Raw genomic sequence first — 142754 nt, 5'->3', positions numbered from 1 at the left:
ACCTGTATTACAGCAAAAACGATATGATGTTAAATAAAACTCTCAAATTTGGTAAAAATAGCTTCGGCTTCTATTATATGCAGATAATTTATGCCATGATTGAATAAAATATCGGCCAAATGGCCAACACCGCTTCCTTTTGCATAACTCCACTCCATCAAGAGTTGGAAATGAAGATCATCCGCGTCGATTTCACCAGGTTCCACAAAAAGGTCGGACAACATACTCGTAGTGTCATAACTCTCTTTTTTGAGGTCGCGATTAATGTTACCATACCAAAATCCCCACGAAACGCTCAATTTTTGGAAATGCAATTGCATTTCCTGAACTATAAAAGTGTTTGACTCACCCAATAGCAACAATTTTGTTTGTTGACGAAGCCATTAACTCAGAAATGAGTCACATCTGAGAATATGACTTTTCTATGAAAATTGTTGTAGGGTTCCATCATTCAGCCGGCGTCAATCGACAAAACTACGTCACTTAAAATGGTCTGTCGTCTTCAGTTCTTGTAGCAACAATTCTTTCACTGCAAAAAATATGGGGTATTGTTCAAGCTAATCTTACAAACCTTAAATTAAGTTCTCGTTAAAATTAAAGTAATGTTTCTAGTTAAAATTCCTCGAACAAATGGCAGCCATCAATTCAATATCTATTGAGTTCTTTGAATGGCAAGTTAAAATTGAAGATCATTTTAGAGGTTAGGTCGAATTGTTACCTTGACAAAGATAATATCCTATTGTTATGTTCAGAAATCTATATAATCTGGCAATATCAAAGAAAATTTATATGGATGCATTTATCTTTGGCATAAGCATTTACGAGAACTATTCAGAATAGACGGCTCGAGTAAGGTTAATAAAAATTATTTAATCCATCGATCGAAATAAATGATATCCAATACAAAAACAGTCCTTAAAAAACTATCACTCAATAATTTGCGTTTGCAAAGAAGACAAAACTATAAGCTTAATTGCCTATGAATGGGTTAGGAAAGTCCACAAAGGAAACATTTTTTAATATCAAAATAACGAAAATTATATGTATGTATGTATAATATATTCAAAATAATATAACTTATCCCACATTTACATAACAGCAACAAAGTTCCAGAAGCATTAACAAATCGGTATGCCGATACCTCAACCCCAAAGGCTATAACATGATTAATTGCTATTGCAAGGAAAAGTCGTGTTGAACTGTCAGTTCGATTACTTTAGCTTTCAATTTCTTAATTTCAATATTTTTTGTGCGCTTTGACATAATAATTTACGCTTGCTTAATATGTAAATTTTATTGTTTACAAGTGTAAACTCATGCGCATACAGCACGCACTTTTACAAAAACCCCAATTTCCAATAAAAAAAAGCGTCATGGCAGACGCATTCAAAATGTTAACTCTGGATCGAAATGAAATAAAAAATGTCTCAGACTTTTTTTTGGTGCATAAATGCAAATTGCATAAAATAAAAACAACAACAATAAATGTTGAATTATTCGAGCGCTTAAAAACACATTTTACATATAGAATAAGAAAACCCCAACGAGCAGAGGTTGAGATGTGCGCAAAAAAATTATCAATTAATTCATAAGCGAGTCGAAAAAAAATTCATTCGACGAGTCGAAAAACTTAAATAAAAAAAAATTGCTTTTAGTTAAGTGTTTCATTCAACTTTGGAGTTATATAGGTACATACATATATAAATACATATCGTCAGCTAATGTTTTGCATTTTATCATTAAAAAAAATGTAAAATCGTCATCAGATGTAATAACCAATAACCATTTTATAATGAAAACTCTAATTTTGTTTCAAAATGAGTGTGTGATAACCAACATATAACCACTTCATAACCAAAACTCAAATTTCGTTTTAACATTAGTGGTTTCAATTATATCGTTTCTCCTTCGCCTGTAAACTTATGAAAAGTGGATGTTACGTTATTTTGCACTATAGCTGACATGTAGGTTATACTTAAGAGATCTGTTTCAATAAACTGAGATCTAGAAATTTCTCGAGGGCTTGAACTTTCATAAGACTTTATAATACATGCATGTTTATTCCACGAATTTAATTGCCTAAGACGATGTCCAGGTGCAGAAAAAAACCCGACGACGCAACAGGTCTCGTGCTAAACACACTTCGCTTTTCACTCACATTAGCCCAAATTTAAACAATTCGTTTATTTCACCAACAAAGCAGAAGCCAATACACGATATTCAAAGAACAAAAGCAATTGGCAGTTAATTTCCCCCAACAACATCAAAAGTGACCACTTCTCAGATATAATAAATAAGTGGAGAGGAAAATTCACTGCCAAGCGTAAAATTTCAAATAATTGTTTTGTCCTATCGTCTGCATTTAATCTCTCTAACAACCAGAAACAAGAGCTCAGGCTGAAAGATTATCCCGTTGCAGCATTGTTCATGCAACAGACGCCTGTGCTCGGAAAGGCTCATGAACACTGGCTGCCGTGAGAGCGGGAGAAGCAAGGACAGCTTAAATGAGAATAGGAAATTCGTCAGCGACATGTGTCCAAACTTTAAAGCGACGCGCAACATGTTTTTGACGCTTCTATTAAACGCGCCATGGAGATGATAAAATAAAAGTGGAATGACAACAAAAAACAAAGCAAAACAAACGCAAATATCTCTGCAACTTGAAAGGCGAATAAGAATGGTTGCCGTTTTCGGTGGAAGCTGGCGGAAGCATCAAACGAAAAAAGCTTTGGAAATTAGTAGGAACATAAAGCGAAAGAGCTAAAGGGCGCATAATCTAGACAAATAATTGTTTAACTGCTACGAAAATGCTACTGAGGCTGAATAATGGAAATTTTTACGCTTCGTCGCATTTTAAATTATTTTCATAATAAAAGCTTTTGCGAGATAAACCATAAAGCTTCACTAACACACCATACACGAAGTAGGTAATTATTATATATATATAAAATATTGAGGTTAATTAAAGTTACCTACAATTAGGTGAAAATTTTATAAAGTAATATATGTTTCTGAAATATATAAAACTATTTTCTCAATATAAAAATTCTAAGAATTAGTTACAATAATCTATTTAAGAATGAGAAAAAGAGTCAAGACTTATACGCTATAAGTGAAAACAAAACAAGCAATCATCTTTCATATTAATTGCCAATAAAGCCTTTCTCTGCTTTCTTTCAAAACTTCAATAACCAATGCATTTTTTCTATCAAACAAGCTGACAAAACATACGGAACGAAACTACTGTTGTCTACAACTATCTGGTGTTAGATTTCGTATCGTAATAAGCCCGCAACTTTTCGTCGATACAGTTAAGTCGTCAAACGAACATACTTGAAACTGTCTAAGCATATAAGTGATTTCGGATAGGACACCAGCCACAGCTATCCTATATAAATATCCCTACGATCTCATTACGTTACCAACACTTTATTTTTGGTACTCTTTGAACATTAAATCGAGTCTTCGTAGAGATCTACTTAAAGTTTGGGGTGAAAAAAATCTCAGACTTAAATGAACATTTTGAATGGCTAACAAATGGTTGTAGAATTAGATAAAGTAATAAGACTTTCTTTGTGATAGAAATATACTCATGATTTTTCCCTCCAAGTCTATGATAAGATTTACCAAGGTTTTATCCAAAATCGAGAGTTCAAGAGGAAAGCGAGACGCATTTGCAGACCGAAATTCGTGAGTACGAAGAGCTTTACAAGCTGGCCGACAGGAGAAATGCTCAAAAATTATACGAAAAGATGCGACTAATAGAACGTTCCAAGACCGGAGCATAATCTTGGAGAACGCCCATAGGTAATCTAGTGGCTGATGTCCAGAGCATACTAAAATTATGGAGGGAAGGCTTCTTCAGCCTGCTGAATGGCAGTAAAAGCATAACCCAAGAGACGGTTAACCCGACACTCCAATCTGTGACGATGGAGGAGACGTTCCATTGCCTGATTATGAAGACGTTCGAATAGCAATTACCCGTCTGAAGAATAACAAAGTGGCGGGGGCCGATGGATTGTCGACCGAACTATTCAAATACAGCGGCGAAGAACTGATCGAGGGTATGTATGCATCAGCTTTTAGAATATTTTTATTAAAGTGTGCTCTGCCCAATCCAAAAAAGGAAGACCCAATAATCTGCGCCAACTTCCATGGTATAAACTTCCTCAACAGTGCACATACGGTTCTATCGGGCAAACTGTGTGAAAGATTGAAGCCCACCATCAACAAACTGATTGGACTTTACATCAATCTTCTACAAGAGTGTACAACTGCTGGTATACGCCGATGACATCGATATCATTGACCATAACAATGGCACCATTACATTGTTTTCTCCATGTTGGACAAAGAAAGTGGGTCTGGTTCTAACGAGAACAAGACAAAATATCTCCTGCCATCAAACAAACAGTCGTCGCGCTCGCGACTAAGCCACGACACTGTTGGCAGCCATTACTTTGAAATCGTATACGAGTATAATTTCGGATGGAAGAACGACTAGCTCTTGTAAACTCGGCTATAATCGCGTAAGTTGTGTCTACGGCAATAAAAAATAATAATTCCTGACTCATAACAACCTCTAGGCACCGAGTACTATCTTGATTATATTTCTTTTTTATCTGAAACTTTCGAAAAGTCTTTCTTCTGCATGCTTATTTGTTGGAACCAAATGTAAGAAAAACTTTTTTATTTGACAAAACGTCCTCACGAAGTTTGACATTAATTATTGTCGAAGTAAACACCACAATCTTCAAATAAATTGTTTACGTCTCGGCGAAAGTCAGATTAAAAAAACTAAATCATATATCTGCCATTACCTTTAATGTTACAAAAAATGCTATGAAGGGTACTATTTTCGGTGCAATAGTGTTAACTATTTTTCTTGTTTTAGCTAAAAAAAAAATCGAAAAAATAATTCCTATCGTTGTTGATATAGTACATCTACATATACATATGTATGTACAACTTCTTTTGCAACAATGCTTCTGCATACCATGCAGCCTTACTCGTTTGATTTCTAGCACATTTAGCTCCAAATACACTCGTACACACATACTACACTCTAAACATACAAATAAATTTATATAAACATTCGTAACAGTACTTAAACCATCCGATGACACTTTGTTTCCTAAATGCAAGGCGACATACCGGAAATGACTTTATTACAAAATTTGCAACTTGCAAATATTAGCTTTGGCATTAGACGCTCAATCGAGCCCTGGACAAAGTGTTGATATGCTGCAACAACTGGCAATTGCAACAGCATTTAAATTACTTGTATTTGATTTCTACAACTAATTGTATTTAGCTACCAACAAATCCATGCCAGACTTACTAATACATACGCATGCAATCAGCAAACCACAAACAGCCACCTAATCACCCAATCACACTCGATTGTGTGTTGAATACCAATAAATTCACTGTGGCACATATGCATATAATTACACACAAACATACACACATACACATGTGTCTGCTTGCAACAGGCAAAGCGCTTTGGTATGGTCGAAATGCACTGCAATGATAATAAATAAATGAAATCCATTTCGAGTTCATTCAAATTGACCAAAATAAGCCATTGAGTAGCTGTGCTATTTGTTGTATTACAGCCGCATTGTTTTTGTGCGCATTTAATTACATTAAACTACACTTGAAGGAAATTGTGGCATTTCGGCTTCATATTTCGTTATTGCCACTTCGGTTTGCTTGGGTAAATGAAGCTTAGTTTCGGTTAGTTCAATAATTACTATCAGTTATAATTAACTTTTGTTAGGGTTACCAGATTTTCGATTTCCAATATGGAAAATTTGCAGCTTCGTTAGCTTCGGTTGCAAAGAAACTATAATAAATTTCACGGGTGCATTTCTTATTGCACAAAAAGTGTATAAAATGCCTCTTATTTTGATATTGATAGGCCAATATGCTTGGCAGCCATATGCTATAGTAGTCCGATCTAAACAATATGTTCAGAGGTTGAAACCCTACCGAAAAAATAATATATGCCAAATTTCATGGAGATAGCTTGTCAAATAAAAAAGCTTTCCACACAAGAACTGGATTTCGATCGGTCTGCTTGTATGGCAGCTATATGGTAGTGACTCGATATAGGCTGTTCCGACAAATGAGTAGCTGGTTTAGGAGTAAAGGACGTGCACAGAATTTCAGAGCGATATACTTATTTTGAAGTGAGAGACTAAATCGCGTATAAACAGACAGACATAACTGAGTCGGCCGGAACAGAATTTTTAAATGCGTTTTTCTCGGAAACTGTCTGTTTCAAAACGATAGTCACGAATTCTCAGGTTGTACTGAAGCAATTTATCTGAATAAGAGAGTATTGTTTATGGATGGCTTGGAAGCATCCATATCCTCAAAATTAATTTGTATATATTTTTATTAAATTCGAGAAAAAGATTGTATGATATTAGACTTAATATACGCCATTCAGGGTATAACAAAACGCCACATTTTCATTTCTCAGAATAATTCAAGACTCTTTCAAATTCAAGTTCAGTAAAACTTATAATAAATGCGACTTTTATTCTCTCAGTGTAGCAAAAATTGGGCATTACCAAAGGAATTAAATCCAAAGATTCAACATATGCCGGCTTTGGCGCTAATTCCTGCACAAAAATTATATCCAATTGCATTTGATCTTTGAAAACAAATGAATTTCTTTCACAAACAGATTTTTCAACACAAAAATCGACACATAGTATAGACCAGTACCCTAGAGAAAACCACCATTTCACCACTTCGCATAATTCACCACTGAAGTCAGCAACGAACCTGTGAACGCCGACTAATAGTCAATACGCATACTTGCGCCATCACATGGAACCATTGAGGCAACAATTTGATAGCTTGAAAAAGTTATTGTAAAAACTGAAATACCAGAACTTGCCACATATGAAAAAATTGGCTAATGGAATGTGTAGCATCCACGTGAAGTGAGCAAAAGCGTGCATTGATACAAGTTTTTTGTGCCTCAATCTGCACATTAGTTAACATCGAAAAAATGAATTTATGTATTTGCAAATGTAACGCACGCACACATACAGCCATGTACGCAGTGCAACTTGCAACAGCTGCCACAAATGCACGCCATGTGATGGCGCATTTCACTTTCACACTTTTACTAATGCATTTGCCGCTGTTGTTGTTGCTGTAATTGATGTTGCAGTTGCAGCAAATACTGCTGCATTGTTTCATTATCGTTGGCATGACAACGTGTCATCATGCGTATAAGCAATAAAAATCTCTGCTGCCACCACATTGCGGCAATCAAAATTTTCCGTATGTTCTGTGTGATGTAGAGAATTTCTGCATGTGTCTACTTTAGAAAAAAACATATGTAAAAAATATAGACAATATAATATTTACAACAGCTAAAAATTGTTTCTAGAACGCAGTAAAGTGCGATACTTAAATTGCTTGATTTGTGAGCAGATATAAATCTTCAAAAGGTTTTATTGACTTCGAAAAGAAATTTTGAATAAGTATGGATTTCAGACTGAGCTGTGATTTACCACTGTAATATGATATCCCAGTTTAAAGGAAATACTCATAATTCATCCAGAAAGGAGCAAGAAGATCATAGCGAAAATTCGACCATACAGAGGAGCTTCGAAAGTTAGCAATATGGAAACTATAGACATCATCGAACCTCCATTTCTCATCTCACTAAATATGTGTGCTGATCTTTTAGAAAAAGAAATTATATGCTGAAGTATCAGCAAAGTTATCGAGTTGGATTCGATGCATATTACTTACCGCTTTATTCAATGCTACTAAGTTTAGTTTAACACATTTTTCCTGCCCCAAAGGGCTAAATGGTTTCCTATTAATTTTACTACTCTGAAAAATGTATAGTTACAGAAATATAATCCAGAAATTCGACATTTTGTTTGAGAAACATAATTAAAGACTGTTGCCATTTTGAAATATAATAAATAATGCTAAAATACCACTGTAGTTACAAAGTGTAGCAACATATGCAGATTAAATTGTTAAAAATCCAATGAAATCCGTAATTGCTACTAAATTTGAAGCGACGCGGCTTGAAAGAGAACTTGAAATAGATGCTTCATTCAGCACCATTTGTAATATTAGGTCTACAACTTTGCTTCCGCCGTTTTCCAATAGATGTCTCTAGGGTCAAGCACTGGTCGATTAAATCATTTTATATCGATCTTGGACATTTGTGTCAACATTAACCCAACAAAATATTTGTAGAGATCTGTTTGCATACAAAATTTATTCTCAACATTTGCGGGAAATTTTGCTTTTCTTTTTTAAATCCGAATGCTTTCGTATATGTACATACGTACGGTGAGGCTATCCTAAGTGAAAGAACATGTCGCGAATGGTTTCAACGTTTTAAGAATGGTGATTAGGAAGTCGAAGATACTGAATTGGAAGCATTACTCGACCAAGATGCGTTTCAAACCCAAGAGGAATTGGCCGAATCATTACAAGTGACACTGCAAGCCGTATCAAAACGCCTCAAAGCCATGGGGATGATTCAGAAACAAGAAAACTGGGTTCCTTACGACTTGAAACCAAGACATGTCGAACGGCGCTTCTTTGCATGTGAAAAGCTGCTTCAAAGGCAACTGAAAGGGACTTTTACATCGCATTGTAACTGGCGACGAAAAATGGAACCACTACGATAATCCTAAGCGAAGAAAGTCATGGGGAAAGCCTGGACATGCCTCCACGTCGACGGCAAAACCGAACATTCATGGCGCCAAGGTCATGCTCTGCATTTGGTGGGACCAGCAGCAAGTGAAACCATCACAGGAGATCGATACCCAACGCAATTGATGCGTTTGAGCCGAGCACTAATTGGATTGATACTTGGATCGACGCGAAAGATGAGGAGTTCTTTCGGCACGGAATACGTGAATCTGGCAGCATGGTCAAAAGTAAAAGCTAGCGACGGCCAATATTTTGAGTAAAATTTTTGTAACCGTTTTTATACAATAAAACCTTAAATTTAAAAAGAAAACGGCGGAAGCAAAGTTGTAGACCAATATGTTCGTTTGATACATTCTCCGCAGTTTATCCTCCAAGTTTTCCAATTTTGAAAAATTAGTAACTGGAAAAATAAGGAAAACCAACAATACTCATCGCTGCCGTGTCCAAATGTGATATTCTATCTCTAAGTCATGCACTCAGCGTGAGTCTTCGATCGATCGAGCAAAAGCATTAAATATGATAGATACGCTGCTTGTTCCGAAATCGAGGACAAAAAGCTGAGGAACGTTTTCGATCCAGTTATTCAGACACGAAAAAATGGCGGCAGAACTGAAACGCGAAAATTTCTGCGTGAGAACTTGCGAAAAATACTACAGTGTCTCAGTGTACATTCCTCTGTTGGATACAATCGGCGAAGATTTGAAGACGCGCTTGGATTTCCACTGAGTTTGCTGTTTCCAAAAAAAGTATGTGCTTGGAAAACCAAAGAAATGGAAAATCTTATTTATTGCTTGATAGGTATATAGATCCAAAAGCCTTTCGGATGACGCAACGTCGTGCAAGGTTTGAAGCTCAAAGGTGAACTTGATCACTGGCAGTGCCATTAGGGGCAGAAGCAAAAGACAACAGGCAACAAGTTAAGGACTGCAATGCAGACCTATACCCCATAGTCCATAGTTTTCTGCTCATATTCTGCGCACTTCCTGTGACGAATGCAGGCCCTGAACGCTCTTTTTCGACACTTCGCCGCATGAAAACGTGGCTGAGGACGAACATGCTTTAAGATAGATTGATCGGCCTGGCGTTGCTGCACACGCATCGTGACATTGAAATCGCTGTAGAAGCAGTTCTCGAAAGATTCTCTAAACTTGGCACACATCGTCTTGTTTTGTGAAAGTTTTCTATTCAGTACAGGAACTGACTACAGTAGTATATATTGCAATACTAAACTGTATAAAGATGACTATATTTAATATAATAAATAATCTCCATGTTTCAAGGTCGCACCGATTTCAATTACAAGTAATTTTTTGAAGGCACTTTTTGGTAAGAATTAGGTTTAAAATCTACTGTATTGTTTACAATTTCGCCATAAATTATTATTTTTTCGTATCGTTCGATTAATTACGACCTATTTTCATCTACTAACCGATGAAATAAGATTTTTGATTTCCGGTGAATCCTTCGTCTGCTATGCTGACCACCGCAAGGAGACGTTTTTGGGCATAGCCTTCGGAAACCAGTCGGCTGAATTTCCAAAAATTAACATTAAAAATTAGCAAAATAGTATTTAAATGTTGCTTTTGGATATACTCAAAAGTTGCAATAAATTAACTCATTTATTATATGAAAAAAATTTAAAAATAGAAATTTTTTCGGCCGGCAAAACCCACATAACCCCCAAAAACTTAAAATATTGGGTGCTGAGAGAATTTCATTCATCAATAATGATTTTGTACAGCTCCCTTTCAGTGCTGCCAATTTATTCGATTACTCACTGAAACGTGTTCGATTCACTACTCTCTAACGCTGGGCGAATCGAAAACAGCTATTATTTCATTTATACCTATACTAAAAACTGTTCTTTAACCACAGTATATACAAATGTAATTCATTTAAAAAATATATGCATGTGTGTAACAGTTCTGATTTTCGCTGACACCGCGAAATGCTACCGAATTCCCTTTGCGCACCACAAATTAGGTCAAATGGCCACGCTTCCATGTCCTTTAAGTGGCGCTAATTTTGTTATTTCACCTTCTGATTTCCAGCACAACCGGCTACTTCAGCAAATTTTCGCTGCTGAGCAAAGTTGTTGCAAATCAAGTTGTTTACATTTGTTCTAATTGCGAATACCAATCAGAGCGCGAAACACATACACACATGCATGCTGCTGTTGGTATTGGCACATGGAATTTGAAAAGTGAGTAAGAGAGCAATTGGTTATACCCAGTGCACGTTTCAGGCATTGCTAGAGTATACAGTTGCTGCGACAAAAGAAGAAGATAAAAATTGTTATTTTTTTTGATAAAAATTCGCTTACACTCGCAAAATATTTAATGGAAAAGTGGGTTTATATAAAATTTTATTTGTTTGTAATATTTTAAAATACAACAATAATCGAGAGCACCAACCGTGTGTTGCGCCCGAAAGTATGCACCAATTGCAATCGACAGCCACTCGAAAGATCAACACGCGCAACATTTGCAGTCTCACCTAATTGTGAGCGGCGGCAACGGCGACAGCGGCGCAGGCTCGGCACGGCAATTTGCTCAGCTAGTGATTTCGTGAATTGTCGAATGCGCGACGCACGACTGCGCGCCTCATCACTGGCAACGTTGCAACGTGGCCTGACAACAATGGCATAAAGCACTTAATTTGCCAGCGCTAGATGCCTTGGCAAGGAGGCAGGCAGCTGGTGAGGCGCGTGACATATTTTCACTTCCAGCAGCTGGCAGTTCGTTCTTGGTTATTACCGAATTCGCAGCAATAAAAATTCGGCAACAAAGCACACACACACTCACGCACACATTCATAAATGTTGCTTACATATTGCTCGAGTGCCTTGGCAACGCCATCTTGCATGTAACTACAAGTAGCGCTCGCATAACGGCACGTTCGCTCTTTCATGTCTACTTCTGCTCCGCGGCGCCGCTGCATGCGCCACTCACCTCTTTCGCGCCGCTTTATTTGCCTAAGCGAATGTTTAGAATTTAATTAGGTTGTTAGTTTGCTGTCATGCCAGCGCTGCTGCTGGCCAACAACAGCGCCGCCGTGGCGTGTTGACGCTGTGGCAGCTGGAATAGCAACATCTGCATCGTTTCAGCCTCAGCGTTGGACGCAGTCATTTTAACTGGAATTGAATTAAGCCATTAACTTTGAGTCAACGGTGGTGGCTTTACTAACTTTATTGTTTTTGTTGTTCTTGCGAACTTGTATGCTTCAAAGTAACTGACTAGAAATTTTCAACACACACACACACATAGAGACGCTCGCAACAGCACTCGTTTGGTGTCTGCTGCTGAAAGTTGTGCAGCAACGCCTTGGCCACCGCTGCTGGTATGCCTTCGCCTTCGCCTTCGCCTTCGCCTTTGCTTTTGCATGCCAGCACGCACTTGATAACTCAAATAAAACTCACACAGAACTCAAATAGCAACAAATGACAAGTTCTAGCAAATAAATTCGAGCTCATACAGCACTCGGTACGCTGCTGATTGCAATTTATTTGTCTTATGTAGGTGAATTCTCTTAAATTTTATTTAAGTTTCTTAGCAAGGGGTCGTGTAAGCATTGGAAAATATCTACATATACCAAATCTTTTGTTCGAAATTCCTGTATTTAAGACATCTAACTTCCGTCGGATGTAAAAATTTTTAATTATTGTTAATCACAAGGCTTTTAAATTAGGGAAGAAATACGAAATAACTTGATGATTAAGTTCTTCTTCTTCTTTATTGGTGTAGACACCGCTTACGCGGTTATAGCCGACTCAGAGCTGAAGTGTTTTCATCCATTCGGACGACATGGTCTAGCCAGCGTAGCTGCTGTCTCTAAATTAACTAAACTATGTCAGTGTCGTTGTATATCTGTTACAACTCATCGTTCCATCGACTGCGGTATTTGCCGTTACCAATGCGTAAAGAGCCAGAAATCTTCCGCAGAACCTTTCTCTCGAAAACTCATCAGATATTATCATCGTCCATGCCTTTGCATCATTAAGCAGGGTGGGAATGATGAGTGACTTATAAAGTTTGGTCTGTGGTCGTCGAGAGAAAACTTTACTTCTCCATTGCCTACACAGTCCAAAGTAGCACATGTTGGCAAGAGCGATTTTGCGTTGGACTTCGAGACAGACTTTGATGTTGGTGTTAATGCTGGCTCCAAGATAGACTTCCACGACGACTTCGAAGTTATAACTGTCAGCAGTGACGTGGGAGGCAAGTCGCAAGTGTGACGATTGTTTGTTTGATGACAGGAGATATTTCGTCTTGCCCTCTTTCACTACCAGGCCCATTTCCTTTGCTTCCTTCTCCAGTCTGGAGAGAGTAGAACTTACGGCGCGGATGTTGAGGCCAATGATATCAATATCATCGGCATACGCCAGCACCTGTACGAGGTGTGTTGAAAAAGTATCGCGAATTTTGTGTTTTTTCAAAAATTATTTATTTATTCATGAATATCTATTTTGTCCCCTTCAAAGTAATCCCCATGAGATATTATACACTTGAGCCAACGGTTTTTCCAATCTTCGAAGCACTTCAAAAAATCATTTTTTTTATCTTCTTCAGCTCCTCCTTCGATGCCGTCTTTATCTCGTCAAGAAAAGCGTAACGTCGTCCTTTCATAGGCCTCTTCAGTTTAGGGAACAAGAAAAAGTCACAGGAGGCCAGATCCGGGGGATACGGTGGCTGCGGCATCATTAGTGTGTTGTTTTTGGCCAAAAAGTCGCGCACAAGCAACGATGTGTGAGCAGGGGCGTTATCGTGGTGCAAAAGCAAATTTTTGTTCTTCCACAAATCCGGGCGTTTCTGGCGCAAATTGCGCATAACTTGCAGGTAATATTCCTTATTGACCGTTCTTCCCTGTGGCAAGAACTCATGATGCACCACGCCCCTGCAATCGAAGAAAACTGTCAGCAAACTGTCGCGATACTTTTTGAACACACCTCGTACACTCTTACAGAAGATTGTCCCTTCTCGATTAAGGTCTGTAGCTCGAATTATTTTCTTCAGCAGTAGATTGAAGACGTCGCACGATAGCGAGTCGCCTTGCCTGAAACGTCGTTTGGTATCGAACAGCTCGGAGAAATCCTCCCAGACTCTGACGGAGCTTTTGGTGTTGCGAAACATCAGTTTACACAGCCGTATTAGTTTTGCGAGGATACAAAATTCAGACATCGCGGCATAAAGACAGCTCCTTTTCGTACTGCCAAAAGCAGCTTTGAAATCGACGAAAAGGTGGACTCTATTTTCACGGATCTTTTCCAAGATTTGGCGCATGGATAAGGTCCAATCAATTTGTTGACGATGGGCTTTAATCTTTCACACAATTCGCTCGATAGAACCGTATACGCGATGTTGAGTTGGCTTATCCCACGGTAGTTGGCGCATATCGTGGGGTCTCCCTTTTATGGATTGGGCAGAGCACACTTGAATTCCAATCGTTGGGCTAATTGCTATTCGAACTTCTTAATGGTCGGGCAATGGAACATTCACTCCATCGTCATAGATTGAGAAATCGGGTTCACAATCTCCTGGTGTTATGCTTTCACTGCCATTCAGCAGGCTGGAGAAGTGTTCCCTCTATAATTTTAGTATGCTCTGAGCATCGTTCCTAATACATTTGTAAATCAAATTGTTACTTCATTGTCTGCTTCAACCACCTACAGTCACCTCTCAACTGCTTGTTAAGGTGCTGGAGGTAATTTCTTTTATTGTTCGTCCATCTGTTTGTATGTGCTGTAATTAGACTCTCAGTTTTTGGAATATCGATCTAAAATTTTACACACGTCCTTTTCTCCTCAAAAAATTGCTCATTTGTCGGAACCGTCGATATCGGATAACTATCGCATATAGCTGCTATACAAACAAAGCTATCAAAATCACGCTCTTGCATGAAAGCTTTTTTATTAGTGAAGGATATTATACATTCCGTGTAGTCGAAATTATGTTTTTCTTCCTGTTTAATTTGGAAAGTTTGAGTAAATTCTATAATTACTATAAGCACTTAAACTAAAATACCTGACCGAGAGAACGCCACAGATAAAAAAAAAGTCGAGAAAATGCATGAAAATTTAGGAAAACGTAAAATTAAATTGGATCAGTAAGTTGGCATCCCAGAGGAGTGCCGAGATCAACCTGAACCAATCAATGCAATCACCTTACCACTCCATCAACTTCTTTGCTTCTTAGAATATACTTATATCAAATCACACAAACTGCAAACAACAACTTTAATCTCTTTAAAGTTCCATTGCCCTCACGTTCAACATCTACATATGCAACCCTGTACATTTCATTATGCACGCTTCTGGCGCCTTTATCACCCAACACTGAATTCGCATTTTTCTAATTTCCAACGTTGATTTTCACATTTCTCCTTCACTAATTAACCGGCAAAAGTAGCTTAAATTTCAAATAATCTTTTTAGTGCAACTCAACATAGAAACTCGCTCGCCACAAGCGCAAACACAAAGCATAAGTGAAGTCAGCCGACAGTTGGCCGCAATCAATCCGGCAGCCACACTTCAACACCTCAGCAAGTGCATTCAGGCTGTCAGCTGCTAAGAACACACACTAGTACACATTTGTAGATATTTATATAAATGTATATGTGTATATATCTGTGTCTATTGTATGTATGACATGCATTATGCGCCGCACGCGAGCGTGTGTAATAATATGATAGGCATTAAGGCTTCATTTAAAGCGTCACGCTCATTCTCGTTCGCTCGCCCATTCACTCGCCCATCTATTCACGGCGGCACACATGCAACATGGCACCTGCAGCGGTACAGGTACCCAATATGTTGATTTTTTGGCTTAGCGGTAATGCTAAACTACTTGGCGATCAACTACTTTGCTGGCAACTAGTTGCTTACTAGTACGCATCAGTACTGTAGTCGGATTCTCGTGATTTTGAAACAAAATTAATGGTGTTTTGCATTAATAATATAAAGTTTTAAATGTATTTATTAACATTTTTTTAATATTTGACGACAAAGAGCAAATATTAAAAAAAAAATTTAAAGTTTCAGTGTGTATTGACATATTCTCATTTGCAACCGAAGTTATGTGAGAAACGCTGCTGTTAGCGCTGGTATTGCCGCAACTTGTTTATGTTGCACACAAATGCACATTTTTGTGGCAGACGGCGGTCTGCTTTTGTTGCCTGGTGGACGCGAAACCAAAGCCACCAAAGCTTTTCACACACCGCTACATGCAAATAGGCTTTGTGTGTGTGTGTATTTGTGTGGCAGGCAACAACCGGCGCTGAGCACATATTTGTATATCTGTCATTCGCGCTAAACAAAAATCACAAAACATATTGCAACAGCAGCGGCGACGGCGACGGCGACGGCGGCGCGACGATAAACAAGCACAAAAACACAAAAACACTTTTCACACCTTTTTTACTCACCATTTGCACCACTGAATGCATTTGCATGTGTGTGCGGCTATTTGTTGTTGCTTGTGTTTGTTTGTTTTCGCTGGCATGCATGTTAATAGTGTTTTGCGTTTATTATGTGTGCACACACACACACACATGTGCACGTTTGTGACATTTTTCTTGTTGTTTCAGCGCTTTTTGTTGCATGTTGCCAGCAACTTCTGTCACTTCAACACCCTTACGGCTGCAACAAGCGTCCATTTAGAGCCCTCTAACGCTTTCTTTATGCACCGCGCATACCATACAACTCTATTTGCAAAACTTGTTTTTGTTTTTGTTGTAATTGTTGCCTGGCACTCAACACGATTCTATGGATTCTATGGGCACTCACTCGGCTACAATGTAGAAGTAATTTTCACCATTTTTCTTAATTTTCCTTTTTGTACACGCTATCTTTGGTGTTTGTGCTATTGTTGTTATTGCATACTCGCTTTCGCTCGGATAGCGTGTGACAACGGTAAAATATACCATTCAGTGTTGCCACATGCATGCGTACTTAAATTTAAACACTTCGCACTTGCCACAAAATATGGCGATTTGACCGCGTGCAAAATACACACTCGCCCATGCATGTGCCTGCGTGTGTGAAATATTTCGTTTGAATTATTTTTTTGTGTACGACGTCGTGATGACAGATAGGCCACATAGTGCTCATAAGCGCACATTTATGCATATTTCAGCATACTATGTCCATAACTCGTTTCCTTTCATCGGCTGTCGTTTATGTACTGTCACTGCACGGGCCGTGAGTTGTTGTCTTGAGTGCGCAACAAGCGGCGTCTTGACAGAAAATACACCGATTTGCGGAAGTACTCTCCGGCCACATGCATCATTTGCTTTAAATGTGTTTGTTTTCATGGCTTTTTGATTGCAAATGATGTTTTTATAAGAAGTGATTCGCCTAAAAGTATGCAATGTAGAAGTAATGGTTTGTATGAACGGCCACATTCATGTGCATATTTTGAGCGACAAACTTTAAGCGTTTCTTTGGTTTTTCTTGCAGCTTTATTCACATATATGTTTACATATGAACACATAGAACACTTATGTGTATATGTATGTTTATATGTATGTATATACGGATACAAGTACCTTATGTAGTGATTGACCAGTCTACCGAGATAGCGATGCTGCTGACATAGAAACAAAAGCATTTACAGCAAAAAATGAAGCCAAGATTGTTGTCATTGTTATATACATATAACGATAAACAAATATTCAGTCCGTTTGGTGATGTAAAGTACTATTTCATTTTACTGATATAAAAGTATTTTACCGAAAAAAATTAAATATAATTGAATTTCGAAGATCGCATTTATATATAAACTACAATCAGATCATATTCAACCCGGGCATTTTCAAGTACAAATAGAGGTTTGCATTCAAAATAGACTCCTGAGCCAATACAAGCATTTCAAGTCTTAACTTAATTTTCCGTACTTTTGTGATAAGCCTTGATTGCGACATTTTCAAAGAATCGATAGCCATGACTTCATTAGTATGAAAAAATTTCAAGAAAATTACTAGTTCCATTATGTTATATAAAAACAGCTGTCAAACGGACACTAATTGACCTACATGAACGTGAAATAGATTGAAACAATCTAAGAATAAAATAATATTAGATGAGATGGTTTAATTAAAACCATTTCGGGTTAAATCTACTCAGAGTTAATATATTTTCTGAGCGCCTGGGCGTATGAGTAATCCTTTTCAATTCTGCGCTACAAAACCTTTTTTAAATAAAACAAAAACGGTTTGGAATATCAATGAAATTCTTTTTTCCTGTCGAAGTACATTTGATACCATTATGTATGGAAATCGATTTTTATTGCACGTTCGATATTGGTACGAAGTTCTTCAATCGTGGCTAGCTTTTTGGCATAGACCATAGACTCGGCGTGGCTCCACAGGAAAAAGTTTGACGGGGTCAAATAGCACGACCGAGGCGGCCAATTGACTGAGCCATTTCATGAAACAACACGTTCACCAAACTTGGTTTTCATTAAATCGATTATGGCATACGCTGTGTGACTCGGTATGTTCGGTGTATTCGGTTAGCATGAAGTGGTAGCGATTCTCATTCACAGTATTGTGTCGGTCTTGATCATCACGGCAGAAGTACGGCCCGATTAAGCTGCCGGCCCATAAACCGTAATTTTTTCGAGATTCAATGGTGACTCATGGAGTACGTGTGGATTGCTGCCCGACCAATAATGCATATTTTTCTTATTGACAAAGCCATTCAGCCATAAATGAGTCTCAACACTGAAGATGATTTTTCGATGAAAATCCGGACCATTTTCAAGATATTCACAAACTTACGACGATTCTGGTGGCCAAGCGGCTTCAGTTCTTGCGTCAATTTGATCTCATAAGAATGTAGGCCAAGATATTTTCCCAAAATATCTCCACAACGACGTCACATAGATACCCAATGCTTGATAACGAACAATGAGAGACTGATTTGATCCTTAATTGATGCGCTAGCGACAGCAATATTCTCGACACTAAGAGCACTTCTTTGTCTCACTGAGAACATTTTGTACTATGACTGTGGATTCAAATTTTCCACTAGACGCTTAATTGTTGATCTGACAGGATGATTATGACGACCATAAATTGGATGTAGCGCTCTTAAAGTTGAGATCACTAACTCCGAATTTCGGTAGTAAATTTTAATAATTTCGACTCGTTGTTGGATCATATGTCTTTCCATGATGAAATGGTAAACCTTACTGAACAGAAATATCACAAGCGCTGGAAAAAATATGGCGTCGTTTGCTGTTTTTATAGGTTTACTTTTGTACCTTCCTATTGAAAATACCTATCTTCTATTGGGTTTCATCTTTATGTTTTATTTCTAAAACTGTAAGTTTTTTAAATTGCGTCGTTGTATTGCCAAAAAAGCTTTTCAAAACAAACATTTTACATTTAAAGCTCCAAGGCTTTCCAATTGATGGACTTTTAAAGAATTTTAACTCTTTTAGTCTATAATATTTTCAATGCAAGAATATGAAAAATAGCCGTGAAAATTTTTAAAAAGGAAAAAATAGTAATAAAAAAATAAATAAATTTTAGAAAAATTTCCTGAATACATCCAGAGACAACTTGGACATCAAAAATAAATCTAGAATGGAAATTTTTTAAAAACTGAAATATGAGCCCCAAAAATTGTTTGGTGAAATCTTACAGGGTTTTTTATATCGTTCATTTATATAGAAAACTACACAGACGGCATTTATATTAAGACAACAGATGGCGCTGTTATCTATATATTGAATTTAAGATCGTGGACTTACGTTTAGAAGTCGGCTCTGTCATTCGTTTGCCAATTTCTTATTGAACAGAGATGTAAGAAAATGAAAAAGGAGTCACCGCTCTACAAAATTTATTATTCATTATTTAACTCAATACATATGTATATATATATTATATATTTATATTTATGTTAATTTAAACAAAGACGTTATTCTTACCGCTAACTTTATAAATATTAAGAATAAGAAGTTTTTAATGTCAGCTGACTTTTCTTTAACCCGCTGATGACTTCAAAACAGCCACACTTAAAAGTGGGTTAGTATCGCAACAATTTTGGCATGGCGTTTGGCCAGGGGTACAACACATCTCACACGGTCGCGTGTAATTTAACGGGGTGTCATCTTCACTGTAATGCGGAAAGCAATTGAGTTAACAAAAATAAATAAAGTGGATGAACGATAGAAGCACTTACTCCGAATATGAGGGGAGCAATGGGGTGAGAACTGGACCAACTGCGTCATTGCCTTGGTTGGGTGTGGGTGTGCTCTCCTGTTGTCGCTGTGTCGGAGTTTGTGGCGGATATGATGATGATGTAGGTTGTTGGTTAAAGTTGTTGTATTGAATTCGATTTTTTGTTGTTATTTGTGGCTTATAAAATTGTAACGGTTGTTGTTGGGATTGTTGGAACTGCTGCGGTGGCTGTGTTTGAAATTGTTGTTGTTGCTGCTGTGCTTGTTGACTTATCCGTGGAAAATTTGTGATATAGTCGACTTGTTGTTGTTGTGGTCGTCGCTGCATATAACTGTTACTTTGCAAATATTGCTGACCATTTGCTAATTGTGTCAGCGATGACGATGGGACTAAAGATGTTTGTTGTTGTTGTTGTTGCGGACGAAATTGTTGCAAATGTTGTTGCTGCTGCTGCTGCGAAGTGAAAGCAATGCGTTGTTGAGCGCCACTATTGGCTTGTAGTTGTTGCACTTGCTGCCCTGGCGTTGCCACAAAAAATTTCACCACAGGCTTGACGACCGAGGATGTTTGAGGCGAAAGCTGTTCATGCGAATTCCTGATAAGACGCATTACAAGTGTTTGAGGGCGAAAAAAAAGCATAATTAATTACGTGACAACACTAAACGCTAAAAACACTAAACACATACATAAAAAAAAAAAACATTGCGTTGTAATTAATAACCGCCTTCACTACCTTTGCCGTTGCTGGTATTGTTGTTGTAGCGACAAGTCGACTGTTTGGCGCTTTGCTCGCATAACCGTTTCTTGCTGCCGGCACTTAATCGCATTCGCCGCATCAACACTTGAAATGCAGAATAACAGCAAAAACAACAATAACAAATTGTAAGTGAATTGCATATTTTTTTAATTTTTTTAATTTTTGTAATTTCGTTTTAGTTAAAAAAAAATCTTCAAAAATTATATTTTATTTCACATTCGAGTTTTCACACACAGAATTTCCAAATTTTCTAAACAACAGTTAATTTAAATCAGTAATATACATATATGTATTTATGTATGTAAGCGAAAAGTACAAATTTTTGTTTGTAAATTTGTGTTTCACTCGCGATTTCCAAAAACCTTCTGAAACTGGCCACTGCTTGCTGCCAACTGATCGCTCATTCACTGTTGCTCGCAAGCTAAACTCGCCCATATCGCTACTGACAGCTGGTGTGGTCTTTGCTGCGGAAGATCAATGCGAACATCGCCGATATTAACGCTTTTCATGGTGCTGATAATAGGCTTTGCGCATGCTCTGCGCTTTTGCCCGCTTCTGTAACGTTGTTGTTTGTATTTTTCTATTTCCTTAACACATTTTTGCTCGTCATTTTTGGTTGTTATTATTATTATTGTTCTTTAAGAGGCTTACAAGGGACTTAACACGTCGATTGAGCATCTTTTACGCTATTAATGAATTGTTCATTTAATATAACGGGTGATCCAAGTAGAGGTACTTTTTTCAATAGCCTTGTTTTTGAAAGATTTTGCGTGAGTCGTATAAAGCTGGATTGTTATTTTTGTTCAGTATTGTTGGGCATTTTATCATGAAAAGACTTACGGCTAAACAACTTGACAAATCGTTCAACTTTATTGCGAAAATTCACGTTCTGTAAAGATCAACATAATCAGCCTACTGAGCGTACTTTTCACAACACCACCATTCATCTTGAGACTCAGCATTCATTAAAAAAAAAGATTTTTTGGGTCACTTTTTCTGAATATTTCGATTTTTTAAAAATAACAAGCCTATAAAGAAGACTCTATAAAAATTTCAAGTAAATCGGTCCAGTAGAACCTGAGAAATCGTGGGTATTGTTCCGAAAAAGTCAGTTTTGAGAAAAATGCGTTTAAAGTTTCGCGTAAAGTCTTTTGTTCGATTAGTTCCGGCCGAACCAGTTTGGATGCCGGGTCAGAAAAATGCCTATATCTCCGAAAATAATTTGAATTTTGAAAAGTCCTCTTGTACACATATTCTTGAATAGTTAAATTTTGAAAATGTAAAAAAAAAATTAGAAATTTTTAAATTTCTAGACCAGAATACCCGCTTAAACCTATTATTTTGGTTTACAATGAAGACTCATGGAGTACTTTTGGATTGTTGCCTGACCAATAACGCATATTATGAAGAAGCCATTCAGCTAGAAATGAGCCTTATCGCTGCTTCAGTTCTTGCGTCAATTTGATCTCTTAACAATGTAGGCCAAGATCTTTCCGCAAAGCTCTCCACAACGATGTCACAGAGATGCCCAACGCTTGAGAACGACGTGTGAGAGACTGATTTGGGTTTTTTATTGCATTTAATTATGCAAAATAAGTTTCGAGAAAAACTAACCCAAAACAATTACCACATCATATTGCAAAGTGAAGTCCGCAAATGCAAATGCCAAATGCTATTTTTGACAGCTTTGTTTGATAGTTAGGCGTTTAATTTTGCAAAATGCATATGGCTTCATCTTCATGAATCATAGAGCTTGGGTATACTTTATTCCGCTGACCCTCATTTGATAAAATGTTCATATACTATAAGTAATGGAATTCCCTGAGCCAAAAATACCATCAAAACCAGTTTCAATTGTTACAATTCACACCGAAAATAGGAAAGTACATACGTAATTAAGAATTGAATAAATTGAATGTAAGTGGCATGTACAATTTGGCTATACCAATACTTTAAGTGCCGTTTCGTATTCAAGCGTAAATTTGAGTAACTTATAGCATACAGGGTGTTAGGTATTTTAAATTACAATATTTGTAAAGTGATCTCAAAACTTCTACTCAAAGCAAAGGCGAAACCACTCAGATGATTCATCCGTTGAGTCCAATTTTTGATGACTTGTTTGAGTATTTTAACTGGTAACTGATGAATGACTCACGTGATGCTTTTCTCCTAGGCCTGCATCAAATTGGGATTGTTCGCATAGACTTTAGACTTTATTCCCTCAGGAAAAAGTCTAACGGTGTGATATCACAAGAATGGTCAATCGATCGTCCCAAAACGTGAAATTATCTACTCATCGAAGTATTCTCTCAATAAATTCATTGATTGGTGTGATGTGTGAGAATTGGCGCCGTCTTCTTGAAACCAAAAATCGCCATAGCACGAACTTCAATTTCTGGTACCAAATAGTCGGTTATTATGGTGCGACGGTCACCATAGACGTCTACGTTCTTACCGCCAATATTTTGGAATAAATATGGACCCACGATTCCAGCGGCCCACAAACCACACCAAACCGTTGTTTTTCTGGATGAAATGACAGCTCTTGAATCTCTTTAGGTTGTTCTTGCTCCCAAATGTGGCAATTTTGCTTGTTTGCAAACTCATTGAGCCAGAAATGGGCCTCTTCGCTGAACAAAATTTGACTTGAAAACGTCGGATCTTTTTGGAACTTCTCAAGAGCACACAGAGCAAAGCAATGTCACTTGGGAAGTACGAGCGCCTTCGTTTCTTGTATAAAGTGTATTTTGTGCGCTTTCAATTTAAGATCTCTACTTAAAATGCGCCATGTCATTCTTTACGTCAGTCCAAAAATCTTTTTTTTCAGGCAGTCGCCATTTTGTGAAAAAAATGTTTTCCCACTTTTCCGTAGTTCCGGCCATTGCGACATTATTCTAGATTATTAATCTTTTTTTTATGGTTTCAGATAACTAAGAAGGTTGAAATCATGGGTATGGTCACGTGAAAATTTTTAGGGACCCCTCACTTCGTCAGCTCATAATTTTTGAAATTTTTTACTTTTTTTAGTTTTGTATTTATTTCTGTACTTTTCTAAAATTAACAAATAACTAAAAAAAAAATGGATGGTAAAAATATTAATTGCCTTTTTTTACGACACTTTAAAAATTACCTGAAATTCATACTTCTAGACCAGAATACCCCCTTAAGTTTGAAGCGGTTTATGGGCCGACGGTGTCATTTGGCCGTACTTCTTCCGTGATGATCAAGACCGGCCCGTTATTGTGAAGGGAAATCACTGACGCTCGATGATAACCGTATATTATTGGCCCAAATTGGATGATATGGACTTTTACAATATGTGGTTCTAAGAGGACGGGGCCACAAGCCACACAGTGAATGTCACAATCGATTTATTGAAAACCAAGTTTGGTGAACGTGTTATCTGACGAAATGGCCCAGTCAATTGCCCGTTTTCATGGTGCGATTTGACGCCGTTAGACTATTTCCTGCAGGACTACGTCAAGTCTATAGTCCATGCCAACAAGTCAGCGACGATTGATGAACTTCGTACGAATATCGAACTTGAAATTGCAGCAGTATCGCCCGATTTATGCTTGAAAACTTCTTCTCTTTCTTCGTCACCAATCATCTATGTATATATGTATGTATATCCGTTACAGGGTTCCGACGTTTTCTTCTGGGTGTTACAAACTTCATGGAAAGCTTAATATACCCAGTTCAGTTCAGGCTATAAAAAGAGCGAATACAATAATGAGGAAGAGCTAATTAGGAGAGAAATTTATTAATATGTTGAAGATTTATGTATTTCCCCTGCGGAGCAAGTAATTACTCTTATAGATAGCTATTTCTAAAGTGTGTGGCAATATTATTGCTGAAACCTACCTCTAAGAAATTTATCTTCAATTTTGTACACATATCACCAAGCATTTCGAAACCCGAATTAAAATTCTTGAACAACAGAAATTAAAGCATACTTATTGGCGCAATCATAATAATTTAAACCCTTTCAAATTTCCATAGCCTTACTTTAAGGCAGAAGTTAATATCTCATTATACACATCTCATTACACCGTTAATATTTTGAGTAATTCTGCTACCATATTCCAACACAGCATGATATACTCAGACCTCGCACACTCACACACACACACACATGCTATATGATACATATATGTCTTCGTCGCTACCTTTCAATGTCGTTTTCTGTAATTTTTTTCATTTCCTGCGCTTTCGAGCAAGCATAAAATTTACAAAGCAAATAAAAAATGGCGAATATGTATGTTAAGCATAATTCACGTTGATGGAATTGTTCCAGAAAATTATATGCATCACATAATTGTACGCGTCATGCATAAAAATGGTTGAAAGTGTGCTGGCGGAACGAGTTGAATACGAGCGACTACAAATAACGAAACTTTTATGAATATTCGGACTTACAAGCGCACGTGTGTATGAGTGTGGCACGGCGCTGTACCGTTTGCCGTCCTGCAGTCTTGCACTCGTACTTACACGCACACATAGCCAATTGAAAAAAAAAATCACACGCACATGCTTACGCATAGGTGGCTTTGAATATGCATTCCGGCGCGCTTATCTTTTGGTCTTTATTTCTGCTGCTTTTCAGCAGCAGTAAATCCACCAACGGCAACAATTTTCATTGGACCGTCGTACGAAGTTCGAGTGGCACACAGAAGCTGCAACGTACCACAGTAATATATATTTTGTGGCAGCAAAAGATTTTTTCGTCGAACCAGAAGCCGTCGGTATTTTAAGAATACACAAAAGCATGACTTTGCTGACTGTTTGTCCGTCCGTGTATATCAAAGGGGCTGTATAGGGTGTTAAAAAGCTACGACCACTTTATTAGGAGCGGTGATAAAAATAAATGAGGTATAAAACATGGTGCGACTCGGGTGATCTAAGCAGAAACCTTAGATAAATTCATGTAGTAAGTTGAAATTTTTAAAGGTTATGTTATTATATCCAAAGGTAAACTTGTAGCGTAAGGTTTTGTAAGCTTGGTGAATAACAAAGGTGTTTCTGTCGGGTTATGTAATAACATCTGAGGACGAACCGGAGCCTAACAACACGAGCCCAAAAAGACGATGGAAGGTGCTGAGCAAAAAGACTATTTTGTGATATCTACAGAGCGAGAGATTTTTTCTCGGCCGCGGCCTCGTCTCAGATTGTCCATTCGTTGAGTCCGATTTGACTCATTTGAGCATTTCGACTGGTAACTGGCGAATAACACGCGTGATGCTTTGTTACAAGGCCTGAATCGAAGCGGGATTGTCCGCATAGACTTTAGACTTTACATATCCTCGAATGAAGAAGCCTAACGGTGTGATATCTCACGATCCTGTTGGCCAATCGACCGGCCCAAAACGTGAAATTATCTGCTCACCGAAAAGTTCTTTCAATAAATCCATTGATTAATGCGATATGTGGGAAGTGGCGCCGTCTTGTTGAAACCAAATATCGCCCAGATCACGAGCTTTAATTTCAGGCACCAAATAGTCGTTTATCATAACGGTCCCCATTGACGATTACGATCTCACCGGCATCATTTTTGTTGATATATGGACGAACTTAAACAGTTTTCTCTCAGGTTACTTGCAAAGCATAGAATTTAAGCTTTCATTATTAAAACCAACACCCTTTATATTAATTCTCGTCAATTCTTCTACATACATCAATATACCGCTATATTTGCTTGCAAATGTCACCAAAGTCTATAGGACATCCACCGGATGATGAAGTTCAGCTGCAACGCCATTTTTGGCATTCGACATCGCCTATAACTTCGGTCCGATGCTACAGCACTCTCACGAGTAAATACAAACACAAGCGCACATATTTATATAAGCAACTTCATCTGCAGTTTTCAATTTAACCGAAACAGCTGTTTACAGGCATCGTCGATCCACCCAGGACAACTACTTCGGATGCTGTTGTTGTTGTTGTAGTTTTTCACCCTGTAATTCGAAAGGGGCGTACAAGCGGGCTGTCTCGCTTAGCATATAATTTATTTTATAAATAAAATATGCGAGTTCACTTCACTTTGAACCAGCGCACACACACACACGCATAGGCGGCATCTTCAAGCCATAGGTAGGCGATGCGGCCGGTGAAGGCAGGCGAGAAAACTTGGCACCAAGAGCAACGGCACACATTCGGCAAATAGCAGCCGTAACAAGTGGTACGTGTAGCTGCAAGTTTTGTTGCATCTTCACACGCGAATAAATGAATTTTAGGTTATTATAAAAGAGGCAGCAGCCGGATGCTCCAAGTTTGTTTCGGTAGCTAATTTATGTGGCAAAAGGAAGTAATAAAGAAATTAATTTGAATGCGAGAGTTATTAGGGTGCAACACAGTGTTGCACTAGGATGTAAGGCAACAACTAGTGAAATGGAAGCCTTAGCGCTCAGCACATTTAAGCGCAATAAAAGCGGCGATGTTTCCCAAGAAGCTAAATTTCGACTGACAGTGATGTATTTCTTATGAGCGAGAGAGCAGAGAGCGAGGAATTTATGTAGATAACACTTTATGATGAATTTGAGATTGAGTTTGAACAACAACTTTCTAATTCGAAACAGCTGGCAACTGAAATGATATATAAGAGGCTCAAATCATGACTTTTCGACGATCTTTTGAGATGAATTTTAGTTTTTTTGGCACTATTACTTCAGATAAACAGCAAGTTCCAGTCAGTTAACTCGTTTTATTTAAGAATATATCCATCTAAAGTCTAAATGTTAAAAAGTGAGTCAAACCTTGTTACTTTTTGGTGGACTTTCGAATTTATTGCAGAAATGACAAATAAAGCATAGATAAATTAGTCTAAAATGTTGTTTTTCTTAGGAACATTACTTCCCCACAAAAGCATGAATATTTACACCAAACGATAGCATGGCGGCTTTAAGACTAGAAACGCACAATTTTGATGCAGCCTCTTGCCATGAATTGCTCGTTTCGCTTTTTTGTGTCAGAAACCAGGGCACAGAAGATTTCGCAGACTATGTCATCAATTGTTTCTATGATTTGAAGTTTTACCAGAGCACTGACTATGTGAGTTTGTATGTAGAGGACTTTTTCAAAACTCTCACTCTTGCTATCTTGCTACACTACCTACCGAAATTGGTCGGTCAAATGATATTCGCACATATTTTCAAGCGCTTGACAGTCCAGCAACAGCAAACTCACTCGCGAGCACATGTGTAAATGGTTGCGTGCGTCGTTTTTGGGCATATTTCCGCTTCATTCGTGCTTTATTCGGAAGGATATGCCAGCGCCTGCATTGTGTTGGCAGCGCTCAGCCATTCATTGCTGCCTGTGCTGGTTTTCCCATTCATTTGTCCGCTGGCTCGTTGGCTGGTTCGTTTATTCCTTCATGAAAACCATGAATTTTCCACAATTGATGGTCTAATTATGCCGCCAACATCGAAATGTATGACTTCTGTGTACATTTTGAACCGCCATATGGGTTGGAAATGGCGGAGTGTCCACTCGCAAATTCTTGCGCTTAATAAAACAAGAAAAAAAGTGTAAGTTTGGCTTCTACTGAACTTTTTATGCGTGACCTGTTATAAATTTAGTTTCATACATATGTACTTAAATTTTTTGTGACATATATATATGACCTAGTTACTAGAAAGTCCGTCACTCGAGTAACTCTATTCTTGAGAAAAGTTAAATCTGAAAGCCAAATTACCGTAATTTTTATATAAAAGAGATATAAAATGTTTTCGTGTTCATTCAAATACTAATTCAATGAAGGCTTGCAGAATAAATACGATTACTTTTTCTTAAAAAGGCATTTCGAAGCTGGACTTGTTTGAGGGCTCCGGACTGTGAATATTTTTTTGAAAGGAAATTTGTTGTTGGATCCTTCTTCTTCTTTATTGGCGTAAATAACGCTTACGCGGTTTTAGCCGAGATTACAACCGCGCCAGTCGTTATTTCTTTTCTTATTCTCATATTTCATTCCTCTCCACCATACAGCAAGTCGGGGATATTGAGTGACTTATAGAGTTTGGTCTTTGTTCGTCGAGAGAGGACTTTACTTCTCAATTGCCTACTCAGTTCGAAGTAGCACCTGTTGGCTAGAATTATTCTGTGTTGGATTTCGAGGCTGACGTTGTTGTTGGTGTTAATGCTGGTTCCTAAATAGACGAAATTATCTACAACTTCAAAGTTATGACTGTCAACAGTGACGTGAGAGCCAAGTCGCGAGTGCGACGACTGTTTGTTTGATGACTGAAGATATTTCATTTTGCCCTCGTGCACTACCAGACCCATTTGCTTCGCTTGCTTATCCAGTCTGGAGAAAGCAGTACCAACGAGGCGTTTGTTGAGACCTCTTTTAGAAGATTGTACGTTCTCTTGTCGCCTTGTCTGAAACCTCGGTTGGTATCGAATGGCTCGGAGAGGTTCTTTCCGATCCTGTCCTAACGGGGCTTTTGGTATTGCTTTGGATGATAGAATCATGTGTAGAAATTCATGCAAATGAAGAAAGTCCTCTGAGCGCCATTCACTCGAGAATGGCCAGAAACGATTCTTTTACATATGGATCTAGCAACTCACCGCTTTCGGCCTTATACCAAGTATCCTCTGGGTAGCCAAAAAACGTCCGTTTGTAGGCGAGCTAAAGTGAAAAAGCAAAACATCCCTCCCCAGGGATGTGCGCACGTAAAACACACCCCCAATGAAAGGAAGAAAACAGAGACCCCTCCTCTGAGCTCTCTACACTCAAGAATTTTGTACAATGGCCTAAGTTTTATGTTTTCCTTAAAAGATGATCCACGCCAATGCAATAGGCTGTTATTCAGTTTTTAGATTTTAAACTAAATTATCGATAATCAATCGTTTATTCGATTAACATTGGTTTTAATAACCGATTCATTAACGGATTTTTTTTAATTTTTATACTTTCACTTTCAGTTATTGAGGAATCTCCCAAACCACATGCCCTACTTTAATCTGTTGCCAGCCAAATTCCTCGTTCGCAACATGTTTGTGTCGCAAATTACAGCACCTTAATTAAATCAGCAGCATATCTTTACCGTTACCACGCAGTTGCCCTAAATTCTTCGCTTAAGACAAGCTATTTTTCACCAAAAAACCAGCGCCCTCTTCTTACTTGTTCTTCTGGAATACATGTACTTGTAGTTCATTCCATGCTGTCAGTTAACAATTTTAGCAATTTTAATTTTAAACGCAAAATTTCTCGCTGAAAACTTCAAATTTGCCCAACATCAAGCGATAGTGAAAACCACCCTAATGGTATGTGGGCCCACACAACAAAAACATAGCGTACGCGTAGAACCAACAGCCAATGCTGCAACATTAAAACACTAGTGAATTTTCAATTAAACATATTTTAATCGATGTTATGTTGCACACGCACATACATTCGCGCCACTTGCCACACGCTCGACTGGAGTGACAAGCAATTTGACATCGCGCGTCGCTGCGGCGCATAATCCCTAAACCGCTACGTTGCTTGTTGCTATGTAGTTGTTGGGCACTTTTTGTTGTTGTTTGTTGTTGTTGTTGTACACCAGTGCGCATTTTCGGCGGTGTATGCGGATCGCGGCAAATTTATTGGTGTCAAATTACGCACCTCATTGAGTGCGTGTGGCAGACAAATGGCAACAACCGACACCCAGCAACGCACAACAGTAACAACAACAACCGGATCACACAATTGCCACAGTTAACTATTTTCGTATAAAATTCGCCATTTAATTGTTATCCTTTCGCTGCAACGAGTGAGGCATGGCTGCGTGACTGTGAGTGCGCGTGTGTGTGTATGTGTAGGTGTGTATATTTTGAATCACACTTAAACTCGCGCGCTTGAGCATTTAAACATTGACCATGGCTAGCAAATTTTCCGCAGCAAGCGTCCATTAAATAGTGTATTAATTGAAATTTTAGGCGACTCTCATGTGGCATGTGGCATGTGGCAAATGGCAAACATCAAATAGTTGTTTGCCGCTGCGGCATCGACAACAAATGACAATGTTGACAGCAACAGCACAAAATGTGCTCAAAACACATACACATATGTACATTTGAATCGTGTGTGTGTGTGTCTTGCACCCGTCGCTCGCTTATTAGCTGGGCGAGTTTAATTTGGCTATAAAATCCAATGGCTGCGCAAATAAATTCTAAGCTGTCAACTGCTTCGCAACTTAAATAAATAATGTGACAAATTATTCGACGGTCCAACTTTAATCGGCGTTGTTGTTTATCTATGCACATATACATGCATACATGTGATTTTAAATGTTCATGTGTATGTGTGTTGCTGCGGATGCGGCGCATGGGTGTTGAGTTTGGCCTTGGTGTTATTCCGTTTTGTGATTTATTGAGTCGAAATTATCAATGACATAACCAGGCGACTCGCAAGTGGATTGAATGGAAAATTGAAATAGATTGCCAAAACCAAAAACAAAATATTTTTCTCTTGTTTAGTGTTAAAGCAGTTATTTTTAGTATTGTGTATTTAAATTATTAATTGAATTAAGTTAACATCTTGTTATAAAACACTGAGTTGATTTGGACTATTTACTAAAATAACAAGAACAACTTTAAATAAATACTTTAGATTTGCTTTGTCTGATTACATGAGTGATGTACGAGGCTGTTTCTTACTGATTTAGAGTTGCTAAAAACGAAAATGCTAATAGAATTGAAAAGTCTGTCTGGCAGTTTTTACCAAAGACAAAAAAAAAACAAGAAAAAACGTTAACTTGGGCTGCACCGAAGCTAAATACCCTTCACAGCTGCATTTCTGTTAGTAACTATGTGTTCAGTTTGTATGGAAGCTATATGCTATAGTTCACCGATCTGAAAAATTTTTTCGGAGATTACATTGTTGCTTTAGAAAATAATCTATACCAAATTTCGTGAATATATCTTGTCAAATGTGAAAGTTTTCCATACAAGAACTTGATTCCGATCGTTCAGTTTGTATGGCAGCTGTATGTTATAGTGGTCCGATATCGGCAGTTCCGACAAATGAGCAGCTTCCTGAAGAGAAAATGACGTTTGCAAAATTTCAAAACGATATCTTAAAAATTGAAGGACAGACAGACAGACAAACGGACATGGCTAAATCATCTCAGCTCGACAAACTGATCATTTATATATGTATAAACTTTATAGGGTCTCTGACCCTTCCTTCTGGGTGTTACAAACTTCGTGACAAACTTAATATACCCTGTTCAGGGTATAATTAACAACAATTTAGCTTGAAGTTTTGTGTTCTCAATGTAATCCCGACTACGGAATCTTTAATAATGTTGCAGAGATGTTTTGGAAAGTCTACGAACACAAGTGTTTGAGTACCAAAAGTGAAAGTCGTGAAGTCATCGAAAACTTGCCTCAAGCGAGTCAACCATCCAGCTTTGTCGAAACATTAAAGAAATCATCGCATTAATTAAAGAAACAGTGCTTGAAAGTCGTCAGAGGATCTTAACATCTCTTAGGGACCGGCGCAACGCATTTTAATTAATGTTTTGTTATGAAGTGTGTAAATGTTAGAACCAAACTAAAAGGAAAAAATTTTGAATTTTGAGAATTGTTTTTAAAATGGCTCGTAAAGTGAAGCAAAATTCGGTCGAAATAAGGCAACTAATAGTGAAATTTAATGGCGAAGGCGCTCGAATCGCTGAATTGCTATGAAGAAGCAAATCCATAGTCCTTGATATAATCAAGAGGTTCCATGATGAGTACCGATTGGCCAATACGTAGAAGCAGAGCAGGTCAGGGCAAGATATTACATGTGTGAGAAGAGCGTTCTATACTAAAGGTAGTCACAAAAGATCCTGTCAAAATGGAATAGAACTGAAAATGTCTTTAAAAACTCGAAGGAAAAGATATTTTGCCTAAATACTGTTCACATACAAAAATATGATTGATTGCCATGGTAGAGTTTAAAGGTATTTAGATTAGCGTTCCAAATAAAAACAAAAGGTTGAAATATGCTAAGAAGAATTTACTAAAATTATAAGACTTTTGCGGTTAGGTAGTTTCACATCATTTCAACTCCAAATGCATTTATTTTAATTGTTTTCACTATTTTAAGGTTATATTCTCTGATAAAAAAAACTAGTTTCACACATCGGGCGTTGCAAAGCTTTGGTTGATACACAAGCGCCCCAAACTAATCCAAACACTAGCGCAGAGCCCTGACCTCAATGCAATCTAACATTTGTGGGAAGAATTAGTTAGAAGCGTGTATCGGCAAAAGTTTAACACCTTAGGTCAGCTAAAGGAGATTTTATTACGAGATTGGAATTTCATAGAGCTGGAGGTTTGTCAAAACGTGGTCAAATCTGTTCCAAACACAAAGCATTCCGCTTTTTTATTATTATGTTTGGAGCACATTAATACTAGACAAACTCGTGTCGAATTGTGCCATGGAACCACTGTTATTTTTAAATTATTTTCTGATAGTATAAAGAATTTAAATCTATGCAATTAAGAGGAATTAAAGATGGAAACAAAGCACACAACCAAAGCGCAATTGTTTGAACCGGCTTGGCATATGGATGCAAAAGTTTTTAATTGTCTCGATGTAATTGATGCAGCGATGCATTTATTTCTGCTGTCAACAACTTTTGCTTTTTGTTTCGTTTTCGGTACAAAAGAAAAGAAAAATTTATCACAATACTCATGCTGAATGCTATAGAATTTTATAAAGGGTATGTTGTCAACAATTGCTAATTTGGATTTTCGTGTTAATTAAAAAAACTCTAAAGAGGCAGAGACGCTTCAGCAGTTATTTTATACATATATTAACAAATAAATCGAATTTATAAAAATTCTGAGGATTACGTCAAGTTTTTCGTAATGTTTGTAGTCAGAAGAGAACAAACTCGATATTCTGCAACATTTAAATAGGATCGGTCGGCTTACTCAGATGGCTATTCAGTAGCTAAGATCTAAGGCCATTATGCCTCTTTGTATAGTGCCTTAGAGAATCGATGTTAAGGAAAAAAATTTGTAATTTAATATGCACATTGCGACAAAAATTTTACATGTGTGTTTACATAAAACGCGAAATATTTAATTATTCATCAATATTTATTTAGTCACCTTCAAAGTTATCCCCACAAGATGTAATACACTTATGCCTACGATTTTTCCAGTCTTTCAGGCCTTCAGCTTCTTCAGCGAATATTGTTTTATCTCTTCGATCGACTGAAACAGACAGTTTCGGTTTGGGGAACGAGAAAAACTCACACGGAGCCAAATCTGGTGAATGAGTTGGTGGATCGATGCTATTCATTGCGTTTTTGGCTTTAAATTCGATCACAAACGTTCACTTTTTGAAAAAGTTTAGCTTTATCGGGTCGAATCACACCCAAAATTTCCACCAAAATCATTGGAACGGACTCGTGAGAGATTTCGAGCTCTCTTGCCAACTCTTTAACACTTGCCTGACGAACCTTAATATATAATATAATATCAGTTCCTTCACTTTTTTAATATTTTTATCAATTGAAAAGGTCGAAGATCGTCCAGAACGAGGCATGTCTTCAACGATCTTTCGACCATCTTTGAAGGCTTTGACCACGTGTAGACTTATGTTTTTGAATCAGCGTACATTTCGTACTTTTCCAACATTCTCAACGATTTCGAAAACAAAATTGGGTTAAAAATACAAAATTTGGGACAAATTCCTTGTTCGATATTTTTATCCATTGTAAAAATCGCAATGCACTTCTGAGCTGTACCGACATAAGCAGCTGCTGTAAAACTTATTTGACAGATCGCGCTCATATTAGACATATTAATAAAGGACAGTCCCACCAACTTGTCAAAAAACTTTTTTTTTTTTTGAGTATGATCAATTTCACTGTTTTTTTAATGAATCATTATCGAAACCACCCTATATACCTTCTAAAAAGCTTGAGGGAATCAAGGGAACAAAATCGTTGCATGACAAACTCAATTTATTGAAAATGCATTTAAACTTTTAGACATATGCACGTACATATATACCCAGCAAAAGAAAAAACTTTAGCAAACCAAGGAAATATAATAAAAACATGTTTGACAGTTTTCATATGATTTAAGCAACTTGGGAATATCTCGTTCCATTCACCAATTGATGAGTCAAATTGATGAATCGCAAAAGTTGTCTATACCATTTTGTTTTTGGTTGCCATATGCAAAGCAGTCGATGACCTCACTATATACATACATACTTGATTCTTGTAGCAAATACAAACCAATAATATCAGTACGTTTGCACTATTTTCAGCACATTGTCTTATAAGCGTTACATAGGCGGTCGGATATCAATAGTGTGTTTCCACATAGTTCCAATCAATCATGTTTTGCCTCTTTTATTGGTGCCAGCATCCGTTAGACTGAGTCTTAAAAGCACATAAACTCTAAGTAAGTAAGACGCAACAGTCACATAACTCGGTTGGTTGCATGTTGCCTGAAGCCAGCCAACAATCCAGCCAACCATACAGCCCGAAGCTCAAAGTGTATTTAATAAGTACTGAACGCCGCGCGAAATGATATGCTTTCAGGCGTCAGCGGCACAAATCAGGAAGTAATCTAGGAAGTCAGAAAAGATTTCAGTTGCCAGTTGCAAGTTGCTGCCACTAACTTGCAACATTGTTATGTCCGCCGCAACGCGCATCCGTGCATGCAGGCCACGCAAAGATGAATTCGCCAGCCTCACTCCAAACGCTCCCCGACCCACAACCTATCCAACAACAAACGGCATTGATTTGCTTGCAGTGTCCAGTGGCTCACACAGCTTGTGTCATCACCACAACACCAGTCCACTCCACTTTCGTTGGCGCATTGAATGCTACTCGCTACTCGCTGGCGCGTACATAAATCACGCTCGCGCACAAAAAGTTTTGATTTGTGAAATCAAAAGCTATTTGCACTGTAATCAGCGCAAACATTGTGCGTTTGCTTATGCGCCAGCAAAAACTTTACTTTCGCCCATCCTTCAACTGCCATGCCCATATCTTCGTGCATTCGCTGAATACTGCATTCTGCGTGCGTTTTTTGTTGCTTCTCTTTTCTTTTTGTGTTGCCGTTAAAGTGTACGAACGTGTTGCAGTCTAACGGTGTCGCAGCAAACATTGTTATTTTCTCTGTTGCTTCAATGGATATGTCCGGATGACTTAGTATTAGCATTTAATTCTTGTCCGTCTGCACTTTTCGTCGGCGTTTGTCCTCTGGGGTTTCAATTTGAATAAGTTGGCTTGACAATGAATGTATTTTAGTTGGTGAGAGTTTTAGGAAATTATAATTTTCCAAATATCTAAGATCCAATTGCGTATCATAGCGTAGTGCGGGCATTCGCAAAGAAATCACGAACTCAACAACGCAAACTTATACATTTAAGTTCCATAGTTAGTACTTTCTTTACAAGGCTTTACTATAAAAATATGTATTCATTATATAATGGGTTGTCAAAAAAGTCTTGCGGTATTTTTGTTGAATTTTTTTATTTTTTTTTTTATTGAAATTGAAATGAATTTTTGATGACTCATGCCCAGCTCTTGACCGATGCTACGGCTGCTACTATGCCGGTCTCTTTTGACCAATTCAGCAATTTTATCGCAATTTTCGACGACAGGCCTTCCGGAGCGTGCCGCATCTTCGACCACATCTACACCAGAACGAAAACGTTGAAACCATCATTGTGCGGTGGAAATGGAAACTGTGTCGATAAACTGCACAAATTTTATTGGCGGCTTGAGATGCATTTTTGCCTTTATCGTAGTAGTACTGTAAAATATGCCGTATTTTCTCTTTATTTTGCTCCATGTTTGCGACGCTTTGACTCACGAACGACTTAAAAGAAACGACAATCGATCAAACACGTGTTAGCGCGTGAAATGAGCTTTCCAAACAAGTATAGCATGACCCGATGCGACGAATAAAACTAGAACTACGCGCTTTCAGCGCCAACTAGCGAAAATACCGCAAGACTTTTTTGACAACCTATTACTTCTCACTAGTCATTTCGCGACAGCATCGAACATATTTCTTACTTATTTTGGGTTGCTTAAACCGATAATGGAAATAAAGATTTCCTAATAGGGATGATTTTTTGTATTGGAGTCAGGGGGTGTAGGGTCACCAACATTTACTAAAATTACAAAAATATATGTACGTTATGTACGTGTTTTGAACTCAAATTGTTTATCAAGATAACTCAAATACTCAACAAACTGCTTAACACATCAGACGCAACTGTTCCAGTCTGACACGGAGATGGAATGGAGAAATTCTTCTTATACGAACTTTTTTTAAACTTGATAGAGTGCAATAACTATCGATGCCAAAAACAAAAAATTAGACTACTTCTGGGAAAAATATCATACCTCCGCAATCAAAAATGCCGACAAACTTAGTATAACCTAACCACAACCATGCCTACTTTCCTCAAAATGCAATGTTCAATACCAATGTGTTATTTAGTTTAAAATAGATAGTTGAATTAAAAATGAAGATCCTATGTAATGGCACAACTCTGATCTAAAAGTGGTCGAAATTGTGTTATACCTTTTCTAGTCTCCACAAACAGAATACTATTATAAGCAAAAAATAATAAGATCTTGTTCATAATTTTAAATTCTTAATTTTTTCTTCAAAATCTACGTCGTTCCCCTCAAAGTATTCCCCCTTGGCACCAATATACTTGTGCCAACGTTTTTCCAATCCTCAAAACCGTTGTTAAAGCCTGTTTCAGGAATAGCCCTCAATGCGCGTAGCAGTTCGCCGACTTCACGACTTCAATTTGCACAAAACGGTTTCTCCGGAGCGGTCGATTGTGTTTCCTGAATAGCCAGAAGTCAGGCGTATACGATGATTGCGGCACGATATTAGTTAAAATTCATTCAAATTGCATTATCCTCATTTTACGAATAGCTTCGGTTCACCTCTGCCACTATATTCGGTCGATTGATCGTCTATTTCCGGGTCGTAGCCATAGATCGAAGACTCGTCGCCAGTAATAATACGTTTATGACATAAGGTTAGTTAGTGATTTTGAAACCAATCGTGCTTTCACTTTTCTTAGGCCCAAATGATCTTTCAAGTCGTTTTCAGTGACCCTTCCAATATTCCAAAAATGTCAGCAAGACCTCTGACTCTTTCAATCGTCGATTCTCAAGCACCAATTTCTTTCTTTTATTTACGTAGATAGCCAACCTGGGCATTGTTCGTTGTCAACGCGTTCTCGATTCTCTTTGAATAAGTTGTACCAATAAAAAACACTTGCTCGCGACAAACAATTATCACTGAAGGTCTTTTCCAACATTCTGATGTTTCGTCGCCAGAAATTTGATTCCGCACACAAAATCTAATGGAACTTCTATGTGGAATAATTTTACTAATCGTATAAATCGCCAAATGCAAAGACAAGCATATACTAAACACTAATGATTATTTAGATTTGAAGTCACAGATGTCAAAGACAGTCATACCAACCAAGAAACAAAATATTTCGAGGAAATTTTTTTTTTTTTTGCGCAAATTTTAAATTAAAAAGTTTTACTATTTTTTGTCCGCAGTACATATATTCATATTTGTTTATTTATTTATTATAAGAAAAGAAGAAGACTTTTACGACTACCAATATAATGTTCTAAGCGCTTACGGCTAACGGGAAGGACCTCTCCAAGCCGTTCGATACCAAACGAGGTTTCAGACAAGGCAACTCCCTATCGTGCGACTTTTTCGATCTGCTTCTGGAGAATATAATTCGAGCTGCAGAACTTAATCGAGTCTCCAGACTAGATGCGAAGCAGATGGGTTTAGTAGTGAACGAGGGCAAGACGAAATATGTATCTCCTGTCATCAAACAATCAAAATCAAACAAACAGTCGTCGCACTCGCGACTAGGCATCACGTCACTGTTGACACTCATAACTTCGAATTTGTAGATAATTTCGTCTATCCTGGAACTAGCATCAACACCAACAACAATGTCAGCCACGAAACGCAGGATATCTCTTGTCAACAGGTGCTACTTCGGACTCAGTAGGCAATTGAGAAGTAAATTCCTCTTCTGACGAACAAAAACAAAACTCTATAAGTCACTCATTATTCTCATCCTGCTATACGCTGCAGAGGCATGGACGATGAGAACATTTGATGAGTCGACGTTACGAATTTTCGAGAGAAAGGCTCTGCGGAAAATTTACGGTCCATTGAGATAGTTCAGCGAATTAAGAGACGTCGGCTACACTGGCTAGGTCATGTCGTCCGAATGGATGAGAGTATTGCAAGCAGTACCCGCTGGGGAAAGCAGAGGAAGAGAAAGCCCTCCACTCCGTTGGAAAGACCAGGTGGAAAAGGACCTGGCTTCACTTGGAATCTCCAAATGGCGCCACGTAGCGTTGCTAACTCGGCTATAATCGCGTAAGCGGTGTCTACGTCAGTAAAGAAAAAGAAGCTTACGACTGACTTGATACCGTACATTTCATAGCAAATTTCGGTTATTGAGCAAATACCTAAATATGCCTCCGTTCATATGGCCTGGAAACGAGCGGTTTTTATGAGAAAATAATATTTCTGTGCTCACTTTTCGTCAGTTTTTAATTACTTTTATTTGATTTACATAACCAAAAGTTTTAGAAATAATTTGAGAAGTTAAGTAACTCATCTTCTTTGCTGAAAATTCTCTAAGCTGCATTTTTAATTTCCTGCAATGCAAAGAAGCGACGACTTAAATAGTTGCAATTATCTTGTCAACTGTTGGCTTTTTACAGGAAGCTACTTAACTACTGACCCAGTTAGCAAAGAAAGCAGGAAAAACGTAAATTACAAGCATTTAAAAAATAAATAAGATCTACAAACTTGTAAGGCGCTGTAAAACCTTCGGGACAGGCAGGCGCTTTTCAAACGCCTGTGACATTCATTCAAAACACTTTATTTAACACACATTCTCTAAAATACTTACTTGTACTAGGATTTTTTTTACTGTCGTAACCATTGTGCAAAAGCTCAGGGAGCTTTAGTAACAGCAGCCGTCAAGCCCAAGCCCGAGCAAATGGCACGACCAGCGAATATCTCGGCGCAAAACAGCCGTTGACCATTTCCCAAGTCAACGGATGGCCAGCAGGATATGCGAAAACGACTTAGCGCACAGTGGGCCAAACACGTCGCTTTGTGCCGCAAGCAGCACATAAAAAATTCACGACAAATTTTGGGCAAGAATGAATGATGCTGCTTTTGCGTGCGCATCTTCACTTTGCCAGCAAATAGAAGCACTGAAACACCACACACACACACATACAAACTTCCACAAATGTGTATGTACACACGAGCAGAGTAACTGCATAGGCGAAAAAGTTAGTTAGTTGGTTGAATGGACCCAAAGTCACTTCACATTTTTAGGCTACAAAGAACGCTAAGTGGCAGTGTCGTCCGTGGTGGTGGCACGCGGCGGCAAATCAAGAGTTCACTTGTAACAATTTTGTCACATTGTAGCACTGCAGCAGCTGCGGAGGCAGAGGCGGAAGCAGGAACCCAAGCGCGCATCGGGCGAGCCTTAGTCGAGCGAATTAGTCATGCAGCAAAGTGGCGACGTTCGACTGAGCAGCGGGGTGCGCGCGTAGTGGTGATGCATTGCAGCGAAAACTTCGTCCGAGAGTTGACATAATTTCCAAATCCTAAAGATGTAACAGACGAACGATTTAAAAAGGCAAATAAGTTATTTCCGCAGGAAAAAATTAAACTTACCAAGTACGTTAAGAAGTTTGGTGTGCTTGGGAAAATTTAGTTGCTGCACATATGTTGGTGCCACTACCACAGCGCTACGCTTACTTACGCAATAGCAAGTGCAGCTGTCGCATAAAAGTACTGCAACATATTCAAAAATGGCAGCACGAGCGGAATGGAGGGCGATTCCTGCGTTTATGCTGGAATAACAAATAATTTTTACTGCGGCAGTGAAATAGTAGTTGCCGCCAACAACAGTTAGAACGGTAGCTATGTTAGCTACGCGCGGTTTTATGATTTAGTTTGAAAGCTTTTGAAAATTTGTGAGCAGATAAAGTGTTGAAAAGTGGGTTACTAACACTTGCAGCGTTAAAGTTGCTTGCCACTTTATATATTCTACTTATTAACTGCACACACTAAGAAGTAAGTGGACCATTTTCAACTAAAGCTACTTTCAAGTTAGATTAAAAGATATTCGAAAAATCTGCTCGCTTTGGGTGACTTGCTTCGCAAGCATGGAAAATTAGAGATTTTTGAGTGAAATTAATTCATTAATGAATGAATTTACACCTGGAAATAGTAAGACCACCAAGGCAGATTCGAATTATTGGGTAGTCGAAAAAGTCTTTTCGTATTTCTCATCAAACTTCAACATATTTTTTTTATATTTATAATGAACTTTACTGAACCAAATATGTACTATTTTGGTCGACCACTTTTTGATATTTTTCCGCTGTAGACATTACTCCATCAGGCGAAAAACCGCGAAAAGTAATTTTCACAGGCTTCTCTTGAAGCCAACTTTACTCCATTAAGGGAATTCTGCATTAAGCAAACCAAATGGTAGTCCGATGATGCAAGGTTAGACGTATATGACGGATACATAAAAACTTCCCAGCCAAGCTCTCCCAATTTTTTCCGAGTCGTCAAATATGTGTGTGGTCTAGCGTTGTCCTGATGGAAGAAGAAGCCCTTTCTGTTGATCAGTTCTGGCCGTTTTTTCGATTACTTTAAGCTTCACGTTTGGTCCATGATCTTTTTATCATATTATTGTCGTATTTGATTCACTTTTCGTCTCCTGTTACCATTCGCTTCAAAAAATGGTTCGCACTGGAAATATACGACTGCAACGATATCTATTGACAAAAAGACTTATTCGACTACCCTATATTTCGAAAAAGTTTGTTTTTCGCAATATTGATCGCTTCTTTCCCAACGTCTACAGGAAGAGTCAGAGTCGTGGTTCATACCAACTCAGCCATAAAATCTGTTTCCGAACGCATGCGCAAGAAATTCCTTGGAAAACCAAAAATTATGTCAAGAGAACAGGTTATATCATCGATATAAATGTCAAGGCTTATTCTAGATCATCTTTACATGAACAGGTCATCTTTTGACAGTTAACTCGAAGCAAATTAGGTTGCAAGCGGCTTCTCGAATGGCACGCGGTCAACGGTCACGAAAGTATCCTTATTAAAGCTAAAAAAAATGTTCACTGTTGAAGAAGTTTTTAATAAGCAAAAAAAATGTTATTCTAAGGATTCCGTAACTGCAAATGATAAGCCGTCTGGAATATTTGCATCCATTGGACTATAGATTCTAATCAGAGTTGAAGAACGTGGCCTTTCTTTTTTATAGTAGGAGGAAGCATTGAAATCCGTAGTGCGGAGCTTTAATCTGCTAAACCTAACCTACTCCATTTCATGTCTCTCCTACGGGACCACTGGTCTAAGTATGGACCAGTTTATGGGGAGAAGAAGACTTTGACTGACTGACGCCTAATCTGTTGTAAATGTCTCAATGTTATCATAATTAGAACTGACGATTCGCCGACAGCGACAGAAAGGGGCCGTGTTTTTTAATATTCAGAAAAATATTTGAACAAATTTTTTTACAAATATTATTATAAAAGATAAAGAGTTGTACACTCACAATGTAATAATCTGAATAACAATAAAGAATATTAATTTTTACTCGAATACTCTTCAGTCTTTGAATTTGTGATAGAACTTAAAGATGCACTTTTCTATCTTTGATCGCTACAAAATCACATATCATATCATTGTAATTTAAAGTAATGTAATTAAAATTCCATAGTTTCTTTAACCGAACATACTTGTATTTTGAGAAACCAACCGATATGTCACAGTTGAAGCATAGGGTAACTGTGAGAGCGACACACTGCGACGTAGGAGTGACAAAAAAACAGTATATTTATTTTTACTCTGTCGTCGCGACGTGTCACTCTCACTGTTCCCCTATGCTTTGAATGTAACAAATACTTTTATTTCTCCAAATTCTCAAAAATGGTATTTAAAAACTCCAATTCGGGCACAAATTCTTTCAAATTGTGTCAAAAGTGTACAAGATATAGGGCGAAAATGGGTTTTTTCTCTGGCTTTTAATAAGATGTCTTGTAAATTTACTATCAATTTCCTCAAAAACCGTACTGTGAGAATTTTGGAACTTCAGAATTTGCGTGGCATCTAGTTTCTAAATTTTATATACTTAATATCGAAGATATTTTGTAAAAATTCACTTTTGTTCGAACCACCTCATGAAACTTGTAGGTAGGTAGATAAAGGGGGCGGCAGAACATCCTTGGCCCCGGGCGCCCGAAGTTGTAGCTACGCCACTGGAAAGACTTACGCCTGAACAACGTTCACAAATCGTTCAACTTTATTAGTAAAATTCATGTTCTGTGAAGAATGTGTTTCGCTCGCTTCGCTCAACTTATGGTCAATATAATAGGTCTACTGAGCGTACTTTTCGCAATATCATCACCCATCTTGAGACTCATTCATTATTAGATAATATTCGACCAAATTGACCTAGTCCAGGCCACAGTGAAGAAAATACAGCAGCCGTAACTGAGAGTGTACACAAAAACCGTGGAGGGTCGTCTCACCGCCGTTCGCAGCATCTCGGACTGACGTATGAAACGACTTGACGCATTTTACGTCGGGTTCTTAAATTGAAAGCGTAAAACTTACTGCTTGTGGAAGAACTGAAGCCGCTCTACCTTCCCATGCGACATCGCTTCGCTCTATGGGCTCTTGAAAAGTATCAAGAAGAGAGAAGAGAGGAGAAATATTACACCGTTGGACTTTTTTCTGTAGGGATATGTAAAGTCTAATACTATGCGGACAATCCCGCTTGTATTCAAACCTTAGTGCAAAACATTATCGAAAATTGGACTGAAATCAGACAGTATGAGGGCTATTCTGAAAATATTTATAAGATATCTTAATGAATATAAATAAAATTTAATGTTTCTGGTAATGCGGCTTGATGCTAAAAATGTGTGCATAGCCTTTAAACACCCAATTAACCTAAGATCGAGGACGATATTTTCGCAACAACAAGCACAGAACACTAAATACACTCAGAAGAAAACAACGGAGACCCTATAATATATAAATAATCAGCACGATGAGCTGAGACGATTTAGACATATTCGTCTGACCATCTATCCGTCTAACTGTTTATATATATACGAACTAACCTCTCATTTTTTAAGAGATCGATAGCCAGAAGCTGTTCATTTGTTGTTGTTGTTGTAGCGGCAGAATTACTCTACTGTTTTTTTTCATGCCTTTTTTTAGTTTATGGCAAAACTTACTTAGTTTGTCTCAGCATTTCCATTTTCGGGCAAAATTAGTAACACAATAGCCGATGATTGGCAATTTAATAAACAAAACAGCTCTCACATCCGTACCAAATATCGTTATTATATCCAAACCTAGGCCATTTGATACTTCTTCTTTCTTTCATATTTATTTCTTTCTTCACTTAAAACAAATATTTTTAAATTTACCCCCTTAATATACATACAGACATATACATACATACAAAAGTTAAGAAAACGCATCATGACACCCAAACACAAATGAAATGCAAAACATCTCTCTGTCAAACCCACAACTCGCACTTCAAAATAAATCCTGTTTAGCGGATAGAATTTCTTTTTCCCGGAGCGCCAACTGTGAGCATCTCTGCACAATGAGCTGTTCGAAGACATGTTGCATGTTGCTGACATTCGTTCTGTTGGGTCACTGATGTTATTGTGAGATTAGTTTTACACGTTTTGATAGCAAATTTATTGGCATTATTGTTGTTGATGCTACACGACATCGTCAATCGCTTTGACTTTTCTGCCGAGACATTTTCAGCTTTGTACTTTCTCACTTTCAATCACAACAGAAATATTACAAAAGGAAGATGCCGCTAGATACACAAGCCAACTGTGGAAGACAAGTGTCAGACAACAAAACGTTTGCAGACGTCGACCCGTAACCAAAATGCTTCTACAGGATCAATTTATTCCTTTGTTGCTGGCGCTGTACTACAGCTTTGTATGGTTTATTTACAATATTATATTATCGTGTGTATGTACAATACATATAATCCTCTGAGCATTGCAATGTATTTATTATTTAATTCTTTATACTTATTGTAAATACGACAGCGAATAAGAGGCGATGTGAATAAATTATCGATATTTGTGCGATTTCCATATCGAACATTAGGGATTGAAATAGTACGAGAGCTTATAGACTTTAGTCGGTTGAGTGTTGTAAAACGTATAATAATGAAACCATCCATTGGAATAGTTCTGGAAACACTGATAAATATATTGGATAGTCGAAAAAGTCTTTTCGTATTTCTAATCAAACTTCAACTTATTTTTTTAATATTTATAATGAACTTTAATGAACCAAATATGTACCATTTTGGTCTATCACTTTTTTCCATTTTTCCGCTAGAGACCTTATTCCAACAGTATACAACTTTTCTGGTTTCTTGGCGAAAAACTGCGACGAGTAATTATCACTTTACTCCATTAAGGGAGTTCTGCATTGACCGAAACAAATGGTAGTCCGATGGTGAAAGGTCAGGGCTATATGGTGGATGCATCAAAACTTCCCAGCCAAGCTCTCCCAGTTTCTACCGAGTCATCAAAGATGTGTGTGGTCTAGCGTTGTCCTGATGAAAGACGAAGCCCTTTTTGTTGATCAGTTCTGACCGTTTTTTTTCGTTTGCTTGCTTCAATCTCATCAGTTGTTGACAGTAAAATGTAGAACAGTTCAACCAGGCTAGAGCAGCTCATAGTAGATGATTCCTTTCCAATCCCACCAAACACTCAGCATAACCTTTCGAGGCTTCAATACTGACCATTGTGGAGCTTCACCATGATATTTTTCGCACATCAATCCTGGCTTTGCGAGCATTTGTTGAGCTTCACCATGATCTTTTCCGCCTATTATTGTCGTATAAGATCGACTTTTCGTCTCCTGTTACTATTCGCTTCATTATTCCAGATATTAAATCGGTTCTTTAAAATTTCATAGACAATTCATGTGGTACCCAAACATCGAGCTTCTTTTTGTAGTCAGCCTTTTTTAAATGGTTCAAAACCGTTTGATGATGCATTTTAAGTTCCTTAGCGATGTCAGGGCTTCTTATGTGACGGCCCTGGTCAATCTTTTCCATAATTACATAGGTCGACTGTAACGACACCTATTGACAAAATTCAAAAAGACTTTTTCGACTACCAAATATTTCGCTTATTGTTATCTTATCTCTGTATTATCGTTTATCGTTGTGAAATTTTCGATAAATATCGGTCATATCTACGCAAATACATATGAATGTCAGTTGAGTGGTTTTGTTAGCATTTGTGGTATTTCGTTGAGCTTTTCACCTTTCCCTCTGTTACACATATACATACATACACATATTGTATATGTCTACTTATACCACTTGTCCTTTGAGCAAATGTGTTTTGACTGTGTTGGGTAGCAAATGCCATTTCCTTGTGTTATTCTTCATTTCTGTGTTAAGCAAGCATTGTCAGATTTATCCATGAAAATCCATTGTTGGTACTGTAATACGGCAAGATGCTGGTAATTGTTGGTGTCGTCTGGTATTAGCAGCCACAATACTGACACTTATCCAAAGCAATTGGTCGCAAGAATTTACTAAGCCATCTGCCGAGCAACAGTATAAACGGATACAACCGACTGCGACACACCTCAATTTAATCACACAAGTCAGCAATAAACCAAATCAATGTGTAATTGTCTTTGAAATCAATGCCAAATCGACCTTGAGTTTAAGGCACAAGTTTAAATTATAAAAAGTTAAATTCGGCTGCACCAAAACCATGATAGAAAAGGAAATAAAATCTTTAGAAATCTTAGATTAGATCGGTCAGTTTGAATATCATTTATACGCTATGAAGGTGCGATCAGAACAATTTGTTCGAAACTTGTAGCGTTGCCTTGGACAATAGTCTATTATATTAAATGCAAGGACGAGATGTCCGCTATCTGGTTGAGGGACTCCCAAGCTGGTTGACTGGGAAAGTCCCGTCCTCTGCGCAAAAAGGGGAGACGACATTCCGACCCTTGCTCAGCATAGCGCTGTTACTCCCTAGATGCACAGGGCAGCCATATGAATTTGCTCCCAGGCTCATAAAAAACCACAATGAGGGTCTTAGCAGCTTGGCCTGCCGTGTGCTCAGCAACAAAGTCGAGAACTCCGGATGGAGGCTAAATCATTATATAGACAATGAGTCTTATACATTTATTCGGATAGAAAGCTTCCGCCTGAACAGCAGGTTCAATTCGCCTAAGATAAGCCTAATGTGACCACTGATATCGGAGAAATAGAAAAATTGCTGATGAATGAGGTTGCCACTCACCCCGGCGTCAGCACGTCAAAGTAGGCTACGACTGCTGAGACCCTGGAAGTTCCTGGCATAAAGACATGCGCACAAGGGGGGGGTGCTATCCTCTACACAGGATCTTCTGGAGGGGCTGAATGACCCGATGGATGGCAGCGCGGAAAACAGCGAGAATGAGAACCAATGAAACCGATCCTGTAGTAGCTGTCAACGTGGGAGTTACCCAGGTGAACCTGCACCACGCAGCAGCTGCTTCGACTGACAACAATCTGGCCATCCTGCTGATTCAAGAACCATGAATCTACAAAGCAGAGATCAGCGGCCTAAAGTCGGTCGCCAACAAAGTAATCTGAGATTTCTCTAGCGAGAGGACTTCATCCTGACTGGAACCTATTTCCCGGGAGAAGCATCCACAGCACCACTAGAGGCTGTGGACAAACTGGTGAGTCACTGCGGGCGACACAAGCTGTCCTTGATCCTAGGATGTGATGCAAACGCCCATCCCTCGAAATGGGCAGTACGGACTGCAACTTATGAGGTCAGTCCCCTCAGATCTTAGGAAAAAGGTTCGTAGGCTCAGCAATAAAACGAAACGTACGGGGATCTGGGAGGAATATAAATGCAACCTAACCTCCTATAATAAAGAGAATAGGTCTGAAAACAGAAAAGCTTTAGGAACTTCTGTCACTAGTAAGCTAAGGCCTGCTAAAAGATCTATTAAATTATCTATGTAAAGAAAATAAATCAAATTGAGTATTCCCCATCTCCATTTCAGATCTTCTTCACTTAATATTGTACTTCCAAAATTTCTCTCCAGGGGACTTATAGCTATTTCTGTAGTTACGAATTTTCCTGCAGTAATTTTATAATATTTAATGCAAATGTTTTGGCACAGAATATATTATTTTCGACTTGGCAATTCTTAATGTTTTCCGAAGCAAAACTTCTTTCTTCACTCTCGTTGTCCTTCTGTGTTTGTCAGTGGCATTCAACTTGGAAAGAGTCACCAAATAGTATCACTTTGCATTGCATTTATACCGAAAACTTTAAATGGTTTTTAGTCGGTCGACCGTGACGTCAATTTCGTGTGCAAGTCGCGTGCCGCGTCCTTTGAAATACAAATTAACGAAATGCAAACGTGCTGTGTGTAACATCGAATGTACTCGTGGATTGAAACTGCAATTGCTTTGCGAAAGCAGTTTTTATCATCTTCGCTCACCAATTCTTTCGCAGTTAAAAACTTTGTTGAAAGCAAATTATAGATGTTACTTGCCTTTACTTTACATTATGTATGTGAGTTGGTTGGGATGATTGCATATTCTACAAGTAAGCCACTAAAATTAGAAATACCGTAAATGCACTTTTCGAAGACGAAAGCCTGCAGTTAAAGCTATAAAAAGGGAATGAAGTGTGTACTTTGTTACTCGCACCCTTCCGAAAATATATTACCATATTATGATATTCTGCCATCCTAACCTGAGTGCGAGTGAGAGTACAGGCCTGCTAAAAGTCTTGCTTTCAGAATTTAATACTTTGGAAATAAGCCCGACCGACCGGCTGGATTAATGCCTTTAAGTAAGTATTTTTATGAGGAAAATTTTTTAGAGGAGTTCATATGTATAGGTTTATAACTACTTACATATGTACCGTTTCGCACACAAATTCATGTTATAGTAAGAAGCCTTACAACTAAAAATAACCGCAAAAGCAATGAAGTTTATGTAATTTCTGATTGCATATACAAAAACCAGCTTACTTAACGCGATCAACTCAATATGTGGGAAGTTTGAACAATTTGTACCAATAAGAGAGAAACCATATGTAAAAGTAGCGTGTAGAGTGTAAGAGAGTGAAGCTGCTATTAAAAGAACTCAAATTACACTGTGATATTACAAGAGACCAGAACTTGAATGAGTATTACGTGGTCCAAATGATGTTACAGTTTCTTCAATTGAACTTCCCTAATTAATATCCACATAATCCACAAAAAAACTTTTGAGACTTTACGTTATATAAATTGTCATAAAAACATAAAATTTTTCGAAAAGCTGAAAAATGTAGATTTATCCAGAGTTTTATTTATTAACTTCGCATAAAGCTATTTACTTATACACATAAAATATATATTCTGTAATTTTTGGCCGATTTCTGGCTTATCAGAATGACTCGAGAAAAGAGGATCGACAACTCTTTGTCGATTTTACGAAAAGGATCTGCCTTTTTGCCGCTATGTCTGAATTTGGTATCCCCGCAAAACTAATACGGCTGTGTAAACTGACGTTGAGCAATAATAAAAGCTCCGTCAGGATCGGGAACGACCTCTCCGAGCCGTTCGATACCAAACAAGGTTTCAGACAATGCGACTCCCTATCGTACGACTTCTTGAATCTACTGCTGGAGAAAATAATTCGAACTGCAGAGCTGAATAGAAAAAGTACAATCTTCTACTAGAGTCTGCAACTGCTGGCGTACGCCGATGACATCGATATCATTAGCCATAACAACCACGCCATTACAAGACTATGACAAGACGAAATATCTCCTGTCATCAAACAAACAATTGTCGAACTCGCGACTTGGCTCCCACGACACTGCTCACAGTCATAACTTCGAAATCGTAGATAATTTCGTCTATCTTGAAACCAGTATTAACAGCAATAAAAATATCAGGCTCGAAATCCAACGCAGAATAACTCATTGCCAACAGGTGCTACTTTGAACTGAGTAGGCAATTGAGAAGAAAAGACCTCTCTCGACGAACAAAGATCAATTTCTCCAAGTCAATCATCATGCCCGTCCTGCTATATGGTGCGGAGGCATGGACCATGATAAAATCTGACGAGTCAGCGTTACGAGTTTTCAAGAGAAAAGTTCTGCGGAAGATTTATGGTCCTTTGCGCTTTGGCAAGGGTGAATACCGCAGTCAATGGAACGATGAGCTGTTCTAGATATGCGACGACATTGACATGGTTCAGCGAATTAAGAGGCTAGGTCATGTCGTCCGAATGGATGAAAACACTCCAGCTTCGAGTATTCGACGCAGTACCCGCAGGGGAATGCAAGGTAAGAGGAAGACCTCTACTCCACTGGAAAGATCAGCTGAAGAAGGACGTGGCTACACTTGGAATAAGTAATAGTAACATTTGAAGAGATAAATATGCGCGGCGAAAAAATTTATTTTAACTGGCCAATCCACTACAGTGTCGGAGGGGTCAGTCATCTTCAATACATAAAAGTTTAAACTATGTACGTTCGGATGAATAAATGGAATAAGTATGGTATGTAAAGTTCGTAATTTCATGAAGAGTTAAAAGCGTACGTACATCACTGCCACTCCTTACGTTGATTTAGATCGCACTTTTTTTTCTAAATTCAAAAATTGGTCCAGTTGGCTCTTTATTGTATCAAAAAAAATTTCAGTATACAGTCAAATACCCGTACATGGTTAATAAAGTCTGAAAAAAGAAATTATACTAAATTTCCTTAGTCTCAGAAAAAAAAGTTTCTCTATTATTTAGGCCTCTAGATTATCCTAGCTCTTTAATATAGATTAGATAGGCAGATTAAGAGCCTGATTTTGTTAATAGCTAACATGGTCAATTATTAAAAGGTCAGACAGATATTTAATACTTTCTGGAAGAATCAACAAGAAATTAACTCTTTAATGGACTACTCTTTTCCGGATATAAGAAAATATATAGTTTCAACAGTAGTACAGTAGTACGGTATGCCTCTGAAGCATAGAATTTGATCTCTGCTACTTTTGCTATGTTGGTTAGCAGTATCCGTTGAGTATTACTATTTTTGCTTGAAATATGAGCAATAATACAACAATAACACAAAATGCGGTCAGCGATGCAAATGATTTCTGTTCATCCAACAGTGCGACTGAGATCAGAAATAGCTACAACAACTAAAATAATGTTGTCTGAGTCAAATACAAGTAGAATGGTTACAAATGCGTGGCATCCAATGTGACGCAATAAAATTGCAAGCCAAAAGAAGGGTTGGAGCCATTGGGACAATGAACGCGCCGCCAATGAATGAAAATAATAGTCAGCTGACAAAGAGGAAATTCACATGCATGCAGCAGCGCCTATGGCACAGATTGACTTGCATATTAATTGAAACATATGTACATATAGCGGTACATCAATTGACACAAATAGATATTGACAAAGGGCATGAACCAAGATGTTTAGTCAATTAAAAGTGATTAGTGTGATTATATCAGAACAAGAAGATTATATAAAAAGGAAGAGGGAAGGGCACGCAAATGCGAACCGTAACTTGTTAGATGCACTTTTAATGATAGCTTCCAGATTATTTAAAAATCAACATACCTACAAATATACAGTTATGGAATTTAAGCAAGCGTAGCTGCCTACACATTCTCATGGGTTTTTGTTATATTCATCTCATGCAATCGAGCCCATCAGAGAAATAAACTAACTGGTTGTAAAATACCGCACGACTACTCTGAATCGGTAGCCTTGCATTCTCCATGCCTGAACATTGAGAAATCGGTCTTAAAACAGGTGCATATCTTATCGCAACTAGGTTAGCTCAATCTGGTAGGCCAATAAGCCACGCATAGAGCAGTTTTGGTCCTTTGCGAGTAGTCATCCTTTAGGATACCTACGCTTGACTCGAATTTATCGCAACTATATTTATAACTAAATCTGAAACTTTTATGCTTTTTCATAGGGAACGTTTTTTTTTACGTGGCGGGTCCCAAACTCAGCGCACAACCCTGTGGAGGGGATGTTTCGCCTTCTTACTTAAGCTCGCCTTCAAACGGATGTTCTTTGGCTAACCAAAGGATACTTGGTCTAGGACCGGAAGACGTGAGCTGCTTGAGCCGTATGTAAAAGAATCGTTTCTGGCCACTCCCAAGTGAATGGCAATCAGATAACTTTCCTTACATGCGTGAACATCTGATGAGTGGACGTTACGAGTTTTCGAGAAAAAGGTTCTGCGAAAGATTTATGGTTCGTTGCATGTTGGCCACGACGAATATCGCATTCGATGGAACGTTGAAATGCGATGATATACGACGACATTGCCATAGTTCAAGGAATTAAGAGACAGAAGCTGCACTGGCTAGGTCATGTCGTACATTTCAGGTCTGAAAGTATTCGACGCAATACCTGCCGTGGAAGCAGAGAAAGAGGAAGGACCAGGTGGAGAAGAACCTGACTTCGTTTGGAATTTCCAATTGGCGCCAAGTTGCGAAAAGAAGAAACGACTGGCGCGGTACTGTTAGTTCGGCTATAATCGAATAAGCGGCGTCTACGCCAGTAAAGGAGTAGATGAAATCTGAAACGTAACCGACTTACGGTTTGCATTCAATGAAAAACGTTTTGCAAGTTCTTTTTTAACCTACAAAGAGACGAAATCTTTTCTGAAGAAATTAAACTTGATTTTGATCGGTCAGTTTGTATGTCAGCAGCATGCTATAATGATCCATATCGGTGATACCGACTAATTTGCTGTTTCTTTGTGACAAACGGAATTGTGAAATTTTTCTCATCGATATTTTAAAAACTGAGAAACGAGTTCGCGTATATAGAGACCGGCTGATGATGACCATGGCTTAATAAATATATCCTGTTTGGGGTATAACAATTTAGTTCAATTGTTGTTCAAAACAATCAGTTTGGGTTTTAAAAAAACGAGTTGGCATTCCCTTAAAGAACTTTAAATTATATGTTATACATTATATATGTACATATACATATACATATACATATGTATAAAAGCAAAATAGTTTATACTTATTTTGGCATTTCTACATAAAACTATGTACTTTAAGTCTTTTAATTTATATTTTGTATATTAAACTAACATTAATCAACTATTAATATGTAATTAGTGCAAGTGTGTGTTTCATTCCGTTAAAACTCTTACCTAAGCATTATGAAGTCCCAAGCTTTTCCATATCTACATAACTATATCAATTCATATATTCGTCGTATAATTACGAAAGTAACACAGAAATCAATTTATACTTCTGCTTTATACGGTATTGAATATCGAGATCATTTGAATCATTCTCCGCCGCTCTTCTGTCATAATGAGATGATTTGTCACTGCACACCACTTGTGGGTTATGATTTTGATATGTATAAATCCATTGCTAAGCCGGCTACTTAGGCTGCAACTTAAATTAGTACGTCAAAGCAATCAGTCGGTGTTCGAGGTTGAAAGCGAACGACGGCGTGACAGTGACTAGTGGCAGTTGAATAAAAGCCGAAGCTAAGGAACAACGTAAAAGCCTTCCTGATTACTTTTTGCACAACTAAAAATGTCTGCTGCAGCCGAGAATGTGCAGCAAGTGGCCGTTGTGACGGGCGCATCTGCTGGTATTGGCGCCCAAATTGCTATACTTTTGGCGAACAAAGGCATAACCGTTGTGGGATTGGCACGACGATCCGAATTGATCGAGGTACACATACCAGGAAGTGAGATAATATATTTATAAGTAAAACTAAATAATATTAAAATGGAAGCATTCAGCAATTTTTCCATTGACAACAAGAACGTAATTTCACAGATTGACAAAAGTTTTCTCTATTCAAGGATTTGAATAAACAAGTGTCAGGCACCGGAAAAATTCATGGTCGCCACTGTGATCTCAGCCACGAGGAATGCATTACAGCCGCTTTCAAATATGTACGTGAGAATTTTCCACCAATTACAATACTCGTATGCAATGCAGGCATGTTGAAGGCGAATTTTATATCAGGTATTAAGTAGTGCAGTTACGCATTGCAGACTTTTAATTATGATTACCCAAAAGAATCCACTGGTAAGGATATCAAAGCTTTGTTCGATCTTAATGTTGTGGCCACATCCATTTGCCTACGAGAAGGAGTGAAGCTAATGAGTGCAAGTAAAGTAAAAGGCCACATTATTATAATGAACAGGTAAGATTTGCAACGGGAAAGTCTCCCGCCTTACAGTTATATATTTTTTCCTATTATCGGATAGAATGATTTATATATCACTTCCAATTACTACAAAATTAATGATTTGGTGGAAATATTATTTCTGCTTTTTCAAATAGTTGGAAGTTAGATATGAATTTTACGGTAAGGCGGAGGACCTTTCCGATACAATTAAGAGCTCATACTTCGAAAGGAGTTACCAAGAAATTTTTCACAGTATCAAGCGCAAAATAAAAATATTCATCTTTTTACCCATCCTATTTTCTATGTGATTGTTATTTGCAAGCTACACTGTGCAGAAGGAGAATAGGGGAATCTCCTGTGCTGAACTGGACGGTAAACGCAAATTATTGTGCATATAGAGGTCATATACAGTTAGAAGGTCGAAACAAGCAAATTTTTCAGAATTTTTTCTGAGAAAATTTTTAAATTTATTGATACAAAAATATTGTGGTGAATTTCTAAGACTTATTATTAGTAAAAATATTTATTTGGAGAGGAACTACAGCCGATCTCCAGGAGCTCCTCTCAAAAAAACGTTTTGCGGTAACCACTATATCTCTGAACTGGATTTTCTGAAATAAAAAAAAAAACAGATTTCGTTAAAGTCAATCGAAGGAATAAGCAAAATAAAATTGTTTGCCAAAATGGCGATTTCTAAAAACTAAAATCGATTTTTGACCAAAATTTCCGGCTTAAATTGTGTATAAAAAAAAAAAAAACAATTTTATCGGTGAGAAAAAAATCTTTGTTTAATTATATTTAAAAAACTCGCGTTAAAATTTGAGACTAAACGGTTAAACCGTTTTCGAATATCGTTGGTCACCGACTTTGAAAACACCATTTTGAGAAAAACACGTTTAAAGTTTGGCCTTGTATTATACTTCCAAGCACTCTAAAACGCCTTCTCCAATTTACATGTAACTTCGAAAATATTCACCGGAACGGTATGCAATTTTCTTGATTTTTTGAAAATTCTAAGTGTATCTAACACCGTAAGGTAAAGCAAATCATATTTGACCTTTGTCTTCGATCGGTCGGCCAGTTTTCTACCTAATTCAAATTGTCCCCAAAGACTTGAGACTGAGATGGACACATACAGACTTAAAAGTATTTTCACAGAATTACAATTAAACTGTTTTTCATTGTATTTCTTTCATATGCATTGACTCAGCATCCTCGGACATCGCATACCGGAAGTGCCGGTGCCGTTATTTAGTGTTTACCCTGCGACGAAACATGCTCTAACGGCACTATGCCAAACCATCCGTCAGGAGATTCATTTTCTGAAATTAAATATTAAATTAACGGTATGTAAATCGCATCGTAGTAACATCTAACTTGACATACATAAATACATGAATGTATGAATTGAAAATTATGCAATTTTTATTATATTCTTTAACTATATAAAATTCATTTATTTTATACATGTAAGAGTACAAAAAAATAAATATATCTTTTTATATATGTACATATATGTATACTCAGAGCATTAGTCCAGGTATGGTAGATACGGATTTGTTGAACGTTTATTCTAAAGCTGTTGCCGAATTGCCAAAACTACAGGCCGAAGATGTAGCCCAAGCGGTTATATATGCATTAGAAACACCCGATTATGTACAGGTAAAATATTATAAAATGCTAACAAACTACTAAGAATCATAAAAAACTGTTCTTCTTTCGCTTTTTCAAATTCCAGGTTGAAGAAATCGTTCTGCAGGCTATGGCGCGTTTTAATGCTTAATGTTTGTAGGCATGACATATCGATATATTTTTCTTATTCATAAAATTATCTTTAATTATAGAATGCGAATGCGTACATAATTGCTTAAATAATGTATTTTTAGTGCATTTAATAAAAACCGCAACCCTCTTCTATTGAATTCTTATTTCTTACTTAGTTTTGATCAAATAGAGAACAGAGGGGACGAAGGTTTTCTTGCATCCCGTAATCTGATGAATAGAATAGCACCAGCTGTCGAAACTTAGGTGGGAGCGTTTTTGGAAATTTCAATTTTTCACTTTTTGATAACACAATAAAGGGAAAAGGCGGCTTTTGACGAACAAATTGGTTAAATTGTTATTGTAAAATGAAAAATATTAACAAGTTTGAGGGTGATCTCGTAAATTATGAATGTATAGAAATAGTGTTGTAAATCTCAAAACGATCGGTGCCTTAGGGTTGGAGTTAGTTGGAGAAAAAGTTTTAATGTTTTGAAAAATAGAACGTTCATGAGACAGATATAAAAACAATTTTAATTTCGTCAATTTGGTCCAATCGACCAAAATTTAAACGCAGCGTTCTTATGTTGCATTCATCGGGTTTTCTACAATTTAAATTGATAGGTCTTTGCTATAAAATACCTTGAAACTTCAAAAACGCTTTGCCATAGAGGTCAAATAACTTAAAATTAAAATTACTTTGGCTATTTTACAATAGGTGGCGCTTTGATTGATGCTTTCATATTGATAACCTTTTAAATATCAATTAAACAACTTTCGTGTAGTTGATTTTTCTTATATCATTTTTTAACTTAACCTTAAAGCTTCCATACACCAAATACCGTAACTACATCAGTTTATTATCAAGTTTTTATGCGATAATGTCATTTTGATGCGAAACTTCATGAACACCGCAATTATCGTACACTTTCATGCTAGAAGAAGTACAACCGATAAACTAACTTAAAAAGGCAATAAATGACAATTTTGTTTTCGTTAGAGCAGAAAAGGAAAAAGCGGGACAACACTATAGTTGGCATAAAAGTGAAAGAACGAAGAAAAGCAAATTTCAACAATTTCATTTGACATTTTCTGAATTTCAGAAGGCAAAGCAAGTTCAAAACGCACACGAGGAAAAGAGTTTTGAATTGGATTTTCCTTTGCTGTCGTGTCGTTGTCGCTATTCTTTTGTCCACTATCGTCGCCGTTGTCATCGCCTTCGTCTTTCTTTTTTAGCGTAAAAGAAATCGCTGAAACACGGGAAAAGGCGAGAATAAATTAAAAGTTTCAATATTTCCTTGAAATTTTTTAATTGTAAATTATTTATAAGGTAAATATTCGTAATAGTAGAAACGCTATTAGGTGTGGTGTGTAAACCAAAAGTGAAGTGTAATTGCTAGCACCAATCATCTTATTAGAATTTGGGTGATATGATTTGTATCTCAATCATTGGTCGCACCTACATAAACTACTTCCATTGTGATGCGTATTAAAAGAATAACTTGCTAAAATGTATTTTCAGCAATACGTAGTTTTCATGCAGATTCATTTGGTCAAGGCATGGGGACAAGGGTTATTATTACAACTTCCTGGGTGAAATGTTAACGACCAAAAGTCATTGTTAGTATTAAAGAAAGTTCCACATACACAGAAATCTGAAATCGGTGCTATGTATGCGACCTTGTCCCATTGTTTGAAAGTTGCTCCTATACCATTTTTTCTGCTCTTTACTAGTACAATTTGAGATTTTTCTGTACTAAAATTTTCAAAAATTTGTTTTATGTCAAGGCCGTATATTGTGCTAAATAAGGCGTAATGGATGCGTATTATATACCTGTTTATTTTAATATTTTGCAAGGGTACAAAACATTGTTAATGTTATAATATGTTTGTATTATATTTTTATATTTGTATTGTCGCTATTGGAATATAATTGCATGATTTTTTCTATTTACAGATAACTACACACCAATAAATAGCAAAATGTTCATTTGGGATTGGTTCACTGGTGTTTTAGGATACTTGGGTAAATAATTAACATTAAAAATATGGCAATGAAAACTTTGAGATTTTATAGTATATGCTTGCGTATTTATATAATACATAATTAAGAAATAAGAGTGTTGTTTTAAATTGACATTCACAAATGTACTTTATGATCTGCATTCAGATTATATCGCAAATATGCAATACAATCGTATTAATATAACATTAAAGAACTTTTTTCACATATGGATCACTTAACAAAAACTTGGATTTATATGGAACTGCCAAGATATTAGGTTTTTTTTGCAATATATTTCAAGTTTTGTGTTCTGATTTTTGATGATATTGTGTTATTTTATTATCACCAGGTCTGTGGAAGAAATCCGGCAAGCTATTGTTCCTTGGTCTGGATAATGCCGGCAAAACAACATTGTTGCATATGCTCAAAGACGATAAACTGGCACAGCATGTACCAACACTTCATCCTAGTAAGTCAATATTATGTAATATGGCCAAAAATGGAATTCAATTTCTTTTTAATTATTTAGCATCAGAAGAATTGTCAATTGGCAATATGCGCTTTACCACATTCGATTTGGGTGGCCACACTCAAGGTAAGAATGGTCAATTTGAAATTTAATATATGTTAAAGTACGCCAATTTATATGCAAAAAATAAAAAAAAAAATACCAAACGCTAGCGAAATATGTAATCATATGGTCCTCCTCCAAATTTGTTTATGTATTATGAAGTAAAAACTTACGATGCGAATCATGATATTAAATACGCACGCGAAATTAATTGCGAAAGTTTCTTATTCAGCCTACTAATGCTTTGATCGGTTATCACTTTTCCATTGCTGAAATTATGCACAAAACTCTCCATAGCAAACGTACCTTATTATTACGCAACTTGAAAATGAAATTTCTGACAAAATAAAGATTGCAAAAATATCATAAAAAATGGATATGCTTATACATATGTATATAGTATATATGTACATAGATTTATTATAATTAGATTCGAAAAATACATACGTAATTTTTCGTGAATTTGAAGTATCTAAGATAATAATAAATTTGTAAATATACACATACATATGTATCTTCGCGTCAGACTTGACAATGATCTTGCAGTTTTTGTAAGATTGCAAGCGCTAAAATGATTGCTTAGTATAGAGTTAGAGGAATATTGATAACAGCTTGTGAATAATTGTACTATTGCTAGCAACATTAAAATATGCGATTATATTGAACTAATAAATACTAAATCTCTAAATATGTACCATTTTCCAGTCCATATAAATTAAAAATTATTTCCAATTATTGTTAATTGCACAATAAATTACTTTATACAAAATATTACAATTATTGCTTCGTATAATACTGTAATACAAATACATACATATTTAAAAATTATTTAATATTGCTTTTTCCTTAATTAATATAGCGCGTCGTGTTTGGAAGGACTATTTCCCAGCTGTGGATGCAATCGTCTTTTTGATAGACGCTTGGGACCGAGGTCGCTTCCAAGAGAGTAAAATTGAATTAGACTCGTTGTTAACAGATGAAGCGCTGTCAAACTGTCCCGTGTTAATTTTGGGTAACAAAATCGATAAACCAGGTGCCGCAAGCGAAGATGAACTTAGAAATGTTTTCGGTCTCTATCAGTTGACAACCGGCAAGGTACTTAACCTATATACATATAAATAGCTTATTATCTTTAATAATATAATATAATTCTAATCTGCTTTTAGGGTAAAGTGCAACGTTCGGAGCTTCCAGGACGCCCTCTGGAGTTGTTCATGTCTTCTGTACTGAAGCGACAGGGTTATGGCGAAGGTTTCCGTTGGCTAGCGCAGTATATTGATTAAAAGCTGCTTTTTCATTTTCAATTCAAAATACGTCGGATACAAGCTTTCTTTTTTTGGCATCTTTATACATACAAAATCGCCAAACAAACAGGTCAATAAAATCGGAGAACCTCTCATGGCAGAATAACGCGAATTAGAAATGCCACAATGATACTTCAATACTTCAAATAGAAAAATTAATACAAAAATAAATATAACACAAACAAAATCAGAGTCTAAACCATATGTGGATGCAAGAATAATGCAAAATAATGCGAAAGCAACGGTAAAAGTAAAAATAAGCGCAGTCTGAATCATTAAGTAAAAGTAATGAAACACAACACAAAAAACATCCTATATGCATTGTGGGTAGTATGTATATTTTAATTTTAAAGGGTAACACAAACGGATATTCAAACATTTCAATATCATTTCCAACCTTTCGCTCTAAGTTAGCTACAATTTGTCTAATATTTGTTTAGAATTTCCAAATAAACAATTTTATAAAATGTATGCACATGATTTATTCTTATTTAGAGGGGGTGATTAACTTTACTTACTTCTTAGTGGCAATAACTGAGTATTGAGATTTTGTTGTTGCAGTAATGTATGCTATGTATGTATTTATATAATCCACATTATCTCGGAGACTAATTAAATCCTCATTAATTAAAATTGAAGCACAATCCGCAGTTCATTCGGCTTTCGTAGGAGCAAGAGTATAACCCACAAATAAGTGAAATTTTATAACACCCAACAAAACGATAAATAATTGAAATTCATTTTTATAGTTTTATAATTTCATTTATTTGAAGTAATATTTCAATATGATTTTAAAGTTCCAACTGGAAACGATATATTATACTGTTACTACTTATTGTTGCTAAACAAATTAAAATGTATACAGTTGCTTAAAATAATCCGATCCGCGTTAAATATTGTTTAGAATTCTTACATGAATACATTTAGCTAAACCGAAGTATAGGATCGTTTGATTTAATGTATTTAATTAATGTTGGGTATGAATTGCGTTGATATATAAATGTTAACTTTTGCAGTGCAGTAGCGTTTTCAAACGCATTCGGAGCATTCTTGTCAAGCTTCTATTTTCTCCTAATTTTAACTTGCCTTCTTCAGATCTGTGAACACTATCATAAGTAGTATATTTAATTTCTGCATTTATCATCATATTTTCGTCACTACAACGCAGCCGACATCAAGAGCTGGACGCCATACCACCTCCCAACCGCCTCTTTTTCTTTTTTTTAGCGGTTAGACTTTCTTGCCCACTATCAGTATTGGAGCTGCCACTATCGCTGTCATTACCTTCGTTTTCTGATGATGATGATGAGGAACTGGATGAAGAACTTGAGTTACTAGAACTATCTGAAGCAAAGCCGGTACTTTGTTCGACATTAATGCTTTCCGCAAGTTTGGCTAAATCTGGTTCCTTTTCACGTAGAACACGCAACCACTTTCGAGATAATTTTGGACGACCTCGAATACTTTTGTGCCAAACAACCGGGAAATTTGTGCGACTGCAAAAGTTTTGAGTGATGGCGACAGTTTCATCTAAATTCAACACTACATGCCACCAACCCCCTGGCACAAACACAGTTTCACCTGGTTTTTGTAATATTTCAAGGGGTCGAAAATCTGCCGGCCAGTCTGGTTGTTTAGTTCGTGGGTAAATTGTATTAAACCAGGTGATTGCTTCATCACGTTGTTTTCCTCCCACAGCACTAGGTACTTTTAACAGGTCCTTAGGAGTTTGGGTTGGAAATAAGCACCAACGTTTATGACCTCTAAGAAGTGCGTTCCAAGCGCTTGTACCCAAAGGATCTATATGTATACCAGTACCAGAACGTTCCGGGCCCATTACAAACCAGCGGTATGGGGGACGACGTTCTTCTCCACAATGTTTGAATAAATCATCGCGGAAATACTTCGGCACTGTATAGTCTTCAAGCAATTTACGACGACGATGATGTTCTCCGAAGCTGCTATCAAAGATATATAAGGGACTATCATCGAGAGTAGAGCGCATATATTCAACATAGTATTTCATTTTCATTTTAACACTGTAACCCTCGTTGTCTTCTCCACATTTGAATTTTTGATTTCGATACTTTTTTGCTAGACGTGATACTGTCCATTTTTCTTCTGCTTGCCATCCTTCTTGACAACCCTCTATAACAACTGGTAGATAGGGCTTTTCGTAACGCTCTATAAACTCCTCACAACTAACGTCAGACTCCTTAATGCGTTCGACATTATCCTCAAATTTTTGAAAATCTTGAAATCTCTCGTAATATCGCAAGGCAGACCATGCCTCTTTGTCCCCCAACTCCGGACGAGCCCTACGCTTTACCTCACGAAGCCGTTTTCGAGAACGTTTAGGCAGTTTGAATTCCTCATTCATTCTATTGACGTAAAGTTTACTTTTGTTTGTATTTTTACACGAATATCTGCCGAAATATTCTAATTTTACATTTATTGAGTAGGATAATTCTGGTAAATTATTGCTTTATTACCGCTGTTTGTTAATTCCAGAGAAAAATTGACATCTGTTGGTTAATATTCGAGTGAGTACGTGACTTTAAGCAGCGTTGCCATAAACTTGAAAGCAATTGATTATCAAAATTAGATACTGTAACTAACAACATATCCGGTAACACGATATTTTCTTTGCGAACAAATAAACTTAATAATATTATTATATTCTATTTTTCTCTTCTTTGTCTATAATATGCATATTTATGACTCGAGCAGAAAATTGTCATTTTTCTCTTATAATGTTACAGTGTATGGTTTAGTAAATATTGAGTATTATTATATAATTAACTCTTTGACCAAAAATAAACTAAATTTAAATCGAAACAATTATTTCATATAGTAGTTTGATTTGTTAGTAAAAACAGAATTTGATTGCAGCATTACATTAAGAGCAAATTATTGTACTATGATCAAATAAAGTCTTTATATAGACACATTATATATTTACAATAATTTTTTGTTTTTGTGAATACCCCGACTTGCAATCAATTACAACACTGTCATTAAGGTTTACTAATCTCATGTGACAAAGAAAATGTTAAGCCAGTTGGGACGAGGTTGGTTAATAATATTTAATTTTTGTAATGTAATCTATCATTGGCTTTTCATGTAGATTTATCCACTGCCGAACAAAGAATATTGGATCACCGGGCGTTTGTAAATGGAGAAATAAACAATTTTCTGAATGAATTTGAGTTGAAACGTAACGAAGCAGAAGTGGAAACGCTGTTCAAAGTGACTGAAATTATAGGCGACGTGAAATACGACCTATATGAAAGGTGTATCATTCTGAGTACATCACATTTAGAAACACTAAACCAAGAAGTAAATAATTTGTTAGTCGGTGTCGAAGGCTTTCTCAACAAGGTGGAGCTACAGAAGCAGGTTGGAACCGCATCTATTCTGGCACAAATCTTATCAAATTTATTCATTTGCATTTATAATTTTCTTAGCCTAACGAATATCTTATCCAATCTCGTAAAGATCGTGAACATAAAAGAGCGAATTTTCTCATTGATTTGGAACATAAATACGAACGAGTCAAGAACTCATTTGAAGAAAAGGAAGAGGAAATAGATGAACTTTATTCTGATTTACAAGTAAAGTTGAACATTCCTAAGTAAAGGTTTTGCGCGCATTAAAATACAGTTAGAAATGACAAAGACAAGCATTGCTGATACCCGCGTTCGTATGCGGCCGTCTCTGAGACTATTGCAATTAATTGAGGAGCACAAAGACACCATAACTGAAATTCCCGAAAATCTAGCAAAAGTTTTAAAAACAAATGATTTTCATATTGAAAATAGTATTGAGTTGCTTGGGTCGGATTCCGTAAATAAAGAAAATATTGATTTGAAACTGCTCCGACGCGTTGAAGAACTCTTAGACGATGATGTACCGAAAACCAATTCGCCTAAAGCAAGCCATGATTCTGAAGAGACGAAAGAGACTAAACTAATTGCGACAGAAAATTTCTTATACTTATCAGATCTTCGTTGGCTCAAGTTGTGGTTAAAGCAGTTGCGTGAAAAGAAAGGATTAGATATTTTTTTACATGACCTAATAGACACCTGCCGCTTATATTTACCAATGAATGAAGTCATTGAAAGAAATCCAGAGCTTGAAGCTCGTTGTCAGCGATTACGCGAGCTACAACAAAATAAGGAGTACTTAGACATGACCAAAAACGTAGATTCAACTTTAAAATATGTACCTGAGGACACCATAGCTTATCAAGGTATGTTGTTCTACTCATACATTTACATGTGTTATTAACTATTTCCATATGTATATATATATGCCTTTCAGTTAAGGCCATGAATAGCCAAATGATTGCGGTATTACAATTCATATTTTCGGTAGCGGCTGGTTTTGTATTCGGCTTTTTAGGATTGGAACTCATTTTCGGTGGCATAGAGTTTGGTCTACGATTAGTATTAGGAATATTTTGCGCACTTGTTATTGGTGTTGCAGAAATGTATTTCCTTCTTAAAAAGCTAAACGAAGAGGAGAAAGCAATGTCTTCTTTAAAAAAATCAACTGAACCAGTAAAGAAGAATGAAAAAATGTTGAAGCCGCACAGTGAATAAAATATTTCTATGGACATTAAGAAATTCAATGGAAATAAATAAATATGGTGTATTCTTCATAGGAAATTTATATATATCATATAAATATATGTATATGATATCAGATTTCGAATTGTTTTCTTAAACACGAAATAATAATTAATAATAATAATGATTCACACCGATTTTTACTAGTTTTCAATATATAATAATAAATATTAATTGTTTTAAAATTATTATAATTAAAACTAAAAAGCCGGTCTCAGCAGAAGAGTTGAAATAACAACTAAAAAAAGCGACGTTTTTTTGTTGGCCGCGTGACTTCTTAGTTGCGTTTATTTTGTTGTTGTCACGCGCAAGGCTAAAAAGTGTTCGATCAGCATAATGCCGGATGCATATTTAATGGTTCTTATTAACGTGTAAAGTTGCAGACGCGCCGTCAGCGAATTCGGTGCCGGATTTTGGTGTTTTCGAAATCTTTGTACTAAGGTGCTTAAAATTTCAGCCAACACTGTAGAGATAATCAAGTACCCGGTACCTTTTTATTAGAATAAAATCCACTTTTTCAATCCACTTTCGCAGCCCAAATATATTCCACCTTGTGGCAGATTTTGACGTTTAGCTGATTTTTCCACAAGACTTGAATTTTGTCTTCATCCACTACCATTATTAATTGTGAGAAAGTAATTTTTCTTTATTTTCTGTAACGAAAAATATCTCAGCGCTAAATTAAAAAAATGGCGAGCCTTGCAACGAAAGGATCCACCTTAGTAAACAGTATGTATTCAAAACTTTAATGACAATTTCGTAATATGTATTGATTATATAATATTACAGAACTGCTGGTACAAGCAAGACCCCAACTTGAGACTTTTCTTAAGTACGCGAAAGTGGAGCTAACACCACCCACTCCAGGTGACATTCCAGCTATTCGTCAAGGAATTGGTCGTCTCATTAATGGTGCACGTACTGGCGCATACAAAAACCTGACTGTAAAAGAGGCATGGTTGAACACCCTCGTTACCGCCGAGGTTCTTTTCTGGTTTTATGTTGGTGAATGTATTGGCAAACGTCACTTGGTGGGTTATAAGGTCTAAGGACTTTGTGAGTAGTCAAATGTAAACAAAAACTAAACGAAACAAATGAAGCAAAATTGGAAAAATCTAAACAATTATGCGCATTACATTAAATAAAATGAATCACATTTTTTTCGAAAACTAAATAAAAAGAATTTTAATTTTGTTTTCAGATATCAGTCTTCTTTTATTTAAATAAAGGCGTTCAGCCAAGTGGAACGAGAAACTCGATCAAACCTCGGAATATTATTCAGTTCTCGCGAGAGTTGGTTAAATGGAACGTTCCTTAATTAGGTTCTTAGGGTTCAACTTGACAACATTCCTCGAAGTACTTCATTCTTTTTTCTGTCGCTGCACGAACCGGAATTATAGTTTGAGAATATGTTTAGGGAATAATTACAATGATTTATTTTAAACTCTTATAAATTGTCGATTTTCACATTTCTTTAACTTCTATTATTAAATTTGTACATACTGTAACAAAACCCGGGAAGCTGTAAGTCAGGTAGTGAATAACCTAGGAAGCTTTAAGAAGAATTATAATTTATTATTATTAATTGACTTCTTAAAACACCTAAATAATTTATATAGAATAATAAATTGTGGTTAATTTTTGCATAAATCTAAATTAACCCTAGGGTACGCTCGTATTTATTGTTTTCGTATTGCAACACTGCGGCGAAATTCAGCAAAGAGAATAATAAGCAAAACAGAACCGGTGACAATAGCGTGATACGATAAACGACCAGATAACAGATTAACGCAGCCGAAGTGATCTGGTGTCAGAGCACAATATAAAAACAACATTTTTTGATTGCGCAACTAAGAGCAAATACTTATATTTACCTACGTAGAGAATTTCAGAATCGTAAGTTGTTTGGGGTCTCATAAATTAGCGAATTATATGCATTGATTTAAAACCATTCTTAAAAGCAGCCCATTGTTTACATTCGAGCAATTGGAAGCATTAGAATTGAAGTGCGCAACATTTTTATAAAGTATCAAAAAGATTATCGTCTTAAGCTTTGTTTTCAAATATATATATGCATATATTTATATGTACGGAACGTTTATTTAATGAAACTGGCCACATTATCATAACTCGTGTGAGAATACTTCCTGTTTAACATCTTTAATCCAGAACCAAATTTACTTATGTACACTTACGCTTTGGAAACCCAGCATAAATGAATTCTAATTCTAGATTTTGAAAATTTTCGACTTTTTGTGAAAAATGTTTTTATTTAATTTCAAGAAATGAAATAACAAGGCGTGGTTTTCATATAAACTGATGCGAATATTAGGCAAAAGTAATTAATTTTTTGTTTGACGCAAAAAAAAACTATATTATTAGTGAACTTTGATTCGAATTCACAACTATGCGATATTATACATATATTAAAGTAGTATTTTAGCACCTTAAAGAGTCTCGGGGAAAAATATTTGTTTACAAAAACGTCAATTGCGGAAGACTGTCAGTTTTGCTCATATAATGCTAATTACTTAAACTTATATGTAAAAGTACTTTAAAGGTATAAAGTGCATACGTTCATGTATTTACTATTTTATAATTTCTTCTGCCAGATGCACCCAATTCATCGAATAATATATGCCTTTGGTCATCGAACCTGCTCCGCCACACTACTTTCAAAAAGCCATTTAAGCCGTTCTCTCACGTCTTCTCTGATGGACACTCGCAATATGTCCTCATATGTAATTGCAACAGAATCATCGGACAAGGGCATGATTATTCTCAATCGGCCGAATGCTTTAAATGCAATCAACTTAGATATGGTACGAAAAGTCCACAAACATTTGAAGAAATGTGAACTGACCAAGTCCATGGTAATAATTAAAGGTGCTGGTGACAAAGCTTTCTGTGCTGGTGGTGATGTTCGATCGATAGTCGAAGCCGGACCCACGGAAGAGTCCAAAGCTTTCTTCCGTGAAGAATATACCACAAATGCTCTAATCGGAAATTACATTATACCTTACATTGCCATTATTGACGGCATTACAATGGGCGGTGGTGTAGGACTCTCTGTTCATGGAAAATATCGTGTAGCCACAGAACGTACGCTGTTAGCAATGCCTGAGACTGCTATTGGGCTCTTCCCAGATGTTGGTGGCTCCTATTTTCTACCACGTTTGCAAGGAAAATTGGGTTTATTTTTAGGTCTAACAGGTTTTCGACTAAGAGGCGATGACGTATTAAAGGCTGGATTAGCCACACATTATTGTGAAAACCCAAAATTAGGGGATTTACAAACGGAGCTGCTTAATTGCAAGGATGCTGATAATGTGAAAGATATTCTTGATAAATATAATACACCCACAAAGAAAGATTTCATCCTAAATAGCGTTTTGGATAAAATAAACAAATGTTTCACAGCTAACTCTGTTGAAGAGATCTTTGAAAATCTCAAAGCAGATGGAAGCGAATGGGCGAATAAAACTTTAGAGGTAAGGTATTTGTAAAGAATATACCTACATATATACAAATATGATGTACAATTGTATTTGGGTTATATTTTAAAATTAACAAAATTTAAATTCAAATATTAATATCTTATCACTTTTATTTAATAGATGCTGCAAAAAGTTTCACCACTGTCCTTAAAAGTCACTTTTCGCGAACTTGAGTTGGGCTCAAAACTGCTTTTACCGCAATGCTTAAAAATGGAATATCGTATGGTTGTTCGTCATTTGGAAGACAGTGACTTCAAAGAGGGTGTACGAGCCTTACTAATTGACAAGGATCAGAAGCCTAAATGGAATCCTCCCACCCTGGAAGCGGTGACCGAAGAACGCGTTAATTCCTTTTTCCAAAAACTTCCTGATACCGAAGAGTTGAAATTATAATAACACAAAGATTTGCACTATAAGTTTCAAAGTTCGTGACCTAAAGCTTGATTGCACTATTGTGTAGCTTTATAAATTTTTACAATTTTTATATACATTTAATGCGTGTTGAATTTACAATTCGTGTAACAAGCATATGTGAAAAATAAGTATACTTAATTTTCGAAAATATTGTCATTTCCATAAATCTCAACACCAAAAGTATATAACAACTAATGATGCATTTATTTTTAAATTAAAATATTAAATATAATACAGATTTTTTATTATACAACATAGCATAAAAGAAATACTAAAGCATATTGTTTTCTATAACTGTTATTGCACACCACAACACATTATTGATAAATATTACGAGACAATATTAAAAAGTGCCTAACCAGTTACAAATGCTTACAAATACATATTTGTTTTCATTGATTTGAAGTGGAGGTATAATTAATAGAAAATTTGTAAAATATAAATACAAATTGTCAATCAAATATTTAGTGCCAAACATTATATGCTTAGTAATATATGTATTTATCAAATATTACAACTTTATTGTGCTGTTCTTATTAATTATCTTTGGATTCCTTCAATTTCGTGCTCGCTTCGACAATGTTATTTAATTCGAGCAAGTCATCCACTTGTGAAGGCATTAGACCCATTTTGGCCAATTCTCCAGTCCATGCAATGACATCTACGTGAAGTTGTAATCGAATTTTATCATCATCTGACATTGTTGTTGCACCTGTTGTAAGAACAGTTGAAGCACCGGTCTTAAGGTTGCGCAAACGACGTAATGACTCCTCTGTTTTCTGCACTGATGTGAGGACATCCTTAACTGCAACGTAATAACTAAAAGAAAAATATATATATATATATATATATGTTAAATTTAGCACATTCCTGATGTAATATTTTTACAATATATTCACACAAATATGTGTGTTTACATATATTTGGAGACGTTTTATTTAGTAAAATGCATTTACTTACTCTTTAGTTATTTTTGAGCAAACTTTCAATAAAACATTGGTGGCGATAGCATTTCCAAGTTGTGAACTTTGTTCATTTTGAAAGGATTTCAAAGAACGTAGCATCTGATCAATGTAGGGAGATGGCTTCGTAGGTGTGTCGCGATTAGTTTTCCGATACAAACGTGGCAAATCTTTAACCTGACGAACACTTTCTATACCACTTTCAGATATTAATATGTCGACTAGCGCATCTTGAACCGCACCTAGATGGCCGTCAAGTGTTTCCCGCACGTCGGCGACCGATTTCGCAACAACATTACACACGTCTACATCACTTTGTAGCTCATTGGGCACATTTATAACGATATGTCGTTCTATTTCAGGCAATTGTTCAATTAGCACCTGCACATCGGCATGCAATGCTATTAGTACAATAATTTTGTTGATTTGAATAGAACAATCAGAGTTGTTCTTGTTTTTGGAGCTGGATTTTGTAATGAGCTGTAAAACATCGGAGATCCACCGAGAAAGTCGTAGTAAAATTTGGACGCTTAGTTTATAAAATTTTGGAAAAATCTCAGAGAGGTAGACACCTTCTTTCCAACAGTGTTCTATAGCTTTAGATGCACTATTAAATGCGTTCAATTGATAGCGAGAATCTATTGCTTTTGATTTACAATTCATCATGTCTGCATGTAGCAAAGGTACCAGTGCAGTCTCAAATTCTCCTGCTATCTCCTGCAATGTAATATTATGTATATTAATAAAGTTTTGGCAATCCCTCACCATTATCTTTTCATACCTGAAAACATATTTGGAAATAAACTGGTAGATTCCATCGCGATTGGAAACTGAATGTTTGTTTATGTTCCTTGAAACTTTTTACTGCATCGTCATTTGCCAAAAGCGTTTCGATCTTTGACAAAAAATCTCTTGTACACTTATATTTCATGTAGAATACATCGGAATTACCCGGGGCAAAGATCGATGACATATGTGTTTCTAAACGCATTTCTACATCCACCCAAAAGCTGTTTACCAAAAAATTAAAACCGCTTAGTTTGTCTGTGTAATGTGTCAAGCGAAGCAAATCGGTCATGTGGAGTGATATGAAATTTAAAATCTTTCCGTATATTCCCGACAGACCTTGGGGAGAATTTTGCAGACAATGTTCCGAAATGGTAGCGCTCATATAAGGCGCAACGATGTCTTCACGAAATACTTGCTCTGCCATTTGACAAGCATCAAGAGTGATATAAATCCTTAAGCATCGTTCCAATAGTTCCGAACATGTGCTCGTTGAACTTTTTAGAGAATCATTAAAAAATATTCGCAATTTAGCGAAAACGTCATTTTGTAATCTTTGGGAATTGTTTTTCTGTTCATCATTTAACATATCCCAACAAAATTTTTGATTGAATTGTAGTTGAATTAATTCAAGTGCTGTACGCTCTAAATCAATTGGTTTTAGGTCTTCTTTTAATTGATGTGCTAATAAATTCTCAATCTTATGCAAGGTTTCTTCCACTTTCTGATAACATTGCAAATTTCGCTTTTGAACACGAAACTGTTGCTTTTTCTCCAAATTTTGCCGCACTTCTGAAGCACATTCTTTGAGCAGAGAACGAATATTTTCGACTTCTTTACGGAACTGAACCAAAGGATTTTCAATATCTTCGATGGATTGATCTAATCCAACAAGGTTTGCTGACAAACTTACAAAGTCAGCATAGTCTTCATTAATGAGATCGATCATCGAGGACCTCAAGTCTTTCAAATATATACCCAAGTCATCCCGAAGCTGCTCCAAGCTTGGTGCATTTCGATTTTTATGTAAAAATTCATCGACAGAAAAATTTCCCTGCGAAAAACATTATTTTCATAAATTTTTATATATATGGTACATATAGTATATACTTATAATAAAAACAGCACAAACCTTCATGAAATCATGTTTGTCAAAACATAAAGTCGTCGAGCTTTTGTCACCTTCAATGTTTCGAAAACTTTTATTGTGTTCTTGCATTACTTTAAGATTGAATTTTAAACAATGTATTAGAAACTATTATTTATTTTTTACTGGGAAAACAAACAAGTAAACAAATCTCTTTGCCACGAATAGCGAATATTGACAATTGATCAATTTTGACACTTGCACAGCTGAAAAATGTAAATCTAGTAATGGTAAAACTCCATAACATTCGAAAGCATCACGAATAATTGGAAAGAGTGAGTGTAAATCGATTCGTTTATGATTTCTCAAAACTTACATGAAAAAAAAAATTAGAATGAACAGTCATCCACATAAATTAGGAAATTGTATTTTTTCTTTAAATGATTTTAATAATAATTATTTTCATTATTCATAACTGTAACAAAAAGTATTGCTTTTGAAGGTGTGTCGTTTCACAGGCATTGCTATGAGTATGCGTATGCGTAGTTTGCGCTTAAGTGCTGAATACATAGAGCGCGACAGACTGCAAGCGACATCTTTATTTATACACAGTTATTTATACAGCTGCACGACTACACGACTGCAGGCCGACAGTTGTCGCTCTCGCTAACTTCAAAATATTCTTACATTTGCCAACGACAGTAGAGTTCACAGTAGAGAGGAGTGATGCCACTAATATGTAAAATATAAAATTTTTCAAAGCTCTAACAAACCTGACGTTATTTTTCAAATAAAAGCATAAAATAGCTCTGTTATATCATTTGTAATAACAATTTATAATTTTAAACAAATAAATTTACCTATTTACTTATTTTTTGGGTACAAAATTTCACTTCGAACAAAATATTTAAATTTTATTGAAGTGAAAGGTATTAGTATGGCCACAACGAAATTGTGTACATGCAAAATGGACAGCTGTGTTGTCTTGTGTACATGCCGGCCATTGTTATGTCGCTGTCTTCTTACAAATGTTCATGTAGAAGAATTTACGACGCCATTTACAGTTCACTGTCGTGCTACCATATCGGTCGCGCTCTATGTGTTCAGCATTTTAAGCCATAAATCTAATATCGATGGCTCTCCGATTGCTGTTTTGGAAATCGATTAATTTAGTTGCATCGGTGTTTCAGTTCAAGATATTAATTAATATAAACCAACGTAAAAGTTTTATCCATGGTAAAGGTTGAGTAGGTTATAACAGAATATAAAGATTTAGAGTTTTTAACACGGTAGAGGAGTTTTTAAGGACTTATATACAAAGTTATAAACATAATAACATAGAAATGTCACAAAATTCACGTTTTCGACATAATAACCGGCGAAATCAGCAAAAGCACAAAACTGCTCAAGATACTAATTTTAGTGAGGAATTAAATCCCGTTGTAAAAGTATTCCAGGAATACGCGCTTGAGCTGGACGACAAACATGATCGATATGAACGAATTGTGAAACTTAGCCGCGATATCACCATTGAATCAAAACGTATAATTTTTCTTTTACATACCATAGACGGTAGAAAAAACAATCGTTCTAAAGTACTAGAAGAAGCCGAAAAACGCTTGACAAAAGTGATTGAGGTAAATTTCAAATCTATAGCTCTGGAGCTAACTGGACAGGATCCCTATCAATACAGATGCGCATACTCACCGGGATTGCAGGAATTCATTGAAGCCTATAGTTTTATGGAGTATTATAAAAGTGGTGCTGATGAAAAGCCAGGCAAAATGTCGGATTGGATGTTTTTGCAACAAAAAATGCAATACGAACAAGATGATAAACTTAATACAATCACAGACGATTCTCAGAAATCAATAGAAAGCTCAAATCAACTGGAGATAGAAACTGATGTTAAAACTGGTATAGTATTAATAAAAAATACAATATTTTTTATACTTTTTGCGCGTTTTAAATAATTAATAAAAATTTATACTTTTTTAGTACCCCAAAAGTTTGAATTCTTCGTTGACCCTACAGAATATATTTTGGGAATAGCTGATCTAACTGGCGAATTAATGAGACGGTGCATTAATTCTTTGGGTAGTGGAGAAACGGATGTGTGCTTGGAAACGTGCAAGGTTCTACAACAGCTATACTCAGGGTATTATAATACATATAAATACACCCAAAATGATTTAATTATGTATATTTTATGTCTTCCAGGTATATAAGCCTTAATGTACAACGTTGTCGAGAATTATCTCGTAAAATTTATACAATGCGTCAAAGTGTTTTAAAAGCTGAAAATGTTTGCTATAACGTGAAAGTGCGTGGTGGAGAAGCAGCAAAATGGGGTGCTGTGTTTGAAAATAAAATGAGCGATGATTTGGATGAAGGATTTTATTAAAAGAAAATTTATAACAACAATAAATGATTATTGACTCACATTGAAGTTTCTAAATTAAAAATATGATAAAACATTAATAGCTATAATACCATTCATACATATAAAAAATATCCCTTAGAAAATCTTTATTTTGATCTGTTTTTGGGAAAATGGTAGAGTTGCCTTGAACAATAACCTATGCCAATTTTTTTAAAGAAATCTACTCAAATGAAAACATTTTCCAATCAAACACTGGATGCTGTCGTAGTCCGATCTTAACAATTTCTTCAGAAATTGTACCGCTCCTTTAAACAATATCGTGACAATATCTTGTTAAATAAAAAAGTTTTCCATAAAGGAACTTTTAATTATTCCAGGGAGTAATAATTAAATTTTTTATGTTTGTTTTCCCTATGTGGTACATCATCAAACACTAAAAATTTAAATAGTTAAGAAATAAATTTTATTTAATATGTCGCAGTAGCTGACCTAGGGGATTTGCTGAAATTCAATAGCATAAACTTATAAGTTAATCATCAATTGATGTATTTACAAAACATTTTTGTTTTACATTTTTTAATACTTTTATGCTTGATTTGTAACACCAATTAAGCATTTATATAAAAAAAAAAAATAACTTACAACTAGGGAATTATTATTCTTCAGCTTTATCACACGCATCATAATCTTCATCGTCCTCGTCATCACTATTCGGTACATAGTCTGAATCGAATGCATCCTCGTCATTGAACGGATCCTCAGAGTCATCATCCAGTTCAGAATTGTTAATATTTGTATTATCATCTCTCTGTTGTTGACGTTGTCTTTGACGCAGGCGGTAGTTTTTGTAATTTTGTTCGAAATCAGCTTAAAGAGTAAATCAAATTCGAGTAAAAATACGAAAATAAAGTTTTTAATCTAAAATCGAATTGAATTTTTCAAAATTAATTTTTAATCAGTTTTGCAATTTGTAATTATTTACTTTCTGGAGGATGGTTGAACTGCTCAAAATGTATTGGATTTCGACGGTAACATTGATCACCAAAAGGACACTCAGGTGTGCCTTTAGGAGGAGGTGGATAAATAGGTCTCCGGTAGTCGTGATCGCCTGGGTGAGCTTCTTCTGAACGATGCATTGGATTTCGCCTGATTAAATAATCAAAACTCCATGTAATTATTCTTTACTCATAAAAATCAAAATTTTTATGATATTCTTCATACCTATAGCAACGGATGCCAAAGCGGCAAGACTGCCTTAAAGTGGAACTAGCTTCGGCCTTTTCTACCTTAACTGCCGGTTTTATATCGACTTGATTAGAACTTCCAGAGCTAGTGGGAACGTTATTGATATTGAGTTCATCGCTACTATCGGTCGAACACTCCACTTTTACTTTTACCACACAGTTGTTCTCTTCCAGATTTCGGACTTCTGCCGTATTGCTATCAGCAGTGTTCTCTGCTTCTCTTTCATTTTGAAATTCAGATCCTTTTTCCTGAGGTTCTCCATTAGACTTTGATGTTTCTTCTTCCGACAACTTACAACGTTTGGACGTAGTATGATCTGCACAAGCAGCATCCCGTTTTCGTGAACCATCAGTTTTATTGACCTCTTTTATCTTGTTCGAATAGTCGGAATTTTCATTAATTTCCGTAATCACTTTTACGCGAAGCCCTTTGTTGCATTGCGCGCCAACATTTTCAACGCTTGCTGTTTCTGGATTCAATGAACAATTTTGTTCATTTTCATTTGTCAGGTTTTCCAAAAATCCTGAACATAATTTGGATTCACTATCCATCGGTAAACTTTTGTAAAATTAGTGTTTAAAATAACTGTGTTTATTTGTCCTTTTAAAATTATTGTGAAATAATGACGCATTTCATAATGTTTTTCTTTGACTTCGTTTTACACCACTTTCGCGGAGAAATGTTGCCATTATTACTTTAACGTAACCATACATATTCGTGAATCGGAATTAAAAACGAATTTTTTAAGACATTTCCCGTGAAAATTGGTGCACGTTTTCGGAAAAGCCGCTCTGCTGAACATTTATCAAATAGTACAATTTATAAAAATTTTCTTTTGTACAATTTATATTTAATACCCTGATATGAGTTTGAAGCTTATTTACTAAATCTGGCAATATTAAAGTAAAGCTAACTGCTGACAAAATTATTCCAATTAGTAACTTTCGGAGTTTTCGAATTTCGTCTTTAGTAGGTGATGGAGCCAAAGGTTATTCAGAGGTGTAGCAGAGTAAGTTTAGTTTTTTTCGTTATTATTGGGAGAGAATAGTTGCCATTTAATAATTTAGTAAGATCCGGTTATTTTCTATATTTTATATAATGTAAATGCAAATATCGTATTCCTACAATTTAATTTATGTCGTGCTTACAGATATAACAAAAAGGTGACTTTTGACCAGAGGAGATAAGCGCCTTAATATTTACAACAAAAACTATAAAATTTACCTTTTCATTGCTAAAAAAGTGATTAGTCACGAAAGGAAAAATGTCGGAAAAATTGGATATTATAATATTTGGTGCTACAGGTTTTACTGGTAAATACACCGTTTTTGAAGCTGTTAGTGTACTTCAAAACTATCGCTGGGGAATTGCTGGGCGTAGTCAAGAAAAACTGGAAAATGTACTTCAAGAAATGGGTGCAAAAGCACAGAAAAATCTAAAGGATATTCCTATCATCATCGCTGATATAAAAAATGAAGCTTCGCTGCTAGCCATGGCTAAGCGATGTCGTGTTTTAGTAAATTGTTGCGGACCATACCGGTTTTTTGGAGAGCCAGTTGTGCGAGCGTGTCTTGAAGCTGGCACCCATCAAGTTGATGTTACTGGTGAACCTCAATACATGGAAACAATGCAACTTAAATATAATAAACAAGCTCAAGAGCGAAAAGTTTTTATAATTTCTGCCTGTGGATTTGATTCAATACCGGCAGATCTTGGAGTTGTTTTTGTAGAAAAAAACTTTGATGGTGTTGTAAATTCAGTTGAGAGCTATCTGCAGAGTTCCGTAAAAGGAGATGCTTCAAGAGGAGGTGCTGGAATTCATTATGGTACTTGGGAAAGCGCGGTTCATGGTTTGGCCCATTCCAGTGAACTAAAAGAATTACGCAAGAAGTTATACGAAGAGAAATTGCCGAAATTTACTCCTGTTTTAAAACCACGACCACTTATTTTTCGATCTGAAATAGTAAAAGGAGTTTGTCTCCCATTCCCCGGACCAGATCGATCAGTAGTAATGCGTTCACAGCGTTTCCTTTATGAAAATGAGCATAAGCGCCCTGTTCAAATGCACGCTTATGTTACTTTTCCATCGTGGCTAGCAGCTGTGTTAGTCGCTTTATTAGCAGTTTCGTTTGGATTTTTAACTAAGTTTACTTTTGGTCGTCGCTTATTGCTAAAATATCCTAAAGTTTTTTCATTAGGATTTGCGTCTCACGAAGGTCCTACAGAAGCCAGAATGGAACAGACACATTTTTCATTTATTATGAGAGCAAACGGATGGCCAAAGTCGGAGAAATTGTCAGAACCAACTGATCAATACACGGATTTACCAACCAAAACATTAACAGTCAAAGTATCGGGATCGAATCCTGGTTATGGTGCGACCTGTGTAGCTCTACTCAGTACGGCTGTAATAATATTAAAGGAAAATGATAAATTGCCGGGAACTGGTGGCGTTTTACCACCAGGAGCTGCATTTGCTAAAACAAGTTTAATATCTGAATTGGAAAAACATGATCACGGCATTAAATTTGAAATTTTGGCTAACAAATAAATACTACTTATATAAAACAAATGTTACAAGGAAACTTGAATAGGATTATTTATGTTTTTAATCACTATTGCTGTAAATTTTGTAGTTCTTAAAAACACATTCCGGTTGGGCATTATGTTACTACTAATAATAAAAATATTTTAAAAACAAAAATCTATGTCTTTGACTAAAAATGTAAGGATTATAAAAGTTGAATTATTTAATATTTTTCTGCGGCGTTTTATAAACGATGTTACCAATTAGATCATTATTGTCAAGCTACTTGTTCGCTTATATTTAATGGCAAGATAAATTTTGCAATAAATATTTAAAAATACTTTATATACTATTTTTGAAATCCACTTTACTCGATATTCAACATTAGAATATCGATAGTAAAAAAAAATCTGTCAAAGTGTTGTAATTCACATCAGCTGTTCTGGCATTTCCCATCTATTTTGCCTTGAGTTAATTTGTTAGCTTTTTATTGCAAATTGTATAGATAAATTTTCGAAATTTTTATATAAACTTTTATGTGCTATAGCTTTGTATTTGAAAGAGGAAAATTATATTGAAATAGTAAAGGAATATTTGAACGTAAGTGACTATATAGTTGTTGTTTGTATATTAAAATAATGGGATGTTCCGCTATTCGCAGACACTTTAAAATGAACATCCTAAAAGGTCTAACGAAAATCAAGTCAAGTTTTGCGCGTTTTATTGAGACGACAAACAACTTCATGTGGGTGCAACGCAATGAAAAGTTTGCTGATAAACGTTTGGTTGTTGAGCAATTAACGGACAGAGTTTTAGTGCGAGTAAAAGGAGAAGAGGTTGTGCCCTTCTTGCAAGGACTCATAACAAACGATATGACTCATCTGCAATCGGGCAGTACACCTCTTCCTAAAACTTCTGCAATGTACACAATGTTCCTTAATAAGGCCGGCAGAGTACTGTATGACTCTATAATTTATCGTACGCCAGAGCCGAACACTTACCTAATTGAGTGTGATAAATTTATATCAAACGAATTACGTCGACATTTGCGTCTCTATCGCGTAAGACGAAATATTCAAATTGATGCAGTTGATGGAGAATACAGACCATGGATCGTTTTTAATCCAGTTGGAAGCGTCGTTCGAATGGACACAAGTGTTCAAGTGGGACAAGAAGTCATTTCTACTCCAGATCCTCGCATACGTGACCTAGGTACACGTGTCATAACCAAAACTGATAAAACATGGAAAGATTTAGCAAACATGTTTTCTAAATCCGGCGACATTACGGTAGCAAAACCTACCAACGACTGCAACTATCGCATGCATCGTTATCGTTATGGCGTTGGAGAAGGTGTTCAAGACCTTCCGCCAGGCAAGAGTTTTCCATTGGAAGCTAATTGTGATTATATGCATGGCGTAAGCTTTCATAAGGGATGCTATCTTGGCCAGGAGTTAACGGCACGAGTCCACCATACAGGAGTAGTGCGAAAGCGTATAATGCCTTTGCGATTGTCTGTTCCGGCTTCACCAAAATCAATAAATATCTCAACTGAAGCAGGCACCAATATTGGTGTAATTCGCGGAGCAAATTTAGATAGGGCTTTAGGACTTTTGCGTGTAGAACAAGCTTTAGGTTCAACCAAATTATTTGTAGATGGCAATATATGCTACGTAGAAAAACCGTACTGGTGGCCATCTGAATTGCCAAAAAAAGCTAGAGTTGAGGGTTGCTAAATTTTGAATTTTCTAAACTCTACTCTTATATTTTTACTTATTGTTAACTAGTGGTTAGTAGTTGTTGGCGATTGTTATGTAACTTCGAGTTATCTATAATGATATGATGTTTAAAATCTCAAATTAATGGTATATATTATAAATGTAATAAATATATGTATGTATTGAGATTTTGAAAATTTCAATGTATTGTTATGTATTCTCTTGCAGAAAGTCAGAAACAGCTATGGAAGATTCTAAAATCTCGAACCAATCCCCTTACAACCTAAATAGATACGAAGATTTGCAGTTAAATGTGAAAGACGATGAGGCAGAGATTTCACGCTTAGAAGCTGATGCCAATGTCTCAAAAAGTTCAGAAAAATGTGAATCACAAACCGACGAACGTGTTCCGAAAATTAAATTTCAATGTACTATGTGCGATATGTTGGAAATGGTGAACTATTATGGCAAAACTCCGCCCTTTGTGTATGGACTTAAGCTTTTAGAAGATTCTTTTGTACTACGTGATCCTTTTCAATCACCTCCAATTCGTTGGAAGCCTAAAGCAGAGTACTTTGTAATAATAGGTTCCAGGTGTACAGTATGCGAAAACGTCGTTTGCAAAGGAGCGGAATGTAGTTTTTACTTTACATGTACTTATTGTTTGGCTTGCGCAAAAAAACATATTAATAAGTTTCCCATAGAATCACAAGCAAAATTAAGAAAGCAATTGGAAATAAAAATAAAAAAATAGTATTCATAAATTGTACTCTTTAATAACTGTAAAATACAAATTTTGCTTGTATTTTTTTAAACTACGATGCGATCATACGATTAAGCTTTTTCCTTCGGCGCAATCTTCTTGGCTAATTTTTGCATTTGGCTTGTCACTTTTTTCTTTTGCTTTTTTACGTGCGCACCTTCGACTTTGACACCACGAAACTTGGATTTTTTGCTTGTGTCAGCAACTTTTTTTGTTTGTGAGTTATCGCCTTTAAGTTTCTTTTTGTCCTTCTGAATCTTTCCACCGGCTGACTTATTTTTAATCTCTTTCTCTGCTACATCTCTTGTTTTCTTTGCACCCAATTTTTTAATAGAATATCGTTCAACGTGAATTGGACGTTCATCTAGCATTGTTTCATTAAGTTCCAAAGCCAAACCTACAGCTTCCGGAGCTTTAAAACAAACATATGCCACACCTTTACACCCTTTATCATCATTTAAACACCTCACGTATTCAATGTCACCACAAGAGGAAAATATTTCACGTAGCTTCTCTTCATTGGCACCTAAAATGTTTTTCATATTTAAAATAACAGAGATGCTTTATGCATTATTTTTGAACTTACTGTATTTAAGGTTGCCGACAAAAATTGTACGTTTCGTATCCATAGAACTACTCTTTTCATTTCCACGTGTCACACGTAAGTGATTGTTTTTGAAAACGGTTCCATTTAAGGCCAATGCACGTGTTACTGTCTCTGCATCTTTGAGTACTATCCAAGCGCTTAGACTGCCTGCCTCTTTTCGGTGTTTATGTCTAAATAGAACTTTCCCATTGGCGGTTCTAAACCGAACACCATTAACCGGTCCATAATCCTTAAACAGACGGACTAATTGAGCGCGCTTTGTATTCACGGGTAAATTGCCGACAAATATGGTGCATGCAGCTTCGATTGGATCATGTTCTTTTGGTTCTAAAAAGTTGATATTTACGAGTTGTTATAGATAGATCGATCAATATGAATATTAGCATTATTACCTTTATTATCAGACTTTGACTTTAAATTCTTTGCATTGTCTTTTTCCTCTAGTGTCTTTTTCACAGCTTCCTCCTTTTTTGCTTGCTTTTTTAATTTCTTAGCCAATTTTTTAGCATTTTTCTTTTCGATTACTCCCAAGGATTTGTTACCACTATTCTCCTTTGCAGGTGAATCAGTTGCCTCCTTATTTTGTTTGGACTTCTTCTTTGGCTTCTTGTGTTTAACAAGAGCACCTGCTTCAGTATTTCCGTTTGTGGCAGCAGTCTTGGACTTTTCAGCTTTTTTCGTTACGGTTTGCTGTAACTTCTTCTTACCTTCGATGCTTTTTTTCTTATCCTTTTTAATTGTTTTACTTTTCTCCAACACATTTCCCTTCACATTATTACTCTTTAAGTCAGAATTCTTATTCTTCGTCATTTTATTTTTATCCTTTCAATAAAATATATGTGCACCGCAAAAACCTCCACCTGAAACACAAAACTCGATCAGCTCCACATGTTTTTAGTCCAAAATGATGCCACTCTTTTATATTATTGTTTAGTCAATTCCACCAGTATTACTTACAATAAAAACAACAGTTAATAAAGTACATACAAAAAAAAAATTAAAAAAAGGGTAAAATTTAGAATAGCATACCCGGATTTCGGGGATAAAATGGGGGGTAAAATTTAGAATAGCATTCTGGGATTTCGGGGATAAAATGAGTATCACTGGAAAGGCGACGTTCTCCAGATCACGAAAATATATATATATAGTTGCCGATGATTTATAGTTTTAAAGATATTTGCATTTAAAGTTGAAAAATTGACAACTTTTACATTGATAATTTGTATATTGTGAATAACTTTTTCACTTATATAATGCACTTTTCACTTACTAACACTTCAGTATAACGTCTCCGTATATTAATTTTTTTTAATATAATTTTTATTTTTTTTTGAAGCGCGGCGCGAAAAAAATAACCATGGCAGCCCTTTTCTTATTGTGCAAATGCAGAGAATTGTGACTAAAATAAAATAATTAAAATAATGCTTTATTTACAACAAATATCCCAGCCAAAAAAAAAAATATATACATATGTATACACAAATAATGCAATGATTAGATTTGAGAGATTAGGCAAAGGGGCGATTTTCTATCTTTTTTAATAAGGTTTGCAAATTTTGGTGTTTGGTGTTACAAAATTAAGAAGAGCAAAATTTACATAAATATGCTCATATATACACCCTCTAAATGTTATATGTTCTCTGTTATCACCCGGTTGCATTCTTCTGCCTTAACTTAGCGCCTTAACTTAATGGTTTCTTGCAAACATGGGGAAGACCGTCGAGAAAATTAGTGTATAAGATGGTGGCAACACTATAAACGAATGTATTTCGTGCCGCCCATTTGGTTCGTGCGCCAGTTGGATAATTTTGCCGGGTGTGTTCTTCGGTCGGTTTTGAAATCTCCACAGTGCGAAAAGTGCAGCAAATTTGTGAAGACTCATACAGAAAGTTTGTTGGGGAAAAAGTTGAAAATATTAAATTTAGACGGGGAACATTGAGCAATTTTTGAACTGTATGTGTTAAAAGTTCGTGTGACGTTTAATTATTTAAATTCAGACAAATATAGTCCGAGCTGAGAAGGAAAGAGAATAAGGTCCAGTAGGCGTGAACAAAGTAAAAGGGAATAAGAAAGTACGGATAAAAACGTAACGTTAAAATGGAGCACGAGGATAATGCGCATTTGGACAATTTTTTGCAAAATTCTCAACATTTAATGGAGAATTTGCAGATGGATAGTGGTGATGGTGTGTGTGATAATGTTGCTGTAGATGAGATTGGGGGAAAATTTGAGGTGCATGAAGAGCATGATGAAGAGGAATGGAAATATATCAAAGAAGGGCAGCAGAGCGAAAAGCAACAGCAACAGCAGCAGTTGAAAGCCAGTGTGGCTTGTAAAGACGTGGAAGGCGTAGAGGAAGTTGGCAACGGGCATGGATATGGATACGAGCATGGTGATGTCGGTGCCGATATACTTTTGCTAGACCATCACGAAGTTGGTAACGGTGTCGTTGGCATTTCAGCCGCAGTTGACGCAGACGCTGACAATGCCGCAACCGGCATTGAAGAGAATGGAGAAGTCGACGTAGAAGTAATAAAAAATGATGGTGATTTTTCAACAACTTCAAATACTACCTCTACAGCCGGTGAAGACGGCTATGCAGATACCGGTGTGTTGCAAGTGCAAATGCAAATTGAACATATACCACAAGAGCAATTAATACCAAAACAAGTTGAAGATCTGTTGGACGAAGGTACTAATATAGGAAGCATGGCGGATGAGACCGAAGAGGACGACCCTAGTTCTTTGGCAACCAATAATACTAATCGAACAAATAGCCTTAGTGAGAGTGCTCCACAGCAAGAATTACAACAAATACCAATTGAAGACAATATTATAAAGAGTGATGATTTTTCAAATGAGGACAAAGAAAATAACGTTCCATCACTTACCAATGTCCATGGTGATATTCCTTTCGAGGAAACAACTGGAAATAGTGATTATGAATCAGAAATGCACTCTCAATTAAATCCGAATGCAATAGAATTTGTTCCAAACTTTGGATCAAACCCTACTTCTCCAACTATCGATAATAAAGAATTTGTTGTTGATGAAGATGTTTCAAATAGTGTTGAGGAAATACCAATACGAACACAACCAAACTCACTTCCACGGCACCTACTGGGCGATGATGATTTTGTTGCTCAGAGCCCACGCAAGGGAAGTGCTGAAACCAACTTGGACGCTATTGCTTTACCAGAAGAAAATGATTTTGAGCACGAAGCTGCAAAACGTCCGCATGAATTGGAACAAGAAGATGATTTGATTGCTGTGGGTACGGTAGAGCACTCACAACAAGATGCTCAATTAATTCAAGAACATTTGGAAAGTCTCAATAGTTATAGCGTGAATATGCTTGAATTAGAAAGAAATGCGAATGAATATTGTTCAGATATACTCAGTCAATCGCCATTAAACTTAATCGATCATGGTCCCGAAACTTCTGTCGATTTAGATACAGACTCACAACCGGTTGATGTTGAAAAAATCGAGGAAACTCATGAGAACCCTAAAGAAAATGTTGAAATTATCGAAGATGTCTTTAATACGGTACAACCATTACCAATAGATTTGAACAACTCATTTGTTGAGGAATCATCGCATCAAGGATTTACCGTTGAGGGGAAAGAGTTGCTTGATGTAGATGAAAAAGAAAATATTTCGCATTCGCCGTCTACGGAAGAAATGCAAATGAACTTACAAAACGAATTACATTCCTCAGTGAAGGATATTCCACAAATTCCGATCGATATGGACAACGTTGCAAATATGCAAGAATCGTTTTATCTAGAAAGTACTTCCTCTGAAGCTCGTAATCAACTTGCATCGGGTATTGACTTAACTTCCGTTGATGAACCGAATTTGTATACTGACGAAATCCAAATCCCTAATGTGGAGGAACAAAAATCTGCCATCGGTGGTCCTTCATTTGAAAGTGACCGAAACTCTGCACCTGACACTTTTGAATGTGAGCCAGGTACTGTTTTCGATGCTTCGCCTACGTCTTTGAATATATTCGCACCAGAGTTTACGCCTACACAGAAATCAATCGATGCTGATATGATATCACCCTCTCCTGTATCAACTGAAGAGAAACACCTAATCGAAGAAACCAAAGAACAAGCAACACTAAGTGAAACAACAGAAGAGCCTGAGCAAAAAATGGATGATTTAATAATATCTTCAAATGATGGAATCCTCTCACAGGTATGTAGCACTCTCTTGCTTTCATTTATTCATACATTGTAATTTTTATTAAATTTTCTTACCATATAAATATCTGTAAATATACATACATACAATATTAGGGTTTATTTTATAATATCTTAGTTATGGAATAAACTTTTCCGCCTGTTTGCATGGGATAAATCATTAAATTTGTTGGTATACTGCTTTACACTGCAGTTTGCTCACAACAATCGGAGTTTTTGCCGAAGTGAGGTGAAATCGTCCTTCAAACTCGTTTTCATTCTCGTTACGAGTTGATACTGGATGTTTCGCCTTCAAGGTACATGCTGTCATTGTTCTTGCAAAAAAAATAAATAGGAGTCAAGTTATTTATTTATTTAAATATTGAGTGAGTATTAGTGCAGAGTAAGGTATGGGCGATTAGGTGTTTGTAGCCTTTCGCTTATATGAAAGTCTTACTTCGATTGCTCTGTTTGGCTTTCAAGTATGTTTGTATTCGTTATGCATGTATATGTTCATAATAATATTATAATATGTATATATACATGCATACATAAGTATATATACATATGTATGGTATATTATTGTACATAAGTATGCATATTGAAACACCAAAACATATCCACATTTTGGTTTATATGAATGTACATCTTTATTGATTGTTGCTATGTATTATCTACATATGCATATTACGACATTATAAAATAGTTTTAGGGTTCAAATTGGTAGCTTAATTTCTCCTAGTAACTCGCGAGGTGGAACTGTTGATACGATTTTTCTAAACTCACCTTATGGTTATTTAATATTTCTTCAGGATATACATATGTATGTACATATGTGAATAAAGCTCATGTATATAACTTTGTTATGAATTTCTTTCCTGGTAAATAAAAGCTGGTCATATGCAAGTGCATACCGATTATTATCTCGGAAGTCCCATTAATTCTTAGAAATTGTTTATATGCCATACGGTGTTGCAGTCACACTATTTATGACATAGATACATACATACATATGTACATATGTGGTGTATTCCTAAGAAAAATGTTTTTACATATGTAAATGAGCGTTGTAGTTTTTGTTGTTATGTATATGAAAGTCATATGAAGTGGTTTAGTGAATTAGGTCATATTGTTATCAAACTTCCTTTAGTCATTGCTTTTCATTCCTTCACTTTAACACTTTCGCTTTGCGCTTTTAAGGGCATGTAAGACTTAGTATATTTATTTATCTTTTAATGAGTATAAGTTTGTACTAAAAAATGAATGGAAAGAATTTGACATATAAGAGGAGGAGTGTTTCATAAATGTTGATTATTTTTTACTTAAACAAACGGCAGCTAATTTACCACCCTATGCAAAAGCCGAATTCTCCACCCCTTCTTAGCTTATTTTGCCTTAGCAACAAAGTTCAACAAATTTATTGGAAAATTATTCAGGTAATTTTATTAAAAAATATACATACATATAAACGAATAAATAAAATTTGCCAAAATATCGTCCTAAAATTCTTGGGCCTTAGGCAAATGCCTTTTGCCTATATGAACGTGCCGTTCCTGTATTCCTTTACAACAAACGTATGTGCCCATTATCAGTGGTAACTTATGGAAGATGTGTATGTGCGCTTGTATGTATAGATGAACAACTTTGTTTGTAAACAAAAATTCAATGAATGAATGCCTAAAAGAAAACAAAAATTGTTAATATAAACATACGCCTAAGGTAGAGTGACATTGTCGCTTTCAGCGTTCGCTTCGGTGTGATTATCATAATTGAGGCACTTACAATAAAAGCCCTTATCTCTAAGAAGACATTTCTTTCAACTGGGCGAACACTTCAATTGCTTTGACTAATTTTTAGATTTATTAATTGAAAATAATATAAATGAAGTGGAAAATAATTAACTATTCCGATTAGGTTGTACAAATACTTTTCATATATTGGTATGTGTACATACCATACTATATAACAAAGTAATCCATAACAGTTTGTATTGAAATTGCCTCATTGTTTGAAAGCAGTGTTGTATATTGTGCTAGTATTTGAAAAAAAGAAATACATAGATACATAGTAAGTTAAGTTTCAATAAATCCACAATATACTCTTATGTACCTTTTTTTTGTTTGGCTGCTTTTCTCAGAAATACGCTACATGTCAATACAAAATACTTACAGTACCATCCATCTGCTTTGATGTACTTTGGGTTTGTCATAGAAGAACTAAATCTCACTTTTTGAAAGTCAACATTTCTTATTGCATGATGTATCAAATTAAAGTTAATTAAAAATTACTTTCGTACTAATTAAGGCATGCGCCATAATGTTTGTAAAGCTTGTCGATTTACATAAAAAATTCCCAGTATTATTCCAAACCGGCAGCCGGTTATATTATGAAGCATCGTAACCAACCGCCATACGAATTTTTCTACCCACGCTACTCATCTGTTTGACGTTACTATTTTATCTGATCTGATCTAGAAAGCCTTCTACGACACTCATTTTTAGAAAATTAGATTGATGTTAATTGAATTGGATTGGACTGAGCAACTGGGCGATCGGCCTTCTGGCTGCGCAAAACTAATACTGGCTAGACAATAGGTAGCGAATGATTAAATGAATGAACGCCGCGTTGAATGGGAATCAAGTTTCAGCGCGACTGTTTTACTGCTGATCAAACCAGAAGCACAAAATCACCCATTCATTTTACAATGAATCATCCGCTCGTACGCTGCGACATGTATGCATGTGTATCGCTTTATAAATTATCAACAAAATATGAACGACAAGATTATGCAAAAAATGAAAGACCAAACAAAAAAGAATAATGTGCATTGTGAAAATAAAAATAGAGTTCACGTACTACAACATTTTTAGTCGACTTATTTAAGCCGCTATCTATTTTGATAGCGGTTCGTTATTTCAATAGATGGTGTCATAAAAATTCTATGTATTTTCGAAAATGTTGACTTCATGGTTTTTATAGTTATATCTATCTATTTTTTTATATCTATTAAAATATTGCTTATTTCAGCGTTTTAAAAACTTTTTTTTTTAATAATGATATACATTATTTAATATTTGTCACACCTTCTTGCACATACGAGTAGCACATTCCAAAGGTACCCTAGCATTCATGTTCTTTTTCAATACTGTGTGTAATTACATATGTAATATATTTGACATATGCGATACATACATTTGGAATTTTAGTAAAAAAAAAATAAAATTAGTTAATACCTCGTATTTGGAGCGTAATAGATAGTAATGTTGCGCTCAGACACTTTTTCTTTTGATACATTTTAAACGCTTGTTTTGAGCTTTGTTGCAATTAGCGCTGCTGCTACGGTGTTAAAGCAATGTACAAATTACTGTAATTTAACAATTTCTGGGGGATAATTAAATAGTATGTAATTAAAATTTTTGACAGTCAATATCTGTGTATGTACATAAGTTTATTAACGCTTTCAAATCAATAACACAGATCATACATACACATATGAGGAGTACTATAAACCCTGCAATGATTGTAAGGTTGGATTAGACCTGACCGAAAGTAAAATTGTTCACATAGAGTTAAAACTGGTAGATGAGTAATAGAGGCTAGAATATCAATCAAATCATAACTGAGTTTAAATGGCCATTCAAAGAGGTGTTTGGTATAGTTCTAATTAACTGATGCAAATATAAGCTTAAATTAATGAGTTAAGAGGCGATGAGAAAAAAAAAATAACTGAATATATATAACTTAATAATATTATTGTACCGTATTATTTTTTCCCCTAAAACCTTATGCATGAATCACCTTATATATATTCTTAACCATCTTAAAATATTTAATTAATTGATATATTTTTTTTCCCATATGAATCACTGATCAGCACTCAAATTAGTAAACTCTTCAACTCTAAAAATTATTATTACACATCATATGAATATACATATACATATGTATGTATACATAATACATAATAATTTAAGTATTTGACTTCAAATAAGCTAATTTTACCAATATATTCGTTTATCTACATTCAAATCGGTTTAAAAAATTAATATTCGCAGCCATCGGTACATTTTACCTATTCAATTGTAGTTTTGTGCAGATTTTAAAAACCGCCTGATTCGTTCGTGAAATTAAGTGAATTATTTGCATGCATTGACATGGCCAACCATATACTGCTGTATGCTGGAATATTCGTTTTGCAAAAATGTGCCACAAACAACGAGTACGTGGGATAAATGCCAACAAGCAGCAATAACTCGAACCACAATAGCTATAGCGATTGTAGCAGTGACAGTTGCCGTAATGGCGACGGCAACTTCAACTCCCAAAAACAATGACAACAGAGAAACATCTGAAACGGCACCACCAACAGAGCAAAAAATATGAACCAATTTCCACTGCAATATTCGTGTGCCTGTGTGTGGTAACCACATTAATCCTCCAAGACAACTTCACTTACCAAGCCAAGTGTCTACAAGCTACTACAAATACAAGCATAATGAAAATGTGTAAATACTTGTATAGGTTCATTGATGTGTTTGTCTGTGCACCTGTATGTGTGTATACAATCACATACAAATGTACTTGCCGGCCGGTCTGCCTACCCACTTTCAGTCGATGATGGTGTAGTCAGCCTCGGCCCAAAACCCCCTAAAAACGACAAAAATAAATTATAACTCTGCATTGTTGTTCGTATCCAAAACGGGTTTCATTTGACGTTGCTGCTGGTGCCACTGTTGCTAAAGATGTACGCTTCGCTTGCTTCAAAAAAAAAAATAAAAAAAAAAATTGAAAAAAATCAGAAAAAACGCAAAACCTTAAATGTCTGCAAAAATAATTATCAGTGTGTGGGTTAACTGGATTTTACTCCTAATGAGTGCACACCATGTTGGTGCTGCTCAACACTGTACTTATAAATATGAACACAGAGACATATGTATGTATATGTGTTAGTATTTGCGTCTTTGGAGCCGCTTTTCTGTGCCTGTGTTGGTTTGATGTGGGTTTGCCTTCTAAGCTACGAAAAAAATATTCGAGAAGTACTTGGCTCAATTGTTATATCGGTCAAATTTAATAAATTGAATGCAATAGTAGGCATATGTACATATAAATATTACAAGTATATATGTATGTATTAATTTCTCCTGTAAAAAATGCAGCGGGAAGCTACTACGAATTATCGACGAATGTGTCAGCCACTGATTCTTCAGTTTTGATGTGCAATTCGTTTGCGTAAAGAAAAAGTGCAAGATTTTTGAAAAAAATTCAATAATACTCAATAACTGTACGGTTATTATGACAAACGTCACACGGCTTAAAAGTTATACTCGTATCACCTTCTCTTCGTCGTAAATTCTCTCAATGCATCGCCTGTTCCTTTAATTTATAAATACGCTGCTTTAGAAATCGATAGTTGAAAATTACTCTACTAGCATTAATAAAGACTAATTGGAAACCAAAATTGGTTAAATTGTAATGAAAGGAAATGTACTTTAAACCTAAGTATGCTATAAATTTTGAATTCAGATTAAACTTTTCCGGACTTTAGTCAATCGCTAATAGTTGAAAACGTTCGCATGCCCACACTCAGTTGCGGAAGTATATAGAGTACATTTACAAAAAGCTCTATTTTAATTAATTACAGAAAGGTTTATCTGAGTTTTCGTGCTACGCCTTAATGCATTTCTCATTATTTTTTCATTAAAGTATTGAGAAAGCAGATTCGCATCTCTATCGTAATTGAAGAAATCGCCAATCGTCGAACTCAATTGAATTGTAGCATCTACTAGACGTCGCACTCCAACAAAATAAATATATAGTTTGTATGTAGATATGCACAATCTGTTTTAGTGGCACCTTCGACTCTCAACAAACGATATATAAAGCGAAAACTTGCGCGCAGCGTATTGTAAAAATAGCTCAGCGGGTGGACGACACCTAATCATTCAGTGGGCTGCTGCCGGTATATTGCTAACAACCGAGCGTACGAGCGTCCAAACAAACAGCAGGAGACAATACATGCATATACTCGTACATATCTACATATGCCTTATATATAAAATTATAAATATACGCATATGCGCTTAAAAACTTCGCTGTATTTACTAGCACATAGAGGATAATGATAGCACAGACAAAAGCTTTTTTATTGTCTATTAATTTCTATTTCAAATTCGTGCGGATTAATATTCGCATATTCATCAACAAGAATTCTGTACCTTTGCTTCCTTTCGTGCCTTATTTATAAGAGTAATGTTCTTTTATACTTATTTCAAATACTTACATATACAAAATTGCTGCTCTTATGGAGGCGTTGCACTCTAGCGATTGCACTGCCGGTGGGTTGTTCCTCCCTCCTTTCTTATGTTGTTTTAGTCGTGTTGTTTGGCTAGCCTAACGTCTTGACATTTCGTGTACGACAGTCGGCTGTAGGCTGCGGGCTGTTGGCCTCGCTTGTCAGCCTCTAGCTGCTTCTGATGGTTGTCATTTGTTTTATAATTTGGATCCATTTGATGTCGTTGCAGCCAGAGACATTTACTTTCGCCTTTGCAACGCTGAAATACGATTTCTTGTATTTTTAAACTTTACAAGTGCCAAGTTCAATAGCTGCACAGTGTATATTAATGCATGTGGCTGCGTTATATGCATATTATTTATGTAAATGTCTACACACCTATGATCAGTAAAACGATGAGTGGTAAACATAGTTCAAAAGGTGTGTGCTCTTGCTCTTCCAGTAAGAATTGGCCAATAGAAAATTCTCGAGAATGCAGTAGAATACGTTCTGTTCGAAAATTTCTCCAAAAGCAGAAGATAGCAAAGTTTGAAAATCCTGACAGTTCATAAGAGCGGCTTACTTTATTCCAGGCGTGAAAAGTGCTGTCAATTTGCGATGCAACTTTTTCATTTGCCGTAGCATATGTATACTTTGTCAACGATTTGGGAATACATTGCGGTCGCGTGAAGAAAATATCACTTCATAAAACACATATTGTTTCAATGGAGTCAATAAAATAGTCTGAATAATCACACTTTCCGTTGTAATTCTTTTTATTTCATATTATCATTAAACAAATTTCAATTTTTACGCATAAATTGTTAAATCCATAAATTTTTGAGTTAGGAGCACCCGAAGCTTGTGCAAAAAGCCCAAAAAAAATAATAAAATCGCGTTATTGCAACAACGCACATGCATATACACAAATGCGCAGATAAAAAATATTTTTTATAACATAAATACATACATATGTATATAAAGCACCATGTCTTTCAGTGATATATGCATATGTACATATCTGGTTACAGAGTGTTCCTTTGTATGACTCTGCTATGCTGCACATCAAATATAGCGCAGTGTTGGCACTTACCACTCGCTGCTCCACAGCGCATATAAGCCATTTATCTTGCGACTGACTACTCATCCGATGTTTCTACCCACAGTTTGAAGATACTGCGGCGCACACCATGTTCACCTTCTATCTTAAAAGACGCAAAAGAAAAGCGAACCGACGAAAGTACATAGGAATAATCTTCAAAATTAGATGCCGTCAAGTTGCATCGCGGAAGGCAATGGAAGATGCTGTGCTGGCCGATGGCAACAGTTGCACAGTCAGCCTGCCATCCACTAAGACCATGTATTATATGTACATTTTCCCTCCTGCAGTGAAAATTGCAGATAATTAAAAAAAGAATTATGTATGTATGTAATAAGGCAAAATGAAAGTGGCGTAAGACGTAGGGGTCGAATAGTGCTACGAGTAAAAATAGGGTTGTTAAATGAGGAAGAAAAGTTTGCTTTGCTTTGAAACTTGAGATATTATAATTATACTTGCACATATGTGCATACATACATATATGTAAAAAATAAATAAATCAATCAATAAATCTTTAAAATTTCCGAAAATAAATAAGATCATTTGTTTGTCACGCATAGATGTTATTGAGACCTAAACTCATCTCATCACATCAATATTCGGCAATTGGTTGTTGATTTACTGAAGGAAGTTCACTTAATGAACCATATGCAACTGAACGAGCTGACCTGCTCTATATCGTGGTAAGAAATTCATCATATCAGCTGATCTCTTTCTCTCTATTGTCGTCGTTTTATTCATATATTCATGCACCTTACATTTTTATTTTCTGATTTAGTACCTATTATTTATGTAGTGTCAAAGTTTTCCGAAACATGGTTAAAAAGAGCGGTTCAGTTGCTTTGCTGAGACTCCGTTTTTTGGAAATCTAGTCTACATATTTCAATAAAATAATAAAATATGTATTTCGACAACCTGTCAGCAGTTTATATTTTTATGCCAGCTTTAAAAAAATTATAACATTTTTTGCGTTTTTGATGAGTAGTTATTCTTATAAACCTTCACATTTCTAAATTCGCAAATTTGAAGTGTGAGTAGAGTGAAAGGTGTGCACCTGTCACTAACCTAAAACTTGCAACTTGCTTACATAGTACATACCGACACTTCGCGTTAAACTTAAGCTAAACTAGTTGTCTAGGTTTTATTGATTTCTCTAGGGATTTCGCTGAGTGGGCACATTTCTTATTCCTGTGGCACTGCATAATTGCATAAAACAAAGATTTAACTCCGTTGCGAAAGTAGATTTCGTTGTTGCCAAGCGACTTTGTGTGCTGCAAATTGTTGCCGTGAAGCAACATCACGTTATGTTATTAGGGCGGCAAAAACATTTTGTTGTTGCACGTAATTTCATTTCTAGTTTCTTAGTCATTTATACTCAGTTTCTCGCTATTCTGGATGAGACTTGGTATTAAATATATTTACGCTTGATATTCCATTTAACTGTAATGGTAGCAAATGCAAGCATAATACTATAAAAAACATAAAATTAAGTAAATCTTACTTAGAGTCTGGAAAAGGTAAATGTTTTAAAAAATAAACCGCAATTTTTAATTAGTGTGCGCTGGAGCGTTTTGGCAATGAAGGCAAATAAGCTTTTATTAAATATTGAATTTTGAGGTTAATTGCATACATTGCTAGTATTACAGTAATGGCTATTAAAGGTTTTCATGACTAGAAATAAGAAATATATGTAAATCAGAAAAAATGTAAATTGCATTTATTTTAATTATGTTAAAGTATGTATGTTTAAAAAATACTAAACCAACCAGTACTGCGTCGTTCTGAGGCAATGACTTTGAAATCGTCCTAACAAAAAGATGTTAAAATACTTGAGTGTAATTATTTGTAGCGAATGCGCTGCACAAAATACATACATATGTACGTATCTATAACAGATTCTGTTAGTACAGCGGCGAATATTTTTCATATTGTAGCTTCTGCCATATTTGCATTTTCCTCAGCTTTGCATGTTTATATTCGCAATTGCCTTGTGCCTGCCGCTTTCAAGTATCATTAAATGTATGTAGAAAATATTGCATTATACAAACATACATATATAAGTACATTCCTGCAGCCCTCTAGGGAAAACCCGTACTCCTATTAATGCTAACAATAGCAAGTAGTTTTTTTAAACCAACCTGAAAACGGTGTGAATAATTTTCTTCTAATATAATTGTCTATGTTAGTGTAAACATAATGGCATTAACATAAATTTTAATAATTTCGACCATTGGCAGACCGCAGACTTGCATGAAGCGGCAGTTTGCATGACTAAGAACCAAAAACGGTACCAAAAACCAAACTTCCGTTAAATAAACTTTATCATTTGTCTGAGTAGTCTAATTCCCAGCTGACGTTATTCAAACTTTACTTACATATGTACATATACATATGTATATAAATTTTACCATATAATACCAACATGGCATGTTCGTATGCATAATTTTTATGCAGTTTATGTACTTGGTGAATTTACTGACAGAAGCCAGCGCAAAATACCCACGAGTAGTAAGTTGAAGCCTCAATAGTTGTGTGCGCAAGACACAACACCAGCCACCAGTACTCGCCAGCAACACGGCAAGCATTGTGTCAGGTGCTTTATTACCTTTCCAAGCTGTTTCGTGCAACTACAATTTTAAGCGTATTATGATTACTCTGTACTCTTTACGTTTTACGTTACATATTTATGCTGGACAGTGGTTGCAACACATTTATCTCCTCAACATTTCTCCAAGTCGTTGCTGCACTAACATACATACATACATACATACATACATACAGTTCGCTGCTACTTCTATTCTACTTTCACAATCTGCAAAAAAATATTAAGGAAAATGGTAACACAAAAAACGGTTAAAAATGCTTTATCGATTGCACGTCGTCGTCGTCGTCGTCGCCGACGCGGTTGACGTCGTGCATTGGCGCAAAGCTCAGCTGACTTTATTAGAACTGGAGTGTGTGTATACTTGTATTATGTGTTGTTGTAAATCTTTTCATTTGCACGTACCTAGTATATGTGTATATGTATGTATATCTGGTGTACATACCTTGCGAGATACATGCATACTTGCTGCCTCTATACCTCCAGATATTGTTTTATAGCATGGGCTTTACCTTTCTCTTTTCTGCTTTGCTTTTATTATATTTACACGTATCTAAATATTTGATATCTACGCAAATGTGTTGTGCCCTATCAGTCGGTTTTGCAATACTTTCAGTATCCACTTGCTGCTATTGTGGCTTATAACTAGACAACATCGCATCTAAAGGCACATTTCCTTACATATAGTATGTACATCGACACCAATCGGTATTTTCGACACATTGGTCCAGTTTATAGTCACACATTTCCATATTTTCAATCCAAAAGCGAGAGGTGAACAAGCAAATATACATACATACACATAAGCGCATATATGTATGTACATATAAGTACATACATCAGTGCAACAACTTCGACACTTTTCGTTCGCACATGGTTTGTGTCTCTTTAGTGCAGTTCTTATTGCGTTTGCGGCTTTTCAGCCAAACACATGATTTTTTCACATACATACAACGTGCAAAAGTGTTTTCTTAATGAATCACAATTTTCAGTGCAGTTAACCAACCTTGATTCTTTGTTTTTGCTTGTTGATACCTTTTCCTTTTGGAATTCAAGTTTTCTTTCTTCCTTTCGAGTATTTGTAATTAACTTTCTATTTTCTGAATTGCTTTACTATAACGCAAAGGCAGCAACTACGTAATCAGCAAGAGCAGTACTTCACCGCTAACTCTCATATACCATAACTTCGGTCGTACTAAGCTACATACACCGGTATATGTACATTCGTGTGTATCTCCAGCACACCTGGATAGCTTTACATCTCTTCTTTACTCACTATGTATTTTTCCACAATTCAAGCAAAGTATCTTTTCCATTTTGTGGTCTTATTTTTTTCTATTCTATTTTTCATCTTCCATTCGTTTACTAAATTGTTTTATTTTTTTCGCTAGCGAAAATTCGCTTGTATCTCGACTTTCGTCGTGCGCAATTCACAACTCGCAATTTTCGACCGGCGGCCACGTCATTTCGCAAAAATTGCGCCGATTTGCTGTGGACAACACTAATTTAATTTCGTTTTGTAGTACTATGCTTGCTGCTGTGTGGAAGTCTCAGTTCTCTCTGTTAGATATTAGTACCTACGAACATATACAAGATTGGCAGTTTTTTTATTTATTATATTTATTGATAAGTTTTCTTTGATTTGTACATACATATGTACATAGCTAAAATGATCTTCAGTTCCGATATAATCACATGATTTATGAATGCCGAAAGTAATTTTTTTAGCTAAAATTTGGCAAGTAATTTAAAAAAATATTTACATAAAGGTTTTACGTATCACCTAAAACTAAGCGAAATAGATATAGAATGACAAGCGAAGTTGAAATCCGGATGACTGTCTGTCAGTCTGTCCATCCATGCAAGCTGTAACCTGGGTAAAAATTAATATATCTCGATTAAACTTGGTACACATGTTCTTCGGCAAAAGGTAAGGCGGAGTTCGTAAATGGTCATAATCAGACCGGCGTCACGCCCTCAAAACACCATTAACCGAAAGCGCATAAAGTGCCATAACTAAGCAATAAAATATTATATAGACCCCAAATTTGGCACAGTGGATCGCAGTAGCAAGGGGCACTTGTGAAAAAGTGGGCGTGGTCTCCCTCTAATAGGTTTAATGTACATATTTCCTAGACCACTGAAGCTACAATAGCCAAATTCACTCAGAACAAAACTCTTTAGGACCCCTACCGATACTGCAAAAATGGTTGAAATCGGAAGATAACGCCGTTAACTCTGCATATAACAGTACTGTTAAAATCTACTACAAGGCCGATAAATCAGTAACTAAGTACCACAGATACCGAGATGGTGTGAGAGAGCTTTATAGGAGCCGAAGTAAACATTTGACGATGGACGTGGCCACGCCTATTTCCCATATAGCACAATTTTAAATTCCATTAGATTCTTTCACTATCCAAGTCCAAATCAAGAAGAAATTATTATAACGGGATACAACTTTGCAATAATAATTCCTTTAAAGTCTGCCACCTTATGACCAAGAACTATCCAAATCCAACTCAAGCTCAAAATAGCGGAAATGTGGACTCCAATATTTTTAGTTGACTTTTGACCGAAAATATCGGCTGATAATAGTATCTTTGTGTTTTAAAAATAGATTGAATAGGGTCAATACTTCCCTGAACTCCCGACTATTTGATTAAAGCAATTCGACTCTTTCGATCTATGTTTTATATTCCTTAGGAATTATTGAACATATGTAAGTATGGTCATTGTTTGCTGCAAAGCAAAGTGATGTTTACCAATGCCATCTTCACCGCTCAGCAATCACCTTTCACCAGTGTTATTTATTATTCGGCGAAAATCAACGATTTTATTTAAGAAAATCGCGGTGTTGAGACATTTTCACGGTTTTTTCACAATAATTTGTATGCTTTCAGATGAAATCTCGGCATTCAGCTTCGTTGCTTTTATTTTCTGTGAAAGTCATTTCCTTCCCTTATGTTTTGTCATAAACAAAATTTGACTGACAGCTCAGTCCGTTATATGATTGCATTACTCGTTTGTCGAAAGCGAAATCCCAGCTAAGCGCCAAGTCAACGCACCAACGAGTAGTTGTCGGCTTAAGTCGCTTTCCAACACCCACATAAGTACATATGTATCTTTAATTTTGAACCATTAAAACAACAACCGTAACACTTTTATATTATATAGTGATCACAAAGACTGCTTGTGGGTCTTGGTCTAAATATAAGCTAGTCATAATTCTTTTTGCAGCTTTGAAGCCGGCTTCAGTAGCTGCACACATACACGTTTTGTAAGTTTTGGCGTGCGTATCAATGCCGGTATATCTTTAACATTTATTTACATATACATATCTATATACACATACAAATATATATATTTATTTATACATGTACATACTATACATACATAAGTATACATATGTTTATGAATATTCATCACATCACGTACAGACAGATACTTTACTTCCCACTGTTTTAAACGATTTTTCATTATTCCATATTCTTATCTGGACATGGTACCTGCCTACTTACAAGTAATCGCCACATATGTATGTATGTATATAAACACACTGTAATAATTTTAAACATGTGTAATGCTTCTATGACTTTTTTTCGCCACAGTAGGCACATCCAAAAAGATTAATGATATTTCAATTTCAAACGTTTTTCTCATTCTTTGCCAACGCCTATTTTACCTACTATTTTCCTTCTTTACAACTCTATTGGGATTTCGGTGAAACTTCCGGTCATACCCAAAAATATTTTCTTTGTTATTTACAACCATAACAAATTAGAGAACAGTGTCAAAATACACATGCACTTGTATGAGTGTGGGCCTTAGGCCTAAGACGTCTGTAACGCCAATTAAATGAAGAACATACTATACATACATACGTATTTATGTACTTATAAGTACATATGCAGCTATACCGTATACGTTTGTGTATATGTGTCTGAGTACTTAAGCAATTAGTGGGTACTATTACAATCATTTATTTACAACTTCATTTTCTATAAAGCTCATTGATTTCTTGCTAGAAACGAAAGGGGTGTGCCAGACTTTTGAGTGGTCCAAAAAGCCACTTTCAGCCTTTTGACATATGACTAATAACTTAGTAGTGATATCATTTATAATACAATCGTCCAAAAAGGTCACGAATAGTAGTGAGACGCCTTTTTCAGAGTCAGTATTGCATTGGTTTACACACAACAAGAACCCATTTGGCCTGCACCTTTGTATGCTTATGCAGTATAAAAAAGGATACTTGACTTGTGATTAGGTATGGTAAAATGATGACTAATTTGTCTCACTTTATGCGTGGCGGTTGTGGAAATGCTTGAAGTGGCGGTGAGTGCTGAATGCTGCTTCTAGCTATAATTGTCCTACCAAAAGCATTTGGTGGTGGTAGTGATGGTGGTGGCAGTGACACATTGCAACGAACCGCAGTTCATAAGGAACAATGTAATACACAAATTAAATTCTAAAACTTAACTCATAATGCGCATGATCATTACTTAAGGTGACGTATACTTGCAAGTACACACATTAGAACAAATGTATGTACTCATATGACCAAACTCCCCTTACACTGGGTTGGTTCTTGAGGCACCCCATCTCCCATTTGCCGGTCGCTCATGTGATAGTACAAGTCTATGTCGTTGTTTCGGTGTTTCTTCTTGATATTGTTGGTGGCGTGTAAAAATTTCAATTGAATTTTGCTGGTTTGTTGCGTTTCTTTCACCACACGCTTCGATTACTCACAGTCACAGCAGTGTGCGAGCGGTGAATGCTTTTACGGCTTGCCGACTGACAGTATGGCACTACGGCAGTTTGTCTGTCAGTCTCATCTCTTCACATCCACATGTATGCCACATACATATGTATGCCCTGTTGCTGTTGCGTGCGTTGTGGCAGCAATATTTGCAGCCGGCAGTGGAGGCAATGACAAGCCTTCGTCTGTTGCTTAATTTTTTCGGTCTCTTCGCTCGAATACTTCGACGTTGCGCAAATTTAAAAATAGAAATTACGATATTTGGCTGCTTAATTTGGCAAAGTACGAAATGTGCACGCACACATTTTCAAATAAATTTCATACAAAGTACTTACGTACACACAGACATACATAAGTCGTTGTAAATTTGTATAAGTAAAGTTCATATGCAAACCATTATTTTCAGTTGTTTGTACATTCATAAATGCACTTAATATAATAAAGTGTTGAATGTAGCCGCCAAGTATTTATTGCCATTTCTTGACTTGCTGGCTCATTTTCGGCCTATGGTGTTTTCCTTTTTAAGGCTTAATGGCCCATCGATAAAAGCTATGGTTGGCATTTCCATTGCTTTTCGTCTTTGTGTATGCCTTTCAGTCCATATGAGTGAAAAGTATAAATGTCATAACGTAAGTGTTACTCATGCCCAACCTTTGGTTCACTTCGGGAATTTATACTTAGTTGTTACGAGCCGCAGTTAAAACTTCTCATTTGTTCCACTCCATTTCCTCGTCGCCATTCTAATATTAAAAGCAAACAGTCGCCGACAATAGTGTTCCAATCTGTGAATCTCTTGTTTAAAAGCCTTCTTTTTTTCTTACAAAATTTATAATTTGTATTGTCTTTATAGACACTAAAAAACTTATATTTAAACGTTAGCGATTTGTTTGGCGTAAAATTTTTAATAATAAAAAAATAAGAATTTGGGACCCTTTTGAGAATTATTCGAAAAATTATAGAATAGACCTTCGCGATGACAAAAGATGAATGCCGATGTTAACATCGATGTTACAATCACCTTGCCTTAGCTGTTCTGTTTAAGATGGACTTTAATAAATTTATTACTCACCATGCTGCACTGACCTTGCTCACCGCGATCACCACAGAGAAAAGAGAATTTTGTGGTAAAAAATATTCCGTCAATAAAGAAAGGAACAAAATTTATTTCGAAGGTACACAAAAGTTAAAAAGTTAAAGTCAAGCAAATATAAAAATGAATTTATGTATATTTTATATTTTATTGAAAACAAACAACCAAGAAATTAGGAATTGTTTTATGAGTCACTGTATCGATGTGAATGTGGTCATAAGTTTGTCGCAGGCATATGCATCGCTGCCAGTGTCGCCAGCTGTTTCTCTACGCATAATTAAACAATAAAGTTGAAAGCGTCAATATTTGAAGCTAATAAATTTTCTTAAGCTTCAGTAGCAAGAGTAATTGTGTGCCTTCTTAATTTAGCTTTATGACCAAATGGTATATTTGTATGTTCCATATATGTAAGTATGGTATGTATGTATGTATGTATGTATGTACATATGTATTTGCTGGTCCGCAACTTCAACGAGTAATGATGTATGAATTGCAAAACTATGATTTCTTATAAACATACAAACATACTATTTTTCAATTTTCGAAAATCGGTTAACGCCCATAAACACACTCCACTCAAGCCAGCCATTCAGTCTTTGACTTCTTTATTTGTCTCTTATACTGCCCAAAAAAGTGCAAAAACTATCGAAATTGACAATCGGTTTTCAAGTCGTTCTTAAATATTTTTTAAATGAATATTTAGTTGTTGTCTTCTGTGCTTGCCAAATTTGCAAAAGTTAATGGTGAATAATCGCTATTACCGCAATGTTGTGGATATTTCTTTTTTTTTTTGTATGCCATAAAAGCGTTAATATGGCATTGAGCGAATTTGTGTATACGCCGGTGTGTAATTATTCGCACAAGCAGCAGATATGTACGTATGTATTTGTTTGTAGCACCGTTAACGCAAATGTATTGTTTTGCCGTACAATTTCTGCTGAAGTTGATGGTAAATACTTGTCGGTTTCAATGGATTGCTTGTGGCTTATGCATTTTAGCTGAGCTAGAAGCCGGCAAACGGCGTCCGTCACCCACTATCACGCTTGCTCACTTCATAATTCAGCACACTCATTTCTTCATTTGTTTGCTCTTTTTATATACGCATGCACATTCCCACATACATAAAGCATATGTATGTACATTTGAATGAATGAGTGTACATAAGCGTTCGCCAGCGCATTGTTGATGTCATCATTTGAGCATTTTGTTTATTTGCCTATAAGTACTTCTAATATGTGTGTGTGCAGTCAGGTTGTGGAAAATAGCAGCGGGCGTATGTGGCAGGAAACAGCTCAAGTATATAGGCATAAGTTGGTTGCAACTTTTGACATAGTTTAAAAAGTAAAATCTGTTATGAATTTGACCTATAAATCCTAAATCAATTACATACATACATATAATAATAACACATAAACTCTACACCGCTTTTATTTTTAACACGAGTGTGGAAACTTATTTTTGCACGCATACGTGTGTTTTTGTTCATCTATTTACATTCAATATGCCGATTTTGCCGGTCGGCTTCTCCGCTTTTCTATTTGATTTTAAAATTAGTCAATAGAAAAAGGTAAAAAGAACGCATGGAAACAGAAAACATATGTATGTACCAATGTATGTACATACACTTAAATCGTTTGACAAAAAAATTACTGGTAGTTAGGTAAACAGGAACACTTACTGACACATCCGCATTAACACATTTAGAGATTTAAATATTTATTTTTAAATACGCTCTGTTTTGCTATTAAGATGGTTTCGCGATAGCCTTTGTTGATTAGTACAGATTTTTGCGAAACTTAGCTTAAATGTAGCCCTTGAAAATGCAACGTTAACATAATTTTTTCTCAATTTTAAATATAGTAAATGCATATATGTATGTACATACATACATATTTTCAGGCTCCGGTAGTTTTGTCTCCCATTAGTGCGACTTAAATTAAAAGCTATACATATGTAGGTGCAAGAAAACTACTACGCAGCTTCAAAATTACCATGTTTTTTTGCTAATGTCATAAGGTATAATCTTGTTTCCGGATTCATAAACTACAGAGGTAAAAGTTTTTATTTTATATCCCTATGAAGCGTACTCAAATTCGAACAAAAAGTAATTTCGAGTTTTAAGTCAAAATTTCATTCATCTCGAAATTTATCATATTGGTTCGTTTATCTCTGAACAAGCTAACATAAATGTCAAATTTGACCCGGACTTTAAAAAATATACATTTTTATGCATTTTAATACAAATCTTTATTACCATCTTCAAAATATGTATGTAGGTCCCTGAGCCAACACAAGAATGCTAACGCCTAAGCTAATTTTTCCTACACTTCTTATAATCCTCGGCTGAGGTGGTTTTTACTGAATTCAGCGTTTTTTGGTTTTTTCGGTTTCGACCTGTAATGATGCGTGTGATGAATGTAGATTCCAGAGCTACGTCGTCAAGCATGTCTTTTGCGACCTCTACTTGACGTTGTTTTTGCAATAGATGCATGTCTCTTCGTACGAATATCGTTTTGTACCCAAAAAAATAACCAAATTGTGTTGAATCGATTCACAAGAGATGTTGAGTTCTTCTGATATTCACTCTATTGGTTCTGATTCAAACAATTTAGGAGCACTGTTTCTTTAACTTCTTCGATGCTGTCGTCATTATCAGAGGTGGATAAACAACTTGCGTGCAGCAAGTTTTCGAAGACTTCACCAGCTTCATTTAAAGCTTATGTTCGTTACTAAATAGACTCCCAAAACACTTTTGTAACATTTTCAAAGATTATGTAGCCTTGATTCCATTGAACACACAAACTTTCAAGCAAACTCTTGCCACATTTTTTGTCTGTAGTAAAGATCCAGACAAATTTCTCGCGCTGTAAACAAACAGGTGGAAAGAACACAGTAATTGACATATGGAGATGAAACTTCGCACGGAATGTTATGCCTAAATGTATCGATGCGGTTTGAGTCCAGTTTACATGTTTAGTTCAGATGTTATGAACATTTTTCCAAAGTAATATATACAGTGCAATTCTTTCAAGTTGACGATTTTATCGCTAATTTATTCTTCCACTCCCGAGAGTCCCGATAGCGTGAGGCAGGCATTACTTTTTAAAGTGTGGAACGATTCGGATAACTTTAAAATTTTCAATAACTTCCCACAAGGCATTGCAAATACAAACTCACTTTATCGGTTATTTAATCCATAGAAAAAATATTAATGGGAATAGTAATGCTCGCCTAAAGCCTGAAACAAATCAATTACAGTGTAAATATGAAAATATATTGTGTGAGTGTCGAAGCCAACGCCTTTTCTGGTGCAAATTATCTAATAATACAACGCTCATAAATACCAAAATAGCGAAGAAACACCAAATTGGGCGGGCATTTTGTTGTTTTGTTGAAGAAAAAGGTAATCTACACATGATTAATTAATTATACATCATTATCAAGTATTTTCTTTCTTTCGCATTTTGGCTTTTGAGGCTGTTACTTTCTCGTGTTGGAGCTAAAGTTAGTTGCTATTGGATTTTCGCCACTCCATTTATTTAATTCTCTTGTTTTTGCTGGCATGCGAACGAAAATTGTTCGTGCGAATTTGTGCAAGCAATAGGTGCTCGCGCATTGGCTGGCTGCTTGAGTGGTTGTAGCCCAATTTCAGTGCAGTGCATCGATCTCTGTGGCGTCTGCTGGCTTAGACAATCGCTAGTTGGCGCTTACAGCTGATGGCGTTGCGACTTGGCTTAGACAACAAATTCGTGTGGATGTTTTCGTTCGAATTAGCTGCTTTGAATATACATACATACACACATATACATATACATATATGTATACCTGTATGTATGTACTGGCAGTAGCTCTTTGCCTGGACGGATGACTAACTCATAACCAGTACAGCTGGCAAAGCAGACAAGCACAATTAATGTTGCCATGTACTATGTGCATATGTATATATGTGTGTGTATGCATGTATATACATACATACATATGTATATGTGCTGCTGATTTTAGCACGGCTTAATATGTGACCTCATTACACTTGGTTGCTCCGCAGCCGAGCGCCATAATTTTTCCCAGCTTTAGACAAACACTACATAATACTTGCACATAAATATGTATATATTATGTAAATACATATACATATGTACATTTGCACATACATATATATCTATGTACGTGGAAGTTTAGACACAAATTTACACAAATGAATACCTACAAAAGCTGGCATTTCGTTGCAAGTGGCGTTAGCGCTTGCCATTAGATGAATGCCAGCAACTGTTGCTTTTATTACTGCTGCCTCTAGGTTTGGTCAATGACATTTTCAGTTGCCTTCATTTGTTTTAAATAACTTTCAAACGCCGAACACCAAAAACCAGCTCCACATTGCTGTCATTGCTATGCTCTTGTTGTTCTCCATTGTTTTTGTTGGGTTTTGGACTTTCTGGTTTTGGTTGGAACGTTTTTTTCTTCTTCTTATTATTTCCTCGGCTGTCACTCTGGTTTTGTTTGTCTTGCTGTTTTGTTGTCCCCTTTAGAACGCACCATGCTGCACATTTACATACAAACATACATTCATACTAACTATGGTATATATGTAACTGTGTGAGGAGTTGCTAAGTTTAGCGAGAAATTAATTTGACGCTGTGTTTTTCATTGTCGACTGTGTGACTGCTCGAGCATCGTCCAAACCGACCTCCTCGACTCCAAAGTGCTGCTCCCCCAAACTGCTTCCGTCATTAAAAAATAGATTTACATACATTTGTACGTACTATATATATTCGTATACTAAGGTTTGATGGTATTGTGGCCGAAAAATTATATTTATACCGTATATCCTCTTCTGTTTTATTTATTTGCTGTTTTCCTGTTCATGTTTGTTGAATATTTTTGCGTTACTTGGCGTTCATTGGAGTGGCAAGTATCACCATTTCTTTCCGCTCATGAGATGTTTATCAATATTAATATACAACAAGAAAAAACGTTAACTTTTGTTGCACCGAAGCTATAATACCCTTCACAAATAAATAAATTTTCATACAAGAACTTGATTTTAATCGCTTAGTTTGTACTTCCCGTATATACAGACGGACATGTCTAAATCGCTTCAGTTCGTCACTCTGATCATTTGGAACAAAATTTTTCATAACCGGACACCCACCGTCGCAGGGCTGTCCACATATGGCATGGCAAAAACATGTGTTTAAAATATAGTCAGAAGCTGCAAATCAGAAATAAATATAGTATGTCAGCCAGGAGTAAATGAATGACAATTATCCCATAAGTCCCAAAAGAGGGCGCAATCGGCAGTCAATTTGTATGTTATTGTCATTAGTTTACTTATTGGCCTTAAAAACTAATCGTTGAACAAAATTCAAAATATATATTTTTTTTCAAATTATTTATTCGCCTAAAAGTATGCTACCAATTTTATAGTTTCCCAATGATTTTTTATTATTTTAAAACTTAATGATTTTCAGATTTATATTATCCAACTTTTCGACCTAACCAAGAAATCGTTAAATTAATTAATGTGGTGACGTTACGTTTACAGACTATCTTCTTGTTATACATACTATTGCGAAGTTTTGCCCCAAATAATAACGGATATCTTTCTGAAACTACTGTTGCATTCCGTTAATACTTCCCTTTGCTGGAAAAGGCCTAGAGAAGTCCGAAATGAAATTCTATATCATGAAGTATATTTTTCTATATTCTCACAGTCGCAGACGAACTGTTTGTTTTCAAATTTGAATTCGTATACCATATAGTATATTCAGGAAATACAATAGCATATTTAAGTGAATCTTTCACCTGTATCAATTGTGAACCCTAATCACGTGCAATTACTTTGCAAAACTCACATCCTAAAATTCTTTGTCATTCATACTCATGAATGTCTGTCGTTTTTCCTTCATTTGAAGCCACTATAAACTTAACATACGTTAAACCATAAAGCTATACGAGCAATATGTGAGTGGGGTGGCAGCAATGACGCCTTAGGAAATAAAAAGTGAACTCTCTTCATATGGAAAATCCATCAAGAGAAAATTGTATTGCAGTAACGACAAAATCTGATCGGGCTTTTAAATATAATATTCAAATTCATGTACTTATGTAGGCAAAAACTGACATTATGCGCATATGTATATTTGAATGATACATAATTAGAAACAGTTGTTTAAAGAATTAAAATTCTTCAAGGTGTTAATTTTTATTAATAATATTACTATTTATAGTAAGCGTTGTGGTTTAAAAAATATTAAAATGTATTATTCAAGTTTTTTAATGAGAAAAAGCTGCAGATGTACATCTGCCGTACATAGTTACATTTTTGACCTTCGTCAGTCTGGAAAGATATACAAATAAATTGTGAATCAGTTCAAATTCTCAACAAAAAATGTTTTCAATGCCTTTAAACATTTACAGAATCTTAAAACTATTTCCAATGTTGCACGCAAAGAAAAAACCTGAAAAATTGCAACAGAAATAGACCGCATAATTAATAATATCTCGCGAAGAAACCCAAAAAAGAGTTCCACTGACATTCTACATGAAATTCAAGGCGAATACAATGTCCAAATATCTAAGAGAACAATTGCCTGACGTTTGGTCGAATCTGGATTTCACGGTAGGGCAGCACGCAGGAACCCACTTCTGACTAAAATTCGTAGAAACGACGCGTAGATTTTGCCAAACCTTATTGGTCTAAGACAACAAATCAACAGAGGTATGTCGTTTGGAACGATCTAACAATAATTAATCACTTAGGTCCTGATGGTCGAAGGTATGTTCGCCGTTCAATAATTCAAGAATTTGTTCCTTGTTATGTTCCACGCGTAGTTGAGTATGGTGGAGGATCAATTATGGTGTGGGGATGTTTTATCTGGAATGGTGTTGGTCCACTCCATAAAATTGATGGAATTTTATACAAGGAGAAATACGTCGGCATGCTAAAAAATCCAATGTTGCCATGGGCTGAGGAAAATTTGCTGTTATAAGGAAGATAACAATCAAGCATACGTCTAAGTTGGCACAAACATTTTTTAATGAAAATTCTATCAATGTTTTGGAGTGGGAATCGTCCAGCTCAGACTTAAACCCTATAGAACATCGCTGGGTGTTGTTAAAAGAGCCATATGCACCAAAAATGTCCCAAATATGGATGTTCTTTGTGATGAAATTAGAACGCCATGGTAAGCTACACCATTGGTGCCTGTCAGAGTCTTATAAAGTAAATTCGGAATCGATGTGATGCAATATTGAAGTAAAAGAGATAACTAACAAAATTCTAACTGAAAGTAAGCAATTTTTTGTAATTTGATTTTTTGCTGATAAAATATTTTCGTCCGTTACTTTCGTCTCGTTGAGTCCACATGCTTTTGTTAAACTTTTCAAAACTTTACCGAAACGAATTTTAAACACAATTTTTACAATTATAATTTAAGTTTAACATAGGTTTCAATGAAATAAGTGAAAATACAATAAATATACGCGATTTATTAGAAAATAACATCATTTACTTTAAAATAGGTATCTAGTATGTACATAAATTAAAAATAGTTTTTGTACTGTTTTTGCAGAACAGTTTTTTGTGTTGTTATAACAGTTTTACTACTTTAGTGTCTTCTAAAAAGCATTTAAAAATAGACAAATAGTCTTCTTTTCTTCATTTTGTAACTTAATTACTTTCAAAACGTTGGAATTTTCATAGCTTCTTCCTTTTCAATTTGTTAACCTTTGTTCTTACACTTTTGGTGTTTGTTCTAATTCTCGTTATTTCTACTTTGATTCTACATATGTATGTATACTATATTTTGTGTGAGTTACTCCGTCTTCGGTACGAAAAATAATTTGGTGTTGTGCTGTCTGCAGTGACTTCCCCGTTCTTTATTATTCTGCCTGGTTATCATCCGTTACTTGTTTCCATCTATTCCACTATTATATATTTGTTTTGAACTTCGCCGGATAACATTCTTCAACTAAAAATATGTTTATAATATACTTTTACATTTTTAACTTGTAGCTTGAGATTCAACATATCACACACAGTTATTAAAGAGATCATTACTCAGCGAAATTTGTTGAGTCTGCAGTTGTAATCCAATTCATGGTTGGTTACTGTGCATCTTCTCTCGCTGATGTGTACAATTATGAACAAATTTTCTTAATTATTGTTAATCATCGATAGCTGTGTTTGACTGACGGACACTGCTTCCAGCTGTGAAAAATTCTTTGTTGTGTGTCTCAAACTATTTGCTTTTTTGGCTTTAAATGTCAATGTCTTTGACTACACACCAATGTGCTTTATGTATAGAACGTCTTCAATATGAATGATGGTGCAAACCTGTAGCATTGTTAATGATGCAGCACAAATGTGTACAACTCCATTATGGTAGAAATGTTGGATATGTTTTCAGAGATGAAGTTTTGTGTTCAACAATTTACCTGCTTTCATTTTGAGGCATTTACTAAATTAAAGAACGTTAAAACTCGCCATGTTTTGAGGATTTCCTTAATTAATTGATGTTTAGATTATCGTATTTCTTAATTTTAATATGTAATAATATTTCTTTATATCTTTTTATGTTTTCGCAGGTAGAGGAGGTTGCACAAACAGCAGCTAACATCGTTGAAAGTATGAATCCATTTGCTACTTCAGAACCCGAACAAGACGCATCTGTTGAACAGCCATCAATTGAAGCGGATCATGCATTTTCAGCATTTTCAACCGAACTGCAGCCAGATGCTGGCTTTTCGCAGCAAAACGAACAAAGCTACTACAACGAACCACAGGAGCAACAACACTTGAAGGAGGAAACAGCAAAGTCCACATTTGAACATCACGAAGACAATTTATTCTTGACAAAGCCAGAAGATGAACAACCACTAGTAGCGTCCCCTGAGAAATTGGAGTCTGAATTAAATGGATTTGAGGAGCACATACCTGCTTCCATATCTGTGGAAAGCTCGAATGCTGCTCCATTTGAGCCAGAGCCAGTAGATTTATCAGTTGAACCAGTGCATGAAGAGGCTCATTTGGAACTGGTGGAGTCCCCAATTGCTGAGCCCGCACATGAAGAGGCTCATGTGGAACTGGTGGAGTCCCCCGTTACTGAGCCAGAATATGCAGCTGTATCTGAGCCAGAACTTAAAGCTGTGCCAGAGCCAGAAGTACAATCAGTTTCTGAGCCAGAGCTTATTACGCAGCCAGAGTCGGAGGTAGAGGTACTCCACTCGGAGCCTGTAAATGTATCAGGTGAGAGCAGTAATTTTGATGCAAATGCTTCGGCTGTGGCTGAACCAATTTTGGAAACTTCAGATCAGCCCTCGGTGCCTACTCATTCAGAAACTACTATAGAGTTAGCTGCTAATGAAACCACACCGTCAGCCGTTGAAGAAACCGTGATCGCTGCTGCTGCTGTAGGTGCTTTGGCAGCTACAGCTGGCGCCGTAAAAGTTGCTGCGGATGCCCGCAAAAAACCAGAGGTTAAACAGGCTCGTACTCCAACTTCGACGAAAACAAAGGGTATCGATGTTAAAAAGGCTGCAGAACCAGCTAAAAAACCGGTTGGCAAAACTACTCTTTCAACAGTGTCTGCCGCTAGACCACGTACTGCTCCGGCTAAGACGACTGCTACCGCTGAGAAAAAACCGGCTACAACTACAGCTTCAACTAAATTGTCAGCTACTACTGCTGCTCGCAAGCCTCTAACGTCTACCACTGCAGCGTCTCGCACAGTTACTAAGACAACAACTACAACACGCCCAACGACAGCACCGACTGCTGCTAAATTGACTGCTTCGCGTACCACTACCTTGTCTACTGCACGTCGTTCAGCACCAACTACTACAGGGGCATCGACGACTGTTTCCAATGGCACAACCACCGCCAAGCCCAAACCAACCAGCAGTGCACCTACTAAGCCAACAACTTTGGGTCTTTCGGGTACAACCAAACCGAAGTTGTCATCACCTCGCACCACTTTAACATCACAACTACGCAAGGCTCCAACTAGCACAGGTACTGGTCTAGCTACGACTAAAAGTCCTCTTAAGACCACAGCACCAACTGCTAATGGCGTAACTAAAAGTTCGACCACTACAACTGCTGCAAGTCGCGCTAAGAGTTCAACTTCAACCACTACCACTACAACAACTACAACTACTAAGACTTTTACTGCTCGCCCTGCTCCGAAGACTACGCATTCATCCACATTATCATCGACTACGACACGCCGCACTGTAGGTAGTGTATCGATTAGTGCAACAGCTGCAAAAACCTCCAGCAGTACGTTGCAGAAAAAGACTCCACCGGGACCTACTAGACCATCAACAGCTGGCAAATCGTCACTTTCGCCTACGAAAACGACAAACTCACTTCTGAAAGCGAAAACCAAAGATGTAACTAAGAAAGCAGTAACTCCAACTAAATCATCAAATCTTTTAAAAAATAAACCTACCGTAGAACAGACAAAAACAAATGGTACCGCTGCTATAGGAGCAGAAGAACCTACTGTTATTCAACCGGAGCAGACACCCCAATTGAATGGTAAAGGTGACGGTGACGCTCTGCAGCTGATAGAGAATGGTATCCATAAACTTGAGCTAGAGAATGGTGAAGAGCCTCTATTGGAGCAGCATATACAGGCATCTCTGATCGATGCTTAAAGGGAAGGAACAGAAAGAAGACTTTGTATTTTTTAAAGTGCAGTAAGCAAAATGAAGAAATGTTAGATCAAAGAAAGCGATCGTCGTCATTTAATAATATTTATTTTTGTGGGGGAACTTACCTTTGGACAAGTAGACATAATGCACAAGGTACTTGGTGGAAAGCAGTATGGATTGAGGAGGGGTAGGTAAAAGCAGATGCGCATAATTTTTACAATTCTATTGCTGCGCAGATTGCTATTCACAATCAAAACAAATAAAATTAGAAGAGTATTCTGATGGAGGAAAATATTATTTTAGACGAACTTTGATAAGAAAGATGCGATTCAATGAGAGATAGTAGAAATTCACATAATAAACGAATAATTCTCGATAGTGGAGTACGGATGTGACTAGAAAGAAAGTGTAATGAAATTGACAATTAGGTGGCGAAACGAACAAAAACTATAAAAATGAAATAATTGCGATAGTCTCTGCATGAATGTAAAAGTGCACATCCCAAATATGTAGGTTTTTGATATAATCGCTTGAAAGTAATCTTCGTCAAGTTGCATGGTTCTCTAAAGTGTTTACCTTTTCAAAAAAGGGAACACATTTTTAATGTGTATTTGTTTAATTTATATTCTACGTTTTTTCTTGTTTTGAATAGTTCGGTGTCTAATGTTTTCAAATAGTTTTTTCGCTCTTTTAAATCGGACAAGACTTCTATGGCGAATTTTGCTATTATATTTGTCATTTACGCTGATTTGTTTACTCCTTTTATTGCATACCCATATTTAAAGACAAAAATATTTATTGTTTCAGTTATTTTTTTATACTCATTATCATCCATGGATTAATGTTGGAATGCTCATCGTTAATTATTATGTTTTCCTGTTTATCATAGTAATTTTTTTATTTTTGTCATTTATTTAAATAGTTGATTTTGTGCTGGTGAATGTATGGGAAAGACGAAAAACGAAATAAAAAATCATAAAATTTATGAAAAAGCTAAAGAAAAAAAATTTCTTATTACCACTTTGTGAGCCAGTAGTTTTTGGCCTAACAACGACAACTAATATTACGCAAAAAAAAAATTAAGAAATATTAAATGCAAAAACTAAGCATAACAAAAAAATAAATAAAAACTTTATATTAAAAAAAATGTATGCGCGGAACGCGTCATAAGTAAAAATATACGAAATGAAATTATCTTTTATACACATACATATGTATATGAATATCTATTAAATATTAGATGGCATGCGAAAGATCTTTTAATCTTTAATCACATTAACGATCGAATTGTGCATTTTTGATATATTTTTGTACTTCATTATTCTGTTCCTGTTTACAATATGTGAGTAAATGTATAACACAAGAAAACGAAGCAGTATACTTAACTATAAACAAACAAAAAAAAAACAAAAAACAAGTTAATATTATTTATGAAACAAATTGTGGACTTGCTGTGCTCCTACCCAGTGTATTATTATTATTTTTGTAATTTTCTTCCGAAATTCCTACTTTTGATTTGTGCTCCTTTGTATTATTTCTTTTAATTTGTTTAAATTAAAAAAGAAATTCTCAACTTATAAGTCTGTCGAAACATACATATATATATATAATATTATATTATTCTCAAAACTACGATAATTTTTACGATAAACTTGTACGCAAAACAAAAAAACGATTAAAAAGCTACAAAAAAAGAATAAAATTAATTTTTGTGTTTTATTTTAGTTTTTATTTGTATAATTTAGTTAGTAATAATATTATTTTTTGCCATATCAAATCTTCCTACTGCACATACTTTATACATATGCACTAGCTCGTTCATAAATTAAACTCACACCTGCAATTGCGAGGATCAAGCCAAATATCTGGTGTTTACGAACACATATTTCGTGTTTTTTAAAGTTTTTTAAATTAAATATTGTGTTCCATTTGTATTTTAGTATCTAAGACTTAAACGTAAACCGTTTTTAATCAACTCACAACTCGAATTTATTCACATTGCCTGCTCTCACATTTATTGTAGTACATGTGCTCGTATATAAGCACTTCACTTTATTGTAGGTATGGTGCCGCTTAAAAAACAAGTAGTGCACAATATACAAAAAAAAAATTATATACTAAGCCTTAATAGCTCTTTGTGAAATAAATTATTTTCCATAATTTTGCTTGCTTTAACAGTAGTGCCCTTTACATCTAATTTGCCTTATTGTTAACTGAATTGAATGCAAGTGATATTGATCGAAAAGTTGCTGAGAGGGTGGGGACAAATAGCTTGATATTGCTGTTTTTTTAGCTTAAATCCGAATATAATGTAGTGTGTTGTGCGAGTAGATATGACGTTTTATTGAAATATTTTAAATAAGGAGACTGACTACGATAACATGCGCGCGGTAGCTTCCCTTATTCTTAGCCTTTAACTCATTTTTTCGAATTAGTTAGCTTCCATATTGCATAAGTGCACTTCCAAAAGGTAATATAAAATGTTGCAGAAAAAGTGTGTCCAGCGTGTACATTTTTTTCTGATTTTGATAGATGAGCGCTTCGAACAAATGACGCTTTGAACTTTATACAAAGCGTAGTTTTGTTGAATGCGTGCTTTAAAGTATTGGATCGAGTTGTTCTCCATTTTTGCCAAACGCAAAAACAAAAACATTAAAACATTTTTTTTAATCAAAGTTAACAAGTCGTTAAAATAATTACCTTATGGTAAACATAAAGTATAGGATTCATTTTAAATCATGACAATCAGCTGTTCAAAGCTGAAATTCCATTGACTTTTTCTATTTTAGCAACTTCGATTTTTTTTTGGCAAATTGATATTTGCTCACACCTTAAACTACCGAAATTTTTTTAACGCGTTAGGGACCTTGAGCATCAATTTTCATTGCAATTTACACACGGTGACACCTGGAAATACAGTTTACATTTAATATGTGTATGAATATACATATCTTATACAATTACACACCATTAGAAAGCTGATTTGCGGAATTTATTGAACTGGTCATTAGGTCTTACTCGAACATTGAACAAAGAACTTAACAAAAATTATTCATTTACCGTTCTTATAAGAGAATTTTCTATGAACGTGAATATTTAAACGTAACTTTTATATTTACCTACGTACATACATATATCTAGAGCATATTATACAATTATACACAATTAAATTGAAACAAAAAAATACTAGAAGGTAATGCTATGAATATCTTTTAAAACAAAATAATTACCCTAAAAATGGGACATTTATCAATTAATATATACAAGTATAAAATGTGAGTAGAATTATTCATTGCATTTTGCCACCTAACAACCCATATGTATCAGATATAGAAATTATTACGACTGATTTGTTTAAAGAAAATTCTGCAAAATCAGAGAGATCGCCAAATACCATAGCAAGGTAAAAAGTACATGATTACATATTGAACTACATGTTTACAAGTGCATGCTAATATACATACGTTTTTACTTACAAACACACTAGTTGCATAGAAATGCATAGAAATATGGATGGATTTAAATAACATACCAACAAAAATATGAACTGATTTAGTGCAGTAATAAGAAATATGAATTGAATGAAGCTTATCGAAGCGCGGAACCCAGCGGAATTATATTGGGTATATACAAGTACATACATACATACTTGTGTTTAATTAATTACCGGTAAAGAACCACAAATGCCCGTAGTGGTACAAGATAGAATGACAGCAAATACATACATATGCATGTAACTAACAGCAACCACTAACTAAAGTGGCCGATATTAGAAATAAAATAAATGTTAAAAATTCGAAATTATTTTATGTGTGTTTTCCTTTTTCAAATGACTCATGAAAAGTGTACGAGTATGATAGTTCATTAACATTTTAAAAAGCTATAAGTATATACAGTAAAGAAGAGGGTTAGGAGTTTGGAGACCGGCCCTCCGGGCTTCTACAGACTACTTAACGGTCAATATCTTTTTCGGAGCTGCATCAATATTTCTTCTGGACGCTTTTGCTGATCCTATGTAACATCTACAAAAAATATACAGAAATATGGTAAAATTAAAATAAATTTATCTCAAAATAAAAAAAAATAGATTTAAATAATGATGATAACGATGTATCCTCCCAGGTACCTGTTTTCCCTCTGCGTCCCAGAGTGTTAAATATATTCTTCAAAATTATGATTGAATAATATGTATGTATATTCTTCATGAAGATTGTTTTTATTGGACATTTAAAATATTACTTTTTTATCAATACTGATTTTGTTTACCTGCCTTTTGTATTTGTTGTTGTAAAATTAATTTACTATACGTTTGTTTTTAATAATGTAATGTTTTTAAATATTTGAGTCGACAAATAAACTAATCTGAAATCCTTTTAGCGATAAAAAATTAAATATTATGTTTTAGTTGGAAAATAAAGCAAACAAGCTGAAATTAGTTTTTTAAAATTTGATGCTAGAATATAGACTATTTTTTGGCTTTATTTATGGCAAGTGATTTCCGTTACTTTTATATAAGATGGAGCAAGAACATAGTAGACAAAAATTATATCTCAGAAAAGTGCTAAGAGAGACCAAAGGCTATCCATGGAACTCGGAAGTTTAATGTGTAGTTTAAGTACTATCGCTTGTCGCTATACACAAACTTATAGTATTTACATATACATATGCATGTATGTATATAAGTATACATACAGTTGTCATGCTTATATGGATGTGGATGCAATTTACAACAGTTTGCAAATAGCACATGCTCAACTATACATACATACATACATGCACACGTGCATATATACGCCTGTGTGTGATGTGAAAGTCTATTTGTGCAAGGCATAGGAGGTGAGAGAAACCTTTCGCAAATATTTGGGCGTGGGGATCTGTTTCTCATTACTATCAACACGGAATAATAACAAAAATATAAAAATAATGCAAAAGTGAATATATTTTGTTGGTAGAGCGATCGATGTGGTCGTTGAAATACATTTGGATGTTACACACGTTTTCGTGTATTAGCACATTCATTGGAAACGTGGTGTGGAGAGCGAAAACTAAAAAGATTCGGCGAAGGAATCACAAATATAACAGCCTACGAGTGAGAATCTCATGAATCACGCGACTTTTGAGTTCGATGCGCAAATATACGGCGTGATATGAACAACCGGCGTCGCAGTGAATCACGCAAGAAACCGCCTGCACATATACATACATATATTTGCATGTATGTATGTATATAGTAAATACTCAGTGCACCTATGCAAGTATTCAGGTATGCATCCAATTTACACTCGTACGTAAGAGTAGCTTAAGTAGTTAAGGGCAATTTCGCATAAGTAAAATGGTTTATACGCTAACGTACTAAAGGAAAATACTTATGGATATACATACATATGTATGTACTTAGGAAATTTTATGGAGCAAGTGAGTTATTCAAATTAGTCTTTTGGCTATATTTGTTTTGCTCTAACAAGTTTACATTTTGAATGAAATACGTAAAAACCTATCATAATCAACATAGGCTACTTTTCCCTATTGTACATAAGTTAGATACTATGTCGGTTCATATTATAAATATGTTAGCGAATATTAAAGTCTATTTTCATTAATTTCGTTTGTAATTCTTTTGGTAATATAAAATATTAATAATTTTAAATTTTCCGCCTATCATCTTCAAAATATTCGAATGGTCATCATTGAATTCGGTCTCTAAAGTAAAAAATCAAAAATTTCATCCAGAAAATATAAATAGAGTGTTAATTTTAAAATCATCTAAATAGCATGATGAGCAATGTCAGATATTGTTTTTTTAATGAAGCAAGAATTTTAATCAGTTGATACCCCCATTGGCAGATAACTTATGTGCGGTATTTTTTGTTTCAACGGTAGGAAACATTCTTTAAATAACATTGAGGAACGCTGACAATCATTGCTCGAATATAAGTGCGAGTCAATTCCAGTTAGGTAGACCCGATTACCATGTGAACGTATGAATACTTACATACATTTTTTTTGGTTCCGGAAACATTAACAGTCGAATAGAGAGATGTAAACTCATCTAACACTTCTCTTCGGTCGCATGAGTTGAGTCTACGTTATCGGAACGGACGAGTTTTTATCCGGCCAAGGAATGTCAACTCGACTTCATTGCTCCAAATTACTTCAGGGCTGTTTTCTGCCGCGATAAAAATGATTTTTTTTTATATTCCTGTGCGTGTGAAAATTTATCTTTCAGGAACGGAAAACTTCTGTGCTCCTACAAAAAAGATTACAAATTTTAAATTTATACTTAATTTTCGAAAGATTTGAAAATATTGGTAGAAGAAACCGTTTTTACTTTTACGAGTTAAAAACTCCTGCGACATATTTATTATTCATAATAAACACTGAAAGAAGATAGTAGTAAACGGGGAAGGTTAAAAGTTCCCAAAGTACAATTTATTTTTATTGTTTCCTTAAGAAGTCAAGCTTATAGGAATCAGGATTGTTCGTTTTCTTTAATTTCGATGAGGATCAGAAGAAAGTAGTTTTACTTAAAGTTTAATTATAAAGTATTATTTCAAAGTAGTTTGCCAGAGTTCTATTAGTTTTGCAACTTCCTCTTTTCTATACCGCTATGATTTCGTATTCATTTCGTTTAATTATGTGGAGTCCATTTCTTTGCTATTAAACTTTTTCATCTGGCAATATACAGAATATTTAATTTTTCTGGTGTGGTAGATGTCCATCTTTTCGAAGGCCACAAACTGTTATTTGACTCTCTTTAACCTAAAACTCACCGATCCGAAGAGTTAAGATTAGACTGCGACAACGACATTGAACAGCACGCCGACCAGACTTCGGACGCAAATCACTTCAGACACGCACTGACCGCCATTCACAGCTGAGCTTTTAACACCTTCACCGACTCCCTTTTAATGAATGGTGTACTTGGAGCCAAAGCATCCATTACCCATTGCAGATGACGATTTCGAGTTGCCGCGAGAATCTAAAGTTACCCTTGCGCAACTTCATTCTGGATACTGTAACATGTTAAACTCCTACTTATTCAGAATCGAATCATATATTCCACAAATACATATGTCCAGCATGCAATGACTCTCTCACGACTACCTTAATGCATGCGCAGCAAAGCCCACTTATCAAGTACTAGCTGACCCCGCAGCTGTTGTCCTGCGTGAAATTATGTGTTTTGAAATGAAAAAAGTTGAAATTATATTGTTTCAAAAATGATTTATTTTCGATTTTCTACATTTTTTTAATGTAGTGCAGCTTAATAAACATAGTTTTTTGATTTCTGTTCTGGTGCGTAAATATACAGAGGAGATGGGTTTCCAACTCGTCAACACCACACATTATCTGGCCGTGTAAAAAGCATAGAATTTCCCGATTTCCTTGTGTCCTGTTGATAGTCAACGCAAAGGCAATTTTCCCTGGAAATTGAATACGTTTGAACTGAAATGGCTGTCCCTTGTATTCGATAACTGCGTCATAATCAGTTGGGTTCCATTACACAGTTTCGGCGCATGAAGATTGTGAAACATAATAATGACAGATACAACTTTGAGATGCCAATGATGCTGGGGCATACCAAGCCTTTCCAAAGAATTTGGAAATTCCACTGGATAAATTACGGTTCCGTCTTCTTTGCCAAGACGATCGATCGATTTATATGAGCGCAAACCTCCCGGAATTTGACTTTGAATCTTCCAGTTTAAGTCATTAACATCGGTATTTTTGGCAGCTAAAATTGCGCGTGTACTCAAGCAATTGCAGTTACGATAATTTGGCCAATGTTCGGATAAACATTCGTGATGAGTTCATCTTCCGTTGAAGTGAATTGACAAAAGGGAGCTGAAATTGATATCAAACCACTGGAAGTATCAACCGAAATTTGCCGATTTCCAATTCATAGCGAATACAATGTAAAATGTCATCGGCAATGTCATTTTTTCGTATCCCATAATTAACGCGAATTTGAAGGCTGATATGTCGAAATGATCTTCGCGAAAAGTATGCGAACTTCGGTGGCATGCGAAGTAACTATCGCATTGTGCTTCGTCTGTTTCCAGCGATTAGCATGTTCCAGCAAACGCAACTGCTAGCATGCTTCTCAAAAAGTTGCACACACTGTACCATTCACAATACGCAATGACTTAAATGAAGTTGAACCGCGAGACGGACAACAGTCGGACAACAGTCGGAAAACTTTCATGAATTGCATAAGTAAATATCCTACAAAGCGCTTTATTGCAGTTCACATATCGACCCATTTGATACTGCTGATCTCATATCGTTCAAGGCTAATAACCGCTATGTTGCTTTCTTTGGTGACGTACTTGCAAACGTATTTGATCGATTTCACCGATCTCCAATATTCAAGATTGACATGAGTTTTGAATGTGAATTAGACAAAAGTGGCGATGTTTTCAACTTCGATGTGTTGTTAACGTCGATATTCACGCCTCTAAATGCTAAATGTTCTGCCATTGTCGTCTGGTGAGCGACGCCGATACAGTGAATATCCATCATTTCCCATTTCCGTTTCCGAAAGAAAAGCACATGAGTAGTGTTTCGTGCATTTATTGTCAGACATACAAACCAAAGTGGGATTGTAAGGTTCCCAAAGTCCATGAACCATATTGGTTTTCACCACTTCGTATAATTCTGGATCTATCTCTGAATCAGGAATTTCCGCTGAAATGATTTCGTCAATTTGATCTGGTGTAATCACCATCCGCATCCAAAGAAGAATGTGTGCGTTCGGCAACACGCAACAGAATACATTCAGCATCTAACAGCACCATATATGTATACCATAAGTTGCTTCAAGATAAAGACCGTCAAACATCGCAGCTATTGTTTAAAAAATCGTGCTGTGATATCGTTACGACCGCTAGCTGATTGACCGCGATCCATAATTCCGCACGTATGTCATCGCATTTTGGGAGTACTTCTTGCCTTTCTTTGGGCTGACATATGTTGATGGCAAAAATAACGCCGACAAATATTAGCGCGACCTCTTCGTGGCTTCGTAACAAATTTCAATCAGTAATTGATCACTTCGTCTGAAACACACATAAAGTTTTCACTGAATAATTTTCAATAATTTTTCCTTTGGATAGCCGGTATAAAAAAGCAAGCGACCGCAATTGAACGATTTAAATAATTTACAAATCAAAATATTGAAAAACAAAACAAACAAAAATTGAAAAAAATGTGTATGAAAAATGTTACTTTTTGGAATTGTCCAATTTTCCGACTTCTCCTCATGAAAAGTATAAGGTATTTGTTTCTTAACCTTTCCCGATCCACAACAAACAACCTTTACAAATTTCATCAACCGTTCTTAGTATTACTAACAAACAAACATTCATTTTTATAAATGTACATATGTACATATGTATGTATGTATGTATGTATGTATGTAACGTTTGTATGGGGAAAAGAAAGACTGTTTTTAGGGGTTTTCCGGAAATTATTCGAATTTTTCTCTCCGTAAAAACCATCTTTGAACTTCAACGAACATTTAAGAAAAAGAATTGGTCAAATTGGTCCAGGCGTTATTGAGTTATGAGCGTACATACATTTTGGCTATTCATTTTTATTTATATAGACTATTCGCTCTATGGTCCAATATTGTCGAAACAGCAAGTTTCTTAGGCCTACGATTAGACTACTTTGACGACAACAAACCTAAACCGTACCACCCATGATGAGATAACCGTCACTAAAACAACAACGACCAAATAAGAAAACCAGTTTTTGTTTAATACATTATATTTATGACTATAAGTAAAAATTTCTTTTCATACGTGAGAAAATTAAAAATATATGTATCAGTTAGTTAGGTTTACTCCTTTTGGCAAAGCCCTTAAATTGCGAACCCGCCGGTCTTTTACGGTTCAATGGTGCCTTATGATGCAATTTTCTTATAACATCTTTTTTTTTCTCTGAATATGGTTCTAAGAATATTACTTGTCCGCGCAGAGTCGACTCGTTTAAGAGGAAAGCTTTGCAAAAACTGTCAGTATCCGCGAATTTAACAGTGGCGAAGTTACTAATTACATTCACATTTTCAATTGGCCCTGTGGAAGCGAAAAGCTCACGAATTTCTTCTTCGGTTACACCTAAAATATACAAGTATATTAATTGCAATAATTTTCTCTAATGAAATAGTTGTATGTATGTCGATTTGAAATATATAAATTACAAATATTTATAATGTTACTTTCTTTACTTGATATATCATACATAAGTAGAATAATATGTAACAACTTAAAGATAAAAGTAAAAATCATAAAAACTAAAGTCTCTAATAAGCTTACCTGGTTTTATATTCTGTATAAATACAGTTGATTTATTTTTGGGTATAATTACTTTATACTCTTCAATTTCTAAATCGATACCTTGCGCACTGGTACCATTCAGTTTTAAAGCTTTTTTAGCAGCTTTTTGATCCTTGAATGTAACAAAAGCCAACACGTTTTTCTTGCATAATATGCAAGAGCTTTCGACTTCGATTTCGCCACACTTGGAGAATATCGCCTCTAATTTAGAGAACTCAATGTTCGCTAAAATAAAAAAATATAAATCAATATAAATATATCGCGCAAAATATTGCAATTATTTTGCTTAAGTATCAGCTGAGCATCTGCAACAGTGTTGCAAATTGATTATCAGGGCTGCAATATTGTCGCAGTTATAGAGTGCCTCGAATAACACCTATAACCCACTATAGTTACTTACATAAATTTGACTTATTTTTAAGTAGAATTGTGCGTTGAGGATCCTTAGCCATCTCTTCTCTTATTTCGTTGGCCTTATAAATCCAAATGTTACTATCATTTAGTATTGAATTGTGTAGCTTAAAAGCAGATGGAAGTGCCGACTCATCTTCGAAACAAACAAAACAAGCAGGGGGAAAGGTTCCCTTTTTATATAAGTTAACACTTTCGATGGCCCCACAATTAGCGAAATGACTCTTAATTTGATCTTCTGTGGTACCGAATTTTAAATTTCGGATATAAATTGTGCGGTCCTTAGTTTCATCAAATTTCTTCTTCTTTTCTTTCAATGCCTCGGCCTTTTTAAGTTTTTTCGCATTTGGTGTTTGAATGCTTACTTTTAAAAGGGCTCCTTTTACCGTAGCAATTTTGTCTGTTGCTTCTTGGGCCGCTTCGGCTTCTTCAGGTGATGTATATGCAACATATGCAACGCAGCTTGCTGGTCCGCGAATATTATGAATTGTATCTAAGGTACCATACTTTGCAAATACCTCGACGAGCTCAATTTGTTTGTAATCTGCAGGGAATTCAAAACAATAAATTTTTTTCGATATCTTTCCATACAAGTTTACTTACTTTTGGGCAAATTTTTTACAATAAGCACTTGCTCCTTTGGAAAGTCTTTTGGCAGAGCACCGGTTTTAATTTTTTGCGCACCAGTCTCATCCGACGACTTCGGCTTCTTAGACTTAGCCTTAGCTGAGGATTCCGAAGCACGTTTTTCAATGGGTACTTCAGTTGGTTCTTCGTCATCATCTTCCTCAGCCTCATCTTCCTCTGCTTCGTTTTCTACCAATCCTTCAATGTTTTCATCTTCTTCTTCACTTACATCGTCATTGTCATCGTCGTCATCGTCGTCATCATCATCATCATCATCGTTGTCCTCCTCATCTTCAGCTTCAGAATCTTCACCTTCGTTAACGACATCTTCTGCGACATCGGCACCTGAATCCTCTTCCTCCTCGGATTCTTCTTCCTCTTCCACCTCTACCTTCTTTGGTGGTACTTCCTTAACAGGAGTTTTGCCAAGTTTCTTTGCCGGTGTTCCTTTTGCAGGAGTGCTTACTTCACTATTTTTTTGCTTCTTCACGATGCTATCATTTTTCACACCATTTAAAGCTGATTTTACCCCAACATTTGACTTCCTTTGCTTCATATTTAATCTTTAAAATATTACTCTTGCTCTACTAATGGAACCAACCGATCGATCGAAAATGAATGAACCACGCTTTTGAGGACACACGTGTTTGTAATAGAAAATTATATGCAGCATTGCCATAGGCACATGCGGTTGAAGTTGCCGGATGCATTGAAATTTTATTTAAAACAGTAAGATATATAAGAAAGACGTTTTCTAAAGATTAAATACCCAATAAGTGGTTAAACATTGGGATAATTTATATCAGGTAACTGAACATTTTCCATATTGGTTTAAAACATTTTAATACAAATGAATACGTATTTGGAGTATTTTAATAGATTTATTCTAAATAGTAAATTATTATTTTCAAATAATTTCATTTGGAAAAAACTAATATATGTATCAAATATGGTCTCTTAACTTAAACATTTTATCATAATAATAAAACCGAATCTGTTTGACATTACTCCCAATTTCAAACGCATTCAATAATTGAAGACTTCTTTTTTATCGACAATACAATTTGTAATGTTATTTGTCAGTGGTGTGCACCCCGGATGTACTCAGAATTTTTTAAAATTTTTTATTTAATTTCGACATTTATCTTTTCCAGTATAATAGTAATATGCCAGATTATGTTGATACGTTTGAAAAATTTGTATTGTAAAGTTTTAATGTCTGAAAAACAAAATAATAATTAAGAGACATGTAAAAAATAGTTACCCGTTTGTCCCTCAAAATGTGCAACACTGTACGGTATACACATTCCGAGTGACGTTTCCTTCGTGTCAATTTTTTGCTGAATATTTTGGGTTGGTCGTCGTCGTTGATTAATTTCTGATCGTTTAAAAAATATAAAAAGAATGAGGACGAGCTAATGGAGGAAAAATTTTTAGACAAAATTGACATATTATAAAGGTGCATTGAAACAAAATATACAAGGAATACCGAAGCAAAACCGTGCTAAGAGATGTGGATATAAAATTTTGGAAATATTTAGTAGCAAATTCAAACTGTTAAGTAGGTAAATGTGATATTTCTAGGAATATACTACCATACTATCATCGTGTCACCTGCAGTTAGATGCAAGAATAAAAGTAATTTGATAAAGCAAGCGTAACCACCTATAACGGTCCAGTGAATAGAGGCTGTTTCTATAAAAATATATACACCGATGAATACCCTTTCCACCAGTGGAGCCGCAACTACTGCCACACCCTCTTCAGATGAGGCTGGAGGTGGTGGTGGAGATGCTGATGCGAGTTCGCGGCGCCAAGCGACAAGAGTATTTAAAAAGAGTTCATCCAATGGTAAGGTCACAGTGTACCTAGGAAAGCGCGATTTCGTGGATCACGTTACACATGTGGATCCAATCGATGGGGTAGTTTTCATTGATCCGGAGTATGTTAAAGACCGCAAAGTTTTTGGACAAGTTCTTGCCGCGTTTCGGTATGGTCGAGAAGATTTGGATGTACTTGGCCTAACCTTTCGCAAAGATTTGTATCTAGCGCATGAACAAATATATCCGCAACAACAAAATGAGCGTCCATTAACTAGATTACAAGAGCGGCTTATAAAAAAATTGGGACCAAATGCATATCCTTTTTACTTTGAAGTTCCTCCGTATTGTCCGGCATCAGTGTCGCTCCAACCAGCTCCTGGGGACACGGGCAAATCTTGTGGCGTGGACTATGAGCTTAAAGCCTTTGTTGGTGAGTATATAGTAAAATTCTAATTGTAATGGCAGAGACATAAACCTTTTTAAATTAGCTAAGCATTTTTGGTTGATCTATTGCATTTGTAAAATTATTTAGGACTTGGTAATACAATTGTATACACAGGTCATTTTCAAAGTCAAATTCATTCATTGCACATTTCCTCGCCGCTATAGTACGTTCTTGATAGTCGTGACTACTGTGCACTAACCCATGTCACAGTTAGGTTATTTAATCTTGTCGATAATAATTTCATGACAATGAACACAATAATTCAATTACACATATTTGCTTTGGTTTTTTTTTGCATCATAAATATGGCCCATATCTCGACAACGCCATCAACTAGCTTGCCAAGCCTGATTGGTGCGCAGTTTTAATTGGTGCGCAAGTGGAAGCAGACCAATTAAAGTCATGACGTATAGGTGCTAGAACGGTTATAAGAAGTGTAAACTAATTTATTCGTTTAAATTAAAAATGTTAAGTAAAAATTTAATGACATATCTGGTAAAGTTAACAAAAAAATAGCACACATGTTTTGTGTGATAATAAAGAATTTAAATATTTAAAATATTTTCTCACTTAAAATTCTTTGGGAAACCAGCTTCATGTCATAGATTTGAAATTCAAAGCAAGATTCATTTATTGCGAATGACCCATGATTCATCAATCTAATGCTTATAATTCTGCCGCTATGTCATTCCTCTCTGCTCATTTACTTTTTATTGCATTGTTAGCTGTTGCCATTGGCCGTTTTGGTTATTGGGATTTCATTGCAAAACGATATCGCTTCGATCGTAGATCGAGTGTACATATGTATATGTGTTTTTATATGTACATATATGTATGTATATATTTTTCTTAATCAGCAAAGCCTTAGCTTTACGCGCGTAGTATTGGTTATCTATACCTGTGGCGTATTCAACGTTTACATGCGTGGTATGCCATTGTGAACATAATATAATACAATTGTTTTAATTTTTAATTTTTTTTTGCCATTGCTTTTTTGTTTATTTTTCTTAATCGCACGTCTACCTATCTGCTGTTTTGTTCTGTCGGCATGCATTTGAGTTTATTATTCTCTAATAATTAACTTCTACGTACATATACATATAAGTATGTATGTACATACATATGTACTTCTATACGTATGTATAAATTTAATTGATATAATTATTGCAAAATATCTAAAATAACAAACTCAAAATAAATTACTAAAAATTGAATATGTAAATTTTATAAATAGAAATATTCAGTCCTGGTTTAATAAAATCCATACAAAAGAGATGGAAAATGCGAAACATACCCTTGCAAAGCACAAAATGCTAAAAAAATCCAATTACATTTTTTGTGTGGAATTTTTGTACATGATTTTTTAATAGGTCAAGGTCATAAAAAATAAATGGTTCAAAAAATTTTAGCTTTAAAATTTTTATAAATAAATTCGCTACACAATAATTTTGCCGCCTTTTTGTAACGGATTTTAATATAAACTTGTTAGCAGCAACGAAATCACTTTTGTATGCAGCACTTTTTGAACTTTAATAGACGTTTCTCACACACAAATATGTATGTATGTATATGTGTTTGTAGTGCCATAAAGTCAATTCATTTGTGTATGCATCATTGTTTGTACATATGTCCGTATGCATGTATAGTAAGTAAAAGTGAATTTTGTTTATTTCTTTACCCCCTTACTTTGAGTCTACACATGTCTAACATTGACGCAAATTGACTTGCCTATAAATTACTATTCACTGAAATTAAACAGAAATTTTAATGAGTATATCTGCTGTAAATTTCAGAAACATATTTAGCATTCGACTGCTGCAGCTCAATAGAAATTGTACATATAAATATATGCATGGAGAAGTCTATATACTGTTTTATATGCGTGTGTGTGCTTGTGTAGCGCATCCAAGTTCGTGAGAGTAAATTTTAGAATGTTTTACTTTTTATTTTTCCTTTAAAGTTCATTAAAGAGGTTGTTATTTTTTTTAGTGCTAAATTAGGTTTTAATTTCACACTCGTTTTTCGCTGATTTTATTTATTTGCTAAATATTCAGAAATCTCATGCTTGTTTTTACTGCTAAATTATTAATCTTTGGGAAACGGATGTTGGAATAATACGTTAAAGCATAATTTTTACAAACTAAATTGTGTTATTTTCTTGGAGTGTTTTTAATATTGTATAATTAAACCGGTTAGCAACAAAATATTTTTTCGTACGGTGTTTTTGATCTCATAGAAAATAATCTCTCATTTTCTGTTCCGTTAGAGAACTTCTAGATAATCGTTACAACAGCAATATACATATATGTATGTACATACATGTCGGGATGGAGCTGTGGAAAATTATATTTTCATTATATACTTTTAAACAGCGTTACTTGACTTCTGTATATGTACATACATACATATACACCCGCGGCCAAGCGAAACTTACCACTTGATATTTTTTCACTATTTTCAATTTTTTCGTTCTTTGGGTAACTTTTTTATGGATTTAATAGAATACGGGGAGTACATAGATGGTTCGAATATATTTGGTTAACTGTTGACTTTAATCTGGCCCATTTGTAAAATTAAATTGAGACAACTTTTTTTTATTTGCACACAAGTCTTTGATTTCATTATTACTAATTCTTGTAATAACTTAACAACATTTTTTGTTTCAATTGAAAATGGAATTACAACATATTCAAAAAGAATAACGGAAAATCTAATATGGCGTCGGTCCACCTCTAGCGGATATTATAGCTTCGATACGAGCAGGCATTGACCCAACAGGTTTCTCCAAAACACTGCTTGAAATTTCCTCCTCCCAAACACTTTCTAACATTTTTTTTAGTTCTGGTTTACTTTTACTTTTTTGACAGAACTTATTTTTTTTTTAATATTTTATATTTGTGTAAGTCAGAGATCACTTCGTTAAAACTTAACGGAAAAATTCCATTACCGCAACAAGTACCGTTACAATGAGTGATAGAACACGTGTTCGCTAGAAATTTCTTAATGGTAAGTTACGCTTGGCCGCGGGTGTATACATATGTATGTATGTAGATTCATCGTTAACCTACAATAAATAGCTTTATTTTGGTATGTTCAAGATCAGGCTCCTGAAAGAATTACCCGTCATTTGGTATTTTGATTCAATTACCCGTGAATTTTCCTTTTTAATACCACACTCTGCCTACAAGTTGAGCTTTTTTTTTAATTTAATAATAATAATGAAATTAATTTTTCGCAGGCGAACATATCGATGATAAACCGCATAAGCGCAACTCTGTCCGATTGACCATACGAAAGGTTATGTACGCACCGTCCAAGGTGGGCGAGCAGCCATCCATCGAAGTGAGCAAAGAGTTTTTGTTGAAACCGAATAAAATCCACCTAGAAGCCAGTTTGGACAAGGAATTATATCATCATGGTGAAAAAATTTCCGTCAATGTGCATATAGCCAACAATTCGAATCGCAACGTAAAGAAGATTAAAGTTTGTGTGCGTCAATTCGCCGACATTTGCCTTTTTTCGACGGCGCAGTATAAGTCGGTGGTGGCGGAAACCGAATCGGAAGATGGTTGTCAGGTGCTGCCCGGTTTTACGCTCTCAAAAGTGTTTGAACTGTGTCCACTGCTTGCCGACAACAAGGACAAGTGGGGACTCGCGCTTGACGGCCAGTTGAAGCACGAGGATACAAATTTGGCGTCCAGTACGCTCATAACGAATCCGGCACAACGCGAAAGTCTTGGTATCATTGTACACTACAAGGTGAAAGTTAAACTGCTCATCAGTGGGGCGCTAATTTGCAATGATTTGGTAGCTGAATTGCCATTTACATTGATGCATCCAAAACCGGAGGAGGAAGATAATCCACTATTAATGGATAAGTCGCCACGCCAGAGCATACGTGATGGTGCATTATCGTTGGAATGTGGTAATGGTGGCAATGGCGTGGACGAAGCGCAACAAGCCGAGGTGCCCACAACCAATTTGATACAATTAGACGAAGATGATTCACAAGACGATGACATTATCTTTGAGGACTTCGCTCGCCTCCGGCTAAAGGGCGCCGAAACTGAGGCCTAGACAAACGACATCGCGTCGTGGCGCTGCGTTGAGCCTACATTGATCATTTAGAATGCTTAAAAGTATCATATGAATTCGATTGGAATACGCAAAATGACCCTTATGTATATGTGTAGGAAAGTGCGTAATAATGTTTGCATTTTTCAAATTTGTATTCTTATAATTGCCAAGTTCTTCATTTTTTTCTTTGTTTTCAATTTTCTATTTACATACATACATATATACGAGTCGTTTGCCAAGTAGAAATTATTTTGTAAAGTTGTGGAATTAAATTGAATACTTCTTAGTGACGTAAGTTAAGTATCGTAAGTTGGAAGAGTAATAATTGTGCAAAATGGATGTTTAACATCCACAGTTCAAAAGTTTATTGAATGATAATGGTTGCTAAATTGTTACTACATATACCGATACTGAACTAAGGCATAAGGTAATTTTTGGTTAATTGAGGTTAGGAGTCGTGTAGCAAACTAACGAAAATCGAAACTGTCATCGCGCAAAATGAGAAAACATGCATTTTAAATGTATTTACTACTTTTTAACTTTTATAATTTTATGAAGTTTTATTTTAGAACTATTACGTACATACAAATATGCATAAACTTACGATCATGTTCAAGTTTATTTTTTATATGAGCTACAAGGTTTGCAATTTTATAAAAGAACTCCTTTTTTATCGGCTTTTAAATATATTTATTTATGTTGATATCAAAGGTAGTACATATTGATGTTGTTGATGTATGCCACAGCAACAATATAAGCTTTAATTGTAAAAAAAAATAATAATTGTATACCTGTTGAAGGATTAAGCGAGAAATGGGAAAATTAAAGAGTTAAATCGAAAGAAACATGTTGCATTTTAACATACACATACATTAACACAAGCACATTTATGAGAAACGAAGAAAAAGTATTTATATTACATATACATATGTATGTAGCTGCAAAGTTGACGCTAATCTAAATGTATTCTTCAAAATTGTAAAATAAATATTTGATTTTTATGTCACAAGGCATTGCACACACAAAATACACACATTCCTGTAGTTTCTAATTTTCTTTTTATTCGCTAAGCATTCGCCATTTAAGGAACTATTAACAGCCGAACACGTTTTAAAGCATATTGTGCAATAATGAATAGTTAGCCAGAACGCCTGCGAAAGGTGATTCAATTTGTTGGCTACCTCCGTTTATAACGGTTTATTTCTAACGCTGTCGAAAGTAAAAAGTCAAAGTCGAAATCACTAAATCCGCTGCACATTTCATTTTATTTGGTTAGAAAGCGTTCATTGTCGAATAGTTGAGCTTAAAAATATTCATGTTTGGAACTGATAAATATTGTCCATTCAATTGTTATGTGTTATTACATAAAATTTTTGTGTTGCCACTTTCCTAAAAAATATTTACCTACATTAGCAATGTTAGTAATCTAAAGGCTCAGGTTAAGATCAGGTTTTGGATATTTTTTTGGTATTAAAAAGATTATTTGTTGCTGTTGAAAAGCTGAAATAAAATTATGTAGTAGCAAGGTTTCGGAAAAAATATAAGTAATTCTACTTTGGAAATATGTTCATAATTAATATTTGCTATTTTACATTTTTTACAACTTTTTTTAATTACTTTTAAATTGTCTTAGAAAAACTTTATTAGCTGCTGGGTAGGCACTGTTAGTTTGACAGTTTTTACAAAAAGTGATCTTTCAAATAACTCAACTTAATTATGCTTTAAAAATATAAATTCAAAAATTATTTATTTTCTCATAATTTTTATACAAATAATTAAAAAAAATATTGAAATTACAGATTGCAAGTTGTGAACTTAACAACTTTCCATACCCGCCGTAGACACATAACGATAATAATGGTTTAGACTCTTCTTGTTGTATCATTAACAATTAGTATACTTTCTAGAGGAGTTTAAGATAAGACTTTTTCCAATTTAAAATTTTTTGAGTTATTGCACTTTTCAAGTAAAAAAATCGATATACATATGTATGTATTTGTGTTATCTACATATGTGTGGAACTACATACGTGTTTGGTTTAAGGTATATAAATAATTATGTATACTTCATAATATGCAGACAAATTGCCAAATGATTCCACAAACACTTGCTCAAAGTTGTAAAAAATATTTTAGGTTATTTGTGTAAAATTAAAATACGTTAAATAAATTTGTTGCTGCACAGAAGGCGTAAATGTTTCTGTAAAAGAAAGCATAAATTTCCTTTTGTAATAACGCTGTAATAATTGTTATGACTTCTGGTATTGGAAACGAGTTCTATACAATATATATTTATATACATAAATGTGTATGTTCAATAAGTACCTTTATATATTTTGTTAGTATTGCCAAGATTTGCATTATAAAATACGTTTTAAGCTTCTGTTGGCAGATAATTTTGTAAACAAGAATTTTTGAATTATGTACTTTCGAAAAAAACATGCTGCAAGATTCACTTATACATTTCAACATATTTACATGAATTCAGTTCACAGCACAAACTTTGCGTCAGAAAAATCTGAGGTCTGTTTTAAAATATTCCTTTAGAAACGCAAATTAGTTTTAATTCACGAGAAAAGTAACGTTGGAAATAAGTTTATGCGAAATTAATGAATTAAAATGAAAATACAAATTCGAATTCTATTTTTTCTGTGCAAAAGCGACCAAAACTCGCTTACCTCTGCTAGAAGCAAATTTTTTTCGGAAAGTCTTATCGAATTATTTATTAAATTATTTCCTTAAAAAAATAGCGGCTCGGTTACGAACGAAGCAACAAAGCAAGAAAGCAAAACATACAAAAAATATTGAAACAACTTTTTAAATACTGATTTTATAATGGAAAATAATACCTACCGGCAACAACAGCTTTTTAGCCTAAAAATTAAGTAAACATATACACACGCATACATACTAAATAAATACAAAAGAAAAAAAAAAGAAAGCAGCACATTCATACAAACATTGGGAATGCAATAGAGTGAAATGCTTGCAAAAGTTAAACACAAACCAAAAAGAACGTCGTCACAAAGCGGCTAAGTCGCACATCCCCACGAGCGTGGCCATGAAATGAATTTAAAGAAGGAACAAGTAACACAATATTGAATAATAATATAAAATAATGATATTATATGTATATTGTACTAATAAATGAATTATCTATTGTAATGTAATAGCAAACGTCAAGTGTGTGTAGTTAGTAGCGCTAATTAACGAAATATTAAGTAAATGAAATATTGTAATTGTTTTAAAGAATTGTAATACAATGAAGTTTTATATACATACATATATACATACATAAATGCATACAAATGCATTGAGATTATGAAGCGATATTCATACACACCCACATATATATACATATATATATGCATATATTGACTGCACACATACCTTTTTACATGCATTGAAAGTACCAACTGTCTACACCGATATCTCTTAGTAGCTGCAACGTTCTCACAAATCTCCCAAACAAAAAAAAATGTGCAAACAACTAAAGTCCTTTAAGTCAATAGCTGTTTCTACAAATAAACATTCACACACACATACACACATACATACACGTATATACATATGTACATTCAACAAATCGATATGTATATGAAAAAATTGAAAAATTGATAAATAAATAACCTAAGTACTGAATACTATATTAGTACCCCAAATGGTATCGATGTTTCAGTGAAATCATTAATAAACTAAAGAAGTCGTGAATACTATAAATAAGAAAATAAAATTCATAAATTATTCAAATATTTTTGTGTGTTTCTGGAATGGAAAATAGTATAGGGTGTATATAGCGAATTTGAAAGCTCCAAAAGGGCCGCTTGGTAAAGCTTCTTGACAAGCTTGGTTTTATGTGTGCTCTGTTGGAATGTCGTTTTCATACTATTTTTCTTGGTTTAGAGATTGTCACTTAAAGCTTAAAATGCGTTTTCGCCGAAACTTTTTCAAAGTCGGTCGGTTGATTTCTCGCGGACTACTCAAACGATCTTAATGAAATTTTATGCAGACCTTCGAGACTTTGAATAGAATATTTCAACTTTTATTTGAAAAAAACTTTACTTGAAGAAACCCATGCCACCCCTAAAGTGCATAGACCCCGTCTTGTGTGCTAAGGACGCTGCAAAAGTAGACCGTAAGGGACAGCAAACGTCGCCAAATTTTTCCCCGCTTTTTTGACATTTCTCTTGCGTAAGGTATGCCATTTCATCATGGAAAGATTTACGCTTCAACAACGAGTCGAAATTATTAAAATTTACAACTGAAATTCGGAGTCAGTGGCCTCAACTTTAAGATCGCTACGTCCAATTTATGGTCGTCATAATCGTCCTGTCAGATCAACAATTGAGCATCTAGTGGAATAATTTCAATCCAAAGGCACAGTACAAAATGTTCCCGTGTCAGTGAGAAAAAATGCACTTAGTGTCGAGAATATTAGCGCATCTATTGCGGAAGATGCAAATTAGTCTCTCACACGTCGTTCTCAAGCGTTGGGCATCTCTGTGATATCGTTGTGGCGAATTTTGGGAAAAGATCTTGGCTTCCATCCTTACAAGATCAAATTGACGCAAGAACTGAAGCCACTTGTCCACCAATCTCGTGAATTGGGCTGATCAACAACGTGAAAATGATCCGGATTTTTATCGAAAAATCATCTTCAGCGATGAGGCTTACTTCTGGCTGAATGGCTGCGTTATTGGTCAGGTAGCAATCCACAGGTACTCCATAAGTCACCATTGCATTCCGAAAAAATTACGGTTTGGTACGGCTTATTGGCCGGCAGCTTAATTGAGTCGAACTTCTTCCGTTATCAAGCCCGGAACGTTACTGTGAATGAGAATCGCTGCCGCTCAATGATAGCCGAACATGCTTGACCCAAATTGGAGGCTATGGACTTGGACAATATGTGGTTCCAACAAGACGGCGCCACAAGCCACACAGCGAGTGTTAGAATCGATTTATTGAAAACCAAGTTTGGTGTTATCTCACGAAATGGCTCAGTCAATGGGCCACCTCGGTCGTGCGATTTGACGCCGTTAGATTATTTTCTGTGGGGCTACATCAAGTCTGTGGTCTATGCCAACAAGATAGCGACGATTGATCAACTTCATACGAATATCGAACGTGAAATTGCAGCAGAATCGGCCGATTTATGCTTGAAAACCGTCGAAAATGTGGTTCAGCGTCTGGACTTCTGTAAGCGTGTGCGAGGTGGACATGCAAAAGAAATCGAGTTCCATAATCTTCATGAAATTCGTCTTTTAGTGATCTACGACGTCAGACGCATTCATCATACCAGCGCTGAGCAAAGATTTTTGATGGAGCTTCTACACCAAAAACTAATTAGGTTCATCGATGCACTGTTGCTGCGTTAATCCATGCCGAAAGATTTATTTCCATTTTTTGGTGGAGAAGAATATTTAAAGTTAGTAAGTAACACAAATAGCGCTCGTATGTTAAAGGTTCGTAGTGCACACCATAAAAAATGCCAAACTTTACGATAAAATTGTGAGTTTCTAGATTGCAAATCTAGTGTTGCCAAATCCCGAAATGTAAAAGGCCAAATCAAAATAGAAAGATCTTTCGTACATCTATGACGTATAGGGTTTAAAGCTTAATTTAAAAGCTGATGATATATACAGGGTGTGTTCCAAAGCAAACAGGACTTTAAAAAAACAGAACAAATAGTTTTTTCGGCAAAATCAATTTATTTTATTCAAAATAGTCCCCTTCTGCTTCAATACAGCTTTTTGCACGGTTCAAAAGCATGTCGAACAAGTGTTTTAGCTCGTTGGCCGGTATGGGCGCCTGTATGCCGGTGCAAGCCTTTTGAATGGCCTCTGCACAACGCTTTATTTTCATGAGCAAATGCATTTTTCCGAAAAGGAAGAAGTCGCACGGTGCCATATCAGGTGAATACGGGGAATGGTTAATGGTTAAAATGAAATTTTGGTCAAATAATCGTTCTTCGAATGTTGGATTCTGAGCAATTTTTGGTCGTCAGTCAATTTGTGCGGAACAAACCGTGCACACACCTTTCGTAAGCCCAAATGTTCGGTCAAAATGCGATAAATCGATGTTTTGGAGATGTTCAATGCCATTTCCATGAATTTCAATGATGATTTCGGCTGATTTTTGATGAATTCACGCACAGTTTCGATGGATTTTCCGGTGATCACGGATTTTGATTGGCCTATGTGTTTATCGTCATTTATGTCCTCACGACCACTATGAAAACGTAGAAACAATTAGTGCACTCTGCTACCGGATGGGCAATCATCACCATGAACTTGTTTCATCAATTGAAACGTTTCGGTAAAAGTTTTACCAATTTTAAAACAAAATTTAATGTTGGCTCTTGACTGAAGATCGGATCCATAGTAATCAATGTCATTTTTGAATTAAACTTCATAATTAATTTTTTATAACATGACTTTACTACTTAACAGTAAAATTAAAATTCCAAGCAAACAAAAGTACAAACTAAATAAATACAAGTTTACACAACAGGCATTTAAATGCCAAATATTTGGAAGCAAGGCCACAGAGGGTGGATATGCAGAATGCAGCAGCCCGAAAGGAAGTGAGCAACGCAGAGAAAAGCACAATTGAAAGGGCCTAAGGAAATACTCGTGCCGTGAAGTAAAAAAAAAAATGCAAATGTAAAAAAAGGAAGGAAAGAGTAAATGTTGCCAGTTCGTTTGCAATTCCATTGTACTCCCAAATGACCGGCGGCCGGTTGCTAGCAACAGAAGAACAGTTGGAACAATTGAAAAATGCGTGAATGAGCAAAAATGAATACCGAATACCGAAATCGATTAAGCTTTTAGAATTGCTGCTCACTTAGATTTTATAGCCTTGAATTTTGGGAACGTACCGCTTGATGTACACATATGTACAAATGTATGTGTGTATATGTTAAAAAATGCACTTGGGTGCAAGCAAATGCTGACTGCTTGGACGTTAGAATTCAAAAGCTGGAAGATACATATTCATACAAATTTGCAGTAACTCTAACGTTTAATCCTTGTTCATGGAAATTTTTCTTTTCTTTTTGGAAAAGTGGTTTACTGTTATGTATAGGATAGTTCAAAGGCTTCAAGGACAAACGTTATGCCTTTTAGTGGCATATTTCGGCAAGGAAATCGTCATTTAACTAAAGTTTCAAGTACAAAAAGTTCATAGTTAAAATCCAAATTTTTCAAATGTAACAATAACCCTTACTAACTTATGCTACCGTTGCTATGTATGCATATCAATTTGCAACTGATAATCGATGACTTATGGCCCACTGCCACTGCGTATGAGTAACCTTATCTGTAAAATCGTATGCCAAATATGCAGACATTTTGCTACTATTTTTGGGTTTGGAAGAGGAATTGTACAGCATAAAGCAAAATGCAATAATTTGCATGACATGTAAGGTTCTTCAATTTTTAAAAGAGCAAATCGATGTCACAACTAGCGGAGAAGCGTATGCAATTACGGTGCGTTGACAAATCAAATGCAAATTGTGGTTTATTGGGGCTTGTACTAGAAATTAGAGGAGGAATTGCAAATTATTATGAAATTTGGAAATCCCAAGTACCGGAATGTCGAAAACCCGTTCATCGAAATATTTTTTTCTAAGTTGGTATGACTGTCAGTGACATCTGTGCTAAATGTTACATCAAACTAATCATACGCTTGCCTTTCTGAAGTACATGTAGTGCATTTGGCGACCTTTAAAGTAAAATTATACAAATTTCTGGTGCCGAAACGTTCTGAATTTGGAAAAGGAATGCGTTGACGACGAATTATGTCCGGGACGGTCATGAACATCAACTGATGATCAACATGTCAATAAAATAAAGTAACTGGTGCTTGACGATTAACAGTCAGAGATCTTACTGGCATCGTTAGAATATCGGAAAGATCAGTCAAAACCACCTTGAAATATTATTTGGGCCTAAGAAAAGTGAAAGCACGATTGGTTCCAAAATCACTCAATCAAGTAATACTATTTAAGAGTTATGCGTCGTTGCCTCAATCACGGTATTCGTTTGATTTAGCTCCGTGTGTTTTCTGGCTATTCAGCAAACTCAAACGACCGAAACCGTTTTAAGTCCATTTGAGACATTAAGCCTGAATCGCTACGCGCATTGAAGTCTGTTCCGGAAATTGACTTTAACAACTGTTCGAGGATTAGAAGAATCGTTGGTACAAGTGGTTTGGGGCCACAGGGGGGATTTATTTGAGGTTGACAACACAAATTTGCAAAGGCGTTTAATTTCCATTCCTGCCAGATCGGTGGGACGTATGTATGTACATATGTACTCCCAAGTGTTTTAGTCTTGACTTACCGACCGCAAGACAGTCAAGAAGGAAGTGTTGAGTTGTTTCCATTTCATCTTCTTCCACACAGCTTCTGCAGATGGCGTCTGGAAATATTTCCAGATCACTAGATCTCTTGCGATCGATTTTGGGCCAAAAATCTTTTGCGACAGTGCATGTACCGATGGTGGTCAAGCTTCCGCGAAGCCCAGATATCTAATAGTAGAACACAAGAGGAAACGGGAGCACCGACCCGCTCCCATTCTATTGATAGTGGCTCTAGGGTGTTTTTTCTTGCTAGCTCATCAGCTTTACAGTGATTTCGCAGTGCCCTGGCACCCATAACAGTCTTATCACAAAGGCATTCGATGCTATTAATAACGAGGTTTGGCACTCTTTGATTATCCTTGAACGCTCTGTTAATAAGTTCAAGGCTGCACTCTGAAGCAGTAAATCTACTGCTACCTTAATGGCTGTAACCTCGGCCGTTAGGACACTGCAATAGTCAGGAAGTGTAAGTTTGGAGTTGATAGCGAGCGCCTGACAACTCCCCCTTCGTATATGGGTAGAGAAGGAGCCGCCATAGTTCGGTCAAAGTGAGTGAGGATTTCCGAGTGTTCAGACACGTGCTCTCTGACCTTCCGACCATTTGTAAGGGGGCAATATGTGCAAGATGGCGTTAAGTGCCACAGTTGGAGTGAACATATGCTGATGAGCGCCGTCTGTTGAACGCTCTCATACAGACTCCATTGCCAGTCGTAGAGCCAGAGGACCACTTTCGTTGGGAGACTCCACCTTTTGCCAATGGCTCCTCTACAACAGTACAAGGTAATCTTCTCAAAATTTGACATATTTGCTACAATCTCCGAGTGTTTTATTCAGATTGGACCACAATAGTATATACATACATAGCTGACATACAACCTGACTGTTCAAAATCAAGATATAGATTCATAAAATATTTTTTTGCCTAAATGAGTAACTTTAATTCGACATGAAGCTTATTTACAAGTATATTAAACAAGGTGGCTAGAATGAACGCGCGAAGCGCTTTCCGTTGAAAATCGTCTACAATATTCTTTCATAGTGCTACTAACAAATTAAATCATTAAAGTGTTTTTATGTATGTGCATAAAGCTATATATAAACATACTAAACTTTGATGTAACCGCTTATTTGCGTCCACAGCTACTTGCGGTTTCGAGTAAACCACCGCTTTTGTATTAAAGATGAAAGTTTATAACAATAAGGGCAACAATAAGCGCTTAGATGAGACTCTAGATATTACAATTTACTTTACACTGCTTAACAATTCATTAGCGCCAAACTTTAGCCACAGACTGACAAGGCGATTGTTCACTTGAAACGAAGTTGAGCAACGGCACCATGGACACTGGGCTGGGTGGCTTCACATACGCACTGGCCTCTGCCGTCAACGCATATACAAATCACCTAATCCCTGTGCCGGATGTATGCGTATAATGCCCAGGAAGTGTACAAAGTGAGGGCACTGTGCGCATTTTTGTGGGAAAACTTTGCGCAGCAGATTATTAGGAATTATCAAAACTTAATTTGGTTCAAGTTGTTCAGGCGGTGCACAAACAAAAGTAAAATTTCTATAACGGTAAGCTGTGTGTGAGCGCGGCTGTGCTGCTCATGCGGGCTTTGGCTGTCGTTGAAGTGGGCGTGGCATGAGGCGAGCGAGCAATTCGCCTGGCAGGTGACAATCAGATATGGAAGCGTCTTATGGTGGTTTGACGTAAGCCAAACAAGTTGATTTTATTCCTAGCACAATGGGCGATGCAAAGTTGAATTGGTCTTCATATCTTCTTACCAAAAGTGTTCTTAGCGGCGCAAACTTGTGCGAATGAGTGTTCTTTTGTGATATCTTTTCGATATTCATATTTCTCGTAAGTGCTTATGTGTAGTTGATGGTTTCAAGCAGTAAAAACATGAGTATGAAAACCAAAGTACCAAAGATCAAAGATAAGCTCAAACTTCTGAAAAACTTAAGTAGCTTTATTCTCTGTTCGGAATTGAGCAAGTTTGCGGTTTCTTTTGTCGTTAATCACCGATTATATTTTGTTTAAAGGTCTGGTTTTCTCGTGGCCTATAAATTAAATTGCTTTTAAAAGTAAGCAACTTGATATTTCACATAGTGCCAGCTAAGAAAAGTTCGTCACCATTGATGATACTGTATGCCTATTATTGTCTCATCATTAAAAGTGTCCTCGAATGACAGTGTATCGTTATAAGCTTTGGTGCAGTTTAGTAAATTTTAAATAAAGCTGAGAAGCTTCGTTCTTCCATGAACATTTTCATCTTACACATATGTACATGTTATTTGTGATGAGTTGCTTTCATTGAGCAGTTTCAATATCAATGTGCTCATCTTGAACTCAAAGGAAATCAAAAGTGTTACTTATTGGCGACAAAAGCTTCAAGGTTAGGGAGGGGGTTTCGTTGACTAAATTTGATCATCAGACCTTTAAGATGCCTGCACTTGACATGAGTTTCAACAGAATCTGTGATCTCACTGACGATACTTCTTCTATCGTTCCATACCGTGGGGCCTTCTAGTGCTTAAAATCTTGTCTTGTCAATGCGGCACCCAACTCAAGACTCTCCCACGGAACTACTGATTATGTATTACTTCGTGGGAGGGACAGGACATTTAAGTCTCTTCTGTTGTGCACACTAACGGACTCCTAATCTGTTGAAAAAGTCTCAGCAGACGTTTCGCGTTGACTGTCTCATGAGCCTGACTGACGGAAGCTTAATCTGTTGAAAACGTCTCAGATTTGTCATTATGAAAGCAACTGTAAAACTATTACCGAGTGTGGTTTGAAGTTTTCCGTTGCATTTGAAAAGCGAGGGCAATAAAATAATACATGTTCATAGTCTTCTATATACTCTGTACATGTCGGACAGTTCGGACTAATGTCATTGTGGAATCTGTAAAAGTAGTTTCTAAAGCACCCATATCCACTAAGTAGTTTGGGTTAGGGTTCCAGGTCCCCATGCCGTCCGTCGATGCACGAGTGGATGTCCGGTGTAAGTCTATGGGTCCAGCGCCCTTTAGAAGAGGAACTCCGCCGCTGCTGCCATATTTTGGTGCTCTTATTCCTCGCCTTTACCCAATACTATTTTAAGCTCTGATAGTTGATATAATCGCTCGAGTTCACCTCTCCGGATGTCAATGGGCGGCATACTGGCTAATACTTCATCAGCGTCGGTTGATATACGTTTTTAAATCCATTGCCTGTATCCATATTGGTGATGCATATAATATCACGGAACTCATTGCTTTTGCTATTAAAAAGTATTATCTATCTACCAGCCCGATTGTGTAGGCGTGGGGAGACACCAGAGTGTGACCAGTGAGTATTACAATCATGTTCCTACAGTCGCTTCTATCGAGTGCCAGTGAGAACTTTGTATATTTCCGATCTACAGTTTTACACATGTTTTTTGCAGTAGCACCCGTCCAGCACTGTCCAGATCATCGTACAGCCAATGTATGTGGTTTCCAATGTTGACCATGTTTTCGGGTCACGGCTGTACACCACTCTCGACAATCTCGTCCACTATCTCATTGCGCTCGAAGTTAAGTCGCGTCGTCTGCTGTGCTTTTTTCTAAGACACTTCTGGTCGAAGGACAAAGTCAGATAAATTTTACTTCTATCGATCCTAGTTCTGTGTTCATTATTTAGTTATAAATATTTTTTTAAAAAGTTTGTTTTATGAACTTTCTTCACTATTGTAAATACTTTTCAGAGCTTAAACTTAGTACAAAAGTACATAAATAGTTACTGTCTAAATCATTTATGGTTACATTTCCCATAAATAAAAAAAAAAATCTTAATTCATAGAAATATCTAAGAACAGAAAGATATTCAACTCTAATAAGCCACAACTGAAAAGAAGGTAGACAAAACGATTATCCTTAAAAGCGTCTCGATCCCCGAGCGGAGATGAACACTGATGACCGCCACCAATGGCGCAATTGACTTCAATTAAAAGTGACTCAACACCTCAGCATGCTTCTCACTGAGCCGTATCACGACGGCAAAGAATCTGCACACCCCGATACCGAACTTCATGCACAGAATTTGCTTTGCTTTCTAGTTGCTTTCACTTCTTCGCAGGCGGCTTGGCGACTGGCTTCTGGTTGTTGCATCGTTGTTGCTGTATGCCAGAGCAGCGTTGAAGCACTTAAAGTTGGAACGATAATGAGTCAGATTGGTCGTGCTCCAGAAGCTGCAAAGACTCCATACATATACAAATGTATGTATGTAAGTCGGTAAGTGGAAGTACAGGAATAATACATGGACGCACGCACAAACGTGTAACACGGGCGACTATCAATGTAAGGAAATAAATATAAATAAAATATACTAACTGTAGAGACAACGTGGGGTCCCGTCCGGCGCTGCAATTTGGTGTAGGTAATGTTCGCATTTAAAAGAAATCCCTGCGTAATCTTAGCAATGCTTATGCGGATGCCGAAGTCCAATTAGATGAGGCAGCTTCCGGATTGGGTGGAGAAAACTAAAAAGAAGCAGAGTGACGAAGACAGAGCAGCTGCGTGCAAATCGACAGCTGAAAAGCTGCTTAGAGGCAGACGGAGTGGCAGCGCAGGGGCGTGGGCAGGTGAGTTAGAGCGAGTGTTAATTGCGCTTCTCACAACGGGAATTGACTTCAGACACTGCTGTCGGTGGAAATAAATGAAAACGTTCTGCGAATGAAGCCTGTTGCTTTTGAAATGCTGCCTCTGACGGCCAAGGCATTGTTGTGAAGTGTGAAGTGTAGACGCATATGAGGCGTCTGCTAATAATGTAATGAAGCTTGAGTATCAAATCGGCGTCAATTGCAGAGCGATTGATTGGTATTTCCTGCGGGCTGCAGTTGACTTGGCTTAGTCGCTAATAAGATTTTAGTGAATACCTCTACTGCGATGCGATGCTTTTCAGCCAGTAACTCATTAATGACACGCGTAATGTTTTGCTCCAAGGCCTGAATTGAAACGGTATTGTCCGCATAGACCTCAGACTTTACATATCCGCACAGGACAAAGTCTAACGGTGTGATATCACATGAGCATGGTGGCCAATCGACTGGCTCAAAACGTGAAATTATCTGCTCACCGAAGAGTTTTCACAATAAATCCATTGATTGATGTGGGATTTGTGGGAAGTGGCGCCGTCTTGTTGAAAGCAAATAACGCCGAGATCACGAGCTTCGGGTATGATTCTCACCGTTATCACCGGTTCTCACCGTTATCATTTTTGAAGAACTATGGATGAAATGACAGCTTTTGTATCTGTTCATGTTGCACTTCGTTCCAAATGCGGAAAATGCTTGTTTACATACCCATTGAGCCTGAAATGGGCCTCATCGCTCAGCAAAAGTTGGCTCGAAAGCGTCAGATTTTTAAGAGCCCATAAAGCGAAGCGATGTCGCTTGGAAAGGTTGCGCGGCTTTAGTTCTTACACAAGCTGTATTTTGTATGCTTTCAATTTGAGATCTCGACGTAAAGTGCGTAAAGTCGTTCCATACGTCAGTCCGAGTTGCTGCGAACCGCGAAATCGACTCACCAAAGTCTTCGTGTACACTGTCAGATATGGCTGCTATATTTTCTTCGCTAGTCTATTCGGTCGAATATTATCCAATAATTAATACTGGGTCTCAAGATGGGTAATGGTGTTGCGAATAGTATGCTCAGAAGCCGATTCTGTTGACCATGAGTTACCAAAGCGTGATCTATTCAAAAAAAGTATCTCTACTTGGATCAACCGCTATTGTACGACTCATGCAAGGAAGTAGGGAAAATTTGATTTT

The 142754-nt window shown here is 36.0% G+C and overlaps 18 protein-coding genes across 20 annotated transcripts; 12 read left to right on the top strand and 6 right to left on the bottom strand.

Annotated features, from left to right (window-relative positions):
• Positions 1 to 19634: 19634 nt before the first annotated feature.
• On the bottom strand, positions 19635 to 20960 carry LOC120782825 (vacuolar protein-sorting-associated protein 36-like). Its single transcript, XM_040115344.1, has 3 exons — positions 20624 to 20960; positions 19892 to 20485; positions 19635 to 19825 (listed from the first exon to the last, which is right to left on the bottom strand). The coding sequence occupies exons 1-3, from the start codon at positions 20785 to 20787 to the stop codon at positions 19693 to 19695; spliced, it is 891 nt and encodes a 296-aa protein (XP_039971278.1). The 5' UTR covers positions 20788 to 20960; the 3' UTR covers positions 19635 to 19692.
• Positions 20961 to 53205: 32245 nt separating this feature from the next.
• LOC120766623 (farnesol dehydrogenase) lies at positions 53206 to 55869 on the top strand. The gene is made up of 6 exons (XM_040092234.1): positions 53206 to 53481; positions 53616 to 53781; positions 53836 to 53962; positions 55158 to 55293; positions 55475 to 55609; positions 55686 to 55869. Exons 1-6 carry the CDS (start codon positions 53341 to 53343, stop codon positions 55728 to 55730), a joined length of 750 nt encoding a protein of 249 aa, XP_039948168.1. The 5' UTR covers positions 53206 to 53340; the 3' UTR covers positions 55731 to 55869.
• A 965-nt stretch (positions 55870 to 56834) lies between these two features.
• On the top strand, positions 56835 to 60027 carry LOC120782745 (GTP-binding protein SAR1). The gene is made up of 6 exons (XM_040115187.1): positions 56835 to 57038; positions 57666 to 57734; positions 58063 to 58182; positions 58243 to 58308; positions 59144 to 59379; positions 59451 to 60027. Exons 2-6 carry the CDS (start codon positions 57692 to 57694, stop codon positions 59565 to 59567), a joined length of 582 nt encoding a protein of 193 aa, XP_039971121.1. The 5' UTR covers positions 56835 to 57038; positions 57666 to 57691; the 3' UTR covers positions 59568 to 60027.
• Positions 60028 to 60589: 562 nt separating this feature from the next.
• On the bottom strand, positions 60590 to 62158 carry LOC120782783 (bifunctional arginine demethylase and lysyl-hydroxylase PSR). Its single transcript, XM_040115251.1, has 2 exons — positions 62081 to 62158; positions 60590 to 62027 (listed from the first exon to the last, which is right to left on the bottom strand). Exon 2 carries the CDS (start codon positions 61966 to 61968, stop codon positions 60763 to 60765), a length of 1206 nt encoding a protein of 401 aa, XP_039971185.1. The 5' UTR covers positions 61969 to 62027; positions 62081 to 62158; the 3' UTR covers positions 60590 to 60762.
• Positions 62159 to 62587: 429 nt separating this feature from the next.
• Positions 62588 to 63246, top strand: LOC120766340 (biogenesis of lysosome-related organelles complex 1 subunit 5). Its single transcript, XM_040091764.1, has 3 exons — positions 62588 to 62659; positions 62716 to 62987; positions 63056 to 63246. Exons 1-3 carry the CDS (start codon positions 62638 to 62640, stop codon positions 63224 to 63226), a joined length of 465 nt encoding a protein of 154 aa, XP_039947698.1. The 5' UTR covers positions 62588 to 62637; the 3' UTR covers positions 63227 to 63246.
• Positions 63231 to 64356, top strand: LOC120766338. The gene is made up of 2 exons (XM_040091763.1): positions 63231 to 63840; positions 63912 to 64356. The coding sequence occupies exons 1-2, from the start codon at positions 63258 to 63260 to the stop codon at positions 64190 to 64192; spliced, it is 864 nt and encodes a 287-aa protein (XP_039947697.1). The 5' UTR covers positions 63231 to 63257; the 3' UTR covers positions 64193 to 64356.
• Positions 64357 to 64779: 423 nt separating this feature from the next.
• On the top strand, positions 64780 to 65388 carry LOC120776456 (ATP synthase subunit g, mitochondrial). The gene is made up of 2 exons (XM_040107125.1): positions 64780 to 64948; positions 65009 to 65388. The coding sequence occupies exons 1-2, from the start codon at positions 64909 to 64911 to the stop codon at positions 65266 to 65268; spliced, it is 300 nt and encodes a 99-aa protein (XP_039963059.1). The 5' UTR covers positions 64780 to 64908; the 3' UTR covers positions 65269 to 65388.
• Positions 65389 to 66001: 613 nt separating this feature from the next.
• Positions 66002 to 68509, top strand: LOC120774548 (3-hydroxyisobutyryl-CoA hydrolase, mitochondrial). The gene is made up of 3 exons (XM_040104282.1): positions 66002 to 66115; positions 66832 to 67710; positions 67837 to 68509. Exons 2-3 carry the CDS (start codon positions 66832 to 66834, stop codon positions 68107 to 68109), a joined length of 1152 nt encoding a protein of 383 aa, XP_039960216.1. The 5' UTR covers positions 66002 to 66115; the 3' UTR covers positions 68110 to 68509.
• Positions 68510 to 68611: 102 nt separating this feature from the next.
• LOC120774540 (conserved oligomeric Golgi complex subunit 2) lies at positions 68612 to 71309 on the bottom strand. The gene is made up of 4 exons (XM_040104271.1): positions 71011 to 71309; positions 69874 to 70932; positions 69091 to 69809; positions 68612 to 68949 (listed from the first exon to the last, which is right to left on the bottom strand). The coding sequence occupies exons 1-4, from the start codon at positions 71095 to 71097 to the stop codon at positions 68667 to 68669; spliced, it is 2148 nt and encodes a 715-aa protein (XP_039960205.1). The 5' UTR covers positions 71098 to 71309; the 3' UTR covers positions 68612 to 68666.
• Positions 71310 to 72158: 849 nt separating this feature from the next.
• On the top strand, positions 72159 to 73430 carry LOC120771285 (translin-associated protein X). The gene is made up of 3 exons (XM_040099216.1): positions 72159 to 72882; positions 72964 to 73123; positions 73186 to 73430. Exons 1-3 carry the CDS (start codon positions 72309 to 72311, stop codon positions 73367 to 73369), a joined length of 918 nt encoding a protein of 305 aa, XP_039955150.1. The 5' UTR covers positions 72159 to 72308; the 3' UTR covers positions 73370 to 73430.
• Positions 73431 to 73794: 364 nt separating this feature from the next.
• Positions 73795 to 75323, bottom strand: LOC120771276 (aprataxin and PNK-like factor). Its single transcript, XM_040099204.1, has 3 exons — positions 74570 to 75323; positions 74331 to 74494; positions 73795 to 74215 (listed from the first exon to the last, which is right to left on the bottom strand). Exons 1-3 carry the CDS (start codon positions 75142 to 75144, stop codon positions 74004 to 74006), a joined length of 951 nt encoding a protein of 316 aa, XP_039955138.1. The 5' UTR covers positions 75145 to 75323; the 3' UTR covers positions 73795 to 74003.
• Positions 75324 to 75503: 180 nt separating this feature from the next.
• On the top strand, positions 75504 to 77297 carry LOC120771262 (saccharopine dehydrogenase-like oxidoreductase). 2 transcript variants are annotated; one of them, XM_040099184.1, is made up of 2 exons: positions 75504 to 75602; positions 75744 to 77297. In XM_040099184.1, the coding sequence occupies exon 2, from the start codon at positions 75858 to 75860 to the stop codon at positions 77142 to 77144; it is 1287 nt and encodes a 428-aa protein (XP_039955118.1). In that variant the 5' UTR covers positions 75504 to 75602; positions 75744 to 75857; the 3' UTR covers positions 77145 to 77297. The 2 variants fall into 2 exon arrangements, with proteins under 2 accessions (XP_039955118.1, XP_039955126.1); XM_040099192.1 differs by having other exon boundaries at positions 75566 to 75659.
• Positions 77298 to 77627: 330 nt separating this feature from the next.
• Positions 77628 to 78967, top strand: LOC120777682 (putative transferase CAF17 homolog, mitochondrial). Its single transcript, XM_040109155.1, has 2 exons — positions 77628 to 77720; positions 77782 to 78967. Exon 2 carries the CDS (start codon positions 77792 to 77794, stop codon positions 78854 to 78856), a length of 1065 nt encoding a protein of 354 aa, XP_039965089.1. The 5' UTR covers positions 77628 to 77720; positions 77782 to 77791; the 3' UTR covers positions 78857 to 78967.
• On the top strand, positions 77632 to 79602 carry LOC120777690 (cysteine-rich DPF motif domain-containing protein 1). 2 transcript variants are annotated; one of them, XM_040109167.1, is made up of 2 exons: positions 77632 to 77720; positions 79067 to 79602. In XM_040109167.1, the coding sequence occupies exon 2, from the start codon at positions 79083 to 79085 to the stop codon at positions 79590 to 79592; it is 510 nt and encodes a 169-aa protein (XP_039965101.1). In that variant the 5' UTR covers positions 77632 to 77720; positions 79067 to 79082; the 3' UTR covers positions 79593 to 79602. The 2 variants fall into 2 exon arrangements, with proteins under 2 accessions (XP_039965101.1, XP_039965109.1); XM_040109175.1 differs by lacking the exon at positions 77632 to 77720 and adding an exon at positions 78894 to 78985.
• Positions 79590 to 81114, bottom strand: LOC120777673 (nucleolar protein 12). The gene is made up of 3 exons (XM_040109142.1): positions 80601 to 81114; positions 80188 to 80535; positions 79590 to 80127 (listed from the first exon to the last, which is right to left on the bottom strand). Exons 1-3 carry the CDS (start codon positions 81016 to 81018, stop codon positions 79673 to 79675), a joined length of 1221 nt encoding a protein of 406 aa, XP_039965076.1. The 5' UTR covers positions 81019 to 81114; the 3' UTR covers positions 79590 to 79672.
• Positions 81115 to 82020: 906 nt separating this feature from the next.
• On the top strand, positions 82021 to 114682 carry LOC120766513 (205 kDa microtubule-associated protein). Its single transcript, XM_040092075.1, has 2 exons — positions 82021 to 84414; positions 108809 to 114682. Exons 1-2 carry the CDS (start codon positions 82306 to 82308, stop codon positions 110879 to 110881), a joined length of 4182 nt encoding a protein of 1393 aa, XP_039948009.1. The 5' UTR covers positions 82021 to 82305; the 3' UTR covers positions 110882 to 114682.
• Positions 114683 to 120661: 5979 nt separating this feature from the next.
• Positions 120662 to 122895, bottom strand: LOC120782499 (DNA-binding protein modulo). The gene is made up of 4 exons (XM_040114806.1): positions 122233 to 122895; positions 121619 to 122173; positions 121198 to 121443; positions 120662 to 120999 (listed from the first exon to the last, which is right to left on the bottom strand). The coding sequence occupies exons 1-4, from the start codon at positions 122810 to 122812 to the stop codon at positions 120713 to 120715; spliced, it is 1668 nt and encodes a 555-aa protein (XP_039970740.1). The 5' UTR covers positions 122813 to 122895; the 3' UTR covers positions 120662 to 120712.
• Positions 122896 to 123589: 694 nt separating this feature from the next.
• Positions 123590 to 132267, top strand: LOC120770204 (beta-arrestin-1). Its single transcript, XM_040097455.1, has 3 exons — positions 123590 to 123817; positions 123877 to 124509; positions 127763 to 132267. The coding sequence occupies exons 2-3, from the start codon at positions 123972 to 123974 to the stop codon at positions 128599 to 128601; spliced, it is 1377 nt and encodes a 458-aa protein (XP_039953389.1). The 5' UTR covers positions 123590 to 123817; positions 123877 to 123971; the 3' UTR covers positions 128602 to 132267.
• Positions 132268 to 142754: the final 10487 nt, after the last annotated feature.

This window comes from Bactrocera tryoni, chromosome 1 (assembly GCF_016617805.1).
Source record: "Bactrocera tryoni isolate S06 chromosome 1, CSIRO_BtryS06_freeze2, whole genome shotgun sequence".
Lineage (NCBI taxonomy): Eukaryota > Metazoa > Arthropoda > Insecta > Diptera > Tephritidae > Bactrocera > Bactrocera tryoni.
Note: the sequence above shows the minus strand (reverse complement) of the source record. Positions and strands in the feature narration are given on the sequence as shown.

Coding starts and splice junctions, on each gene's coding strand:
- LOC120782825 (XM_040115344.1), bottom strand. CDS start 20,787: ATGCAATTCACTTACAATTTGTTATTGTTGTTTTTGCTGTTATTCTGC. Junction 20,486..20,623: donor CAATACCAGCAACGGCAAAG/GTAGTGAAGGCG, acceptor GCGTCTTATCAG/GAATTCGCATGAACAGCTTT. Junction 19,826..19,891: donor TTGCTCCCCTCATATTCGGA/GTAAGTGCTTCT, acceptor TCCGCATTACAG/TGAAGATGACACCCCGTTAA.
- LOC120766623 (XM_040092234.1), top strand. CDS start 53,341: ATGTCTGCTGCAGCCGAGAATGTGCAGCAAGTGGCCGTTGTGACGGGC. Junction 53,782..53,835: donor GAAGGCGAATTTTATATCAG/GTATTAAGTAGT, acceptor ATTACCCAAAAG/AATCCACTGGTAAGGATATC. Junction 55,610..55,685: donor AAACACCCGATTATGTACAG/GTAAAATATTAT, acceptor TTCAAATTCCAG/GTTGAAGAAATCGTTCTGCA.
- LOC120782745 (XM_040115187.1), top strand. CDS start 57,692: ATGTTCATTTGGGATTGGTTCACTGGTGTTTTAGGATACTTGG. Junction 58,183..58,242: donor TGTACCAACACTTCATCCTA/GTAAGTCAATAT, acceptor TTAATTATTTAG/CATCAGAAGAATTGTCAATT. Junction 59,380..59,450: donor ATCAGTTGACAACCGGCAAG/GTACTTAACCTA, acceptor ATCTGCTTTTAG/GGTAAAGTGCAACGTTCGGA.
- LOC120782783 (XM_040115251.1), bottom strand. CDS start 61,968: ATGAATGAGGAATTCAAACTGCCTAAACGTTCTCGAAAACGGCTTCGT.
- LOC120766340 (XM_040091764.1), top strand. CDS start 62,638: ATGTTAAGCCAGTTGGGACGAG. Junction 62,660..62,715: donor GTTAAGCCAGTTGGGACGAG/GTTGGTTAATAA, acceptor CTTTTCATGTAG/ATTTATCCACTGCCGAACAA. Junction 62,988..63,055: donor AGGTGGAGCTACAGAAGCAG/GTTGGAACCGCA, acceptor TAATTTTCTTAG/CCTAACGAATATCTTATCCA.
- LOC120766338 (XM_040091763.1), top strand. CDS start 63,258: ATGACAAAGACAAGCATTGCTGATACCCGCGTTCGTATGCGGCCGTCT. Junction 63,841..63,911: donor GGACACCATAGCTTATCAAG/GTATGTTGTTCT, acceptor TATGCCTTTCAG/TTAAGGCCATGAATAGCCAA.
- LOC120776456 (XM_040107125.1), top strand. CDS start 64,909: ATGGCGAGCCTTGCAACGAAAGGATCCACCTTAGTAAACA. Junction 64,949..65,008: donor AGGATCCACCTTAGTAAACA/GTATGTATTCAA, acceptor ATAATATTACAG/AACTGCTGGTACAAGCAAGA.
- LOC120774548 (XM_040104282.1), top strand. CDS start 66,832: ATGCACCCAATTCATCGAATAATATATGCCTTTGGTCATCGAACCTGC. Junction 67,711..67,836: donor GGGCGAATAAAACTTTAGAG/GTAAGGTATTTG, acceptor TTTATTTAATAG/ATGCTGCAAAAAGTTTCACC.
- LOC120774540 (XM_040104271.1), bottom strand. CDS start 71,097: ATGCAAGAACACAATAAAAGTTTTCGAAACATTGAAGGTGACAAAAGC. Junction 69,810..69,873: donor ATTTCCAAATATGTTTTCAG/GTATGAAAAGAT, acceptor ATTACATTGCAG/GAGATAGCAGGAGAATTTGA. Junction 68,950..69,090: donor TGCTCAAAAATAACTAAAGA/GTAAGTAAATGC, acceptor TTTTTCTTTTAG/TTATTACGTTGCAGTTAAGG.
- LOC120771285 (XM_040099216.1), top strand. CDS start 72,309: ATGTCACAAAATTCACGTTTTCGACATAATAACCGGCGAAATCAGCAA. Junction 72,883..72,963: donor AGAAACTGATGTTAAAACTG/GTATAGTATTAA, acceptor ATACTTTTTTAG/TACCCCAAAAGTTTGAATTC. Junction 73,124..73,185: donor CTACAACAGCTATACTCAGG/GTATTATAATAC, acceptor TATGTCTTCCAG/GTATATAAGCCTTAATGTAC.
- LOC120771276 (XM_040099204.1), bottom strand. CDS start 75,144: ATGGATAGTGAATCCAAATTATGTTCAGGATTTTTGGAAAACCTGACA. Junction 74,495..74,569: donor TTTGGCATCCGTTGCTATAG/GTATGAAGAATA, acceptor TTATTTAATCAG/GCGAAATCCAATGCATCGTT. Junction 74,216..74,330: donor GTTCAACCATCCTCCAGAAA/GTAAATAATTAC, acceptor TTACTCTTTAAG/CTGATTTCGAACAAAATTAC.
- LOC120771262 (XM_040099184.1), top strand. CDS start 75,858: ATGTCGGAAAAATTGGATATTATAATATTTGGTGCTACAGGTTTTACT.
- LOC120777682 (XM_040109155.1), top strand. CDS start 77,792: ATGAACATCCTAAAAGGTCTAACGAAAATCAAGTCAAGTTTTGCGCGT.
- LOC120777690 (XM_040109167.1), top strand. CDS start 79,083: ATGGAAGATTCTAAAATCTCGAACCAATCCCCTTACAACCTAAATAGA.
- LOC120777673 (XM_040109142.1), bottom strand. CDS start 81,018: ATGACGAAGAATAAGAATTCTGACTTAAAGAGTAATAATGTGAAGGGA. Junction 80,536..80,600: donor GTCAAAGTCTGATAATAAAG/GTAATAATGCTA, acceptor TCAACTTTTTAG/AACCAAAAGAACATGATCCA. Junction 80,128..80,187: donor TGTCGGCAACCTTAAATACA/GTAAGTTCAAAA, acceptor AAAACATTTTAG/GTGCCAATGAAGAGAAGCTA.
- LOC120766513 (XM_040092075.1), top strand. CDS start 82,306: ATGGAGCACGAGGATAATGCGCATTTGGACAATTTTTTGCAAAATTCT. Junction 84,415..108,808: donor ATGATGGAATCCTCTCACAG/GTATGTAGCACT, acceptor ATGTTTTCGCAG/GTAGAGGAGGTTGCACAAAC.
- LOC120782499 (XM_040114806.1), bottom strand. CDS start 122,812: ATGAAGCAAAGGAAGTCAAATGTTGGGGTAAAATCAGCTTTAAATGGT. Junction 121,444..121,618: donor TAAAAATAAGTCAAATTTAT/GTAAGTAACTAT, acceptor TTTTTATTTTAG/CGAACATTGAGTTCTCTAAA. Junction 121,000..121,197: donor TATACAGAATATAAAACCAG/GTAAGCTTATTA, acceptor TGTATATTTTAG/GTGTAACCGAAGAAGAAATT.
- LOC120770204 (XM_040097455.1), top strand. CDS start 123,972: ATGAATACCCTTTCCACCAGTGGAGCCGCAACTACTGCCACACCCTCT. Junction 124,510..127,762: donor TGAGCTTAAAGCCTTTGTTG/GTGAGTATATAG, acceptor AATTTTTCGCAG/GCGAACATATCGATGATAAA.